This window comes from Benincasa hispida, chromosome 4, assembly GCF_027475165.1.
Source record: "Benincasa hispida cultivar pf3 chromosome 4, pf3_genome.v1.1, whole genome shotgun sequence".
NCBI lineage: Eukaryota > Viridiplantae > Streptophyta > Magnoliopsida > Cucurbitales > Cucurbitaceae > Benincasa > Benincasa hispida.
In genome coordinates, this window is record NC_143481.1 from 52,233,630 (window position 1) to 52,343,622 (window position 109,993).

The following is a 109,993-nucleotide window of genomic DNA, read 5'->3' on the forward strand; positions in this document are numbered from 1 at the left end:
CATTTCTTTTCCATCTCTTTTTCTCTCCGGTTTCTTCATCAACCGGGTCCCACAATTTGGTTCTGAGTCCAGAGAATAGTAGATCAAATCTAGTGGTGGTTTGAAAGATTTTAGGTCGAGATTCAGCAAGGAAAAGTGATTTTCGGGAGCTTCAAAAGTAATCTTTAATTTACTGTTTTTTCCTTCAATTGCATGCTTTTTTTCTTTAAATTAAAAGCAATTAGAGTATAATTAGATCCTTACTCCACTGCGTATGTCTCGTGTTCCATCAAAAACAAGGTTACTATTGGCCGAGCCTTCGAGACAACGTCATGCAATTTACCAAGACTTGCCTTGTCTACCAACAAGATAAGGTCGAAGGGCGAAATTAACGGGTCTTTTGGAGCCCCTACTGTGCCCTCTAGACCATGGGAAAGTGTGTCTCTCGACTTCATCACCCATTTGCCCAAGGTTAAAGAGTTTGAATCGATCCTTGTTATCATCGACCGGTTCTCAAAATATGCCACATTTATCCTAACGTCGAAGATGTGTACAGCTGTGAAGACTACCCAACTGTTCTTCAAGCACATTGTGAAATTATGGGGCGTCCCCGTGAGCAATGTTAGTGATCGGGACGGGAGATTCACTGGGACCTTCTGGACAGAATTGTTAAAGATATTGGGATCAGCACTGAACATTTCCTCTAGCTACCATTCCCAAACAGACGGCCAGACGGAACGCTTTACAACATGCTCGAGGAATATCTGTGTCACTTTATCGATGCTAGACAGAAGAACTGGGTCCAGTTGTTAGATATTGCTCAGTTCAGCTTTAACAGCAAACAAAGTTCCGCAACTAGAAAGACGCCCTTCGAGGTAGTGTACGGCAGACAACCACTCATGCCACATCTGGTGGACCATCCCTATGCGGGCAAAAGCCCTCAGGCACACAATTTCACCAAGGAGTGGAGCCAAACCTCTGAAATAGCTCGCACCTGTCTAGAAAGAGCGTAAAAAATGACGAAGTGAGCTGATAAGAGCGGAGGCCCCTCGAGTTTCAAGCTAAAGTACTAATCAAGCTGCGACCAGAACAGTTCCGTTTCTGAGGCCAAAGAGACCAACGTCTAGTACGAAAATAAGAAGGGCCAGTGGAAGTGATTGAGAAGGTCGGGAAAATCTTGTATAGGGTTCAGCTACCCTCATGGATGAAGATCCACCCTGTCATCCATGTGAGTATCCTGAAGCCCTATCACCCCGATCCCGATGATGAGCAACGGAATATATTGATGCGCCCACCTGTCACGATGAAGAATTCAGCTGAAAGGGAAGTTACACAAATTATGAATAGATGTACTCACCGTATCGGAAGACCGAGACGAGAACTGAAGAGTTCTTAGTGAAGTGGAAGGACCTCCTTGACGAAGAAATCAGTTAGGAGCGCGTGGAAGACTTGAAGAATGCAGTTCCAGCAATCACCGAGTTCGAGCAGGGTCAGTTGACAGGGACGTCAACCAATTAAGTGGGGGAGTGTCACGGTCATCTTGTCCAGGGCCTGTTGGCCATGGCTACATGCCCGATCCAACCCCTTTTTTATTATGCTTTCATGTCAGGTATTGTATTAGTTTAGTTAGCTTGCTTTCTTCATATTTTTGTTGTAAGTGACCGCTCGCCCTTTTGCATATGCAAGAGTATCAGTTGACTTTTTGTTCAGAATGCACTATATGGAGATAAGACTAATCATCACTTCCCCATATCTGGAGTAGTACTCTATAAAGCTGTTGTTGTTGCTCATTCAAACCCCTCTTTCATATAAACATTTTCTCAAAGCATTTTAGATTCAATTTTGTTTTTTTGCAAAAATTCATTTTCATAAAACTTCTCAAAATACTTTTTCAAAAAAAATTTTGTACCTTTTTTTTGTTTGCAAAATCTTTCTCCTTAAAAAAAACTCTCATCATATTCTCACACTGTTTTCTTCCTTTTTTTCAAGAGCGTTATCTTTCAAAAACTCTACTCAAAATATTTTCTCGAAGCTTTTATTTATTTATTTATTGGGTTTTAAACTATTTCTGAAATATTTGCTGCAAACTATTTTTTTTCACAATATATTCTCAATTCGTTTTTTCAATTTAATTTTTCTTTTGAAAAAAATCTCTCTTTCAAAACTATTTCCACTTTTAAGTTTTCTTTCAAAACCCCTATCTCATCATTATTTTTTCTTTATTATTATTATTTTTTTTTTTTTTTTGCAAAAATTCATTGCATAAAACATTCAATCTCTTTCAAAAATATTTTCCTAAATCCTTTTGCAAAAACTCTTTCCAAAACATTTTTTGTTTTCAAATATTTTCCCGAACCTTTTTCTTTTTCAAAAACTCTCTTCTTCGAAAAACTCTCTTTTTAAACATTTTCGCAAACTTTTCTTTTCAATTTTTGTTTCAGCAAAACTCCATTCCAAAAAAAAAAATTCTTAATCTTTTCCACTTCAAATCTGGTTTTGTTTTTCAAAATATTTTCTCAAACTTTGTTGTTCCTTTTTTTTTTTTTTTTTATCGAAAACTCTCTTCCAAAAACATTTTCCAATTTTTTTACTTTAAATTTTGTTTCAAAACCTCATTCAAAAATAATTTCTCAATTTTTTTTTTCTCTTTAATTTTTTTTTTTTAAAAAAATTCATAAAAGAAGTAGTCAAACATTTCAAACTTTTTTCTCTTAAAAATTTATATGTTATTTCAATTTGTTAGTTAACTTTAGTGCTCTTAAGGTAAATTCTCTATTACATTATTTATTTCAAATATTATTGAGCAGTAATTCTTCTACTTCTATATTGTTGTCTCTTTAAGAATGTAATTGCCCTTTATCTCTCTTATATTCAGTAAATTTGAGGTGGTGTAAGAAAAATTAATTGATCGAGAATCAAATTTTCTATTTCATCTTATCCCTACCTTATTGTTTTTTTATTTTTTTAGCTATAATGTGTACCTTCTGTTTTTCTAATTTTATTTTCATATGAAGATTATTATTATGTATGTGGTTGAAATTTAGGGTGGTTAATGAAGGTTAGATTTGGTCATCTTTATATTTATGCTTGTTGTCTTGTAGTAAACATTTGCACCTTGCTTTTCAGGAAAATTTTCCTTTACCTCTTTTGAAAAATTATGTATTGCTTTTTTTCTTTTTTTCTTTTTCCTCCTTTTTTCTTTTTTCTTTTTTTTTTTTTTTTATGTGAGTGATCTTCTAGTTTTACTTTTTATTTTATATCTAGCTCTTTTCTTTTTTAGTAGATTATTATATATTAAATTTCTTTTAGACATTTTAATTCGTGTCCTACTATTGTTTGGTAATTATTGTTTTTCTAATGTTATTGGGCGAGATTGTTTTAGTTTCTTTTAATTTTATTTTTTATATTTCCAGCGAGATTCCATGATCGAGCAGTGAGATTTGACAAAGTTTCATGCGAGATTTCATTTCCAGTGAGATTCTGATGGAATTTTCAAGCGAGATTTTGAGCAAGATTTCTAGTTCGAGCGAGATTCTAATGAAATTTCGAGGGAGAGATCGAGTTCGAGCGAGATCTTGATCAACTTCGAGCGAGATTTCGAGCAAGGAGTGAAAGATCAAGTTTGAGCGAGATTATTGAGCCGGTTTTCAACGAGAGATCGAGTTTTAGCAAGATTCAAGCAAGTCGATGAGCCAACAGTAAGATTGAATCAGTTCAGTGAGCGAGATCCAGCGAGATCAGTTGGTTCGATCAGTTTTCTCCTTTGCATGATGTCTTGCGATATAAGAAGATTGAAGTAGAACTCAAGCATGCATCCATTGAGTTTTTGCTAAAAAAATTCGAGTTGAAGAAGGTTTTCTTCAAGTGGGTGCAGTGTGTTCTTCTCCAAATTCCTTTCATTCAAGCTTATTTTGAGTCTCACAACTAAATCTAAAGCTCCAAGAGAATAGTAGGGAAGATCTTGAGGTGGTTCATAGGAGATTTGGAGAAAATTTGCAGCTGAATTCGTGATTCAATAGGTTCTACAAAGGTATTACTTGAAACCATCTTATTATTATATGAGCATGCTTTATTTAAAGCCAAATTAGTGAATTAGAATGCTTATTGATCCTTGTTGCTTCCGCTGCATGCTGATATACTCCTTCATTGGGAAGCCACTAAGTGCATACTAAGATATCTAACATGGTCAAAGGATGCTAGAATAACCTATCAAAGGTCAGAGGAATCTGAATTTAACCTAGTTTGGGAATGTTGACTAAGAACTTTGCTTAGGAAAATGACAAAAGAAGATCCTTATTGGGTTATATATTCCTACTAAGGGAAATATAATTAGTTGGAAAGCCACCCTACAATCAATAGTGACTTTATCAACAATAGAGGCATAATGTATTGCTTTTACAGAGGCAATCAAAGAAGGTTTATGGCTTAAAGGATTGGTGAATGATCTCATATTAAATCAAACAGTAGTTAATATCTACTGTGAAAATAAGAGCACCGTTCACCTCTCGAAAAGTCCAAAATATCATAGTAGAACCAAGCACATTGATGTTAAATATCACTTCATCAGAGACAAAATTGAAAATGGAAAGATACAAATTTTAAAAGATCATACTTTTGACAATCATGTAGACATGCTCACAAAACCTGTGTTGAAGTTAAAGCTCCATAAGTACCTCGAGCTAATAGGCTTCGATTTTCCTGAAAAGGATAATATTGATCAGATCTGAAAGACACTTGAAGAAAATATAAAGACACTTAGAAGCTAATGTTGTTCTCACCTCAGATTTAACAGAGGCAGACCTATGGCACAACAGATTGTCTCACATTAGCTCCAAAGGCCTTAATGCCCTATCCAAACAAGGAATTTTGCCCAAGGAGATCAGTAATAAAATGTCTTTATGTAAACACCGTGTGTTGGAAAAAGTTAAAAGACATTCATTCATCAAAGCATAGCATACAACAAAGGGCATGCTAGACTACATCCATACAGACTTATGGGGGATAACCTCAATTCCAAGCCTAAGTGGTCAAGGTATATACATCCTTTACATATGATTTTTCAAGAAAAAGCTGGTTGTATTTTCTAAAAACAAAGGATTAGGTTTTTGGAAAATTTAAAGAATGGAAATCAATGATAGAAAAATAGGCAACAAAGGAAATCAAATACCCTAAAACTGATAATGGTCTGGAGTTCTATGGTGAGGAGTTTAAACCTTTTCTATAAAGAAAATGGAATAACAAGACACAGTATAATGAAGCAAACCCCTCAACAGAATGAGGTAGCTGAGAGGCTAAATAGAATTATCATGGAAAGAGTAAGGTTTCTTTTGTCAGATGTCATCCTCGAAGAGAAGTTTTGGGCTGAAGCAACTACCTATTTACTGTACACTAAATAGAAGTCCTCACACCTCCCTAAATATCTTAAAATTGAAGAATAGTGGACCAAACACCCTCCCAATCTAAATGACCTTAAGATGTTTCGTTGTGTTGGGTATGCTCATCATAATCAAGGGAAACTTAAAGTTAGAGCTGCTATGTTTATGTTTGTTAGTTTTGTGGAAGGTGTGAAGGGGCTCAAACTTTGGCATCCCACTGAGAAAAGATTTATAATCATTAGGGATGTTACCTTTAGAGAAAATGAGATAGAGGAAACATCAACTTATACCTAGAAAAGTCCTAAAGAAGAAACAACAACTTATACCATTAATTTTGAGGTGGAGAATGTTACAGAACAAGATCCTAACTCTAACATAGAAGAGATAGAGGAAGCATCAAGTGTTCATGTAGAGGGTGTTGAATGTCCTCCTAATCTAAGTCAATACTCTCTAGCAAGGGACAGAAAAAGAAGAATATAGTTCCTCCAGCCAGATATGCAGACACAAACTACATAAATCTTGTGTTGAATGCCACTGTGGCTCCTAATGATCAATAACCATCCACTTTTGAAGAAACTTTGGGTGGTTTTGATGCCAGATTGTGGATTGAGGCTATGAATGAGGAAATTGACTCTTTAAAGGTTAATGACACTTGGTCTCTTACTTCTCTTACTAAAGGATGCAAACTAATTCAATCAAAGTGGATCTTCAAACTAAAAGAGGGTATCACTAAAGATTAGAAGCCTAGATATAAGGCAAGATATTTGCTAAGGGTTTTACTCAGAGATATTGACTATACTGAAATCTTCTCTCCTATTGTAAAACACACTATAATCAAACTTCTTCTATCTTTGGTAGCCCAACGTGATCTTGAATTGGATCAACTAGATGTAAAAACAACATTCCAACATGGGTATCTAGAAGAAACAATCTATATGCAACAACCTCAAGATTATGAAGTTAAGGGAAAATAAGACTTGTATTGCCTCTTGAACAAGTCAATCTATGGATTTAAACAGTCCCTAGATGCTGGTATAGAAGATTTAATGACTATGTTGCTAGCCCGGGGTTTCAAAGGAGCTTTCATGACATGTATGCATATATAAACTCTACCACCTATAAAGGAAATGGCTACTTACTTTTATATGCTGATGATATGCTCCTTGCATGGAGGCCTTTTGAGCAAAGAATTTGACATGAAAGACTTAGGTGAATAAAGGAAAATCCGAGGCATTGACAATATGAGAGACAGAGGCTCATCTACCCTAAGCATTAATCAAGCATCCTATTGATATACCTCATGGTCTCAACAAGACCTGATCTATCCTACTTAGCTAGCCTTGTGAGCAGACATATGTCCAACCATGGCAAAAGGCATTGGGTGTTGGGTTTTATGTCTTAAAACTCGTGGTTTGTAAACAATAAAACTTATTTCTGAAAATTCAATAAGTTGTTATTGAATATATGTATTGCTTATTTTCGTTTTAGAAATAAATCCAATAAATTAAAAGATTCATGACTATTACATGAGTACTTGAACTTTATGTAGAGACATAAAAGTGGATCAGGTTCAAGCAAATAGTCAAAATGATCTATAGTATATAAGTAAGGTTGGGTGACTTATTCTGGTCACTCTTAGATCCTAAGACAACAGAATTAGCCTAATAAAGACTAATCCAATGAATTAATTTAAACATCAAATCTAAAGCAATATTTGAAAGTAAAGACAACATCAAAGGGTTGAATAAGTACAAGCTTTTTTACTATGGATAATCTGAGTTTTGAAGAACATTACAAGCCATTTTATAGGCCAAATGGTCGTGGATAGACCAAGAAATTCAAAAGTCATTTAAATACAATTATTTATAAATTGTAGAAAATAACATCTAGAAACTTGAAACTTAATTGCATACTAAATTATAAGTCTAAATGATAAACTAGGAACGTAGAAAGCTTCAAATTGCCTTAAATATCTCTTCTAGAAGGCGGCAAAGTAGATATGCATGTTTGACAAGGTTTGACATCATATTTCCCCATGCAGTGCACACTTGACAGCATTTTCTTCACAAAATTTACACACTTTTTTTGACAACCGTGTCATCTTCCAAAATATAGGACTTTTCCCGTGCCATCTTCATGCCATTCTCTTCTTGACTCATTGATGTAATATTATATAAAAAAAAATTCTCAAAATAATTTTTCGGTTCTTTGAATTTGCTAGTTTTTGAAGATGTAGTGTGAATTCCTCTTGAATCTTATTTGCCTTGCTTCTTATAATTGGTCCTTTAAGTACACGCAATGGTTCAATGGTTGAATTAACATAAGAGAGATTCTTCCCTTAAGTGCTGACTCTGGGTCTTGAACAAGGGTCCCACCCTCTCATTGGCGTGAGAGGGACTCAGTTTGTTGATCGGATCATAAACCAATTGTTCATTAAAGGATTAGTGGGACTTAAAGAACAAGAGGTAATCTCGGGGGTAAAACGGACATTTGACCCAGCCATTATCACGAATAACTTGTGAAGGGTTAACTTACTAATCATGGTTATATTGAATGGACATAATATGTCTACAGTGGAGAGAGTGCAACTATGGGCTTTAGTGGAGTGACCCATTAGTTAACGAATTGGAGTTAATTCGGTGTAAGAAGTTTAGTCAATTAATCTCGGATCGTTGGAGTCCATGCTTTGTAGTCCACAAGATACCTCTGTGCTCGTAAATGGATTAGCTTCAGAACAGCGTGATAAGTTAATTTGAAATGTTCAAATTAGAATTAAGGGAATTAGTAATTATATGAGATATAAATGTGTGTTTAAGTTTTGAATTAAACGCAATTAGAGAATGAATTAATATTTAAATATGATTTAAATATTAAATTCATGAAGGTGGATTTTATGTAAAATTAATTTAACGTTTGATATTGAATTAATTGGAATTAATTAAATTGTTTAATTAATTATTTATTATTATTTTTATTGAAAAATTAATTTATGAAATTAATTTTGTAAAATTAATAAAATTTTTAGTTTTGAAAATCAAATTGATTTTAGAAATCAAATTTGAAAAAATCGAAAAAGAGAAAAATGAGAAAAGTTGGATTTCTCCACTCACCTTCAAGTAGCTCACACCAAACCCACTCGACTCTAGCTTCAATACTCCAAGCATGAACTGCATCTCATGCAGGCTTCTCCTTTGCATGATAGTCCTATAATATATAGAGAAGATTGAAGTGGAATTCAAGCATGCATCAGTTGAGCTTTTGTTAAAAAATTCGAGTTGAAGAAAGTGTTCTTCAAGTGGTGCATTAGTGTGTTCTTCTTCAAATGCCCTTCATTCAAGCTTATTTTGAGTCCTGCAACTCAATCTAAAACTCCAAGAGAATAGTAGGGAAGATCTTGAGGTGGTTCACAAGAAGATTTGGAGAAGATTTGCAGCTAAATTTGTGATTCAATAGGTTCTACATAGGTATTACTTAAAAATTGAGAGATACAAATTTTAAAGATTCATATGTAAGACCCTAACACTAAATCTAAAGTGGAAGGTGAAATAGAGAAGAAAAATCCTAAGTAAGAATATTGGGACAAAGAGTGAAAAACATTAATACTAAATTATCCAAAAAGGTGACCAAAAGACCAAACGCATATGAGAGGCTTAAATATGTTGAACACAAGAGTGCAAGGAGGATGGAAGGAAGAAGACTTGAAAAATGGCCAAGGGCTTGCATACAACAAACGCAAGGGCATGCGGACACAAGCACGGTATGCATTGGAGGCATGCGTCGAGTGAGCATGCTAAGAGCGCAGGCCATGTGTCGAGGCCAAGCGCACAGGCCATGCGTCTAGGCCAAGTGCACAGGCCATGCGTCGAGGCCAAGCGCGCAGCCCATGCGTCGAACATGTATGCCCCCTACCTATGCGTCGGACGCCCATCCTATGCGTCAAGCGCTACCAAGTCGGCCGAGCAGCCATGCGTCGATGCCTTATGCCAAGTGCACACCCATGCGGCGAGACACACCCACGCGACCGAGCACGCCTATGCGACCGAGCGCGCCTATGCGACCGAGCGTGCCTATGCGGCCAAGCGCGCAATCGCCTAGGCAGCACACCTATGGGTCGATGGTCAACACCGTGCATCCATGCTTAGTAGGCCGAGCAAGCATACCTAGCAAGCCATGCATCGAGGGTGCGCGGCCACTCTATGCGTTGGTGATGGCCGACTCATGCGATGGCTAAATGGGACTTTGATGAAGGAAGGGTGAGTTGCTATGTGTTAAGGACAAAAGGTAAGGCTAATTGGTGGAAAAACTCTAAGGAAAGATGCCAATAGTTATACGAGCATAAGTCTTAAACAATTTAAGTAGAGAAATATGTTTAAGTATTTAAGTAATTTAGGTAGAAAAAGGAGGATCACACAAAGTTCTAACAGGAGGTGGACAAAGGAGATTTCATGCAATGAAAGTCTTATCACACTAAGCAGAAGGTGGGTGAAGGAGATTTCATGCAAAAAAGGGAATTTTGGCTGGCAAGCTAAGATGAGAACAACTCAAGGCTAGGCTGGGTAGGCTAAGTGTTGACAGCTCCAGAGACAAATAGGAGTTGGGTTGTCACAAAGAGGTGAGTTTGGAATGGCTATAAATAGAGGGGTTGGACGAAAGGGATTTATTAATACCATCATAAAAAAAACTTGTGTTGAGAGCATATTTAGAGTGTTACATTTGAGTTCTTAGGCTGCCAAGTTAATTGAAGATCAAAAGAAACAAAGGTTGCGTTGATGAGGTATTGAGTCAGCCTGGATGCACAGCCAACCCACACCCTACGCGCATGTCTTGCAGCGCTGCGTCCGTCCGCGTGCCTCGCTTGACGCATCCCGCGCGCTAGCCCAGCACAGCTGCTCCCTCGTACGACGCATCACGCCCAGCGCAACAGGCCATTATGCATGCCCAACGCATCAGCCCTCTGTGCGGCATAGCACGCCTACCCTGCCTACATCCAAATGCCCATATGCCTACCACAGTCCAAATAACCTGCTAATTTTAGGATTTTGCCTAAATTGGAGTAGAGTAGGCTGGTATTTTCATTATATAATGGTATTTTGGCTATTTTGACATTATCTATTGATATTACAAGTATTAATTGGGGAATTTTAATTGATATGGAGGACTTCTCAGGAAAATATTCTCAAGGTGATTTTAGTGGAAAAACTTGCTTGCGGTGAGTGTTTACTTAGTTCTATGCGTTGATATGTGGATAAATGCATATGTAAGTGCAAAATGCATGCTTATGATGTTATGTTGTTTGCCATGATATTGTTTGTGAAATTTCTATGGAAACTGAGATTATACTCGGACTACATAAGTTAGCATGCTTAAAAAGGGTACTTGGCGAGAAAACATAGTCGGCCTTGGTGAGCGGGAAATAATAGTCGGTGACGATCGATGGAAAACATAGTCAAGTTACCTAAGCATGACTAGCGGGAAACGAATTGTCGATGTGCACATTGGCGGGAAAAGTGGGTTATAGGAAAGTTTCCATAAAAAGTTGTTATGATTGATAATATGTCCATGATATAAACTGCCAAGTATAGCATGGAACTGGAGGATGATGATTGAATGAAGTACACATGACCATGCATAAATTGTACTGGAATTGTGATTATATGATTGATTTCCCAAAAATATGTTTTGCAAAGTGATTATTATTTTAAAAGCACCACTCACTGGGCTTAGTAGCTCACACTCTTCCAAATGTTTTCTTATATCCCTCTCCTCTCCCCCCCGGTGGCAAAGCGAAGCGTTTAGGAAGGAGTCTACAAACCACCAAAACACTAGGACTTGGTAAATTCTCAGGGCATGGCTCGGATCATGTGATAAAAGAATATAGGAAATTGAACTCTATGTATGAAAGTTAGATAGATTATTGTAAACATGTTAAAATCTTTAATAGATAAGGGGAGAAATGTTAAATTAAAATGTTGTTTTGGAATACTACTGGTATATCCTCATGCTTCTTTCCAAGTCTTGGGGGCTAAGGCTAGGGAGGGGGTGTGACATCATACTTTTGACAATCTTGCAGACAGGCTCCCAAAACCTGTGTCGAAGTTAAAGCGCCAAAAGTACCTCGAGCTGATAGGCTTTGACGTACCTGAAAAGGATAATATTGATCAGATCTGAAGACACTTGAAGAAAATATAAAGCTAGATTTAAGGTGGAGAGTTGAAAAAGTAAATCCAACGGCTACGTGTTCTTTCTTTTATACATTTCATGTAAAAACTGATCTCCCTTAGACATTTATAAAAAGGAGCTCTCAGTACGTAATGTTTTTATACATAGAAAAGAAAAAACAAATAGGTTGTACTCACATTTTCTTCAAAAACACGTCTTCCCATGGAAGTAGGCCTTTTCCCTTAGTCGAACCATGTTAAAACACTAGTGTACTTCTTCTTCCTCTTCATCTTCTTCATTTTTAGCTCATTGTTACCTACATTAAAGATAGTGTTATTAAAGCCTTTTAATGTCGATTGCAACTGAAAACCAAGAATCAAATGAAGCCCTTTAAACTGACATTGAAGCTCAGAATCTATCCGTTTTAACAATTATTGTCCTTTTTTTTAAATTCCGTTGTCGAATCCATTTTTTCGGTCAAGAAGTTAAAAACGACATTATATGTCTTGTGTTGGATCAGGAAATGTCCGTCATTGTTTTTTTATTAAAAAGTATATAAACAAAAATTTGCATGGCAAGCCATCAATATTTGTCTTTTGAGTCAATGTTGTCTTGAAAGTCCAAAACTTCCAAGATGGAGATATGAGTATACAATGTTTGGACTTAGAGCAAGTGAATTAAAATTTTAGAAAACATACCATGGCCTTGTGGCCCAATTTTTGTGCGTGAACACTCAGGCAGGTGAAAATTTGAAAACGGACCCAGGGGTTTAGAATGATGAGAAAAAGCCGTGTGCGGAGACGATTTTGGGAACGGAGCTCGTTTGGTGCCCCAAACGGCTATCGGACCCGACAGAAGTGCCTCGGGGACCAATTTTTGTGTGCGAACTTTCCTGCGAGCGAAAATTTGAAAACGGACCCAAGGGCTCAGAACAATGAGAGAAAGCCGTGCGTGAAGACGGTTTTGTAAACGGAGCTCGTTTAGTGCCCCAAATGGCTATCGGGCCCCGTGGGGGTGCCCTGGGAACCAATTTTTGTGCGCGAACTTTCCGGCTGGCAAAAATTTGAAAACAGACCCAGGGGTTCAGAACAATGAGAAAAAGTCGTGCGCGAGACGATTTTTGGAACGGAGCTCGTTTGGTGACCCAAACGGCTATTGGGCTCGGCGGGGGTGCCCCGGGGCCCAATTTTTATGCGCAAACTTTCCGGCGGGCGAAAATTTGAAAACATACCTAGGGGCTTAGAACGATGAGAAAAAGCTGTGCGCGCAGACGATATTAGGAACGGAGCTTGTTTGGTGCCCCAAACGGCTATCGAGCCCAGCGGGGGTGCCCCGGGGCCCAATTTTTGGGCGCGAACTTTCCGGTGGGCGAAAATTTGAAAGACCCAGGGATTAAGAATGATGGAAAAAAGTGGTACGCGCAGACGGTTTTGGGACGAAGCTCATTTGGTACCCCAAACAGTTATTGGGCCCCGCAGGGGTGCCTAGGGGCCCAATGTTTGTGAGCGAACTTTCCAGAGAATTTGAAAACGGACCCAGGGGTTCAGAACAATGAGAAAAGGCAGTGTAAGCAGACGATTTTGGGAATGGAGCTCGTTTGGTGCCCCAAACGGCTATCAGGCTCGACAGGGGTGCCCTGGGGCCTAACTTTTGTGCACGAACTTTCGGATGGGCAAAAATTTGAAAACGGACCAAGGGTCTAGAAAGATGAGAAGTCGTGCGCGCAGAAGAGTTTGGGAACGAAGCTCGTTTGGTGCCCCAAATGGCTATCGGGCCCGACGGGGGTGCCCAAATTTTGTGCGCAAACTTTCCAGTAGGCGAAAATTTGAAAACGGGCCCAGGGGTTAAGAACGATGAGAAAAAGCCATGCGTGCAGATCGTTTTGGGAATGGAGCACATTTGGTGCCAAAACGGCTATCGGACCCGGCAGGGGTGCCTCGGGGCCCAATTTTTGTGTGCGAGTGAAAATTTGAAAAAAGATCTAGGGGTTTAGAATAATGAGAAAAAGTTGTGCGCACAGACAGTTTTAGGAACGGAGCTCGTTTGGTGCCCAAAACGGCTATCGAGCCTAGTGGGGGTGACCTGGGCCCAATTTTTGTGCGCGAACTTTCTGGCAGACGAAAATTTGAAAACGAACCCAGGGGTTCAGAACGATGAAAAAAAGTGGTGCGCTTAGACGGTTTGGGAATAGAACTCATTTGGTGCCCAAACGGCTATCGGGCCCGACGGAGGTGGCTTGAGGCATAATTTTTGTATGCGAACATTCAGGTGGGCGAAAATTTGAAAATAGACCCAGGGTTCAAAAAGATGAGAAGTCGTGCACGCAGACAATTTTGGGAGCGGAGCTCGTTTGGTACCTCAAACGGCTATCGGGCCGGTAGGGGTTCCCCGGGCTTAAATTTTATGAGCGACGGCGGACGAAAATTTGAAAACGGACCCAGGGTTAAGAACGATAAGAAAAAGTGGTACGCACAGACGATTTTAGGAATGGAGCTCATTTGGAGCACCAAATGGCTATCGGGCCCGGCGGGGGAGCCTCGGGGCCCAATTTTTGTGCGCAAACTTTCTGGCGAGTGAAAATTTGAAAACGAACTCATAGATGGTTTTGGGAGGAGTGAAAATTTGGGAGTGAAAACGAGTGAAAATTTGAAAACAGACCATGGGTTCAAAACGATGAGAAAAAGCCATGTGCGTAAACGGTTTTGGGAGGAGCTCATTTTGTGCCCCAAACGGCTATCGCTCTCGGCGGGGGTTCCCCGGGACCCAATTTTTGTGCGCTAACATTTCAAAACAGGCGAAAATTTGAAAACAGACCCAGGTGTTCAGAACGATGAGAAAAAGCTATGGGCACAGACAGTTTTGGGAATAGAGCTCGTTTGTCGTCCAAAACGCCTATCGGGCATGACGGGGGAGCCTCGGGGCCCAATTTTTGTGCGTGAACTTTCTGGCGAGCAAAAATTTGAAAACGGACCCTGGGGTTCAAAACGATGAGAAAAAGCCATGCGCGTAGATGGGTTTTGGAACGGAGCTCGTTTGTTGCCCCAAACGGCTATTGGGCCCGGCTGTGGTGCCCCAGCGCCCTATTTTTATGCCCGAACTTTCCGGCAAGCGAAAATTTGATAACGGACGCAGGGGTTCAAAACGATAAGAAAAAGTCGTGCGCGCAGACGATTTTGGGAACGGAGCTCGTTTGGTGCCCCAAACGGCTATTAGGTCTCGCGGTGGTGCCCAGGCGCCCAATTTTTGTGTGCGAACTTTTCGGTGGGTGAAAATTTGAAAATGGATGCAGGTGTTCAGAACGATGAGAAAAAGTCGTACACAGAGATGGTTTTGGGAACGAAATTCGTTTTCGTTTTGATTGAGTTACGGCAGTTTTTAACATTTCCGTATTATGGAGGGGAATTAATGGCTAACGATCTTAGCACATATAAATTTGATTCCAGATTTGCTGTGCAAATAAAAATATCATCTTTATGAATAAACGCTTTATTCAAATTATAAGAAACAGTGTATTTACATTGCAATAAACACTTTACAGAAATTAGGTTCCTTTTTAGTTCATGAACAATATATACATCATGTAAAATTAGCAATCTATTCTGAAAAGCTAGCTGGAGTCCTCTCACTGCCACTGCTGAGACAATGTGCCCAGTGCCTACTCGCATCGTCATCTCACCAACCTCTAGCTGTCGCCAAGATTTAATCCCCTGAAAAGAAGAACAAACTTGGTTAGTGGCACCTGAATCAATTATCCAGGTTGAATCATCATTCTCCACTAAACAAGTTTCAAGCACAACTAAATCATATTTACCTTTATGCGCCTTGGCCTTAGACTTGGCTGCTTTCTTCTCCTTCAGATACCGAGGACAGTTCCTCTTCCAATGTCCATCTTGGTTGCAATGGAAACATTTTCCCTTAGCAACTGGTGGACGCCTCCTCGGGGCGAAGGCAGTGGATTAACAGGTGCCTTCCCTTTTCCCTTATCACCCTTCTTCTTCTTCCCCTTTGCAGAATTAGAAGTAAAAGGTGCAGACTTCGTTCCTAAGGTCGAACCTCTATGGAACATCCTAGAGGATGCAACAACATTTGCCTCACCCTTCTGCCTCTCCTTACTTTTCAGTAAATATTGGTATGTCTGCAACTCGTTGAGGAGAGTTGTAAGGTTATATTTTCACTTTGTTAAGAATCACATTGCTAACAAAGTGTAGGAAGCTCTCCGGAAAAGAATGCAGGATTATGCTAACCTAGCTACCCTCATCGATGGTAGACCCATTCAACTCTACCTCATTGAAGTGGACCATCATGTTTAGCACATGTTGAGGTGTCTTCTTGCATTTTGGAGTTGAATATGAATTTAAGAGCCTCATGCATAAACTGTTCAGATAGTTGTCCAAAAATCCTCCGCAGGGACTTCATGATCTCACGGGCCAAGACTTCAGAAACACTTGTCAAGATATAGGCTCGGGCCTTCTCATTAGCCCTTGTCCATTGCTCGTATGCCTCCCGAATATTTCGAGTGGCATTTTGAGCTGGAATAGGAGGACAAGCCTCCATGAGAGCAAACATGAAATCCTCGATGATTAGGATCGTCGTGATCATGTGTTTCCATGTTGAAAAATTGTCGCCAGTTAGTTTTTTAGCGCTTAACAACGATAAGGTGGCTGTAGCCATTTGAAAAAGTTGCTTAAAATACGAACAAAACTTTATTAGTTTTTGCTAAACCACTTTTAAACCAATTAGTTTTGCAAAACAGTTTCAAGTACCCTAAGTTATAGATTTCTATTTTGCAATGATGCCTCAATGAGTCAGGACAAATGCCACCGGTGGGTTTATCAGTTGCCCTTTAACTGGGATGAGACATTCTCAACCATTAGGCAGAACCAACTCTTAGAACTGAACCTAACAGCCACCATTTTTTGGTCCAGAGTCCCACCCTAATGCGCTTACCGTAGAGAAAAGATAGATTAGGACAAGAGACTAAGTTACTTATCCTCTTACAGTAGATCATATATAGAAACGCGTAAAACTGTCATCCTTTAGAGGGACACTCCCAGGGTGCCTCGAGGCGATGCGCAGTAACTTTATTCGACCTAACGAGGGAGATCGAAGGATATGCTATCACACTTCCCGCTCCCACTTACTATGAACATTCTCTCCATCCACCTTGATATTGACCTACCCAAACATCATCTGTTGGGGGGTCACGCCAAAGGTGCCACGAGGCCGAGGATAGATCTCACGGAGTGGACTATTTAAGAGAAAAGTGAAAGGTTTAAGTGAAGCATCTTATGCCCCAAGTACCTCCTACTGAATGTTCTACCTAGGGATTCATTAACCTAGACAATTTGGCTACTGATTTTAGTCTAAGTCATCTTTTTAAACTCTACTCATAAACAACGTTTGTTTATGAAATATGAACAAGTTCAAGTAGTCACTTTTAAACACTTTAATGGACTGTCCTTAACTTGCATGCATGCATCAAATCTATCTAAATTCATCTTTCCAGGTAAGTTCCCAGGTAGGGGTGTTATGTTTCCGTCAATTTAAATACCCCAACCTAGATAGAACCCGCCTTAGACAAAAGGTCCTTTATAGATAGATTTGCTACACTTTAACCTTTTATTAGCCAATTTAATCCTATTAAACTGATTAAAAGATTAAAGCCTTAGGGTTGCTAATCTTATTAGAAGCGTGATCTTAGGTCTATGTGATCCATGTTTTAAACATTTTAAAACCATGAATTAAACTTATGTGAGCATGCATGTCTTCTTATTTCTTTTAGTTCTAATTTCTCTTTAACTCTTAAAAAGAAACAACTAAAAAATATTGCGCATAACGAGGCATTTATAACATTTATAAATTAACCTATGTGTCATGCTTCATGCAATGTCTGGTCATTACTATAACTTTTATATAACGCGTAATAACCAAACAAACATGCTAACATTCACCCTTATACTATAACTATTATAATATAAAGATAATGCATGTCAATGCTTTTTATGCATGCATAAATATAACTGTTATATTATATGATGCATGAGCATGCTCTTACATAATTAAAATCATGCTTCTCTAAATTACAAAAAATACAATAAAGAGATGATGCATGAGCATTGCATAATCTAAGGTGGGATTTACTATATGTGCATACCATATGACATATAAAACATACATCGCATGTAATAAACAAAGGATTAATGGACCGGGATGAGCCTTTTAAACCAAAAACAAGAATGAAAAACCCTATCTATTACATTTTTTTCATCGAGCAAATTGGTTCACAGGCGAACCAGGTCTTGAACCGCCAGGAGGTCTTTATCGTGTAGCAAACTCCAGCAGGTAGACGATCGTTCAGCACGCAGTAGACGATAGGAACATAAGATAACGATTACGTAGACGATGACGAGGCTGCGAAGCCTGATCGTCCATGCGAAGCCTGATCGTTTAGTCAGTTACTAAGTGATGAAGCTTGCTAACCTAAACGATCGTCTAGTGCGCTTTAAACGATACGTGAGCGTCTCATCGTCTAATCGATGCGTGCAACTTGGTAAACAATTTACCTTGCGATGCTAAGCGATCATTTAGTCAGTTACTAAGCGATGAAGCTTGCTAACCTAACCGATCATCTAGCGCGAGCATTAAACGATACTCAGCGATCGCGTGCCCGATCGTCAATCCGATACGACCAACTCTTGATTGCATACCCCATCGTTTAACCGATGCGTTCAACCGCGATCACATACTCCATCTTCACGATGCGATGGAATACGATGCGTAGAACTTCTTCTGCACGATGCGATCAACCCTAGATCGCCTCCTTCCTCGAAGAGCCGCAACCTTTGCCCATATCTTCGACAAATGACTCAAAACTTTAAACATTTTGAATAAAGACTCGATTACAATTATTTATACCCAAAAACACAGGGGCCTTTATAAACAACTGCAAATGTAAAAGGAATTAAACAAATCGAGGCAAATCATCCCGAAAACATCCATTAATCCGGCACATCCATAACAAATTTAACATTGAAAATAGTGTAGAAATGCGCCCACCATGAATGTATACGTTATTTCGTTGCAACAGATGAAATCGGAGTATCAGAAGCCTGGCTCTGATACCAATTGAAGGATCTCATACTGAGAGTTCCATGAGTGGGTTCAGATCGCCCAGATTTCACAGTGATCGAAACACAAAAGATATACATTCAACACTAACAGTTATGCATATAAACCTAATTATCGGCATGCTCAGAACACAATAATTAACAGGGAAAGGGTTTATACCAGTTGAAGACTCTCTTCGCACATCTAAACCCTAAGCAGCGAAAACCCTCCAACGGATCTACCAACACTCGGCATAGAAGAGATAGAGAAAGCATCAAGTGTTCATGTAGAGGGTGTTGAATGTCCTCCTAATCTAAGTCAATACTCTCTAGCAAGGGACAGAACAAGAAGAATATAGTTCCTCCAGCCAGATATGCAGACACAAACTACATGAATCTTGTGTTGAATGCCAATGTGGCTCCTAATGATCAAGAACCAACCACTTTTGAAGAAACTTTGGGTGGTTCTGATGCCAGATTGTGGATTGAGGCTATGAATGAGGAAATTGACTCTTTAAAGGTTAATGACACTTGGTCTCTTGCTTCTCTTACTAAAGGATGCAAACCAATTCAATCAAAGTGGATCTTCAAACTAAAAGAGGGTATCACTAAAGATTAGAAGCCTAGATATAAGGCAAGATATTTGCTAAGGGTTTTACTCAGAGATAGGATATTGACTATACTGAAATCTTCTCTCCTGTTGTAAAACACACTATAATCACACTTCTTCTATCTTTGGTAGCCCAACGTGATCTTGAATTGGATCAACTAGATGTAAAAACAACATTCCAACATGGATATCTAGAAGAAACAATCTATATGCAACAACCTCAAGATTATGAAGTTAAGGGAAAATAAGACTTGTATTGCCTCTTGAACAAGTCAGTCTATGGATTTAAACAGTCTCTAGATGCTGGTATAGAAGATTTAATGACTATGTTGCTAGCCCGGGGTTTCAAAGGAGCTTTCATGACATGTATGCATATATAAACTCTACCACCTATAAAGGAAATGGCTACTTACTTTTATATGCTGATGATATGCTCCTTGCATGGAGGCCTTTTGAGCAAAAAATTTGACATGAAGGACTTAGGTGAATAAAGGAAAATCCGAGGCATTGACAATATGAGAGATAGAGGCTCATCTACCCTAAGCATTAATCAAGCATCCTATTGATATACCTAATGGTCTCAACAAGACCTGATCTATCCTACTTAGCTAGCCTTGTGAGCAGACATATGTCCAACCATGGAAAAAGGCATTGGGTGTTGGGTTTTATGTCTTAAAACTCGTGGTTTGTAAACAATACAACTTATTTCTAAAAATTCAATAAGTTGTTATTGAATATATGTATTGCTTATTTTCGTTTTAGAAATAAATCCAATAAATTAAAAGATTCATGACTATTACATGAGTACGTGAACTTTATGTAGAGACATAAAAGTGGATCAGGTTCAAACAAATAGTCAAAATGATCTATAGAATATAAGTAAAGTTGGGTGACTTATTCTGGTCACTCTTAGATCCTAAGACAACAAAATTAGCCTAATAAAGACTAATCCAATAAATTAATTTAAACATCAAATCTAAAGCAATATTTGAAAAAAAAGACAACACCAAAGGGTTGAATAAGTACAAGCTTTTTTACTATGGATAATCTGAGTTTTGAAGAACATTACAAGCCATTTTATAGGCCAAATGGTCGTAGATAGACCAAGAAATTCAAAAGTCATTTAAATACAATTATTTGTAAATTGTAGAAAATAACATCTAGAAACTTGAAACTTAATTGCATACTAAATTATAAGTCTAAATGATAAACTAGGAACGTAGAAAGCTTCAAATTGTCTTAAATATCTCTTCTAGAAGGTGGCAAAGTAGATATGCATGTTTGACAAGGTTTGACATCATATTTCCCCATGCAGTGCACACTTGACAGTATTTTATTCAAAAAATTTACACACTTTTTTTGACAACTGTGTCATCTTCCAAAATATAGGACTTTTCCCGTGCCATCTTCATGCCATTCTCTTCTTGACTCATTGAAGTAATATTATATAAAAAAAAATTTCTCAAAATAATTTTTCGGTTCTTTGAATTTGCTAGTTTTTGAAGATGTAGTGTGAATTCCTCTTGAATCTTATTTACCTTGCTTCTTGTAATTGGTCCTTTAGGTACATGCAATGGTTCAATAGTTGAATTCACATAAGAGAGATTCTTCCCTTAAGTGCTGACTCTGGGTCTTGAACAAGGGATCCCACCCTCTCATTGGCGTGAGAGGGACTCAGTTTGTTGATCGAATCATAAACCAATTGTTCATTAGAGGATCAGTGGGACTTAAAGAACAAGAGGTAATCTTGGGGGTAAAACGGACATTTGACCCAGCCATTATTACGAATAACTTGTGAAGGGTTAACTTACTAATCATGGTTATATTGAATGGACAGAATATGTCTACAGTGAAGAGAGTGCAACTATGGGCTTTAGTGGAGTGACCCATTAGTTAACGAATTGGAGTTAATTCAGTGTAAGAAGTTTAGTCAATTAATCTCGGATCGTTGGAGTCCATGATTTGTAGTCCACAAGATACCTTTGTGCTCGTAAATGGATTAACTTTAGAACAGCGTGATAAGTTAATTTGAAATGTTCAAATTAGAATTAAGGGAATTAGTAATTATATGAGATATAATTGTACGTTTAAGTTTTGAATTAAACGCAATTAGAGAATTAATTAATATTTAAATATGATTTAAATATTAATTCATGAAGGTGGATTTTATGTAAAATTAATTTAATGTTTGATATTGAATTAATTGGAATTAATTAAATTTTTTAATTAATTATTTATTATTAATTTTATTAGAAAATTAATTTATGAAATTAATTTTGTAAAATTAATAAAATTTTTAGTTTTGAAAATCAAATTGATTTTAGAAATCAAATTTGAAAAAAATCAAAAAAGAGAAAAGTTGGATTTCTCCACTCACCTTCAAGTAGCTCACACCAAACCCACTCGACTTTAGCTTCAATACTCCAAGCATGAACTGCATCTCATGCAGGCTTCTCCTTTGCATGATAGTCCTATAATATATAGAGAAGATTGAAGTGGAATTCAAGCATGCATCAGTTGAGCTTTTGCTGAAAAATTCGAGTTGAAGAAAGTGTTCTTCAAGTGGTGCATTAGTGTGTTCTTCTTCAAATTCCCTTCATTCAAGCTTATTTTGAGTCCTGCAACTCAATCTAAAGCTCCAAGAGAATAGTAGGGAAGATCTTGAGGTGGTTCACAAGAAGATTTGGAGAAGATTTGCAGCTAAATTTGTGATTCAATAGGTTCTACATAGGTATTACTTGAAAATGGAGAGATACAAATTTTAAAGATTCATATGTAAGACCCTAACACTAAATCTAAAGTGGAAGGTTAAATAGAGAAGAAAAATCCTAAGTAAGGATATTGGGACAAAGAGTGGAAAACATTAATACTAAATTATCCAAAAAGGTGACCAAAAGACCAAACGCATATGGGAGGCTTAAATATGTTGAACGCAAGAGTGCAAGGAGGATGGAAGGAAGAAGACTTGAAAAATGGCCAAGGGCTTGCATACAACAAACGCAAGGGCATGTAAACACGAGCAAGGCATGCGTTGGAGGCATGCGTCGAGTGAGCATGCTAGGCGCGCGGCCATGCGTCGAGGCCAAGCGCGCAGCCCATGCGTCGAACATGTATGCCCCCTGCCTATGTGTCGAACGGGCAAGCCGGACGCGCATCCTATGCGTCAAGCGCTACCAAGTCTGCCGAGCAGCCATGTGTCGATGCCTTATGCCAAGCGCATGCCCATGCGGCGAGACACACCCACGCGACCGAGCGCGCCTATGCGACCGAGCATGCCTATGCGACCGAACGTGCCTATGCGGCCAAGCGCACAAGCGCCTAGGCAGCACACCTATGCGTCGATGGTTAACACCGTGCATCCATGCTTAGTAGGCCGAACAAGCATACCTAGCAAGCCATGCGTCGAGGGTGAGCGGCCACCCTATGTGTTGGTGATGGCCGACTCATGTGATGGCTAAATGGGACTTTGATGAAGGAAGGTTGAGTTGCTATGCTTTAAGGACAAAAGGTAAGGCTAATTGGTGGGAAAACACTAAAAAGATGCCAATAGTTATACGAGCATAAGCCTTAAACTATTTAAGTAGAGAAATATGTTTAAGTATTTAAGTAATTTAGGTGGAAAAAGGAGGATCACACAAAGTTCTAGCAGGAGGTGGACAAAGGAGATTTCATGCAATGAAAGTCTTATCACCCTAAGCAGGAGGTGGGTGAAGGAGATTTCATGCAAAAAAGGGAATTTTGGCTTGCAAGCTAAGATGAGAACAACTCAAGGCTAGGCTGGGTAGGCTAAGTGTTGGCCTCTCCAAAGTGAGACAAATAGGAGTTGAGTTGTCATAAGGAGGTGAGTTTGGAATGGCTATAAATAGAGGGGTTGGACGAGAGGGATTTATTCATACCATCATAAAAAAAAAAAACTTGTGTTGAGAGCATATTTAGAGTGTTACATTTGAATTCTTAGGCTGCCAAGTTAATTGAAGATCAAAAGAAACAAAGGTTGTGTTGATGAGGTATTGAGTCAGCCTGGATGCACAGCCAACCCACACCCTGCGCGCATGACTTGCAATGCTGCGTCCGTCCGTGTGCCTCACTCGATGCATCCCGCGCGCTAGCCCAGCACAGCTGCTCCCTCGTACGACGCATCACGCCCAACGCAACAGGCCATTGTGCAATGCGTGCCCAACGCGTCAGCCCCCTGTGCGGCATAGCACGCCCACCCTGCCTACTGCCAAATGCCCAACTGCCTACCACAGTCCAAATAACCTGCTAATTTTAGGATTTTGCCTAAATTGGAGTAGAGTAGGCTGGTATTTTCATTATATAATGGTATTTTGGCTATTTTGACATTATCTATTGATATAACAAGTATTAATTGGGGAATTTTAATTGATATGGAGGAATTCTCAGGAAAATATTCTCAAGGTGATTTTAGTGGAAAAACTTGCTTGCAGTGAGTGTTTACTTAGTTTTATGCGTTGATATGTGGATAAATGCATATGTAAGTGCAAAATGCATGCTTATGATGTTATGTTGTTTGCCATGATATTGTTTGTGAAATTTCTATGGAAACTGAGATTATACTCGGACTACATAAGTTAGCATGCTTAAAAAGGGTACTTGGCGAGAAAACATAGTCGGCCTTGGTGAGCGGGAAATAATAGTCGGTGACGATCGATGGAAAACATAGTCAAGTTACCTAAGCATGACTAGCGGGAAACGAATTGTCGATGTGCACATTGGCGGGAAAAGTGGGTTATAGGAAAGTTTCCATAAAAAGTTGTTATGATTGATAATATGTCCATGATATAAACTGCCAAGTATAGCATGGAACTGAAGGATGATGATTGAATGAATGTACACATGATCATGCATAAATTGTACTGGAATTGTGATTATGTGATTGATTTCCCAAAAATATGTTTTGCAAAGTGATTATTATTTTAAAAGCACCACTCACTGGGCTTAGTAGCTCACACTCTCCCAAATGTTTTCTTATATCCCCCTCCCCCCCGGGTGGCAAAGCGAAGCGTTCAGGAAGGAGTCTACAAACCACCAAAACACCAGGACTTGGTAAATTCTCAGGGCATGGCTCGGATCATGTGATAAAAGAATATAGGAAACTGAACTCTATGTATGAAAGTTAGATAGATTATTGTAAACATGTTAAAATCTTTAATAGATAAGGGGGGAAATGTTAAATTAAAATGTTGTTTTGGAATACTACTGGTATATCCTCATGCCCCCTTCCAAGTCTTGGGGGCTAAGGCTAAGGAGGGGGTGTGACATCATACTTTTGACAATCTTGCAGACATGCTCACAAAACCTATATCAAAGTTAAAGCGCCAAAAGTACCTCGAGCTGATAGGCTTTGACGTACCTGAAAAGGATAATATCAAATCTGAAGACACTTGAAGAAAATATAAAGCTAGATTTAAGGTGGAGAGTTGAAAAAGTAAATCCAACGGCTACGTGTTCTTTCTTTTATACATTTCATGTAAAAACTGATCTCCCTTAGACATTTATAAAAAGGAGCTCTCAGTACGTAATGTTTTTATACATAGAAAAGAAAAAACAAATAGGTTGTGCTCACATTGTAACGACCCAGATTTGTACGCATACAGGAAATTAAATGTCAAATAATAAGCAGGACGAAATTTTAAGGGGTGGAAATTTAGAATGAAAAAAAAATAGTAATAATAATAATAATATTAAATAAATAAATTGGAAATTGGAAATTTATTCATTATCCAAAAGATAATGAATAAGGAAGCGAGCGGGAGCGAGAAAGTGGGAGAGAGCGAGAGCCACACCAGTGAGAAAACTGGAGAAAACGAGATTCTGAGAAGAGAGCTGCGTGATCGAAGGAAGAATTGGAGAGCGAGAAACCCAGCGAGCGATGCTAGCGAGATTGAGGCTGGCGAGAGTAGAGAGAGCGAGATCCCTGGAGAGAGCGGGGTTGAAGGAAAATTGGAGAGAGAGAGAATTGTAGCATGGAAGTTGGAGAGAGCGAGAGTAAAGAGAGCTATTCTTAGCGAGACAGTAGGAAAGAGCGAGAGCGAGAGCGGGAGAGGGAGCGGGAGCGGGAGCGGGAGTGGGAGTGAGAGCGGGAGTGGGAGCGGGAGCGAGAGCGGGAGCGGGAGCGGGAGCGGGAGCGAGAGCGGAAGTGAGAGCGAGAGCGGAAGTGAGAGCGAGAAAGCTGGAGAGAGCGAGACGGAAGAGAAAATTTGAGAGCGAGAGTGGAGAGAGCGGGATTTCCAGCAAGAAAGCTGGACAGAGTAAATTCCTAGCGAGAAAATGGGAGAGAGCGAGATTTTAAGAGCAGAGTGAGCGAGATTTGGACAGAAGCGCGAATTATGCGTTGAATTTGGCCACAATCTTATAGATTATACATGGAAAAGCCCTAAAATTGAATACAAACAAAGAATGATGACGTAAGGGCAAACGTTAGCCAAGATTAGGTGTCTTATTGAGAGGAATCCATAAACCATAAGTAATTTTAAAGAAGCCACCTGTAGGATGATTTGTCACACTGAGAAGAGCTGAAAACTACTATAAATAGGACCCTTTGCCGAAGATTTAACCCATTCTCAAACAAATCTCAGTAACAAAGAATCGTGTGAAAAAGTAAGTGTGAGTGAGGAAGTTCTGTGTGATTAAAAGAGAAAAGCTCAGGTAAAGTGCTGCCCAAATTTCTTCTTTTGATTTAAAAAGGGAAAACTCTGCTGATAAAATCATAAAGAATAATAAGGAATAATTAGATCACAGTCAAGGTAAGTAGTTTATCTCACCCTCTCTTTAAATGTTCTATGGTAGTGTACCTTTATTATGTTGCATGGTTATGTTAATTGTTATATTGCATTACATGTTTAGAACACGTTTCTCTACAAGGGACCCCATGCATTATGTTTGTTCACGATTACGTTAAAACCAAGTTTTAATTAGGTGTAAGTTATGCTTCCAGTCTAATCTTATGGTTATGCTAATGGTTGATGTTGGATGCGACTCTGGCCCTACTGACTACATGACCCGCTAATCATCAGATGGGTTAGTTTCCGCTTAAGTCCTCATCTTCCTATCAGGGCGGAAAGATTTATGTTGGAAGCATAACGTTTATGCTAATGGTTGATGTTGGATGCGACTCTGGCCCTACTGACTGCATGACCCGCTAATCATCAGATGGGTTAGTTTCCGCTTAAGTCCTCATCTTCCTATCAGGGCGGAAAGATTTATGTTGGAAGCATAACGTTTATGCTAATGGTTGATGTTGGATGCGACTCTGGCCCTACTGACTGCATGACCCGCTAATCATCAGATGGGTTAGTTTTCGCTTAGGTCCTCATCTTCCTATCAGGGCGGAGAGATTTATGTTGGAAGCATAACGTTTATGCTAATGGTTGATGTTGGATGCGACTCTGGCCCTACTGACTGCATGACCCGCTAATCATCAGATGGGTTAGTCTTCGCTTAGGTCCTCATCTTCCTATCAGGGCGGAGAGATTTATGTTGGAAGCATAACCAACCACCACATGTTATTATACGTTTTCGGTCCCAATCATATGTTTTTATGACATGTTGCTTGTGATTGTGCATTTGGTCACTACCCTACGTGAGAACTACTTACTGGGTATATTATGTACTCATCCTATATTTTTACAGACTTTGTAGGTAAGAACACAGCGTAGGGGGCAGAGTTGGACGTCGCTCAAATGGCCAACCATCAAACTCACTATTATAGACACATGCATTTTGTACCACCACGCTAATGTTTTATGGATCCTGGTGTTTTGAAAAATAAATTTTTATATAGTTTTTCTACCTAATTAATAAAATTTAGATATGTTCTTTGAAATTTCAACCAAAACTCATCTCATGATAGAAAAGTCTAAGTATGCATGTCGTAGCGGTCAGATCATAAGGTGTAAGGATCCAGGCGTTACACACATTTGCTTCAAAAACATGTCTTCCCATGGAAGTACGCCTTTTCCCTTAGTCGAACCATGTTAAAACACTAGTGTACTTCTTCTTCCTCTTCATCTTCTTCATTTTTAGCTCATTGTTACCTACATTAAAGATAGTGTTATTAAAGCCTTTTAACGTTGAAGCTCAGAATCAAATGAAGCCCTTTAAACTGACATTGAAGCTCAGAATCTATCCGTTTTAGAAAATTTTTGTCCTTTTTTTAAAATTCCGTTGTCGAATCCATTTTTTCAGTCAAGAAGTTAAAAACGACATTATATGTCTCGTGTTGGATCAGGAAATTTCCATCATTGTTTTTTTATTAAAAAGTATATAAACAAAAATTTGCATGGCAAGCCATCAATATTTGTCTTCCACCTATGAATTTATCTACAAACAATAATCAATATTTCCAATCCATTACATACACTCATCAAATATGAAATAAACACACTAATCACCAATATTTGGCATAACAATAACAGACTTTCATAAAATACTTACACCAAGAATTTCTCTCATTCACAAATATCAATTAGTACTAATTCCATGAATACTTAAAACCAAATACCCCATAAACACAAAAATATTATACATAAATCTTCCAATAAACAAATCATGGTTAGATAAATTGTTAACAAATGAATGCAAATTTACCTATATAGGTTTCAATTTTTTAGAAGACCGATGGTGTTGGAGATCGTATTTGGCTTGCCATGTTTTCAATCCACTAAGTAGTTTGAAAACATTAGTTAAACATAAATACTTCGACTAAGAACTAAGAAAGTTCAATTACACTTACATATTTATAACTCCATGAAAATCCTCTTGAACCTTACTTCGAAGAGAGTCCAAAACATAAACACAATTTTCTTGTAGATTGATTACAATCAATATCCAATGATATCTATAATAAGCAACAATTTTGAAATATTAGTACGTGTATAGTGCAAATTAAAAATAACTTAAGAACTTGTATTTACTTACCCTGTATTATATGGAATAAGGAAAAATTGGTCTAAATTAGTGAATTCTAGTTGACTGACTAAATTTCTGGATCGAATATCTTGAGACTTCACGTGTGGCGGTATTGTTGCTTGATCAATTATAAAAAAAACTTCTTCGTAATATCACGACCACATTCATCCTAAAGATACCTAAACAAAGTAAAAGTTATTATTTAAACATGAAACAAAGTATACATGAGTGAATCTAGATGAGTAATACTTACGCAATGTATGTCAAAATACACATGTAGCCTATTTCAACCATATTGCAACATTGGATCAGATCATCGCAACCTAAATAAATAAATTTGTCTCTTCCATGTTATATGCTCGTCCAAAGTGATACGGATCATGTCTACATCATTCATGCTATGCATGGCATGTCCATTCAAGAGTTTGATGGTACCATTGGCATCAGTATATTTGCAGGACTGGCGAAAGCTCTTAATTGTTGAATGGTCCTACCATAACCAAAGTTACAAAAATTCAAAGTAGGAAAAATAATAAATAACCAAACTCATATACTGAAAAAGAGGCATACTTTTTTTCTCGTCAACCGCAACTACAAGTTCACGAGGCCATGTTACGAAGTTGCCCATTGCTTGATTTAAGGACTCTATTTTACCCTTCACATGAATTGGTATAGGCAAATCTTCTCCAATGGCAATGTCAATCAGAACTTTAACAGTTAACCATGACACATCATCATCAAATGTTGTGGCTATTGCAACAATATTATCTACTGTTCTTATAGCCAAGTGGCATGGTGTCCCCTTACCAAATTTAAAAGAACTTATGTCATGCATGGTTAAGCACGTCCAACATGATTAAAATTTAAAAGTCACAACAAATAAATTATCTCTATATCTTCTTTAGGCATCTTCTCAGTATCTTTTTCTTCAGATGCACTTAGTGCAACACTTCCAACAAATGATTTGGACTGATGAGATTTTCTATTGTGTGTTCTTTCTCTTGACAACTTACCATGTCAAACATTTTTTTCACTAGAGCCTCCTTCAATTTCTTGGCTCATTAAGGACTTTGGTTTTACTAATTTGAAATATTAGGAATGGGAAACAAAATCATCCATTCCTCTAACACGTCCCACCTGTTCCTCTGTACCCAATGCTTTGGTCAAAACATCTTCACCTTCATAGGCTTCAGCCAATTTATCCTGTAAACCATATTACAATTTTCACACAATATCTATATCATCACAAGTTTCAAACATTATATTATGTCATCTTAACTTTGCACAATATAAACGTACAATTCGATTGGCACATTCTCAAGTAGCTTCATATTCTTTATTTTTTTCTTTTTCTTGCTTTTTTCCATAAAGTCACCCAATAAGAAGGATCATTCGATAGGTTCTACATGAACATACATATTTAATTAGCATAAACATATTAGAGTAAAAGATTTAATTTAAGTAGAAAAACTTACAAATTATTGGGCAAGATTCGCATAACCCTTCCAAGAAATGTGATGATTATATACACATTTCGCACGTCTTTCTTTTTGAAGACGACTGATTTCCTGTACAACAAATCTAGTTGAAGTTACCTATCAAAACAATGATAATGTTGACATTTAATTTATTGTGAATGACTTACATCCCATTCTTCACTCAATCATTCATTGACGAACGATGTCCACTAATCTTGCTCTATATGAGAATATTGTTGGGGAGGAAATTGCAAGACCAAGGGTTCATCCTTAAATGGAAGTATGAACTTTTGAGTCAATGTTGTCTTGAAAGTCCAAAACTTCCTAGATGGAGATATGAGTATACAATGTTTGGACTTAGAGTCCACATCAAACGACATCTGCACAATGAAAAAAATAGTTAAACAATAAACTAGTAAACTACTATGCAAGTGAATTAAAATTTTAGAAAACATACCGTGGCCTCGTGGCCCAATTTTTGTGCGTGAACATTCCGGCAGGTGAAAATTTGAAAACGGACCCAGGGGTTCAAAATGATGAGAAAAAGCCGTGCGCGGAGATGATTTTGGGAAGGGAGATCGTTTGGTGCCCCAATCGGCTATCAGACCCGGCAGGAGTGCCTCGGGGACCAATTTTTGTGTGCGAACTTTCCTACGAGCAAAAATTTGAAAACGGACACAAGGACTCAGAACAATGAGAGAAATTCGTGTGTGAAGACAGTTTTGCAAACAGAGCTCGTTTAGTGCCCCAAACGGCTATCGAGCCCCGTGGGGGTGCCCCGGGAACCAATTTTTGTGCACGAACTTTCCGGCTGGCGAAAATTTGAAAACAGACCCAGGGGTTCAGAACAATGAGAAAAAGTCGTGTGCGAGACGATTTTTGGAACGGAGCTCGTTTGGTGCCCCAAACGGCTATTGGGCCCGGTGAGGGTGCCCCGGGGCCCAATTTTTATGCGCAAACTTTCCGGCGGGACAAAATTTGAAAACATACCTAGGGGTTTAGAACGATGAGAAAAAGCCGTGCGCGCAAACGATATTGGGAACGAAGCTTGTTTGGTGCCCCAAACGGTTATCGGGCCCAGCGGGGGTGCCCCGGGGCCAAATTTTTGTACGCGAACGTTCCGGTGGGCGAAAATTTGAAAACGAACCCAAGGGTTCAGAACAATGAGAAAAAGCCGTGCACGCAGATAGTTTGTGAACGGAGTTCGTTTGGTGCCCAAAACGGCTATCGGGCCCAATTTTTGGTCGCGAACTTTCCGATGGACGAAAATTTGAAAGACCCAGAGGTTCAGAATGATGGAAAAAATGGTGCGCGCAGACGATTTTGGGACGGAGCTCATTTGGTACCCCAAATGGTTATCGGGCCCGGAAGGGGTGCATAGGGGCCCAATTTTTGTGCGCGAACTTTTCAAAGAATTTGAAAACGAACCCAGGGGTTCAGAACGATCAGAAAAAACAGTGCAAGCAGACGGTTTGGAAACGGAGCTCGTTTGGTGCCCCTAACAGCTATCGAGCCCGACGGGGGTGCCCTGGGCCTAACTTTTGTGCGAGAACTTTCGGATGGGCAAAAATTTGAAAACGGACCAAGGGTTCAGAAAGATGAGAAGCCGTGCGCGCAGAAGATTTTGGGAACGGAGCTCGTTTGGTGCCCCAAATGGCTATCGGGCCCGGTGGGGGTGTTTAAATTTTGTGCGCAAACTTTCCAGCAAGCGAAAATTTGAAAACGAGCCCAGGGGTTAAGAACGATGAGAAAAAGCCGTGCGTGTAGACCGTTTTGGGAATGGAGCACGTTTGGTGCCAAAACGGCTATCGGACCCGGCGGGGGTGCCTCGGGGCCCAATTTTTGTGTGCAAGTGAAAATTTGAAAACAGACCCAGGGGTTCAGAACGATGAGAAAAAGTCGTACGCGTAGACAATTTTAGGAACGGAGCTCGTTTGGTGCCCAAAACGGCTATCGGGCCCAGCGGGGGTGACCTCGGCCCAATTTTTGTGCGCGAATTTTCTGGCAGACAAAAACTTGAAAACGGACCCAAGAGTTCAGAACGATGAGCAAAAGTGGTGCGCACAGACGGTTTTGGGAACAGAACTCATTTGGTGCCCAAACGGCTATCGGGCCCGACGGAGGTGCCTTGGAGCACAATTTTTGTACGCGAACATTCAGGCGGGAGAAAATTTGAAAATAGACCCAAGGTTCAAAAAGATGAGAAGTCGTGCACGCAGACAATTTTGGGAACGGAGCTCGTTTGGTACCTTAAACGGCTATCGGGCCGATGGGGGTTCCCCGGGGCCTAAATTTTATGCGCGACGGCGGACGAAAATTTGAAAACAAACCCAAGGGTTAAGAACGATAAGAAAAAGCGATACGCGCAAACGGTTTTAGGAATGGAGCCCATTTGGAGCCTCAAATGGCTATCGGGTTCGGCGGGGGAGCCTCGGGGCCCAATTTTTGTGCGCAAACTTTCCGGCGAGTGAAAATTTGAAAACGAACCCAGAGGTTCAAAACGACGAGAAAAAGCAGTGCGAGCAGTCGGTTTCGGGAATGGAACTCGTTTGGTGCCGCAAATGGCTATCGGGCCCGACGGGGTGCCCTGGGCCCAACTTTTGTGCGCGAACTTTCCAACGAGCGAAAATTTGAAAACAAACCCTGGGTTCAAAACGATGAGAAAAAGTCATGCGCGTAAACGGTTTTGGGAGGAGCTCATTTTGTGCCCCAAACGGCTATCGCTCTCGGGGGGGTTCCCCGGGGCTCAATTTTTGTGCGCTAACATTTCAAAACGGGCGAAAATTTGAAAACGGACCCAAGCGTTCAAAACGATGAGAAAAAGCCATGGGCATAGACAGTTTTGGGAATAGAGCTCGTTTGTCGTCCAAAACGCCTATCGGGCATGACGAGGGAGCCTCGGGGCCCAATTTTTGTGTGTGAACTTTCTGTCGAGCAAAAATTTGAAAACAGACCCTGGGGTTCAAAACGATGAGAAAAAGTCGTGCGCGTAGACAGGTTTTGGAACGGAGCTCGTTTGTTGCCCCAAACGGCTATTGGGCCCGGCTGTGGTGCCCCAGCGCCCTATTTTTATGCGCGAACTTTCCGGCAAGCGAAACTTTGATAATGGACGCAGGGGTTTAGAACGATAAGAAAAAGTCGTGCGCAGACAATTTTTGAAACGGAGATCGTTTGGTGCCCCAAATGGTTATCGGGTCTCGCGGTGGTGCCCAGGCGCCCAATTTTTGTGTGCGAACTTTCCGATGGGCGAAAATTTGAAAACGAACGCAGGTGTTCAGAACGATGAGAAAAATTCGTACACGCAGATGGTTTTGGGAACGGAATTTGTTTACGTTTTGATTGAGTTACGACAGTTTTTAACATTTCCGTATTATGGAGGGGAATTAATGGCTAACGACCTTAGCACATATAAATTTGATTCCAGATTTGCTGTGCAAATAACATTACCAATCGGAGGGTTGTATTATAGGATTCGGAACTCCGCGAACTCTAGAAATTGGTAGGGTTTCTCAGGTTCGTTTTCATTATTGTCTTTCCAACTTCGGGAGCATAATGATTCCGATCTTTGAGGTCTGAAAATGGAGGGTCACACTTACAAGAATTACTAAGTGTTAGTAAATTCTTGACCAAAGTAGCCATAACTGAGTTACTATAGGAATAAGAGTTATTCTGGTGATAGTATCTAGTCAAGATAGTCTTGGTTCAACGGAGGAATAGTCGATCACCCCTCGGTGAAGGTTATTCTAAACCGTTGAAATATCATTGCAAAATATAATAATGAAGGGTACATTATTAGTTTTTTTGCTAAACTTGTTTGGATTTAAAAGATTAATGTGTTTACTAAAAAGGATATGTTTTTCTTTTCAATATGACTAGCTCTTTAGATCAACTCTTAGCTTCCGAGAAACTAAACGGCGATAATTACTCAACATGAAAAACAAATATGAATTCAACACTAGTAATAGATGACCTCAAATTTATCTTAACTGAGGAATGTCCTCAGGCTCCTGCCTCAAAAGCTTGAAGAAGTCGAGATCACCCCAAGGTTGGAAGAAGAGAGGTTGTCTCGACCGAAGCAGTGGGAGACTTGAAGTTGTTTTTCAACGATAGATATATTATACTTAAAGATGTTTTGTATGCTCCTAAAATGAGACGAAATTTAATATCTATCACATGTATATTGGAAAAAATGTATAAAATATCTTTTGAAGTTAATGAAGCGTTCATTTTCAGAAAAAAAAAATATTCAAATTTCTTCTGCTATACTTGAAAACAACTTATATAAATTAAGACCAACTAAAGGAAAATTTGTCTTAAATACGGAGATGTTTAGAACAGCCGAAACTCAGAATAAAAGACAAAGTTTCTTCTAATGCCTATCTATGGCACTTAAGACTTGGCCACATAAATCTCAAAAGGATTGAGAGATTGGTTAAGAATGGTCTCCTAAATCAGTTAGAAGACAATTTTTTACCTCCATGTGAGTCTTGTCTTGAGGGAAAAATGAGTAAGAGATCTTTTACTGGAAAAGGTCTCAGAGCCACAATACCCTTTAGAGCTTGCACATTCGGATCTCTGTGGACCGATGAATGTCAAAGCTCGAAGTGGGTATGAATATTTCATAAGTTTAATTGATGATTATTCAAGGTATGGTCATATTTACCTAATGCATCACAAGTCTAATTTTTTTGAAAAGTTCAAAGAATATAAGGTTGAGGTTGAGAACCAGTTAGGTAAAACAATTAAAACACTACGATCAGATCGAGGTGGGGAGTACATGGACTTAAGATTCAAGGACTATATGATAGAACAAGGAATCAAATCACAACTCTCTGCACCTAATATGCCTCAGCAAAACGGTGTATCTGAAAGAAAAAACAGAACCTTGTTGGACATGGTTCGCTCAATGATGAGCTTTGCTGAGTTACTTGATTCCTTTTAGGGACATGCATTAAAGACTGCTGCCTATATTTTGAATAACGTTCCCTTTAAAAGTATATCAAAAACGCCGTATGAGCTATGGAAAGGGCGTAAAGGCAGTTTACGTCACTTTAGAATTTGGGGATGCCCGATGTCACAATCGCTCTTTCGGAAGCTTCTCTTAGCGATTGTGCGGCACTTGTTCCCGCTCACGAACAAGTCAGCCAACTCGAATACGGACTGCCGATAGCACACCGAGTGCCTCTCGCAACCTCCACCCCCATTTTAGGGAAAACGGTTTTAGGAAACGGGTTTAGAGAAAAGGTTTTCGTAAGAAGTTTTGTGAGTGTGAATAAAGAAAGAAAGATTGTAGTAGATTAGAAAACAATAAGCAACAACAACAGTTTTATAGAGTACTACTCCGAGTATGAGGAAGTGATGGTTAGTCTTATCCCCATATAGTGCATTCTGAACAAAAAGCCAACTGGCGCCCTTGCATATGCAAAAGGGCGAGTGGTCACTTACAATGAAAATGTAAAGAAAGCAAGCTAACTAAGCTAATACAATACAAGATATGAAAGTATGCTAGAAGGGGGTCGGATCGGGCATGCGGCCATGGACAACAGGCCCTAGACAAGCATGACCGTGACATTCTCCCCCCATTTGGCTGCTTGATACTGGCTTAGACTACGGTGGGTGTAGATCAGGTAATGACTAAGCATTTGGCGAGGGGCATTGGTATGACTTTATGTTCAAGTAGGAATTCCATCCCCAATACCACGTCGAAATCATCCATCTTGACAATCACGAAGTCAACGAAGCCCTTCCAGTCTCCTAACTTCACCGGAGTTCTCTTCGCTATCCCCGTAATCGGTAGGGCTGCGGAATTCACAGCTTTCATCTTCCCTGCGTCTCTTTCCCAAATCAAGTTCAGGCGGCGAGCTTCCGTTTCAGCCATGAAGTTATGGGTAGCCCCAGAGTCAACCATAGTGTTTTTGGCCGATCTTTGGTTGACCCAAGCGTCCACATACATGAGACCTTTCTCTAGTGGCTCCGTCGCCTTTCCCATATTCTTCTGGAGTGCAGATAAGAATTTCAATGCCCCCATCTGGGATTCTCAATTTCTGCAGCTGGCTCGGTTACCGTCTCTTCCAGTTCAGCCTTGTCTTCGGAGGTAGAAGCTAACGTGGCTTGAAAAGCATTGAACGCGGTTCGATTTGGACATTCGCCCGCCCTGTGTGGCCCTCTACATATGAAACAAGACAGGGGGCAATTGTAATTGTTATGTTGTTGCGGCGGCCCCCGCCAGTTGTTTCCTGACCTCGGTTGGGATGATTTACGGTCCCCCCTGTGTTCTTGTCTCCTCCCCCTGTATTCCTGTTTCCCCCATTTGAGGAAGTTGATTGCTTCCTCACATCCTGTGAGTCAGTGCTAAGGTCATATAGCCGTTCAGCTGCCGCATAGGCAGAGGGGAGATCCTGTACTCTCTGTTCATATAGTTTTGATTTCGCCCACGGTTTCAGCCCTTCCACAAAGCAAAAGACCTTATCTTTTTCAGACAAATCTCGTATGTCCAACATGAGTCCTGCAAACTGTTTTACATAGTCCCTGATGTTACATGTTTGCTTTAGCTCTCGGAGTTTTCGTCGAGCCAAGATCTCGACATTTTCAGGGAAGAACTGCGAACGAAGTTCTTGTTTCAATTTATCCCAAGTATCAATAGTGCAGCGTCCTTCCTGTATGTCTGTAAATCGTGATCTCCACCACAGTTTCGCATCTTCAGCTAGATGCATTGTTGCTAGTGTGACTTTCGACTCTTCAGTCACTGTGTTCGTCGCCTTAAAGTATTGCTCAAGGTCGAAGATAAAAATTTTCCAGGGCTTTCACTTCTCGCACCCCACAAAAGGGGTTCGGTTCTGAGATTTTTATTCTGCTCACTGCCATTGCTCCCCCAGATGGGGCTTGGTTCCCTACCGCTCGGATGATGAGATTCACCCTAGCACTCACATCCGCTATCTCGGTTCTGACGACATCAAGAGCCGACCGAATGTCTTCAGACAAATCGGTTACCATCTGAAGTATTGCTTTTTGGGAGCTGTCCAGCTCTTCGACACGCTCCTCTATGTGGGCAACAGAGCCCGAGGAGCTATCGCCTCGTTCAAAGCTGCCGGACCGTACTGTTTTGGTCTCAAGGGTCTCTACACTCATCATCAATTCTCTGACGGGTAATCCGTCTAGGCGGCCTACCACCGCATCAATTCCATCGGCTTTCTCAGCAACTTCTTATAGCCGAATCTCTAGGAAACGGACATTATCTGGGACCTCTCTCAGGTAGAGCATTTGCTCTTCCATCTCTACCAATCTATCCACATGGTACTTGTTCAGGTTCTTCGTCGCCGACATGATCACTAATCTTCCCTCTATAAGCCAACCTAGCTCTGATACCAACTGTCACAATCGCTCTTTCGGAAGCTTCTCTTAGCGATTTTGTGGCACTTGTTCCCGCTCACGAACAAGTCAGCCAACTCGAATACGGACTGCCGATGGCACACCGAGTGCCTCTCGCAACCTCCACCCCCGTTTTACGGAAAACGGTTTTAGGAAACGGGTTTAGAGAAAAGGTTTTCGTAAGAAGTTTTGTGAGTGTGAATAAAGAAAGAAAGATTGTAGTAGACTAGAAAGCAATAAGCAACAACAACAGCTTTATAGAGTACTACTCCGGGTATGAGGAAGTGATGGTTAGTCTTATCCCCATATAGTACATTCTGAACAAAAAGCCAACTGGCGCCCTTGCATATGCAAAAGGGCGGGTGGTCACTTACAATGAAAATGTAAAGAAAGCAAGCTAACTAAGCTAATACAATACAAGATATGAAAGTATGCTAGAAGGGGGTCGGATCGGGCATGCGGCCATGGACAACAGGCCCTAGACAAGCATGACCGTGACACCCGACACACGTGTTGGTGCAAAATCCTAAAAAATTGGAACGTCGTTCAAAACTATGCCTATTTGTAGGTTATCCAAAAGAAACAAAAGGTGGTTTATTTTACGATCCTCAAGAGAATAAAGTATTTGTATCGACAAATGCCACATTCTTAGAGGAATACCACATAAGAAGTCAAACACCTCACAGTAGACTAGTATTGAATGAAATTTCCAAAGACGCTACAGATAGAGCTAGTTCATCGACTAAAGTAGTAGATAAAACTAATACATCTGGTCAGTCACATCCTTCTCAAGAGTTAAGAATGCCTCAACGTAGTGGGATGGTTGTTCATCAGCCTGACCGTTACTTGGGTTTAACAGAAACATAAGTCGTCATACCTGATGACGGCATAGAGGATCCATCGACCTATAAATAGGCGATGAAAGATGTGGACCGTGATCAGTAGGTCAAAGCCATGGACCTTGAAATGGAGTCTATGTACTTCAATTCTGTTTGGGAACTGTAGATCAACCAAATGATGTAAAAACCAATTGGTTGTAAGTGGATCTACAAGAGAAAACGAGACCAAGCCGGTAAAGTACAAACCTTTAAGACTCGACTTGTGGCAAAGGGTTATACCCAGAGAGAGGGAGTGGACTATGAAGAAACTTTCTCTCCCGTTGTCATGCTTAAGTCGATTAGAATACTCTTATCTATTGCCACCTTTTATGACTATGAAATTTGGCAGATGGATGTCAAGACAGCCTTTCTAAACGGCGATCATGAGGAGAATATCTATGTGACTCAACCAGAGGGGTTTATTGCACAGGGTCAAGAACAAAAGGGTTGTAAGCTTCGAAAATCCATTTATGAGTTGAAACAAGCTTCTAGATCTTGGAATATAAGATTTGATATTGTGATCAAATCTTATGGCTTTGAAGTCGAGTGGAGCAGTGGAGCACGCGAGGCGGATCCGGGCATTAGGTCGGGTCTAGGAGCACCCTTCTCGGGTCTGGGAGTAAAACCGGGTCTATGAACATTTTTTTTCTTCAGTTTGAAGTCGTCCTGTTTCCCGAAACCGAGCAATTATAACTTAATTTCAACTCTAATGACTCTAGCAAATTTACAGACCATTTTTCACACATTAATGCTCATAAACATGTGAGCAATTACAAATTAATACTACAAAAAAAACTTAATTTAATTGCCAAAACCTAAAAACCATTTTAGTTTCCAATCTCAATTTTATCTAATAAATTGATACCCACCACATGCAATTGAGTAAAATTATAACATGCTCTGATACCACATGATGGAAAAGTCGGTATGCGTAGTGAAAATAAGAATCAATTTTAATCTAATTGCCCAAATTAAACATGCAACCCTAAATAAATTAATTAGGGTTATTTTGAAATAATACCTTTGAAGCTTCCAAAACTCCTCTATTGCCGCTCAAACACGAACCAGACAACCACTAGAGCTGACCTACTATCCTCTGGACTCAGAACCGGGTTGTGGGACCCAATGGATGAAGAACCCGAGAGAGAGAACAAAATGGAAATAGTAGAAGGGATTTTGGGTTGGGTTTGTAACGACCCGACCCCCTAGGATTTAAGTTAGGCCTCACATGCATGCATGGAACTTAAAATGACACTCTGTTATGGTAAAATAAATGCTAATTAAATAAGGTAAATTTAAAAGACTTTGCATTTAATTTCAAATATTAAAACCAACGGTAGAGTACCCATAAATCATAAATGATAATAAATAAATCTGGAAGCGATTCTAAATAGTAAGTTTTAAACACCAACACTGAAAGCTAAGAAAAACATGAAAAGAAGTTTAAATCTCATGAGCGGAAGCATAAAACTGCTCCCAGTGGCTCGTTCACGAATTTCGCTTGTCATTCGTCGACACGTCCTACTCTTACCTCAACTTGGTCAAAAAACGCAAAACAAAATCTCCTTAGAACTTCTTTAGCACACTTGAATCAACCTAAAGTTATGGCTTGATCCAAGACATTAATACTCGATTTAATTAGCCAATCGATCTTCACCAATTTTTTGCAAAATAAAATGGTATCTAGCTTGATGGTCAATACCTCAAAACTTCCAAACCTTGAATCCAAGGTTTTCCTCAAAATTCCGACAAAGATCAGGGCAATGGCGGTCGACGACGCGTTGACTTGTGGCTGCCATAGATAGGCAACGTGTGTTGCTATCAAATGGCATAAATTGTTTAGGCTAGCAGCTAGTAATGAGGGTCTTGCATGAGGAAGGTTTGCAAGAGTGGAAGAGAAGGGGAATTTCTAGTTTACAGATTTTATTCAGCAACGATTACGAACAAACCAGAGCTTCAAACAACGATCCAACCGTTAAAAATGAAACTTTATGTCTCGAACAAAATTTGAGCACGATCGAACGGTTCAAACTCTGGCAATCGATAATTTTGTGAAAGCTAACGCTGAAAAACCGAATTGCTTTCTCTCCCAATTTTTTACCTCTTTTCACTCTCATTTAATTTCGAAAAAAAAAAATCTCAATTCTTTTATTTTTTCCAAATTTTGAAAAAATAAATAAAATATTTAATCACAATATCTTCAAAATCTCTAAAGATTCTATTAAATTTAGAAATTAACTAACTTTTCAAATTATCTAATTTAGGCTTCAAAAACCAAAATTAAAAGGCATAGGATCCATCAATTTGATACAAATTAAATCCTTCCAAATATTTAAATCAATTCAAAACCACATGAAATTAATTATCTCTTTTATTTTTATTTTTTTTTTTTTGTTGGCCCTAAAATCCAAAATCAAAGAGAAGCAAAATTCAATATTTTTAAGATGATCAGTTCGAATATCTAAATTCAATTCAATTTAACTAATAAAAGTTTCAATTATTTCAATTTAATCTCAATTTTCCAAATGAAAGGGAAATTTAAACTCAATAATTTTAGATAATTAACTTAAATTCTCATGAAATTCGGGATGTTACATTCTTTCCTCCTTAGGAAACTTTCGCCCTCGAAAGTTCAAGTCCTTAAAGGCTCGTGATACTTAGTTCTTATCTCATCCTCATGTTTCCAAATTGCTTCTTTAGACCGATAAAAAGAACTTTTAATTAGCACTAACTCCATGTTTCAAAAAGTCTTCACCTCTTACCATGAATTATATAACTTATCTGAGATAGTATCATGTTACTCTTTAATCTTAAAATAAACACATAACACCACTTAGACCCTCCTAGCACGAGTCTGAAATTCTCATTAAAATGAGGCTCTTAAAGTCTCCATAAAAATACATCACCATAACCTCATAATAGTTGTAACCATTACCTAATGTTAGTTTCTAAGATAAAGACCTTCATGATTGCATATATCTATATTGAGAATGTTCACACTCCATAGAATGGGTCACCTCACTGTCCTGCAACAGAAAATATATCTCTCGTGGCATCTTAAATCTAAGATTCAGAATTCGGATTCGACATCAAATTGCCCTGACAATCCCCTGCAACCAAGATACACTATCATATTCAATTCGTAAAAGTTGATACAAAGTCGCGTGAATCATCTTTCTTTCCTAATAACAAAGTTGATGTGCTCCAAGACAAAACATTAAGGCACATATTTACATTGCTAAATGGTTCTTGTATAAGTGACTTAGGCTATTCCAACTCTGCTAGAGTCCTTCTATGAGGAGCCTTAAGGATAGGAGTTGCTCTCAACTCAAGTTCATCTCTAGTGCTAGGGGTCATTGTGGGAGATCAAATTTAGTCAACCTTAATACTCATATAGCTTGTTTCTTACTTGGAGCTAGATTACTTTCAACTTCAAAAAAAAATCGATGGCTTCATTAATTCCGATAATGAGGGATCTGTTACTGGGCCACAAGGACTTTCTAGACTTACGTAGTAAGTCAGCCTACAGAACCCAAAACATAGGCTCTGATACCAACTGTAACGACCCGACCCCCTAAGACTTAAGTTAGGTCGTTACTAAACACATACATACGTGGAACTTAAAACGACACTCTGTTATAGTAAAATAAATGCTAATTAAATAAAGTAAATTTAAAAGACTTTGCATTTAATTTCAAATATTAAAAACAACAATAAGGTACCCGTAAATCTTAAATGATAATAAATAAATCTAGAAGCGATTCTAAATAGTAAGTTTTAAACATCAACACTGAAAGCCAAGAAAAATATGAAAAGAAGTTTAAATCTCATGAGCGGAAGCATAAAACTGGTCCCAGTGACTCGTTCACGAATTCCAATTTTCATTCGTCGGTACGTCTCTACTCTTACCTCAACTTGGTAAAAAAATGCAAAACAAAATCTCCTTAGAACTTCTTTAGCACACTTGAATCAACCAAAAGTTGTAGCTTGGTCCAAGACAAATTCCAATACTCAATTTAATTAGGCAATCGATCTTCACCAATTTTCTGCAAACCAAAATGGTATCTAACTTGATGGTCAATGCTTCAAAACTTTCAAACCTTGAATCTAAGGTTTTCCTCAAAATTCCGACAAAGATCGAGACAATGGCGGCCAACGGCGGGTTGACTCATGTCTGCCATAGATAGACAACGTGTGTTGCTGTTGGACGGCATAAATTGTTTAGGCTAGCAGCTAATAGTGAGGGTCTTACATAAGGAGGGTTTGAGAGAGTAGGAGAGAAGGAGAATTTATTCAGCAGCGATTACAAACAAACCAGAGTTTCAAACAACAATTCAACCATTCAAAATGAAACTATATATGTCTTGGACAGACTGACCAAATTTTAGCACGATCCAACGGTTCAAACTCTGACAATCGATAATTTTATGGAAGTTGTCGCTGAAAAACCGAATTGCTTTCTCCCCTAATTTTTGACCTCTTTTCACTCTCATTTAATTTTGAAAAAAAAATCTCAATTCTTTTATTTTTTCCAAATTTTGAAAAAAACAAAATATTTTATCACAATATCTTCAAACTCTCCAAAGATTCTATTAAATTTAGAAATCAATTAACTTTCAAATTATCTTAATTTAGGCTTCAAATTCCAAAATTAAAGGGCATAAAATTCATCAATTTAATACAAATTAAATCCTTCTAAATATTTAAATCAATTCAAAACCACATGAAATTAATTATCTCTTTTATTTTTATTTATTTATTTTTTTTAAGTTGGCCCTAAAATCCAAAATCAAAGGGAAGCAAAATTCAATATTTTCAAGATAATCAGTTCAATTATCTAATCAATTTCAATTAAATTCAATTTAACCAATAAAAGTTTTTCAATTATTTCAATTTAATCTCAATTTTCCAAAGGAAAGAAAAATTTAAATGCAATAATTTTATATAATTAACTTAAATTTTCCTGAAATTTGGGATGTCGGGTTTTTTATTTAGCCCAATTTTAGAAAACTATATTGGTAAAAAGTCCAAAAGTCTTTAATCCAAAATCACAAGTCCATATTTATAGAAAAGAGTCATGCAAAATTGCATGAAAAAACTTCATAAAATCCCCCCTAAAATAGTCAACACCCAGCTCACTATTTTGTTAGTGGAATTATCCAACAAAAGTTTGGATTTTCCCACTAACTTTAGTCAAAGTGCAAAATAGTCATTTGGTCAAAGTCAAATTGACCAAAGAGTCAACATTTTGACTTTTTATGATTTGGTCACATTTAAATATTAAAGCTGTATCTCTAAACTGAAAAAATTGACCACTATATCACATATACTTGTCGGTTTCTCTCTCTTCACCTAATTCGAACAATTTGAATTATTCTATCATATTGTTCTAAGTTTATTCCATATGAGCTAGTAGGGAAACTTAATGGACCTGTAGATCATGGGATCCAACGATCCGAGATTAGTTGGCTAAACTCTTTAGATGGAGCTAATCAACATTCCTTAACTCATGGGTCATTCCACTATAATCTCGTAGTTGCACTCCCCTCACTATAGATATATTTGTGTCCATATGATATAACCATGATTAGTAAGTTAATCCTTCACATGTTGTTCGTAATCTCGACTGGGTCATAAAAACCATTTTACCCCCGAGACTACATATTATTCCTTAAGTTCCACTGATCTTCTAATGAACAATTGATTTAAGGTCCAACATATAAATCGAACCCCACTCGGGCTTATGAGAGGGTGGGCCCCTTATTCAAAACCTGGATTTAGTACTAAAGGGAACAACCTATCTACTATCCCTATAATGGGTAGGAATGAATTCCGTCTTACACCCTATATTCTCAAAATCCACCTGATCTTACCTCTGAAATGGGAGGCTTAATGGGCCAGTGATAATGAGCTGCCTTCACCTATGCAGATCTAAAGATAATTTCCAGTGAACAGGAGTTCATAGTTAGCTCAAGATTAAGATTAAGTAACCTAGGTCATCAATTAACGAAATAATCAATTTTATACATTAAACGGCATTTAGAACGTAAAAGTGACTATTTCATGGTTCAGTCTTATCTAAACTATTTACATAGAATGCCCCAATTTTCATATCTCCACATGAACAGTTTAGGACATCGTTTGTACTAACTACCAAATGGGCCGCATCCATAATGTCCCCAGAATAAGGCGTCCAACCTTATTTATATACTATAAACCATTTTGGCTATATATATTTGAACTTGATCCACATTCATGTCACTGTATAAAGTTCAAACTTAAACTTAATAACCTTGGAACCTTAGATTATTGGATTCATGAATATAATTTAAATTTACTAAAGATTTTCAATAACAGTTTTATTGAACAAAAATATGATATTACAAATTACGAGTTTTAGGACATAAAATCCAACACGTTTGGTGCCCCAAACGGATATCGGGCCCGGCGAAAGTGTCCTAGGACCCAATTTTTGTGTGCAAACTTTCCGACAGGCGAAAATTTGAAAACGGACCCAGGGGTTCAAAATGATGAGAAAAAGCTGTGCGTGCAAACGATTTTAGGAACGGAGCTTGTTTCGACTACCGAACGGCTATCGGGCCCAACAGGGGTGCCCCAAGACAATTTTTGTGTGCAAACTTTCTGGCGGGCGAAAATTTGAAAACGGACCAAGGGGTTCAAAATGGTGAGAAAAAGGCGTGCGCAGACGGTTTTGGGAACGAAGCTCGTTTGGTGCTCCAAACGACTATCAGGCCCGGCGGGGGTGCCTCGAGACAAATTTTGTGTGCGAACCTTCCGGCGGGCGAAAATTTGAAAACGAACCAAGGGGTTCAGAAAGATGAGAAAAAGTCGTGCGCGCAAACGATTTTGGGAACGGAGCTCATTTGGTGCCCCAAAACAACTATCGGGCCCAGCAAGGGTGCCCCGAGGCACAAGTTTTGTGTGCGAACTTTCTGGAGAACGAAAATCTAAAAACGGACCCAAGGATTTAGAACGATGAGAAAAAGTCGTGCGCGCCGACGATTTTGGGAACGGAGCTCGTTTGGTACCCCAAATGACTATCGGACCCGTCAGGGGTGCCTGGGAGCCCAATTTTTGTGCGCGAACTTTTTTGCGAGCGAAAATTTGAAAACGGACACAGGGGTTCAAAACGATGAGAAAAGCCATGCATTCAAACGGTTTTAGGAACGAAACTCGTTTGGTGCTCCAAACGGCTAACGGGTCCGACGGGTATGCCCCGAGGCACAATTTTTGTTTGTAAACTTTTCGAGGAGCAAAAATTTGAAAACGGACCCAGGGGTTCAAAACGATGAGAAAAAGCCATGTTCGCAGACGGTTTTGAAAACGAAGCTCGTTTGATGTCCCAAATGGCTATCGGGCCCGACGGGAGAGCCCTGGGGCACAATTTTTGTGCATGAACTTTCCCACGGGCGAAAATTTGAAAATGGATCCAGGGTTCAGAACGATGAGAAAAAGTCGTGCGCGTAGACGATTTTGGGAACGGAGCTCGATTGAAGCCCCAAACTGCTATCGGGACCAATGGGGGTGCTTGGAGGACAATTTTTGTGGGCGAACATTCTGACGAGCAAAAATTCTAAAACAGACCCGGGCCCGCCAAGGGTGCCCTGGGCCTAATTTTTGTGCACAAAATTTTCGGTGGGCGAAATTTTGAAAACGGACCCAGGGGTCCAGAACGATGAGAAAAAGTCGTGCGCACACAAGGTAAGGAAAGGAGCTCGTTTGGTGCCCAAAACGGCCATCGGACCCCGCGGGAGAGCCCTGGAACCAAATTTTTTTCAACGAACTTTCTGGGGCTCGAAAATTTGAAAACGGACCTAAGGGTTCAGAACGATGAGAAAAAGTCGTGCGCAAACGGTTTTGGGAACGAAGCTCGATTGAAGCCCCAAACGGCTATCGGGCCTAGCGAGGGTGCCTTGAGCCCAATTTTTGTGTGCGAACTTTTCGGCTTGCAAAAATTTGAAAACAAACCCAGGGATGCAAAACAATGAGAAAAAGTCGTGCGCACAGACGATTTTGGGAACAGAGCGCGATTATCAGGCCTGGGGGTGCCCCGGGGCCCAATTTTTGTGCGCGAACTTTCCGGCATGCGAAAATTTCAAAACGGACCCAAGGATTCAGAACGATGAGAAAAAGTCGTGCGCTTAGACGGTTTTGGGAACAAAGCTCGTTTGGTGCCCCAAACGGCTATCGGGATCAATGGGGGTGCCCCAAGACACAATTTTTGTGTGCGAACTTTCCGACGGGTGAAAATTTAAAAACGGACCCAAGGCTCCAGAACGATAAGAAAAGGCCGTGCGCGCAGACGGTTTTGGGAACGAAGCATGATTGAAGCCCCTAACGACTATCGGGTCTGGCGGAGGTGCCTCGGTGCCCAATTTTTGTGCGCGAACTTTCCGATAGGCGAAAATTTAAAAACAGACCCAGGGATTCAGAACGATAAAAAAAAGTCGTGCGCTCAGACAGTTTTGGGAACAAAGCTCGTTTGGTACCCCAAATGACTATCGGGCCCGACGAGGGTTCCTTGAGACAATTTTTGTGCGCGAAATTTTCAGCAAGCGAAAATTTGAAAACAGACTCAGGGGTTCAGAACGAAGAGAAAAAGCCGTGCGCACACACAATTTTGGGAACGAAGCTCGTTTGGTGCCCCAAATGGCTATCGGGCCCATGGGGGTGAATCGGGACCCAATTTTTGTGTAAGAACTTTCTGACGGACGAAAATTTGAAAACGAACCCAAGGGTTCAGAATGATGAGAAAAATTCGTGCCCGTAGATGATTTTTGAAATAGAGCTCGTTTGGTGCCCCAAACAGCTATCGAGCCTTTCGGGGTGCCTCAGGAGCCAATTTTTGTGCACGAACTTTCCGGCGCACGAAAATTTGAAAACGAACCTAGGGGTCCAGAACGATGAAAAAAAAATTTGAAAACGACTATCCAGCCTGACGGGGGTGCCTCGAGGCACAATTTTTGTGTGCGAACTTTTTTAGTGGACGAAAATTTGAAAACAAACCCAGCGGTTCAAAACGATGAGAAAAAGCCATCCGCACAGACAGTTTTGGGAAAGGAGCTCGTTTGGTGCGCCAAAAGTCTATCGGACCCCGCGGGGGTGCCCCGGGAATAATTTTTGTGCGCGAACTTTCTGACGGACGAAATTTTGAAAACAGACCAATGGGTTCAGAACGATAAGAAAAAGCCTTGAGCGCAGACGGTTTTGGGAACGGAACTCGTTTGGTTGCCCAAAAGACTATTGGGCCCGACGGGGGTTTCCTAGGGCCTAAATTTTTTGCGCGAACTATCCTGTGGGCGAAAATTTGAAAACGGATCCAGGGGTTAAGAACGATGAGAAAAACCAAGCGTGTAGACGGTTTTGGGAACGGAGCTCGTTTATTGCCCCAAACGACTATCGGGTCCGCAGAGGTGCCTCGAGGCACAATTTTTGTGTGCGAACTTTTCGGCAGGTGAAACTTTGAAAACGGACTCAAGGGTTCAAACGGTTTTAAAAACCGTGCGCGTAGACAATTTTGGGAACGGAGCTCGTTTGTTGCCCCAAACGGCTATCGAGCCGACGGGGGTGCCTCGAGACACAATTTTTGTGTGCGAACTTCCTGACGGGCGAAAACTTGAAAACGGACCCAGGGGTTCAGAACGATGAGAAAAAGTCGTGCGCAGATGGCTTTGGGAACGGAGCTCGTTTGGTGCCCAAATGGCTATCGGGCACAGCGGGAGTACCCCCAGGCCCAATTTTTGTGCGCGAACTTTCCGGCGGGAGAAAATTTGAAAACGGACCCAGAGATTTAGAACAATAAGAAAAATTCGTGGACATACGATTTTGGGAACGGAGGTGTTTTGGGACCCAATTTTTCTGCGCAAACTTTCCAGCTGACGGAAATTTGAAAACGGACCCAGGGGTTCAGAACGATGAGAAAATTTCGTGCGCGTAGACGATTTTGGGAACAGAGCTCGTTTGGTACCCCAAACGCCTATCGGGCTCGACGAGGGTGCCCCGAGGCCCAATTTTTGTGCGCGAACTTTCTGGCGAGTAAAAATTTGAAAACAGACCAGGGGTTCAAAAAGATGAGAAAAAGTCATGCACGTAGACGGTTTTGGAAACAAAGCTCGTTTGGTGCCCCAAACGACTACTGGGACCAACAAGGGTGCTCGGGGCCCAATTATTGTGCACAAACTTTCTAACGGGCAAAAATTTGAAAATGGACCCGGGGTTCAGAACGACGAGAAAAAGTTGTGCACGCAGACGATTTTGGGAACGGAGCTCGTTTGGTGCCTCAAACCGGACCCGGAGGTTCATAACGATGATAAAAAGCCATGCACACAGACGATATTTGAAACGAAGCTCATTTGGTGCTCCGAACGACAATCGAGTCTGGCGGGGTGCTCCAGGACCCAATTTTTGTGTGCAAACTTTCCAACGAGCGAAAATTTGAAAACAAACCTAAGGGTCAGAACGATGAGAAAAAGCCATGCATATACGATTTTGGAAACGAAGCTCGTTTGATACCCCGAACGACAATCGGGCCCGACGGAGGTGCCTCAGGGCCCAATTTTTGTTCGCGAATTTTCCGACGATTGAAAATTTGAAAACAAACCCAAGGTTCAAAACGATGAGAAAAAGTCGTGCGCGCAAACGGTTTTGGGAACGGAGCTCGTTTGGCACCCCAAACAGCTATCAGGCCCTGCAAGGTGCTCGGTGTCACGGTCATGCTTGTCCAGGGCCTGTTGCCCATGGTCGCATGCCCGATCCAACCCCCTTCTAGCATACTTTCATATCTTGTATTGTATTAGCTTAGTTAGCTTGCTTTCTTTACATTTTCATTTTAAGTGACCACTCGCCCTTTTGCATATGCAAGGGGGTCAGTTGGCTTTTTGTTCAGAATGCACTATATGGAGATAAGACTAACTATCACTTCCTCATACCCGGAGTAGTACTGTTGTTGTTGCTTATTGCTTTCTAGTCTACTACAATCTTTCTTTCTTTATTCACACTCACAAAAACTTCTTACGAAAACCTTTTCTCCAAACCCGTTTTCTAAAACCGTTTTCCCTAAAACGGGGGTGGAGGTTGCGAGAGACACTGGTGTGCCATCGGCAGTCCGTATTCGAGTTGGCTGACTTGTTCGTGAGCGGGAACAAGTGCCACACAATCGCTAAGAGAAACTTCCAAAAGAGCGATTGTGACAGTTGGTATCAGAGTCAGGTTGGCTCACAAAGGGAAGATCAGTAATCATGTCGACGACGAAGAACCTGAACAAGTCCCATGTGGACAGGTTGGTAGAGATGGAAGAGCATATGCTCTACCTGAGAGAGATCCCAGATAATGTCCGTTTCCTAGAGACTCGGCTACAAGAAGTTGCTGAGAAAGCCGATGGAATTGATGCGGTAGTAGGCCACCTAGACGGATTACCCATCAGAGAATTGATGATGAGGGTAGAGACCCTCGAGACCAAAACAGCACAGTCCGGCAGCTTTGAACGAGGCGATAGCTCATCGGGCTCTATTGGCTACATAGAGAAGCGTGTCGAAGAGCTGGACGGCTCCCAAAAAGCAATACTTCAGATGGTAACCGATTTGTCTGCAGACTTTCGATCAGCCCTTGACGTCGTCAGGGCCGAGATAGCGGATGTGAGTGCTAGGGTGAATCTCACCATCCGAGCGGTAAGGAACCAAGCCCCATCTAAGGGAGCAATGGCAGTAAGCAGAATAAAAATCCCAGAACCGAAACCCTTCTGTGGGGTGCGGGAAGCAAAAGCCCTAGAAAACTTTATCTTCGACCTTGAACAATACTTCAAGGCGACAAACACAGTGACTGAAGAGTCGAAAGTCACACTAGCAACGATGCATCTGGCTGAAGATGCAAAACTATGGTGGAGATCACGATTTACAAACATACAGGAAGGACGATGCACTATTGATACTTGGGATAGATTGAAACAAGAACTTCACTCGCAGTTCTTCCCTAAAAATGTCGAGATCTTGGCTCGACGAAAACTCCGAGAGCTGAAGCAAACAGGTAACATCAGGGACTACGTAAAACAGTTTGCAGGACTCATGTTGGACATACAAGATATGTCCGAGAAAGACAAGGTCTTTTGCTTTGTCGAAGGGCTGAAACCGTGGGCGAAATCAAAACTATATGAACAGAGAGTACAGGATCTCCCCTCTGCCTATGCGGCAACTGAACGGCTATACGACCTTAGCACTGACTCCCATGATGTGAGGAAGCAATCAACTTCCTCAAATAGGGGAAATAGGAATAGCCGTTCCAGTCCTCCCAGACCTGGGGGAGGAGACAAGAACACAGGAGGGGATCGTAAATCATCCCAACCGATATCAGGAAACAACTGGCAGGGGCCGCCGCAACAACATAACAATTACAATCGCCTCCTGTCTTGTTTCATATGTAGAGGGCCACACAGGGCAGGCGAATGTCCAAATCGAACCACATTCAATGCTTTTCAAGCCACGTTAGCCTCTACCTTCGAAGACAAGGCTGAACTGGAGGAGACGGTAATCGAGCTAGCTGCAGAAATTGAGAATCCCAGGATGGGGGCATTGAAATTCTTATCTGCGCTCCAGAAGAAAATGGGAAAGGCGACGGAGCCACTAGAGAAAGGACTCATGTATGTGGACGCTTGGGTCAACCAAAGATCGGCCAAGAACACTATGGTTGACTCCGGGGCCACCCATAACTTCATGGCTGAAACGGAAGCTCGCCGCCTGAACTTGACTTGGGAAAGAGATGCAGGGAAGATGAAAGTTGTGAATTCCACAGCCCTACCGATTACGGGGATAGCGAAGAGAACTCTGGTGAAGTTAGGAGACTGGAAGGGCTTCGTTGACTTCGTGATTGTCAAGATGGATGATTTCGTGGTATTGGGGATGGAATTCCTACTTGAACATAAAGTCATATCAATGGCCCTCGCCAAATGTCTAGTCATTACCGGATCTACGCCCACCATAGTCCAAGCCAGTATCAAGCAGCCAAATGGGGTGAGAATGATCTCAGCCCTCCAATTAAAGAGGCCTGGCCCACGACAAACCCACGTTCATGGCCATCCCGATAGAATCAGTTGAGTCCACTGAAGAGGAGATCCCCCAAGACGTTATATTTGTCTTGGAAGAGTATCGGGATGTCATGCCGAAAAGCTTGCCCAAGTCCTTACCCCCACGAAGGGGGATTGGGATTGACAATGAGATTGAGTTGTTACCAGGGGCAAAGCCGCCTGCCAAGAATGCATATCGGATGGCCCCGCCAGAATTGGCCGAACTCCGGAAACAGTTAGACGAGTTGTTAGATGCAGGATTTATCAGACCGGCGAAGGCCCCTTACAGAGCCCCAGTACTGTTCCAGAAGAAGAAGGATGGGAGCCTCCGGTTGTGCATCGACTATTAGGCCTTGAATAAGCTCACGATCCGCAACAAATATCCCCTTCCTATCATTACGGACTTATTTGATCAGCTTCACGGTGCTAAGTATTTCTCGAAGCTGAACCTACGGTCTAGATATTATCAGGTCCGAATTGCTGAAGGAGACGAACCTAAGACGACCTGTGTCACGAGATATGGAGCCTTCGAATTCCTCGTGATGCTCCAGCAACTTTCTGTACCTTAATGAACCAAGTGTTTCACGAATACCTCGACAAATTCGTCGTAGTGTATCTTGATGACATTGTGGTCTATAGTGCCTCGCTGGAGGACCATCGACATCACCTCCAACTAGTCTTCGAAAAGCTGAGGAAAAATCAGTTATATGTAAAGAGAGAGAAGTGCTCCTTTGCCCAAGAGCGCATAAATTTCCTCGACCACGTGATTGAGTTGGTCGGACTGGTATGGAAGAGGGTAAGGTGGCTGCGATTAGAGACTGGAGGGTACCATCATCCGTGACCGAACTACGATCCTTCCTCGGACTAGCCAACTACTATAGGCAGTTCGTAGAAGGATTCTCGAGAAGAACAGGGCCATTAACCGAACTGCTGAAGAAAGATAGCCAATGGAGCTGGACTCCTGAATGTCAAGCCGCCTTTGAGGGCTTGAAGAAAGTGATGATTGAGGGGCCAGTCCTCGGAATTGTCGACGTGACCAAGCCATTTGAAGTAGAGACTGATGCTTCTGACTTCGCATTGGGCGGTGTCCTCCAAGACGGACACCCCATCGCGTATGAGAGTAGGAAACTAAATGATGTCAAACGGAGGTATGCCGCCTCCGAGAAAGAGATGTTAGCCGTAGTTCACTGCTTGAGGGCCTGGAGACAGTATCTCTTGGGGGCCAAGTTCGTGGTCAAGACCGACAACAACTCCATTTGTCCCTTCTTCAACCAACCGAAGTTGTCGTCGAAACAGGCGCGGTGGCAGGAGTGTCTAGCGGAATTCAACTTCCAATTCGAACATAGACCGGGGAAAAGTAACCAAGCGGCCGATGCTCTTAGCCGAAAGAGCGAACATGCGGCCCTGTGCATGTTCGCCCGCCTACAAGCAAGTACATTGAGTGCAACAGTACAAGAAACTGTCAAAACTCACTTGACAAACGACACAACGGCGCAGGCCATCCTACAGTTGGCCAAAGAGGGGAAGACACGCCAGTTCTGGGTGGAAGACGATCTACTATACACCAAGGGCAATCGCCTCTACATCCCCAGATCCGGAGAGTTACGAAGGTCGCTGATGAAGGAGTGTCACGACACACCGTGGGCAGGACATAATGGTTGGCAGAGGACTTATGCCCTTCTGAAACAAGGCTACTATTGGCCAAGCCTTCGAGACGATGTCATGCAATTTACCAAGACTTGCCTTGTCTGCCAACAAGATAAGGTCGAAAGGGCGAAATTAACGAGTCTGCTGGAACCCCTACCTGTGCCCTCTAGACCATGGGAGAGTGTGTCTCTCGGCTTCATCACCCATTTGCCCAAGGTGGGAGAGTTCGAATCGATCCTTGTTATCATCGACCTGTTCTCAAAATATGTCACTTTCGTCCCAACGCCGAAAATGTGCACAACCGTGATGACTGCCCAGCTGTTCATCAAACACATCGTGAAATTATGGGGCGTCCCCACGAGCATTGTTAGCGATCGGGACGGAAGATTCACTGGGACATTCTGGACAGAATTGTTCAAAATATTGGGATCAACACTGAATATCTCCTCTAGCTATCATCCCCAAACTGACGGTCAGACGAAACGCTTCAACAGTATGCTCGAGGAATATCTGCGTCACTTTATCGACGCTAGGCAGAAGAACTGGGTCCAGTTGTTAGATGTGGCTCAGTTCAGCTTCAATAGCCAGCAGAGTTCCGCGACCGAAAAAACGCCCTTCGAAGTGGTGTGCGGTAGACAGCCACTCATACCACACTTGATGGACCACCCTTATGCAGGCAAAAGTCCTCAGGCACATAACTTCACTAAAGAGTGGAGCAAAACCTCTGAGGTAGCTCGCGCCTACCTAGAAAGAGCATCAAGAAGGATGAAGAAGTGGGCTAATAAGAAGCGGAGGGCCCTCGAGTTTCAAGTCGGGGACAAGGTCCTAATCAAGCTACGACCGAAACAGTTTCATTTCCGAGGCCAGAGAGACCAACGGCTAGTAAGGAAATATAAAGGACCAGGGGAGGTAATTGAGAAGGTCGGGAGAACCTCATATAAGGTTCAGTTACCCTCATGGATGAAGATTCATCCTATCATCCATGTGAGTATCCTGAAGCCCTATCATCCCGATTCCGAGGATGAACAACGAAACATGCTAAGGCGCCCACTGGTCACGATGAAGAGTTCTGCTGAGAAAGAAGTTGCACAAATCCTGGATAAACATACGCGCCATATTGGAAGACCCAGACGAGAACTGACAGAGTTCTTAGTAAAATGGAAGGATCTCCCCGACGAAGAGATCAGTTGGGAGCGGGCCGAAGATTTGAAGAATGCAGCTCCAGCCATCGCAGATTTTGAACAAGGTCAGTTGACGGGGACGTCAACCAATTAAGTGGGGGAGAATGTCACGGACATGCTTGTCCAGGGCCTGTTGCCCATGGTCGCATGCCCGATCCAACCCCCTTCTAGCATACTTTCATATCTTGTATTGTATTAGCTTAGTTAGCTTGCTTTCTTTACATTTTCATTGTAAGTGACCACTCGCCCTTTTGCATATGCAAGGGCGCCAGTTGGCTTTTTGTTCAGAATGCACTATATGGAGATAAGACTAACCATCACTTCCTCATACCCGGAGTAGTACTGTTGTTGTTGCTTATTGCTTTCTAATCTACTACAATCTTTCTTTCTTTATTCACACTCACAAAAACTTCTTACGAAAACCTTTTCTCCAAACCCGTTTTCTAAAACCGTTTTCTCTAAAACGGGGGTGGAGGTTGCGAGAGGCACTCGGTGTGCCATCGACAGTCCGTATTCGAGTTGGCTGACTTGTTCATGAGCGGGAACAAGTGCCGCACAATCGCTAAGAGAAGCTTCCGAAAGAGCGATTGTGACACTCAGGACCCAATTTTTATGCCTGAACTTTCCGGCGGATGAAAATTTAAAAACGAACCCAGAGGTTCAGAACGATGAGAAAAAGAGGTGCGCACAGACAGTTGTTTTGGGAATGGAGCTCATTTGGTCCCCAAACGGCTATCGGACCCGGCGAGGGTTCCGAGAGCTCAATTTTTATGGGCTAACTTTCCGACGAGCGACGCATAGTTTTGCTACCAACCATAGTTTTGTGAACTTCATAACCAACGCATGCGTTCCTTCATCAACGCATAGTGTCCTCCCAATTAGCCCTCATACACTCTTCCTAATGTCCTTTGAAAAGAATTCGAGTTATGATCTGAAGAGAAGTCCTTGACCCTATTTATAGGCGTCCAAAATCTTTTCAAAACCGACACCTCCTGCTTGGCCACATGTCCAGGTGTCCTTTCCCTACACTATTAACGCAACCTTCAAGCCATCGCAATCCAAGGTGTCTTCCTCTTTTTTAGCCAACACATAGCACTCAAATTTGCATTTCTTGTGCATCCACCTAACTTGCTTGGAGCCCAATATTTCTCCCCAACAAGCCACATGTCTGGATGATTTAGCATCACCATCGACGCATTCCACACTCTTATGGTCGTAGGCCAAAGTAATGTCATGCATCATGCAATTCTCATTTTATTACAAACCATATATCACTATTATATTATAAGGAATGTGTTTGTTATTCTATTTATGCTGTTATGTTACCAAAATTTCTAAAACCCGTGACTTTCCTAAATCTTTTCAATGTAGGACAAATACACTTATAATATTTTGTCCAAAAAAATAGTGTTAATGTCAATATTTCATACTACAATCGTACCTTGTTTTCAGTGATCTCTTCTTGTGTTGCACACCTTTCATCATCAACTTGTAACCCAATGGGAGAATTCAGGTCGAAGTAGGTCTACACATTGAATGGTTATATAGGAAGTTGACCTTCATCGACGATCCGTCAAATGAAGAGAAAATAAACCTTATTTTTAAAATTCAAAAACAAAAAACAAACCGATTACCCAACCAAAAATACAAGATTATAGATTCAAAAATAAAAATTGAATTGATTACAAAAACAAAAATACAAGATTATATAATTTATAACATACTATCTCACACATTCTTTGATGTTAACAAAAATACAATGACTCATAAAAGAATAAAAAACAACCTCCTGTGCTTAACATATTTGAAAGATGTTTGAGGCAACTTGCATATCTAATCACCAAAGTTATAAACAGACCTTCAATGAGAATATCTGAAATGAGAAATAGAACATCAGAAACCTAGAGTAGATATGAACAGACCATCAACGAGAATAGGACCAATTACAAGTGGAGGTGGTGGAAAAGAAATAACAGATGAAGTTCCTAGCATTATAGTCGCAAAAAATAGGGTACAAGAACAATCTAATCAGAAACAATCACCAAAGTGCAAAATAATTGCAAAGACATTTTCAACACACCCACACCTGCTTTTACAAAGTTCTACAATGGCAGCAGCTTCCTTTTGTTTTCATATTTGTATGATCTCTGGAAAAAGCAAATGAGAAGTAGTAAATACAGACAAAATAATATTCAAGTATAAAACTTGATGCCATCCAGTTCAAAGGCTGGGTGGCGTCCAATACAAACACTTCTGAGTTCAACAAAAACCTGCTTAAAAATCCCTTCAGACCAACTACTTGACTACTATCTCATGAATGTCTAACCGCCAAATGTTATATAGTCAGAGTGGTAGTTTTCAATTTCTAGCTATAGGAGTGCGGGTAGATTTGAAGGATTTCTGGATATTTAAAAAAGATACCATTCAATCCAGAGAGGAACTTTAACAAAAAGAACAGCCGTTTTCTTTTCATCGAAACTACTTCTAAAACTGATCACTCCCATTGGCCGTATTTCAAGAAATAGTATCCAAGCACGTGCTATGATAGGGTATTGATTTTAAGCTTCAAGTAGTAGATATGGGAAACTGGAATCCCTCATTAAAAAAAATAAGAGAAAGATAATCCTGCTACAAATTGAAATGCTGTGGTAAGGGGCCAATGCAGTTCAGGAAGGAAAAAAAAAAAAAAAAACAACTTATTTACTCTGTGCCATCTTTTTGCGTATCTCATGAGCCGTGTTAAAGATTCCGAGCGTAGGCTGGTTGCAAACGAAGCATTTCTTATTCTTTGCATGGTGCTGCAAATTTTTATTTTAAAGAAACATGATTTTAGATTCATTATAAAGACAAGATATGCAAGATGAAATACCAGGAAAAGAGAAAAAAAAATCAAGTGCGTGATGAAGTAGGATGAAATGATCATCTAGAGTGTGCTCTAGAGATACAAATCAAGAACATACTCAGTTTTGCAGTTAAAGAAATGGACTCTAGACATTCAAAGATATTAAATCTACATCAGTGAATCAATCGCCAAAACTTGCAGAAAAATTATCCAAATGCTTCAGCCATCTCACTACATTCCCTATTTACTTTTCCTAACCATGATACATTCTGGGAAAACCTTTAAATTACAAAATATAATTGGAACATATACTGTTCTATAAGAAAACTGAACATAATTGGAAAATCTTCCATAGAAAATATAATGATGGGTCATTGCAACAGTAACAAGCAAGAACAACATGAACAGGTGAGTTTCTTTTTTGAACTCAAGAACACAGTTGTGAAACAAATAGAACAAATCCTGTTCAGGTAAGACCTGGTTGAATAGGTTGAATTAATCTTCAGAATAGTTTTTATAAATGATTTTTCTCTTACTTTAAAAATATCATTTGTTTTTCTTAAAAAACATGTTATTTCTAAATTTCAAAGACATCATAACTTGGTTTATTACTTCAAAAAACATGCTATGGTAAGTCAATGTAAATGAACAAACACGTCAGAAAAAGCATGTAACCAGACAATCATTTCTTTTCTTCAATTTCACAATGAAAAACAATTTCTCAATTTCATTGAAAATATAATATAGATTAATGAGGAAGAATTCTGTAGCAAATTTCAATCTGCCAGAGAAGAAAGGACTTCATGATCAACATATTAAAGACGCCAAGATAATCAAGACATAAGTAAGACCAAGAGAGAGCAACTACCTTTAGTGCACAATGCTCACAGAAGTAATGCTTGCACTTGGTCACAACAGGATCCACAAAAGGCTCGCGACAAATAAAACAAGCGAAGGGCAAGGCATCTTCTTCATCTTCATCACTCTGTTCCGAAGTATCCTCATCCCCATCGTCAGATTTCATAGCTAATTTTCTCTTCCTTGCTTTCTCTACTTCCTCCCATTCCTTTTCCAACTGCCACCCAGACTTGTAATCCCCTCGGTCATGCATAAACTTGCACGCATCTCCATAACCACAATAACCCGTCTCCTTGTAATCCTTGCAAATATCAGGCTGATAATCAAATCTTGCTGAAGCTCTTATATGAGCAGAAGCCCTAAGCGGCCCATGTGCTCCACCAGCTTTTTCACTTGAAATTGTATGTTCCCTTCTGAAGCCAGCCTTGTAATCAACATAAGCATTGACCCCTTTATACAACTTCTCACCACCAGAACTCTTGCCTTTACCCTTCAAAGCCTCCTCAGCTTGCTTCAAAACTCTCTCACGGATGGCTCGTGCATCTCTTGAGAAATCAGTCTCTGTTTCTAGAGTTGCAGTTGCTCTGCTATCATGGTGAACTTGAATTTCCTTTGAAGACTCAAATTGGAAAATTGGTTTATTAGGTTCCGCTGACTCATTAGACAAGGAATTTTTAGAGGGTCCAGAAGAAAAATAAAGCTTGCTTTCAGTTTTGGGGGCTTTCTTCTGATTTAGCAGCAACGAAGTCTCAGTTTTAGAGCCTTCTTCGTCTTCATCAACCGTTCGCTTTCTGATGTTTTTGTTCTTTGTGGGTTTTCTGAAGAAGCTACAAACTGAAGAACAAAAGATTAAAGACGTAAGAGACTGACTACAATTGAAAATTAGATGTACAAAAAAAAAATAACCCGGGATGAAAATGGTGAAATCCATATATACACATTAAAGGAATTGGATGAAACAAAAATCGCTAATACCTTGTTCAGGCGGCTGATTTTCACCTGTATCTGTCATTGTATACGAGAATAAGACCGGCTAGATTAATAGATGCTACGATGAAAAACAAGAAAGAACAAGTTGAATTAACTTATCTTTCAAGCTCTCCAATGATCAAAATGGGTGTCGAAGAATTTTGCACAATTTGAAGGGTTGTGGCTCGGAGTCGCGGCCTGATAAAGGCTGATCAACGCAGATCAAGAGGTCGTACCGCTGTGGGTCTCCTCGTTCGCTGCTGGTCGTTCGAGTATCTATCAAGTCCGCTGCCGCCGGATCTACTTGTCTGCCGGGTGTCCGTCGCGAGTCAGAGTTCGCCGCCGGGATCTGTTTCGTCGTGTCGGCGGGGAGAAGCAAAGAGAAATGCGGAGTCGCTGACTTCAAAGTCGAAATTAGGGTTTTGTATTTTTTTATCCTTGTAATCCCCATTGTAAGCCGTTGGTCGACGAAAGAGTTTATGCGTACGGACTTCTGGAATATTCAATGGCTGAACATTTTTTTTACTATATAAGTAGTCAAATTAAGATTTTATTTGTTGTTATAATTTGTACTCAAATATCCTTTTAATAAATCTAATAGCTTAGCTCAAATGTTAATTTGGATCCCTTGTAGTAGAAGATTTGATCCCCATTTTATAGTTGTTGAACTAAAAAAAATGTTAATATTTTCAATGACTCCATTTACTGGTAATTAACATCGACGATGACAATTAATTCTAGATAAAACCACCTCTGATCTCCTATTTCGCAACAACCATCTGCAGTGACTAGTTTCGATGACTCCCTCTAACAACCTACGTAAGGATCATTCCAACGAGAGTTCATAGTATTTAATAGTTTCTATTATAGTAATTTGACATTAATAGAAACATTTTGAGTATAACAAATCAAACAAACTTATGTATAGAATCACTTTTGAGAAAAATGTACCAAACACAAGAATGTTTCTTTTAATAATTTTTATAAAAAGTTTTTAAAAGAAAATAATTTGTTTCATGGTTCTCATCAAAGTTTAATGCAAGAAAACGGTGTATATTGAAAAAAAAAAACATCAAATTAAACTAGAGAATAAGATATATGGTAACTTAGTTTAGTAAAGTGAGCTCTTCCTCAAAAGACACGTTTGATCGACCATTCTTCTCGAATTGCTTTTGAATGATAACCTATCATCATTTTTTTTTTTTTTTTTGTATCATGCATCAAAGTTGACAGAACATTTTATGTGTTATCGCGATAGTGGCCTGTACTTGGCAACTATCACTTTTAGATATATACTTTTTGTGTAGTATTATCAAGTTGGAGATTTTGGTTGCATGTTTTTACACTTCCAAATATGATGTTTTCTTACTTAATCAATGATGTGAATTTTTAGTCTAATCTCACATATTTTGTGCTTGTTCAACAGTATTTATGCATCCCCAAGATAGAATATAATGTAACTTAAAATCTAACACACTCTTAAAAATTGGTGAAACCTATCATTTGTTTCTATTTAGAAAATATGATGTTTACTGTGCTAGTGCTTATATATGACAAAAAAAAAAGGTTAAACCTTAAACCTAAACCTATAAAGAACTTTATATTCTGCTTAACAGCCCTAATAATTCTAAATAAAAGGCCTAAGATGACATGCATTTCGGCATGTCATCACACCCTTAAACTTAGAATCATGCTTGTCCCCAAGCATGCGTTATACTTAAGAAATTCTAACTCATCTTCCGGCTTCCCTTTGCAATAACCAGCTTCTGATAATATAATTTCCTCATACCTCTAACCATCGCCGCAATGCTCTCCTCCACTTTGGTTGCTTCTTTAAAAAGATCTTCCTAAGTTTAGATCCGGCAAGCCTTTGCTAAAATTTTTTTTATTAATTCACCGCAACTTTGTGTTTAGCTTTTGAGAATACGTTCGTCAAAATAGTTCAAAACTTTTCGATTACTTATTCAAATGCGGCGTTGAATTTGGTTACGCCCTTCGTTTTTACTTACCCTCACGTGTGTCATGCGGGCATCCAACTTCGGTTGCGTTCCATATTCAACTCAACTCTTGTCTTGCTTGATTAGGCTTACACCCGACAGAGGAGTTGTGCTAATGCGTTGATCCTGACAACTTACCTTCGTTTTGGCTTGTCCCTACGTGTGTCATGCGGACATCCAACTACGGGTAAGTGCCTTTCACAACTTAACTCTCATCAACATGGGTTTCCCCATTGCGTTGACAGTGGACTTATTATTCTAAAAAATTCCTTCTCTTCTTTTTTTTTTTTTTTTCAAATGATCGTAATGCAATGAACGCAATTCTCCGAGACCGCTGCCACCCCCAAACTTAGAGGTTGGCAGCGTTCTCACCACAAGGCTAAAAACAAAATTACAGGAATGCGGTAATAAACATTTAAGCAAAGGTTTACACAAAATAAAACTTAAGACTTTCAAAATTTGAAGAAGCTAATAAAAGTAAGGAACGCCTTGCGATGATTAATTAGAATATGCGGTGAATTATACGTACCATCATAGAAACATTGCAAAGGAGCACAATCGGGAAGATATAATTTCAAAAGGATAAGGCATAAAAGATAACAAGAAAAGAACCTTAGGCAGAATAACGCATGCGATCATGCGTTGGAATCCACGCGATCAAAGCCATGCATTGAAGGATGAAAGGAATTCTTCCGTTGTACTGCGCACCAAGGAGACTTATTGTCGCACCTAAAAAGAGCAAACGCACCACAACCAAGGAAGCAGCCATATATCTAAAATAACAATAAAAATAAACTAACTACAAAAGCAAGGTAAAGATAGAGTAGAAGACGTCCCTGGAAAAATAGGAATGTTGTCACCGCAAGGAGTCTTCCATGCAGAAGATTACTCTAAACTGCTCGGGTCAAGGAGCGGACCCTGACCATTGGAACTTCCAGCAATTCTTGAGCGCATGTTGTCCATCATGTGCTTAAAACTGCCTTTAGCTCATGCAACTGATTACCCTTCTACCTTGGGGTCAACATTGGCTTTCAGCGCATCACCTACACTTCAATATTGGTTACAGCCTAGTCGCATAAGCTGTAATACTCCCAATATAAAAAGGTTGCCTACAGAGACACAAAACTCAATAAACAATTAGCTGCCAAGTCCCTGGCAACAGCGCCAAAAACTTGATGACGGGAAATTAGATGTCAATTACTCAACAACTAAAATCCTGTGGACGCAATATGAGATGCATGTCTTTAATGTATGTGTTGATTATCATGCGTCGATAGTCATGCGTTGGAGTGACTATATGTTAATAAATGTATGCGAGGACCAAGCGTCCTGTCACAAGTTTTCTTACGCTCACGCCAAGTATAACGTGAACGCAAGTTTCTCGGGTGATCCGAGGTCGAACTCAGGGACTTGTAGATCGATGAATGCGGCAATGTGCATGCGGCGGTTGAATTTAATGATGGAGAGGTTGCTAAGCTTACACTACTCCTACTCCTAACTAACAGACAATGCAATGAGAATATGAATGAGAGGTAGAAACACGACAACTATTGACATGAAGTAAATGGATGGAAAAATAGATAAAATGTGGAGATGTCTTCATTGCAACCCTTAAGAGTGACCACATGGGCAACCTTAGTCAACGCAAGCTATGGGATCATGCAACACACATTTGAGCCTAATTCTAGGACATATGCGATGTATATGCGAAAGTGCCGAGAAGCCTATGCTAGCCTAAACCCCTATAACCTGCTCACGTGCTTTCGCCGCATGAGCATGATGGCTGCATATCACCATCATATCCTACTTCCTGGACGCATGCAATATCATATCCGTAGGGTGCATACGCTGTGTGATGGCAAACGGAGCTTATTCCTAAGTCTCAATTCTTGCTTATACAAACCTAATCTAGCTCTTCCGAGCATTGATTCTAACCTAGCTCTCTCGAGTCTTTGGTTCTTTCTTTAGACTCTCTCCCGAGTAGTTCTAAAGGTGCAGTGAACGCATACATAAGACAAGGTAACCACATAAACTTGGCTAACGTAAGATTATTCCTATCTCTAGTGAATACTTGCTTACATTACTTAATGGAACCAACCACTTACCCTCCCGGACAGTTAGTTATTGCTGATTCTACTCATGGACAAGCGTGCTACAGCTTCACATTAAGAAAATAAGATTTACTCACACACTCGCACAACGCAAACCTCTCGGTGGTTTGCTACATGCTTCATATCTCTAATCCACATGACTAAGTATGCGATACCCTAGCAATCTTACTAAATGGTGCAATGAAAGTTAAGGATGCTAAGTAAAGAAGATGGAGAGGAAGTCGAAGGAACACAGAAATGCATTGAACACATAATGTATTAATTCCTTAATCACAAAATGTAATACAATACAATAAGAAAAGAAAAGAAATTGAAATGACGGGCTGGAAGCAAGTCATTGCTTCCAGCGGATGTGCATCAAGGCTGCCGGTGGTGCCATGGATGTACGGTGGAGCTGACTCTCTCGAGATCTAGCTCCGGTCGAAGGCTCTAGTCATCACTCGAAATGGAAGAAGGAGATGAAGAACTCTCAAGCTTTCTTCTCACGCATTAGTCTGGATCGCAGGGAAAACTTGGACCTGCCCTAAGATGAACCTCAGGCGAAATCTCTGGATAAGTTGAAATTCTGCTCATCGGCTTCTTTATATAGAGCTTGAATCACCGACAACATTAATGGACTGCTCTGATTCTGACATTCGCGGCACGTTTAGTCCTTTCTGAATCTCTACTGCTAATGGCGTGGTAAGTGAAATGTCAACATCAACTTTTTTATTTTCCCGAGAAATACGTTGATGCGTTCATTCTACCAACCTTGCATTGATCCCACTAGTATGCGTTATCATGTAGTCGCCATCGTTCAGTGACCGCATTCACTTAATACCACAACTTCTACACGATGGCCGCAATCGCTTGACGAGCGCAACTCCCATATGATGGATGCATGCGGCTGATTACCGCAACACCCATGCGTTGATCGAACACGTTTGCCTTTGCGATAGAAATTTTCTCTGTATGTGGTCGTCTATGCGATAGTTCGTCTTCCACGTTTTCGTCCACTTCCTATGTTAGCTACAAAAATAGACAATTGAATGCATAATAACACATAATAATGGGTTACTCGAGATCCTCAATGCTGATCGCCGCAAGCTCATTTTCTCATGAATTCCTAACATAATTGCCGCATATTCTGCTTAACAGCCCTTATAATTCTAAATAAAAGGCCTAAGATGACATGCATTTCTGCATGTCATCACCGGACAACCCCAAATCTTGAAGTGGCGTAAATTATCTTTATGGTCTCTTCATAACTCAAAAGGTGTTTTAGAAACACTTTTCGAGGGAACGTTGTTCAGGATATAACATGCAGTCTGTACTACATAACCCCAAAACAAGTTTGGAAGATGAGCATAACTCATCATAAACTGAACCATATCCAACGATTCTATTTCTCTTTATTTATCTTTGAAGTAGCTCACACATGAAGCAACATCTTGGCCTTGTCTTCTCCTAGCATTAGCTGCAACTCATGCAACTCTTCTCTTTGCATGTTGATCTGCAATATAATGAAGAGATTGGAGTAAAAATCGGGCATGCAATCAAAAGAGTTTTGAGAGAAAATTTGGTTTGAAGAATGGTTCTTCAACAAAGTTGCTGCAGTAAGTTTTTCTCCTTCATCCCTTGATTCAAGCTTGTTTTGAGTCCCACAACTCAATCTAGAGCACCAAGAGAACAGTGGGGATGATTTTGAGGTGGTCTACAACAAGATATAGAGAAGATTGCAGCTAGAGAAGAAGCTTTGAAGAAGTTCTACAAGAGGTATGTCTTGAAACCCATTTTTCTGCAGAAGCATGCTTTATATTATGCCAAAATTAGTAAATTTGAATACTTAGATGATCCTTGTTCTTCCGCTGCTATTGATACAATCCTACAATCACATGTATAATAAACCAATGTTGATGAACTGGGTAAAATTGCCTTAAAAATACAAAATTAAAGCTAACTATTACAAAGACAAAAAGTCACGGGTTCAAACAGGCGAACAGGGTCTTGAACCGTTCGGGCAAAGTATCACGTCTCCAACCATCGTGTGCTAAACTCCCTGCGATTGCCTATATGATAAAACAAACGCTTTGCTCTATCGCTCACCAATGCTCCCAGAGCTAAATGATCGTTTAGCAATTACTACACGAAAGAGTACCTTTTACTAAGCAATGAAGCCTAAGGTACACGATCGCTTAGCGCACTCCGCACAACTCCTACCTTCCACAATCGTCTAAACGACTACGATGCCACGAAGCACCATCGCCTAAGCGATCGTTTAGCTAGCGTCCCTGTATCATATATGCGCGATCGTGTAGGTAATAACTAAGCGATGAGGCTTGCTAACTACATGATCGTCTACCGCGCACCTTTTACTAAATGATGAGCATCACATGCTCCCTCTACGATTGTCTACCTCCAGCGCCTACGCGATCAGGAAACCAATGCTACGTGATAGAGTAAACGATTTACCCCATCGCGTATCATTAGCTAAACGATCGTTTAGTAAATACTACACAATCGTTTAGAAAAATCTAAATGATCGCTTAGTTAAATCCCAACGATCGTTTACCTTCAGCTACATGATACGACCAACGCTTGGTCTTCTTCTTCGTTCAGAACCACATCTCCATGCTTCAAAACTTCATCACGAATGACTCGACTAACTCAAACTCTTTGAATTACAGACTCGATTGCAAAGTTAATTACGCCCAAAAACACGGGGGCCCTTACAAATTAACACTTTGTAATTACATAAAGCTTTAATGAAAGGCAATTAAACCCGAAACATTCATCAGCTTCATCCAAAAATGCATAAAACAATTAACCACAAATGCAGAAACCCACCGTGACTGTGAAATGAAGTTCAAAACAGACTTGTAATTTGAAATATCATAACAATTTGGCTCTAATACCAATTGAAGGAAATCGAATTCAAGATTTCCATGAGCAGCGGAAAATGGATCATTCCAAATTACAATCATGTATGAACATTATAAATTACAGTTGAAATAGAAACAAAAGGTTATGCATTCATTACAGAAATTACAGCATGAAAATACAAATGAACAAGGAAAATGCTACGAACATTTGTAGCCCCGTCTCCACACTCCTTACTCATGAATGCTCGAACGCAGCAACCTCGAACGCTCAAACAACACGACCTCTACATAGCACAAACACCGCACACTCGTCCTCAGCGATCGCCTCGGTAACGAACAACCTCCACAGAACCTCGACGGTGTCGAGTTGAGTATGATACCACCAAGAAGGTTACCTTGGTATTCTCTGTGTGAGAATCTAGAGGTGGCCTCTGTTTGGACTTGGATTGAGGCAGAAGAAGGAGGAGACAATAATCATGTACACGATTGGGTAAGTGGGAGATGGTTGAAACCTATCGTATAGGTCGACACCCAATCGTTTAGCAAAAGCTAAGCGATCATCTAGCAAAAGCTAAGCGACCGTTTAGCTCATCATTTAGTACCGTGTCTGTCGCTTACAAAACACTACACGATCGTTTAGATCGCTCAAGCTATCACTTAGTGAATCCGTATTTACTTGACAACTTCCATGAGATGTTTTTCCGAGAGGGAAAATCTCCAAAATCAATTTTGACCAAAAAACTTACTAAAAATAGGAAAACAATTTTTCTTTTATCTCTCAGTTAATTGGTTATTAGAGAAAAAGATTTAATTATCCAATAATTAATATTATTATAAATATAGTTGATAACCAACTTATCATACTATATTTATAACCTATAGTTTTAATATTTCAACTCATGAAACATATAAACTATAGTTCTTTTTCTATTCTATGACACTTAATATAAATCTCATTTACATTAATCCTCCCTAGATGTATCTCATACATCATACCGATCATATCATATATAATCGAATTACCTCTTGTCAATTTAAACATTTCAAATCAACACCAAGAACCGATCCTCAACTGAATCCATTGAGCTACCAAGGGAACCTTATGGACCTGTAGCTCGAAGCTCCAACGGTATGTGAATAACTGATTAAACTCTTTAGTCACGGGATCCACCATCCGTTAACTGCCAGGCACTCCACTAAAGATCGACAGTTAAACTCTCCTTACCACAGATATATTATGTGTCCATCTTAACCAATCAGCAATACGACAACTTTTCATAGATCGCTCATAAGTATAGCTGGGCCAATAACCGTTACATCTAACTCCTTAAGTACCACTAATCCCTCTAATGAATATAAGTCATAGTCCTACTATGATCGAGTCCTCTCTTCCAAAGAGAAGTTGTGGCCACTATGTTCAAGCTCCAGAATCAGCCCTTAAAGGAGCAATCTCTCTATTATCCCTGCTTCGGGAAAGGGGTGAATTCCATCTTGTAGATTGAGTTCCCAGCTCCCAGATCAAACAAGTCCCCAAAAAGGTAGACATGTTGAGTTGGCAATCTGGCTACTCTTACCCATACTAATCAAAGGACCGCCCTCAAAGGCAAGAGTTCCCAAAATATTGAGGATTGAGGTCGTGTCACCAATGGTCATTTAGGTGAGATGTAAGTCTCTAGTATCAACGACGTTATATACAGAGTCTAGTCATCTCGTGGTCCAAGTCTTATACAAACTCATTGTATAGGACACCCCCGCTCGCTCATCTCCACATGAATGGTCAGGATCTACCATTTGTAGTAGTTTACAACACTTGCAAACCTCTACATAGCGGGCCGTATCCGTAGTGTCACCAGGATCAGGTATCCCACCTTGATCCTTATATTACAGACCTATTTAGGTTATCACTTAAGGCATGATCTATTTGTATATCACATATACATGCTTAAGTTCACATAAGATAACCAATCAACTTTGTTTATTAGATACGATTAAATGTCAGAATTAAGTAATGATTATTTTATTCATCAAACAATGTGTATCTTTACAAAACAATGAGACTCCAGGAGAATTAGGACATCAATCCCAAAGAATTTGACCTTAATCCTGAGCTAACTATGAACTCTTGTTTGTTCAGGATTATCCTTTGATCTGCAAACGGTGAGAGTAGACCAACTGCCTCTGCTCAATAAGCTTCCCATTTTGGTGATAAGACCGAATGAATAGTTGGGGACATAGGGTGTAAGACGGAATTCACTCCTACCCAATTAGGGTTAGTAGAGAGGTTGTTCCCTTTAAGTGTTGATTCTGGGTCTTGAACAAGAGGTCTCACCCTCTCGTTGGCCCAAGAGGGATTCAATTTGTTTATTGGATCAGAAATCAATTGTTTATTAGGGGATCAGTGGGACTTAAGGAATACGAGGTAATTTTGGGAGTAAAACAGAGATTCGACCGAGTTAACTAACTAATCATGGTTATATCGAGTAGACATAATATATCTATAGTGGGGGGAGTTTAGCTATGGACTTTAGTGAAATCACCCATTAGTTAATAAATGAGGGTTAGATTGGTCTAATGAGTTTAGTCGATTAATCTCGGATCGTTGGAGTCCATGATCTGTAGGTCCGCGAGGTCTCTCTACTAGCTCGTAAATGGATTAGCTCTAGAGTAGCATGATAAGTTAATTTGAAGTGTTCAAATTAGAATTAAACGAAATTGGAGAAATAATATTTAAATATAATCTAAATATTTGAAGATGGAATCGTGTAAAATTAATTTAATATTTGTTATTAAATTAATTAGAATTATTTAAATTGTTTAAATAATTATTTATTAATTTTATTAAGAAAATTAATTTATGAAATTAATAATATTTCAATTTTATTAAAAGAATTAATTTATGAAATCAATATTTGAAAAATTGAAAAATAAGGAAAAATACACAAAAATTGGAAAATTGGATTTTTCCATTACTTCTTCAAGTAGCTCACTAACAACCCATCTTCTTAAGTCTTCATTAACTCCAAGCATGAGCTGCATTTCATGAAGTTAATCTCTTTGCATAACTGTCTGCAATATATTGAAGAGATTGGAGTGATTTTGAAGTAAGGCAACCAATCAATTTTTTTGAAAAAATCGAGTGAAGAAAGATGTTCTTCATTTGGGTTGTTGCAGTGAGTTAGTCTCCAAATTTTCTTAATTCAGGCTTATTTTGAGTTCCACTACTCAATCTAGAGCACCAAGAGGATAGTAGGGAAGATCTTGGGGTGGTCTATAATAATATTCAAAGGAGATTTGCCGCTGGAATCAAGATTTTGGAAGTTCTATAAAGGTATGTCATGAAACTCATTTATTTCTGCTGAAGCATGCTTTCTTTTCTGTCGATATTAAATTAATTAGATTGCATTCCAACAACTTCAACATTTAAGAAAGAATCAAAATGGAATTTGATTGAGCTAGGTGCTTGACACCATAGTGGGTTTTCCAACTCTTGGAAAAGCCCACTTTGCTCAATTAAAAAAATTGTTTTATAAATCAGTCAAATTGATTTTTAATTAAAAAATATATATATTTAAATAAAATGATTTATTTAAATATTGGTTTTTTATAAAATAATTTAATTAATTAATTTTAAATAAAACTAATTTTAAATAAACCTTTTAATTAATTGATTAATTTAATATCTTAATATTAAATTAACAAAACATCAATTCCACTTCTATGAATCAATTTCATGATTTAAATATTAATTGATTCTTCAATTTTGTTTAATTTTTGATAAAATTAAACGTTTCAATTGTATCGTATACAATTAATTGAAACCCTAAATTGAATCTGAACGTTTCAAACTCATAACCCTAATTTCAAATTTCATCCATTAATATTCAATTTATTAATCCAATTTATGAGCTAGTAGAAGGATCTAATGGACCTATAGATCATGAGCTCCAATGATTTGTAATTAATTGGTTATTAACTATTTATTAACTATCAAGGCACACCACTATAGCTCGATAGTTGCACTCTCCTCACTGTAGATATATTTCTATCCATTTTAACCATAATCGGTAAGTCGATCATTCCCAGGTTGTTCTTATTTATAGTTGGGTCAAAATTACCGTTTTACCCCTGTAAATGCATTTTGTTCCTTAAGCTTCCACTGACCCTCTATTGAATAACTGATTCATAATACCACTTATGAATCATGTCCCTATCTACTAAGAAAAGGTGGGGCCCCGTTGTTCAAGACTAGGAATCAGCACTTAAGAGAACAACCTATCTGCTAACCCTAAGACAGGTAGGTAGGAGTGAATTCCATCTTGCAAGGCTATGTCCTCAGCTATCTATCCGGTCTTATCCCCAAAATGGGAGGTTTATTGAGCAGTGTTGTTGGACTACTCTCACCTATGCAGATCAAAGGATAATCCCGAGTAAACAAGAGTTCATAGTTAACTTAGGATTAAAATAGAGTTACCCTAGGTCATTTTTTTAAGAGTTAAACAACAAGCAGTGGAAGTATCAAGGATCCATAAGCATTCTAATTCACTAATTTTGGCAAAATCTAAAACATGCTCTTCTTAAAAATTGGGTTTTTAGAACATACCTTTGATGAGCTCTCCAAGAAAATGTCTGTTCAGCTACTATCTTCACTTGATATCAACATGAACCACCTCAAAGCCTTTCCTACTATGCTCTTGGAGCTTTAGGCAGAGTTGTGGGACTTAAGAACGGCTTGAAGATGTGAAGAAATAAGAAAAGCTCACAACAGCAAATTGAAGAAGACAGTTTCTTCTTTATCGTAATTTTTCTCTCAAAATTCTGTATATCTTCTTCTCCAACAACTTCAATCTTCTTTAGATATTTAGATGAGCATGCAAAGAGATGGAGTACATGGCTTGCAGCTCATGCTTGAAGAATCAAAGTAGAGAGATAATGGTTTTTGAGTGAGCATAAAGATGATGGTAATGGAGAAAATTCATTTTCCATTTTGTGCAACCATGCAAATTGTTTTTCCATTTTCTTTTTAAAACAGAAAATGATTTTAAATCATTTTTATTCCAAATTGATTTTCTTAAATTAATTTAAAAAATTAATTAATTTAATATCAAATATTAAATTAATTTTTTGCACAATAATTATCTTCATATATTTAAATCATATTTAAATATTTATTCTCTTGTTCCGTTTAATTTGAACGTTTCAAATTAATTTCTCAAGTTACCCCTAAAATTTACCCATTTACGAGCTAGTAGGGGGACCTCGCGGACCTATAGATCATGGGCTCCAACGATCTGAGATTAATTGGCTAAACTCATTAGACCGATCTAACCTCTATTCGTTAATTAATGGATGATTCCACTAAAGCCCATAGCTGAACTCCCCTCACTGTAGATATATTATATCCACTCGATATAACCATGATTAGTAAGTTAACCCTTCATAGGTTACTCGTAGTAACGGCTAGGTCGAATCTCTGTTTTACCCCCGAAATTACCTTTTGTTCCTTAAGTTCCACTGATCCCATAATGAACAATCGATTTATGATCCAATCAACAAATCAAATCTCTCTCAGACCAATGAGAGGGTGAGGCCTCTTGTTCAAGACCCAGAATTAGCATTTAAAGGGAACAACCTCTCTACTAACCCTAATCGGGTAGGAGTGAATTTCCTCTTGCACTCTATGTTCCCAGCTATTCATCTGGTCTTATCCCCAAAATGGTAAGCTTATTGAGCAGAGACAATTGATCTACTCTCACCATTTGCAGATTAAAGGATAATCCCGAATAAACAGTAGTTCATAGTTAGTTCACGATTAAGGTTAAGTTACCTTGGTCATCGCTTAGAAATAGTCAGTCTTAAACAATAAACAGGTTATAAAGTAAGAGTGACAGGTTTTGTGGTTCGATCTTGCACAAAACTCATTTGCACAGAACACCCCCACTTCTCATGTCTCAACATGCACAAATTAGTATCACTTCGTATGTAGCACTTTACAACTCTTTGTAACAACTACAGAGTAGGCCGCATCCAATAGTGTTACCAGAATAAGGTACCCAACCTTATTCATATACTATAGAATCATTTTGACTATTTTACTCGAACCTGATCCACTTGTATGTCTCCACATAAAGTTCAAGTACACATATAATAGTCAAGGGACTAAGGTTTATTGGATTTTTAAAAAACAATATATTCAACAACAATTTTATCGAATTCTCAGAATAAGTTCTAATGTTTACAAACCACGAGTTTTAGGACATAAAACCTAACAATTTTTGTTTGAAATAGTCAGTTTTAACAGTAAACGGTCGTTATAAAGAAAAGTGACTATTTCGAGGTCCAGTCTTATGCAAACTCACTGCATAGGATGCCCTCACTCAATGTCTCTACATGAATGATCTGTGGACCACATCATTTGTATCAACATACAAAATGGGCCACATCCAATAGTGTTACCAAGATGAGATACCCAATTTCATCCATATACTTATAGACCATTTAGGCTATATACTATAACTTGATCCTATTTATGTTACCACATAAAGTTAAAGTATTCATACTATAGCCATGGATTTGTTTATTGGATTTTTATAATAAAATGCAATATCAACAATTTTATTGAATAAAATACTCAATAGTATTTTATTGATAAATAGAATGTTTAACACAAAATTTATGAACTGTGAGTTTTAGGACATCCCAACAGGTCTCTCAACTGTTTACTATATTTATTACTCTACATTTGCGCTTGTGCGTATTACAATGCTAGATGAATGTAAAGCTAGAGGTCCTTTTAGTATCCTTGCAAACATTCACAAAAAAAGCTAACTTAACGAATTGATTCCAACAAAGAGCTTAGTTAGAAGGATGAAAAACTCTTAGATCAAACCTAGAATCTATGATGATCATTCTTAGATTGTGTTGTGGCAAACTCCAAATAACCTTGAAGCCACAAGAGGAGCAAGCATATTAAGAGGAAATACCACTAGATAAGGGAGATTGTGCAACGAAGTGACGTGATTGCCACGAAGATGGTTTTGGAACACAATATTGACGATCAATTTACTAAGGCTCTCACGACTAAAGTGTTTCAGGGGCATCTAGAGAGTTTAGGTCTACGGGATATGCACCACATTGTCTAAGGCAAGTAAGAGATATTATTAGGTATAGAGTATGCCCTAGTTTATTATTGGTATACATTAGTGTATTACAATTGTTATATTTACTGTACTGTAGCTTGAAGACAAGTAGAAGATTGTTGAGGTTTATGCCCTAAATCTCCTGGTTTGTAATGTATAAATAAAATCATTTATTTAATAAAATAAGGAGTTATTTTATTTGACATTCAGACATATTTAACTCAATCCAATAAACTAAGATTTAAGATTATTCCATGTAACTTGAATAGTATGTGGTTGACATACAGGCAGATTGTGTTCAAGTGATAATCTAAATGGTCTATGGTAGAGATAAGGTTGGATACCTTATCCTGGTAACACTATGGATACGACCCACTTTGTAATCGTTACAAACGATTTGATCCAATTCATACATATAGAGACATGTGAGTGGGGGTATTTTATACAAAGAGTTTGTATAAGGCCAAACCACAAAATAATTAATCTCTCTTTGTTATGATTGAAAAGATTAATTTTAATAGGATGACCATATGTAACAATCTCAATCCTGGACGAGTTATGGACTCTTTCCTGTGAGGGCTTGTCCTTTGATTTTTATGAGTGAGAATGGCGCGTGTCACCGACTCAATAAGTCTACCATTTTAGGGATAGGATCGAGTGGGGAGCTAGAAACATAACTCCATAAGATGAAATTCACTCCTTCCCGCTTTTAAGGTAAGTAGATGAGTTGTTCCCTTAAGTGCTGACTCTAGGTCTTGAAACAATGGGCCCCTCCCTCTCATTGACCCGAGAAGGATTTTGTGTATGGTAGGACTATAAACAGATTGTTCATTAGAGGATTAATGTGACGTAAGGAACAAGAGGTAATTATAGGGGTAAAACGGTAATTTGACCCAGTTATAATTATGAGACTCGTGAACGATCGACTTATTGGTAATGGTTATATCCATGGACATAGAAATATTCTATATTGCGAACAATGCAAATATGGGTCTTTAGTGGAGTGATTCATAATTAATGAATGTTGATTAATTTAATTAAAGAGTTTAATTAATTAATCTCAAATCATTAGAACTTCTAATCTGTAGGTCCATTAGGTCTCCATGCTAGCTTGCTAAGGGTAAAATAAGGACTAATTAGTTTTAGGAGAATTTAAATTATTCAAATTATAAAAGAATATATATAAATTGTATGCGGTATAATTAATTAATAGAATGTAGATAGATACATTATATTATAAAGTTAATTTTGAATGAGATTCAAAGTTAAACTATATAGTATGAGAGAATAATGTATTTGAATAAGATTCAAATATTAGATAATATGAACGAGATTCATATTAAAACTATAGGCTAAATTTAATGTAAATGGGATACACATTAAACTATAGGTTATGAGAGAAAAATACATTTGAACATAACTCAAATGTAATATTAATTAAATATATGATATTAATGATATGTCGATCAATTGCTTCCACTAGAATTTGATCCCTTCAATTGGTATCAGAGTTATATTGTGCTATTAATTTTCGATTTGGATTGATTAACAGAGAAGAAGGTCAGTTGTTTATTTCATAATGTATATGGGTTTACAAAACAGAGTTTACAAATATTGGCATTTAAATTTACAGTTTTTACTTGATTTGATCAATATAAGGGCCTGGTGTTTTGAGCATTTATTTTATAAATCGAGTATGTAAATCCAGATCGTTCGTGACGAAGTATTTGTTGTGAAAAAGGCCAGAAACAAAGGTGGGAAATGGAATTCAGAGTGGAGACTCGAAAGGTTTCTGTGTGGTGCGTCGTGATCGTTTGTGCGTCATTAAAAGCTTTGACTGTCATTGTCTGTACGTCATGGAATAATGTAGTAGTTTCACCAAGCACGAAGGAGGCAATTTTCATCCAACAGTTCAAGGTAGTTTATTGTTTTTTAAATTAAATTAATGTAATTTAGTTTAATGTTTTTGTTAGGGTGCCAACATATGGTTCATTATTGCTATAATATTGTTTTAATATGCATGAGACGTATGTTTAATTATATTAACTATGTGTTGTATAATGTATGCAATATAGTTTAAAATCTCACCTTAGGTTAAACATAATCATGTATCATATTTTAATAGAAATGTCTATGTGATTGCATGTACTAAGTATGATCATGTATCATATTTGAATATAATTGTTATATTGTATGATGACATGTGTATAATTCTTATTAGTGATGATATAAATGTTATATTATTCAATGAAAATGAATAATGCATGAAACATGACATTATTTATATTAAATATAAAAATTATATTTATAATGTCATTGCATGTTATAGGTTTTAATTTCATAAAAATATAATTGTTATATGTTTAATGAAGTAGAAATTAAAACTTATAATAAAGAGTTGCATGCTAACATAAGGTTTTAATTGAATTTTAAAGTGTTTAAACTTTGGTAATTAAAATTGTGTGTTAAATTTTTTTAATGAGATTAGAAATAGATAATATTTTATTTTATTTTAAATATGTTTAGAATAAGAGAATAAAATATTAATTATAAAATATTGGCTAAAAGGGGATTCTTTCTAGGAAGGTTCTATCTAAGGCTAGGGTATTTAAGTTGATTATAAAGGGAACAATCCTACTTGGAAATTGACTTGGGAGTTTAATTAGTCAACATTTTATAAAACATGCAATGATGTGGTTAAATTTATTATAGAATGTTTAATGAATATTAATCACATATTGTTCAACTATACAACATAAGTGTTATGTCGGGAAAACTAATAAACTTAGATAAATTAATTAGCCGAATTTAACTAAGTAATAAACCCTAGGTTTTGAAATACATAGTGTGAGAAAATGATATATATGATTTATCTGTTCTCCTACGTTCTTGGGTAATTCACATAGTGAGATTCATATTTGGCCTTGTGGCATCCTAGGAGCGTTCCTTTACGGAAGGTGTTTACATGGGTTGATATCAGAGTTAACTCTTGACAAATATAGTATTATAATTTTTGTAGCTTGTTGTGGCAAAATATCATAATTCCAATATGATGGGTTACACTTACAAGAATTCATTAAGTTTATTGATGTTATTCTAATTAAAATATTGGTAACTAAATATTATAGGAATAAAAGTTATTATGGTAAAATATTAGGTTGAGAATGTCTCAATTCAGTGAATGAGTAATCCGGGCCCGATAGCCGTTTGGGGCAACAAACGAGCTCCATTCCCAAAAGAGTCTACACACACAGCTTTTTCTCATCGTTCTGAACTCTGAGGTCCGTATTCAAATTTTCGCCTGCCAGAAATTTCGTGCATAAAAATTGGGCCCCGGGGCACTCCACCGGACCTGATAGTCGTTTGGGGCACCAAACGAGCTCTGTTCCCAAAACTGTCTATGCGCACGACTTTTTCTCATTGTTCTCAACTCGTGGGCTCGTTTTCAAATTTTTGCCCGCCGCAAAGTTCGTGCACAAAAACCGGGCCCTCGGGCACTCACGTCGGGCCCGATAGCCATTTGGGGCCCCAAACGAGCTCCGTTCCAAAAATCGTCTACGCGCATAACTTTTTTCTCATCGTTCTGAACCCCTGGGTCCATTTTCCAATTTTCGCCCGCCGAAAAGTTTGTGCACAAAAGTTGGGCCCCGAGGCACCCCGTCGGGCCCAATAGCCATTTGGGGCACCAAACGAGCTCCGTTCCCAACACCGTCCATGTGCACGACTTTTTCTCATCGTTCTGAACCCCGAGGTCCCTTTTTTAAATTTTCGCCAGCCGGAAAGTTGGCGCACAAAATTTGTGCCCCGGGCACCTCCGTCGAGCCCGATAGCCGTTTGAGGCACCAAACGAGCTCCGTTCCAAAACCATCTCCGCCACGACTTTTTCTCATCGTTCTGAACCCGTAGGTTCGTTTTCAAATTTTCGCCCGCTGGAAAGTTCGCGCACAAAAATTTGACCCCAGGGCACCCCCGCCGGGCCCGATAGTCGTTTGGAGGCACCAAACGAGCTTCGTTTCCAAAACCGTCTATGCGCACAACATTTTCTCATCGTTCTGAACCCGTGGGTCCGTTTGAAAATTTTCGCTTGCCGGAAAGTTCGCGCACAAAAATTGGGCCCCAGGGAACCCCGCCGGATCCGATAGCCATTTGGGGGCACCAAATGAGCTCAGTCCCAAAAATTGTCTGCACGCACGGCTTTCTCTCATCGTTCTGAACCCCTGGGTCCGTTTTAAAACTTTCGCCCGCCGGAAAGTTCTTGCACAAATAATTGGGCCCCAGAGGACCCCCATCGAGCCCGATAGTCGTTTGGGGCACCAAAAGATATTCGTTCCAAAAACCATCTGCGTGTACGGCTGTTTCTCATCATTCTGAACCCCTGGGTTCGTTCTCAAATTTTGCCTACCGGAAAGTTTGCGCACAAAAATTGAGTCGCGGAGCACCCCCGCCAGACCTGATAGCCATTTGGGGTACCAAACGAGCTCCGTTCCCAAAGCGTCTTCACGCATGACTTTTTCTCATCAGTCTAAACCCCTGGGTCCGTTTTCAAAATTTTCACACCCTGGAAATTTCGCGTACAAAAATTGGGCTCCGGAGCACCCCGCCGGGCCCGATAGCCATTTGGGGGTACCAAACGAGCTTCGTTCCCAAAATCGTCTGCACACACGACTTTTTCTCATCGTTTTGAACACATGGGTCCATTTTTAAATTTTCGCCCGTCGAAAAGTTCGCTCACAAAAGTTGGGCCCCAAGACACACCACCGAGCCCAATAGCCGTTTGGGGCACCAAACAAGCTCCGTTCCTAAAATCGTCTGCACGCACGGCTTTTTCTCATTGTTCTGAACCCGTGGGTCCGTTTTCAAATTTTCGCCCGACGGAAAGTTCGCGCACAAAAGATGGGCCCGAGGGCACCCCTACTGAGCTCGATAGCCATTTGGAGAACCAAACGAGCTCCATTCCCAAACCGTTTACGCGGACGATTTTTTCTCATCGTTCTGAACCCCTTTGTTCGTTTTCAAATTTTTGCCCGCCGGAAAGTTCATGAACAAAAATTGGGCCCCGGAGCATCCCTGTTGAGCCCGATAGCCGTTTAGGGCACCAAACAAGCTTCGTTCCCAAAATCGTCTGCGCTACAACAATTTTTTATTGTTTTAACCCCTGGGTTTGTTTTCATATTTTCGCCTGCCAGAAAGTTCACGCACAAAAATTTGGCCCCGAGGCACCCTCGCTGGACCCGATAACCGTTTGGTGCACCAAACGAGCTCCATTCCCAAAACTGTCTAGGCACACGGCTCTTTTTCATCGTTCTGAAACCCTAGGTCCGTTTTCAAATTTTTGCCCACGATAAAGTTCGTGCACAAAAATTCGGCCTTGGGGCACTTCCACTAGGCCGGATCGCCATTTGGGGCACCAAACGAGCTCCGTTCCCAAAACCGTCTACGCGCACGGATTTTTCTCATCGTTTTGAACCCCTATGTTTGTTTTCGAATTTTTGTCCGCTGGAAAGTTTGCACATAAAAATTGGGCCCCGGGGCACCCCCGCCGGCTCGATAGCCATTTGGGGCACCAAACGAGTTCCGTTCTCAAAACCGTCTGCGCGCATGACTTTTTCTCATCGTTTTGAACCGCTGGGTCCTTTTCAAATTTTTGCCCACCGAAAAGTTTGCACATAAAAATTAAGCCCTAAGGCAGCCCCCCGGGGCCTGATAGCCGTTTGGGGCACCAAACGAGCTGCGTTTCCAAAACCATCTGCGCGCACACCTTTTTGTCATCGTTTTGAACCATTAGGTCCATTTTCAAATTTTTCTCCGCTTGAAAGTTCGCCCACAAAAATTGGGCCCCTAGGCACCCCCGCCAAGCCTGATAGTTGTTTGGGGCACCAAACGAGTTGCGTTCCCAAAACCGTCTGCACACACGACTTTTTCTTATCGTTCTGAACCCCAGAGTCCTTTTAAAATTTTCACCCGACGGAAAGTTCGCGCACAAAAGTTGGGCCCCAGGGCAACCCTGCCGGGCCCGATAGCCGTTTGGGGAACCAAAGGAGCTCTGTTCCCAAAACCATTTGTGCACACGACTTTTTCTCATCGTTCGGAATCCCTGGGTCCGTTTTCAAATTTTCAGCCGCCGAAAATTTCACACACAAAATATGGGCTTTAGGCACCCCCGCCGGGCCCGATAGCCGTTTGGGTCACCAAACGAGCTCTGTTCCCAAAACCGTCCATGCGCACGGTTTTTTCTCATCGTTATGAACCCCTTTGTCTGTTTTCAAATTTTCGCCCGCCGGAAAGTTCGTGTACAAAAATTGGGCCTCGGGGCATCACTATCGGGCCCGATAGCCGTTTAAGGCACCAAACAAGCTTCGTTCCCAAAATTGTCTATGCGTACGACAATTTTTCATTGTTCTGAACCCCTGGGTTTGTTTTCATATTTTCATCCGCCAGAAAGTTCACGCACAAAAATTTGGCCCCGAGGCACCCCCGCTAGGCCCGATAACCGTTTGGGGCACCAAACGAGCTCCATTCCCAAAACTGTCTAGGCGCACGACTCTTTCTCATCGTTCTGAAACCCAGGGCATCCCCGCCGGGCCCGATGGCCGTTTGGGGCACCAAACGAGCTCTGTTCCCAAAACCGTCTGTGCGCCTCGTTCTGAACACCTCGATCCGGTTTCATATTTTCACCCGTCGAAAAGTTTGTGCAAAAAAATTTTGCCCTCGGTACCCCACCGAGCCCGATAGCCGTTTGGGGCACCAAATGAGCTCCGTTCCACAAACCGTCTACGCGAACGACATTTTCTCATCGTTTTGAAACCCTGGGTCTGTTTTCAAATTTTCGCTCGCGGGAAAGTTCGTGCACAAAAGTTGGGCCTTAGGGCATTCCTGCCAGCCTCGATAGTCGTTTGGACCACCAAACAAGCTGCCTCCCAAAACTATCTGCGCATATAGCTTTTACTCATCGTTCGAAACCCCTGGGTCCATTTTTAAATTTTAGTCCGTCGGAATATTCACGCACAAAAATTGGGCCCCGTGGCACCCCCGCCGGGCCCGATACGTTTTTGAGGCACCAAACAAGATCCGTTCCCAAAACCGTCTGCGTGCACGCCTTTTCTCATCTTTCTGAGCTCCTGGGTTCGTTTTCAAATTTCGCCTGCCAGAAAGTTCGCGCACAAAAATTGGGCCCTGGGCACCCCCACCGAACACAATAGCTGTTTGGGACACCGAACGAGCTCCGTTCCCAAAACCGTCTACGCGCACGACTTTTTCTCATCGTTCTGAACCCCTGGATTTGTTTTCAAATTATTTCCCATCGGAAAGTTCGCCCACAAAAATTGGGCCCCAGAGCACCCCCGTCGGGCTCGATAGCCGTTTGGGGCACCAAACAAGCTCCGTTCCCAAAATCGTTTGTGCACGGCTTTTTTCCATTGTTCTGAACCCCTGGGTTCATTTTCAAACTTTCGCCAACCGGAAAGTTCACGCACAAAAATTGGGCCCCGAGGCACCCCCGCGGGGCCCGATAGACGTTGGGGCACCAAACGAGATCCGTTCCAAAACCGTCTGCGCGCACGTCTTTTTCTCATCGTTCTAAACCCCTTGGTTTGTTTTCAAATTTTTACCCCCCGGAAAGTTCGCGCACAAAAATTCGGCCCTGGACAGCACCACGGGGTCCGATAGCCGTTTGGGTCACCAAACGAGCTCTGTTCCCAAAACCGTTTACGCGCACGGCTTTTTCTCATCGTTCTGAACCCCTGGGATCATTTTCAATTTTTTCTGCCGGAAAGTTCACGCACAAAAATTGGGCCTCGGGGGACCCCCGTTGAGCCCGATAGCCGTTTGAGGCACCAAATGAGATTTGTTCCCAAAACCGTCTGCGCACAGGGCTTTTTATCATTGTACTGAACCCCTCGGTTCATTTTCAAATTTTCGCCCACCGGAAAGTTTGCGCACAAAGATTAGGCCCCGGGGCACCCCCGCCAGGCCCGATACTGTGTGAGGCACCAAACGAGCTCCGTTCTCAAAACTATCTGTGCCCATGGCTTTTTCTTATTGTTTTGAACCACTGGGTCTGTTTTCAAATTTTTGCCCGTCGGAAATTCACACACAAAAATTGGTCCCTAGGGCACCCCATTGGGCCTGATAGCCATTTGGGTCACCAAATGAGCGCTGTTCCCAAAACCGTCTCCGCGCATGACTTTTTCTCATCGTTCTGAACACCTGGATCCATTTTGAAATTTTCGCCCGCTGGAAAGTTCGCGTACAAAAGTTGGGCCCCAGGGCACACTGATGGGCCCAATAGCCGTTTGGGGCACCAAACGAGCTCCCTTCCTAAAATCGTCTCCGTTCCTAAAACAGGGCCTGATCTGTTTGGCGATTGTATAGGCGGACGCATGGCGATCGTGTAGTAATTGCGCGGAGATAAACGATACTCGCAGTAGCTAAGTGATAGGCTATGCGTGAGATCGTTGAGAGCGAGATCAGCGAGATCACTGAGAGAGAGATCGTTGACAACAAGATCGTTTGCTAAAGATTGAGGTAGACGATAGGTGTTGGGCGTTAGATGATACGAAGGATCTCGCTAAACGATAACACTATACGTTGGATGATAGTGTTAAGCGATGGGGAATTGGCACTGCACGATCGGCATCAGCGTTAGACGATGAACTGCACGACAAGCGCTAGACGATAGACGTTGAATGCTAGATGATAGACGTTGAATGCTAGACGATAGGCACTGGGCACTAGACATTAGCGCTGGGCGTTAGACGATGGAGTATATAACGCACGCTAAATTTATATTATGAGGCGAAGGCCTAACGTGGGTTATGAAGGAAGGAAAAATAAATAAATTAAAGAAACTCACTAATGGGAATTGGCCAGAAGCACTAAGTGCTAGATGAGGTGGCAGTTTATCCCTTGAACAGGGGAGGCGGAAGGAAGTATAAGAGGGAGAGGAACTTCAGATGCTCGGTTTTGGAAAATAACTTGAGCAAATTAAGTGAGATTGGTGCCGTTCGAAAGTTGGGAGAATCTAGTTTTTGAGGTTGTTTTGTGGGAGAATGATCTCACACGGAGAATAATAAAAAGTGAAGAATTTGCAGAAGGGGTAAATTCTCGGATTAATCAGGGCTCGAAGTGAAGATTGGAAGCTCCAAGCCAAATTACAAGGAATTTAGGGACGATATTTTAAGGTAAGGAAGTTACTCAGTTCTAAACATGTTTGTAGAAGAAAGTTTCTTAAAAAGAGTTATGGATTTTGAGTATGAATTTTTGAAGTTGGAATAGGGAGTCGGTGCATAAGCAGGCAGCTGCTTGGGAAGATTAAGCAGGCAGCTCACCATAGTGTGCGAGAGCGAGCAAGAGATAAGAAAATGAGTGAGAGTGAGCGAGAGATAAGAAAATGAGTGAGAGAGAGTGTGAGTATAGGAAGAGGAAGATCTCGCTGGAAAGTTACAAATCTCATTGGAAAAGTCACAAATCTCGTTGGAAAGCCACAAATCTTGCTGGAAGTGGTAAGTCTCGCTGATGAGGATGATCTCGCTCATGATGATCGTCTTACTAGTAATGCTGTTTTGTTGATGAAAGTTTCATTAGTAAGCGAGATACTTGAAGCATTTTGCTGAGAATTCTAAGGAATCTAATTGGGGATTATGTTCTTTCAGGCCAAGAAGAGCTAGGAGAGGCATATAAACCATTTAAGAGCCTAAACGAGCTGTGAGTGACTAATGCTTCTAAATGATAAAGTTTATGTTTAGCAAAGTTATTCTCATGCTAAGTTTTCATGTGATTGCAAGAAACTTATTTCTATGATTGAAAGCATGACCAACGCATGATGTTTACTAATGTATGAGTTTCCCAAGTATGTTTTCCATGTCTAACGCATGCTAATGGTTTTTACAAGATAGTTCAACATGATTTAAGCCAACTTATTTTACAAAGTATGAAGCATGCGTTAGGATTATAGCTAAGGTTGAATGAAGCTTGATGTACTATATTTTAAATACCTAAGGATATCAAAGTATATACGTTGGTATTCTTAAACACAATGAAAAAGGAAATTGAAGGTAAAAGGAAGGTATCCTAAAGAGATTTCTATTCTAAAAGCTATGTTTTGAAAGATTCTTAATGTGTATGATTTAAAGCATGATATATTTGTAGTAAGCCAGATACTGAAGGTATGGAAGATATCCAAGAAGTACCTAAGGTGCTTGAGATGCCCATCAGTATATTTAAAGAGCACGACGTAGGGGTCTCACCTAGCCATAGTTTAGTACAAAGAGATCAAAGTAGGGGTCTCATCTGGCCATGGCTTGGCATTGGGAAATAGAGCGATGGATGTTCATTCTTAACTAAGATTCAACTTTCAGATTCAATGGTTTTAAAGGTTTTATGTACATGTTGCTTGGCATGTTTTAGTTCCAGTATTATGTTTTCGAGCTTTCAGTTTAAGCATGAGATTTACGTTTTTATTAAGTCACTTATTGAGCTTCTAGCTCATGTTTTCAAATATTTTCCTTTCAGGTAGCGGTCAGTTCCCAAAAGACTTTTCTGCTGCTGCTCTGCCACTCAAAGAAACAGGTTGAAGGAAGCGTAATTGAAGATTTATATCAGTTAGTACACATGTGTCTGTCTAGTGACTAGTATTCCATATGGGGTTCACTACGTTGTAATATTCATGTATGAACAATGCTGCGAAACCCTGTTATATAAATGTGTTAAGTTCTGAGTTAATATGTTTGTATATCGATAATATGTACATATTCAGGGTTTAAGCAAAATTTAACAGGTTAGATAGGCTAAGTAAGTGCCAGCAAAAAGAGTTGGTAAGTGTTGCAGTCACCATTTCATCCAGGTTAAGAGGGTAATCTGGAGCGGGGTGTGACATGTCCGTCAGAAAGTTCGCGCAAAAAATTGGGCCCAGGGCACCCCCGTCGGGATCGATAGCCGTTTGGGGCACCGAACGACCTTCGTTACCAAAATCGTTTGCGCGCACGACTTTTTCTCATCGTTCTGAACCCTTGGGTCTGTTCTCAAATTTTCGCCCGCTGGAAAGTTCATGCATAAAAATAGGGCCCCGACGCACCCCCACCAAGCCCGATAGCCGTTTGCGGCACCAAACGAGCTCCGTTCCCAAAATCGTCGGCGCGCATGGCTATTTCTCATCCTTCTGAACCCCTGGGTCCGTTTTCAAATTTTCACTCGCCGAAAAGTTAGTGCACAAAAATTGGCCCCGGAGCACCTCCGCCGGGCCCGATAGCCGTTTGGTGCACCAAACGAGCTCCGTTCTCATAATCTTCTGCGCGCACAACTTTTTCTCATTGTTCTGAACTCCTGGGTCCGTTTTCAAATTTTCGCCCGCCTGAAAGTTCACGCACAAAAATTGGGCCTCGGGGCACCCCCACGGGGCCCGATACTTGTTTGGGCACCAAACGAGCTCCGTTTCCAAAACCGTTTGCGCGCATGGCTTTTCCTCATCGTTCTGAACTCTTGGGACTATTTTCAAATTTCGCTCGTTGGAAAGTCCGCGCATAAAAATTAACCCTCGGGGCACCCCCGCGGGGCCTGATAGACGTTTGGGGCACCAAATGAGCTCATTCTCAAAACTATCTGCGTGCATGGCTTTTTCTCATCGTTCTGAACCCTTGGGTCTGTTTTCAAATTTTCGCCCGCCGGAAAATTCGCACACAAAATCGCGCTCCGTGGCACCCTCGCGGGGCCCGATAGCGATTTAGGGACCAAACGAGCTCTATTCCCAAAACCTTTTACGTGCACAGCTTTTTCTCATCGTTCTGAACCCCTTGGTTCATTTCCAAATTTTCGCCCGCCGGAATGTTCGTGCACAAAAATTTAGCCCCGGGACCCCTGCTGAGCCCGATAGCTGTTTGGGGCACCAAACAAGCTTCGTTCCCAAAATCGTCTGCGCGCACGACTTTTTCTCGTCGATCTGAACCCCTGGGTCCGATTTCAAATTTTCGCCCACCGGAAAGTTTGTGCACAAAAATTGGGTCCTGGGTCACCCCCGTCGGGCACGATGGCGTTTGGGGCACCAAACGAGCTTCGTTCCCAAAATCGTGTGTGTGCATGGCTTTTTGTCATCATTCTGAACTCGTGGGTCCGATTTCAAATTTTCGCCACCGGAAAGTTCGCGCACAAAATTTGGGCCCTAGGGCACCCCGCTGGGCCCAATAGCCGTTTAGGGAACCAAATGAGCTCCATTCCCAAAATCGTCTGTGCGCCCAGCATTTTTTCATCGTTCTGAACCCCTAGGTTCTTTCCAAATTTTCGCCCGTCGGAAAGTTCATGCACAAAAATTGGTCCCCGGGGAACCCCCGCCGGTCCGATAGCTGTTTGGGGCACCAAACGAACTCTGTTCCAAAAATCGTCTGCGCGCACGACTTTTTCTCATCGTTTAAAACCCTAGCTTCGTTTTAAAATTGTCTCCCGCTGGAAAGTTCGCGCACAAAAATTGAGCCCCGAGGCACCCCGCAGAGCCCGACAGCCGTTTGGGACACCAAACGAGCTCCGTTCCCAAAACCGTTTGCGCGTACTACTTTTTCTCATCATTTTGAACTTATGGGTCCGTTATCAAATTTTTGCCCACAGGAAAGTTCGTGCACAAAAATTGGGCTCCGGGGCACCCTCATCGGGCCCGATAGCCATTTGGGGCACCAAACGAGCCCTGTTACCAAAACCGTCTGCGCGCACGACTTTTTCTCATCGTTCTGAACCTCTAGGTTCGTTTTCAAATTTTCATCTGTCGAAAAGTTCGCGCACAAAAATTTGGCCCTGGGCACCTCTGTGGGCCCAATAGCCATTTGGTGCACCAAACAAGCCTCGTTCCCAAAATCGTGTGTACGCACAAATTTTTCTCATCGTTCTGAACCCCTAGGTCCATTTTCAAATTTTTGCCCGTCAGAAAGTTCGCGCACAAAAATTGGGCCCTAGGGCACCCCACCAGGCCCGATAGCCGTTTGGGGCGCCAAACGAGCTCTGTTCCCAAAACTATCTGTGCGCACTACTCTTTCACAATGTTCTGAACTGCTGGGTCCATTTTAAAATTTTCGCCCACTGGAAAGTTCGGACACAAAACTTGGGCCCAGGGTACCCCCGCCGGGCCCGATTGCCGTTTGGGGCACCAAACGAGCTCCATTCCAAAAACCGTTTGCGCGCACGACTTTTTTTTCATCGTTCTTAATCCCTGGGTTCGTTTTCCAATTTTCGCCTGCCAGAATGTTCGCGCACAAAAATTGGTTTTCGGAGAACCTCTATCGGGCCTGATAGTCGTTTGGGGTACCAAACGAACTCCGTTCCCAAAAAACCGTTTGCACGCACGGCTTTTTCTCATTTTGAACCCCTGGGTTCGTTTTCAAATTTTCGCCTGCCGAAAAGTTCGCGCACAAAAATTGGACCCTGGGGCACCCCCGTAGGGCCCGATAGCCATTTTGGGCACCGAACGAGCCTTGTTCCCAAAATTGTTTGCTCACACGGCTTTTTCTCATCGTTCTGAACACTTGGGTCCGTTTTCAAATTTTCACCCCCCGAAAAGTTCGCGCTGGGCATCGAGGCACCCCCGCCGGGCCCGATAGTCGTTTGGGGAACCAAACGTGCTCCGTTCCCATAACCATCTGCGCGCACAACTTTTTCTCATCGTTTTGAACCCCTGGGTCCATTCTAAAATTTTCGCCTGCCGGAAAGATCGTGCACAAAAATGGGCCCAGGGCACCCCCGCGGGGCACGATTGCCGTTTGGGGCACCAAACGAACTATGTTCCAAAAACTCTGTTCCAAATTTTAGAATGGACCCAAGGGTACCTCCGTTGGGCCTGACAACCATTTGGGGCACCAAACGAGTTCCGTTCCCAAAACCATCTGCTCACATGGCATTTTCTCATCGTTCTTAACCTCTGGGTTCGTTTTCAAACTTTCGCCTGCCGGAAAGTCCGCGCAAAAAAATTGGGCCCAATGCAATAGCCATTTTGGGGAACCAAACGAGCTCCGTTCTCAAAACCATCTGCTTGCACTGCATTTTCTCATCGTTTTGAACCCCTGGGTCCGTTTTCAAATTTTCGCCCGCCGGAAAGTTCGCACACAAAAATTAGACCCTGGGCACCCCTGTCGGGCCTGATAGCTTTTTGGAGCACCAAACGAGCCCCGTTCCCAAAACCTTCTGCGCGCACGGGTTTTTCTCATATTTCTGAGCCCTAGGTCCATTTTCAAATTTTCGCGCACCAGAAAGTTCGTGCACAAAAATTGGGCCCCAAGGCACACCCACCGTGCCCGATAGCCGTTTGAGGTACCAAATGACCTCCGTTCCCAAAATCGTCTGCGCGCAAGGCTTTTTCACATTGTTCTGAACCACTGGGTCCGTTTCCAAATTTTCGCCCGTCGGAAAGTTCGTGCACAAAAATTGGGCCCCAGGGAACCTCCGTCGTGCCCAACAGCTGTTTGGGACACCAAACGAGCTTTATTCCCAAAACTGTCTACGCGCACGACTTTTTCTCATCGTTCTGAACCCATAGGTCCGTTTTCAAATTTTCACCCGCCGGAAAGTCCGTGCACAAAAATAGGTCCCCGGGGCACCCCCGCCGGACCTGATAGTCGTTTGTGGCACTAAACGTGCTTCGTTCCCAAAACAGTTTTCGCGCACGACTTTTCTGATCGTTTTGAACTACTTGGTCTGTTTTCAAGTTTTCACCAGCTGGAAAGTTCGAGCACAAAAATTGGGCCCCGGGGCACCCCCGCCGGGCTTGACAGCCATTTGAGGTACCAAACGAGCTCCGTTCCCAAAACTATCTGCGCGCACAGCTTTTTCTCATCGTTCTGATCCCCTGGGTCCGTTTTCAAATTTTCGTCCGTCGGAAAGTTCGCACACAAAAATTGGGCCACAGGCACCTCGCCGGGCCCGGTAGTCGTTTGGGGCACCAAACGAGCTTTGTTTCAAAAACTGTGTGCGCGTATGGATTTTTGTCACCGTTCTGAACCCATGGGTCCGATTTCAAATTTTCGCCCGCTAGAAAGTTCGCACAAAAAAATTGGGCCCCAGGGCACCCTCGTGGGAACCGATGGCCGTTTGAGGCACCAAACGTGCTCCATTCCTAAAATCGTCTACACGCTCGGCTTTTTCTCATTGTTCTGAACCCCTAGGTCCGTTTTCAAATTTTCATCCGTCGGAAAGTTCGCGCACAAAAATTTAGCCTCGAGGCACCTCCAACGGGCCCGACAGCCATTTGGGCCACCAAACGAGCTTCGTTAACAAAACCGTTTGCACATGGCTTTTTCTCATCGTTCTGAACCCTTAGGGTTGTTTTATAACTTTTGCCTGTCGGAAAGTTCACGCACAAAAATTGGGCACCGAGGCACCCCGCCGAGCCCGATTGCCGTTTGGGGATCCAAACGAGCTCCATTCCCAAAACCATCTGGGCGCACTGCTTTTTGTAATCGTACTGAACCCCTCGGTCCGTTTTCAAATTTTCACCCATCGAAAAGTTCGCACACAAAAATTGGGCCCCGAGGCACCCTCGCGGGGCCCGATAGCTGTTTGGGGACCAAACGAGCTCCGTTCCCAAAACCGTCTGTGCGCACGACTTTTTTTCATGGTTCTGAACCCCTGGGTTCGTTTTCAAATTTTTGCCAGCTAGAAAGCACAAAAATTGGGCACCGGGGCACCCATGTCTGGCCCTTAGGGAAAAAACGAGCTACGTTTCCAAAACCGTCTGCGGCACGGCTTTTTCTTATCATTCTGAACTCCTAGGTCCGATTTCAAATTTTCGCCTGTTGGAAAGTTCGCACACAAAAATTTGGCCCCGGGTCACCCTCGCGGGTCCCGATGGCCATTTGGGGCACCAAACGTGCTCCGTCCCCAAAATTGTCTATGCGTACGGCTTTTTCTCATCGTTTTGAACCCCTGGGTCCGTTTTTAAATTCTTGCACGCCGAAAAGTTCGCGCACAAAAATTTGACCCTGGGGTACCCACATCGGGCTCGACAGCCGTTTTGGGCACAAAACGAGTTCCATTCGAAAAGTCGTTTATGCACACGACTTTTTCTCATCATTCTAAACCCCTGGGTCTGTTTTCAAACTTTTGCCCGTCAGAAAGTCTGTGCACAAAAATGGGGCCCTAGGGCAATCCTACAGGGCCCGACAACCATTAGGGGCACCAAACAAGTTCCGTTCAAAAAACCATCTGCGTGCACTGCTTTTCCTCATCGTTTTGAACCCTTGAGTCCGTTCTCAAATTTTCGCCCGCCGTAAAGTTCACGCATAAAAATTGGACCCTAGGGTACCCCCGTTGGGCCCGATAGCCCTTTAGGAAACCAAACGAGATCTGTTCCCAAACACGTCTGCGCATTTGGATTTTTCACATCGTTCTGAACCGTTGGGTCTGTTTCCAAATTTTCTCCCGTTGGAAAGTCGGCGCAAAAAAATTGGGCCCCGAGGCAGCCCCGCCAGATCCGAAAGCCGTTTGGGGCACTAAACGTGCTCCGTTCCCAAAATCGTTTGTGCGCATGGCTTTTTCTTATCATTCTGAACCCCTTGGTCCATTTTCAAGTTTTCGCCCGCCGGAAAGTTCAAGAACAAAAATTAGGCCCCACAGCCGTTTGGGGCATCAAACGAGCTTCGTTCCCAAAACTGTTTGCACGCACGGCTCTTTCTCATCATTCTGAAACCCTGGGTTCGTTTTCTAATTTTTGCTTGTTGGAAAGTTCGTGTACAAAAATTGGGCCCCAGGGCACCCACGCTGGGACCAATAATCGTTTGAGTCACCGAACGAGCTCCGTTCCCAAAACTGTGTGCGTGCATGGCTTTTTGTCATTGTTCTTAACCCGTGGGTCCCTTTTCAAATTTTTGCCCTCTGGAAAGTTCACGCACAAAAATTGGGCACCCCCGCGGGACACGATGGCCCTTTGGGGCACCAAATGTGCTCCGTTCCCAAAACCGTCCACGCGCTCTGCTTTTTCTCATCGTTCTGAACCCCTGGGTCCGTTTTCACATTTTTGCTCACCGAAAAGTCGTGCATAAAAATTGGGCCCTAGGGCACCCCCGCGGGGCCCGACAGCCGTTTGTGCCACAAAACAAGCTCCATTCCCAAAACCGTTTGCGTGTACAATTTTTTCATCGTTCTGAACCCTTGGGTCCGTTTTTAAATTTTTGCTCGCCGGAAAGTTTGTGCACAAAAATTGGGGCTCGGGGAACCCTCGCCGAGCCCGATAGCTGATTGGGACACCAAACAAGCTCCGTTCCCAAAATCGTTTGCGTGCACGACTTTTTCTCATCATTCTAAACCCCTAGGTTCGTTTTTAAATTTTAGCCTGTCGGAAATTTCGCGCACAAAAATTGGGCCCCAGGGTACCCTTGCAGAGCCCGACAGCCATAAACAAGCTCCGTTCCCAAAACCGTCTACTGTATTGCTTTTTGTCATCGTTTTGAACCCCTGGGTCCATTTTCAAATTTTCGCCCATTGGATAGTTCGCGCACAAAAATTGAGCCCCAGGGCACCCTCGTCGGGCCCGATAGCCATTTGGGGCATCATACGAGCCTCTTTCCCAAAACTGTCTGCTCACAGGGCTTTTTGTCATCATTCTGAACTCCTGGGTCCAATTTCAAATTTTCGCTTGCCAGAAAGTTCGTGAACAAAAATTGGGCCCTGAGGCAGCACCGTCGAGCCCGACAGCTGTTTGGGGCACCAAATGAGCTTCGTTCCCAAAATCGTCCGCGCACACGATTTTTTCTCATCGTTCTGAACCCCTAGGTCCGTTTTCAAATTTTTACCAGCCGAAAAGATCGTGCCAAAAAATTGGGCCCCAAGGCACCCTCGTTAGGCCCAATAGTCGTTTGGGGCACCAAACGAGCTCCGTTCCCAAAATGGTCGCCACACACGGCTTTTTCTCATCGTTCTGAACGCCTGGGTCCATTTCAAAACTTTTGCCCGCTGGAAAGTTCGTGTAAAAAATTGGGTCCTGGGAACTCCGTCCGGCTCGACAGCCATTTCGGACACCAAACGAGCTTCGCTCAAGAAATCGTCTGTGCGCACAGCTTTTTCTCATCGTTCTGAACCCCTGGGTCTGTTTTCAAATTTTCGCCCGCCGGAAAGATCGCGCACAAAATTTGGTCCCTTCGGCACCCCCGCCGGACCCGATAGCCATTTGGGGCACCAAACGTAATCCGTTCCCAAAACCGTATATGCGCACGACTTTTTCTCATCGTTTTGAACCACTAGGTCTGTTTTCAAATTTTCGGCCATCGGAAAGTTCGCGCACAAAAATTAGGCCGCAGGGCACCTCCGTCGGACCCGATAGCCCTTTGGGCCACAAAATGAGCCCCGTTCCCAAAACCGTCTTCGCGCACAGGTTTTTCTCATTGTTTTGAGCTCTTAGGTCCTTTTCAAATTTTCGCCCGCTGGAAAGTTCGCGCACAAAAATTGGGCTCGAGGGCACCCCATCGGGCCCGATAGCCGTTTGGGGCACCAAACGAGCTCCGTTCCCAAAACTGTTTGCGCACATGGATTTTTTAGATCGTTCTGAACCACTGGGTCCATTTCCAAATTTTCGCCTGCCGGAAATTTTGTACACAAAAATTGGGCCCTGGGGAATCTACGTAGGGCCCAACAGCCGTTTGGGACACCAAACAAGCTCCTTTCCCAAAACCGTGTGCGCGCATGACTTTTTCTCATCGTTCTGAACCCCTAAGTCCGTTTTTAAATTTTCGCCCGTCGGAAAGTCCGTGCACAAAAATTGGGCTCGGAGCACCCCGCCGGACCCGATAGCCGTTTGGGGGCACTAAACGTGCTCCGTTTCCAAAACCGTTTGTGCGCACGGCTTTCTCTTATCGTTCTGAACCACTTCGTCCGTTTTCAAGTTTTCACCAGCTGGAAAGTTCGAGCAAAAAAATTGGGCCCCCGGGCACCCCCGTGGGGCCCGATAGCCATTTGAGGTACGAAACGACCTCCGTTCCCAAAACCGTCTACGCGCACAACTTTTTCTCATCGTTCTGAACCTCTGGGTCTGTTTTCAAATTTTCGTGGCCCGGAAAGTTCGTGCACGAAATTTGGGCCCTAGGCACCCCGTGGGAACCGATGGCCGTTTGGGTTACCAAACATGCTCCGTAACCAAAACCGTCTGCGCGCATGGCTTTTTCTCATTGTTCTGAACCCCTGGGTCCGTTTTCAAATTTTTGCCAGCCGGAAAGATCGCGCACAAAAATTGGTCACCAAGGCACCCCTGTCTAGCCCTTGGGGCACAAAAAGAGCTCTGTTCCTAAAACCGTTTGCGCGCACGACTTTTTCTTATCGTTTTGAACCGTTGGGTCTGTTTTCAAATTCTCGGCCGCCAGAAGATTCGCGCACAAAAATTGGACCCCGGGGTACCCCGCCAGGCCCGACAGCTGTTTCGGGCACCAAACGAGTTCCGTTTGCAAAACCGTCTAGGCGCACGGCTTTGAGTCATCGTTCTAAACCCCTGGGTTTGTTTTCAAACTTTCGCCCGTTGGAAAATCCGTGCACAAAAATTGGGCCCTGGGGCACTCTCGTCGGGCCCGATAGCCATTAGGGGCACCAAACGAGCTCCGTTTTCAAAACCTTCTGCGCGTACTACTTTTTCTCATCATTTTGAACCCCAGGGTTCGTTCTCAAATTTTCACTCGCCCAAAAAGTTCGCACACAAAAATTAGGCCTCAGGGCACCCCCGTCGGGCCCTAGTTCTTTGAGGCACCAACGAGATTCGTTCCCAAAATCGTGTGCATGCATGGCTTTTTCACATCGTTCTGAACCGCTGGGTCCGTTTCCAAATTTTCACCCACTGAAAAGTTCGTGCACAAAAATTGGGTCCCGGGGAACCCTCGTCGGGCCTGATATTCATTTGGGACAACAAACGAGCTTCTTTTCAAAAACCTTCTGTGCGCACGACTTTTTTTCATCGTTCTGAACCCCTAGGTCTATTTTAAAATATTCGCCAGCCGGAAAGCCCACGGACAAAAATTGATCCTCAAGGCACGCTTGCCAGACACGACAGCCATTTCGGGCACCAAACGAGCACCGTTCCCAAAACCGTTTGCACGCACGACTCTTTCTCATCGTTCTAAGCCTCTGGGTTCGTTTTCAAATTTTCGCCTGCTGGAAAATTCGTGCACAAAAATTGAGCCCCAGGGCACCCCTATCGGAATCGATAGTCGTTTGGGGCACCAAACGAGCTCCGTACCAAAAACCGTGTGCGTGCATGGCTTTTTGACATCGTTCTAAACCTGTGGGTCCGTTTTCAAATTTTTGCCGGCCGGAAAGTTGGCACACAAAAATTGGACACCCCGCGGGACCCGATGGCCATTTGGGGCACAAACGTGCTCCGTTCCAAAAACCGTCTATGCACTCTGCTTTTTCTTATCGTTCTGAACCCTGGTTCCATTTTCACAATTTCGCCCGTCGGAAAGTTCGCGCACAAAAATTGGGCCCTAAGCACCCCCGCGGGGCCCGACACTCGTTTGTGCCACCAAACGAGCTCCGTTCCCAAAACCGTCTGCGCGCACAACTTTTTCTCATCGTTGTGAACCCGTGGGTCCGTTTTCAAATTTGCGCCTGCCGGAAAGTTCGCGCACAAAAATTGGGCCCCGGGGCACCCCCGTCGGGCCCGATAGCCATTTGAGGCACCAAAAAAGGCCCATTCCCAAAACTGTCTGCGCGCACGGCTTTTTCTCATTGTTCTGAACCCCTCGATCCGTTTTCAAATTTTCGTCGCCGAAAAGTTTACGCATAAAAACTTTGCCCTAGGCACCCTCGCCGTGCTCGACAGCCGTTTGGGGCACCAAACGAGCTCCGTTCCCAAAACCGTCTGCATGCATGACTTTTTCTAATCATTCTGAATCTCGGGGTTCATTTTCAAATTTTTGCCAGTCGGAAAGATTGCGCACAAAAATTGGGCCCCAGGGCACCCCCGTCAGGTCCGATAGCCGTTTGGGGCAGCAAACGAGCTCTATTCCCAAAACTGTGTGTGTGGATGGCTTTTTGTCATCGTTCTGAACCCGTGGGTCCGTTTTCAAATTTTTGTCTGCAGGAAAGTTTGCGCACAAAAATTGGGACCCGGGGCACCCCCATCCGGCACGATAGCCATTTGCATCACCAAACAGGCTCTGTTCTCAAAACCGTCTGCACGCACGACTTTTTCTCATCGTTCTAAACCCCTGGGTCCATTTTCAAATTCTCGCCCGCCTTAAAGTTCGCGCACAAAAATTGGACCCTAGGGTACCCCACCGGGCCCGACAGCCGTTTGGGGCACCAAACGAGTTCCATTCCCAAAACCGTCTGTGCGCATAGCTTTTTCTCATCGTTATGAGCCCTTGGGTTCGTTTTACAGTTTTCGTTTGCCGGAAAGTTTGCGCATAAAAATTGGGCCCCGAGGCACTCCCACTGGGCTACATAGCCATTTGGGGCACCAAACGAGCTCTATTCCCAAAACCATCTACGCGCACGGTTTTTTCTCATCGTTTAAAACCTCTTGGTATGTTTTCAAATTTACGCCTGCTGGAAAGTTCGGGCATAAAAATTGGGCCCTAGGCACCCCCGCGAGGCCCGTAGCCATTTGGGGCACCAAACAAGCTCTATTCCCAAAAGCGTCTACGCGCATGGCTTTTTATCATCGTTCTGAACCCCTGGGTCCGTTTTCAAATTTTCGCTCGTCGAAAAGTTCGCGCACAAAAATTGGGCCCCGGGTCACCCCCGCAGAGCCAGATAGCCGTTTGGGGCACCAAACAAGCTTTGTTTCTAAAACCGTCTGCAGGTATGGCTTTTTCTCATAATTCAGAACCCCTGGGTCCGTTTTCAAATTTTCACCCGCCGGAAAGTTCACGCACAAAAATTATGCCCAGGGGTACCCCCACTGGGCCCGATAATCATTTAGGGCATAAAACGAGCTCTGTTCCCAAAACCATATGCGTGCACAGCTTTTTCACAATGTTTTGAAACCTTGGGTCCATTTTCAAATTTTCGCCCGGCGAAAAGTTCACGCACAAAAATTGGGCCCTGGGGCACCCCTGTCGGGACCAACAACAGTTTAGGACACCAAACGAGCTCTGTCCCTAAAACCGTTTGCGCGCACGACTTTTTCTCATCGTTGAATCTCTAGGTCTATTTCCAAATTTTTGCCCACTGGAAAGTTCGTGCACAAAAATTGGACACGGGCACCCTCGCCGGGCTCGATAGCCGTTTGGGGCACCAAACGAGCTCCGTTCCCAAAACCGTCTGCGCGCACGGTTTTTTCTCATCGTTCTGAACCGCCGGGTCCACATTCAAATTTTCGGCTGCCGAAAAGTTCGCGCACAAATATTGGGCCTCGGGGGCACCCCTACAGGGCCTGATAGCCGTTTGGGGCACCAAACGAACTCTATTTCTAAAACCTTCAACGTGCATGACTTTTTCTCATCGTTCTGAACGCCTTAGTCCATTTTCAAATTTTCGCCCGTCGGAAAGTTCGTGCACAAAGATTAGGCCCGGGGCCACCCCACCGGGCCCGATAGCCATTTGAGGCACCAAACGAGCTCCATTCCCAAAACTATCTACACGCACGAATTTTTCTCATCGTTCTGAACCTCAAGGTTCGTTTTCAAATTTTCGTCTCCTGGAAAATTCGCGTACAAGAATTGGGCCCCGGGGCACCCCCGCTGGTCCGGATTGCCGTTTGGGGCACCGAACGACCTCCGTTCCAAAAATTGTCCGCGCGGACAACATTTTCTCATTATTCTAAACCCCTGGGTCCGTTTTCAAATTTTCGCCTGCCGAAAAGTTTGCGGACAAAAATTGGGCCCAGGGGCACCCCCACCGGGCCCGATAGCCGTTTGGGGCACCAAACAAGCCTTCTTCCCAAAACAGTCTGCACGCACGGCTTTTTCTCATCGTTCTAAACCCCTGGGTCTGTTTTCAAATTTTCACCGGCAGAAAGTTCGTGGACAAAAATTGGGCCCGGGGCACCCCCACTGGGCCCGATAGCTATTTGGGATACCAAATGAGCTCCGTTCCCAAAATCGTCTGCGCGCACGGCTTTTTCTCATCGTTCTGAACCCCTGTGTCCATTTTCAAATATTCGTCCGTCAGATAGTTCACGCAATAAAATTGGGCCCCAGGACACCCACACTGGCCCTATAGCCATTTGGGGGAACCAAACGAGCTCCGTTCCCAAAACCGTCTGTGCGTATGGATTTTTCTCATCGTTCTAAACCCTTGGGTCCGTTTTCAAATTTTCACCTACCGGAAAGTCCGCACACAAAAATTTGGCCAAGGGGCACCCCTGCCGGGCTCGATAGCCGTTTGGGACACCAAACGAGCTCTGTTCCTCAAGCCATTTGTGCGCACGGCTTTTTCTCATCGGTCTGAACCCCTGTGTCCGTTTTCAAATTTTCACCCGCTGGAAAGTTCGCGCACAAGAATTGGGCCTTCGGGAACCTCCGGAGGACCCGATAGCCGTTTAGGGAACCGAACGAGCCCCATTCCCAAAATCGTCTGCGCGCACCGCTTTTTCTCATCGTTCTGAACCCCTGGGTCCGATTTATAATTTTCGCCCCCCGGAAACTTCGTGGACAAAAATTCGGCCCAGGGCACCCCCATAGGTGTCGATAGTCGTTTGGGGTACCAAACGAGCTCCATTCCCAAACCGTCTGCGCGCACGGCTTTTTCTTATCGTTCTGAACCCCTCGGTCCATTTTAAAATTTTCGTTCGCCGAAAAGTTCGCGCACAAAAATATGGACCCAGGTCACACCCGCGGGGCCGGATAACCTTTTGCGACACCAAACAAGCTCTGTTCCGAAACAGTTTGCGCGCACGGCTTTTTCTCATCGTTTTGAACCGCAGGGTTCGTTTTCAAATTTTCGCCCACCTGAAAGTTCCACACAAAAATTGGTCCCCTGGGCACCCCCCGGGCCCGATGGCCGTTTGGGGCACCAAACGATCCCTATTCCAAAAATCGTCTGCACGCACGACTTTTTCTCATCGTTTTGAACCCCATGGTCCGTTTTCGAATTTTCGCCCGCTGGAAAGTTCGCGTACAAAAATTGAGCCACGGGGCACCACCGCCGGGGCCGATAGCCGTTTGGGGCATCAAACGAGCTCCGTTCCCAAAATTGGGCCTCAGGGCAGCCTCACGGGCTCGATAGCTATTTGGGGCACCAAACGAGCGCCGTTCCCAAAATCGTCTGCGTGCACGACTTTTTCTAATCGTTCTGAACCATTGGGTCCATTTTCAAATTTTTGCCTGTCGGAAAGTTCGTGCAAAAAAATTGGATCCCAAGGCACCCTCGCAGGGTCCGATAGCCATTTACGGCACCAAACGAGCTCCGTTTCCAAAACCGTCTGCCCGCATGATTTTTCTCATCGTTCTGAACCCCTGGGTTCGTTTTCAAATTTTCGCCAGCTGGAAAGTCGCTCATAAAAATTTGGCCCCGGGGCACCTCCGTCAGGCCCGATAGCCGTTTGGTGCACCAAACGAGCTCCGTTCCTAAAATTGTATGCACGCACGACTTTTCCCATCGTTTCCCTATCGGTTCGTTTTCAAATTTTTTCCCGTCGGAAAGTTCGTGAAGAAAAATTGGGCCCCATGGGACCACCGCTAGGCTAGATAGCCGTTTGGGGCACCATACGTGCTTCGTTCCCAAAACCGTTTGTACGCACGACTTTTTCTCATTGTTCTGATCCCATGGGTTCGTTTTTAAATTTTTGCTCGCCGAAAAGTTCGCGCCTAAAAATTGGGTCCCTAGGCACCCCCGTCGGGCCTGATAGCTGTTTGGGGTACCAAATGAGTTCCATTCCGAAAACCGTTTGCGCGCACAAATTTCCTCATTGTTCTGAAGCCCTAGGTCCGTTTTCCAATTTTTGCCCTCTGGAAAGTTCGCGCACAAAAATTAGGCCCCGTGGCACCCTCGCCAGGCCTGATAGCCATTTGGGGCACCAAACGAGCTTCGTTCCCAAAACCGTCTGCACGCACGACTTTTCTCATTGTTCTGAAGCCTTGGGTTTGTTTTCAAATTTTCGCCAGCCAGAAAGTTCGAGCGTAAAAATTGGGCCCCAGGGCACCCCTGCCGAGCCCGATAGCTGTTTGGGGCACCAAACGAGCTCCGTTCGCAAAATCGTCTACGCGCACGACTTTTTCTCATCGTTCTGAACCTCTAGGTCCGTTTTCATATTTTTTCCTGTCGAAAAGTTTGCGCACAAAAATAAATGCCTCGGGGCTCCTCCGCCGGGCCCATAGTCATTTGGCACCAAACGAGCTCCGTTCCCAAAACCATCTGCGCGCATGGCTTTTTCTCATCGTTTTGAACCCCTTAGTCTGTTTTCAAATTTTCGTCCGCCGGAAAGTTTACACACAAAAATTGGGCGCCTGTGCACCCCCGCGAGGCCTGATAGCCGTTTGGGGCACCAAACGAGCTTCATGCGTTATTTTATGAGATGAAATAATGGAATGAAATGCATTGATGGAAATGCGTTGAGCAACATGTTTTCTCAGCGGAATCCAAGTATAAATTTCACTGAGTTTCCTGGTAAGTCCAGGGTTGAACTCAGGGACTAGGGAAAACGGTAGGCGGTGGTAATTTTCAAGAAGACTTTGTGGTAACCAAATAAATCAAATAGTTGTTTTGGATTGTTGTTTGCGGTATAAAATAAATATATGCGATGAATTTTAGAAAAGTTCGATTATGCAGTAGATACACTGAGTATGCAGAGGAACGGGTTGAGAAGGTCTTTCGCTAGTGTTTCTCAGGAATGCGTCAAACTATGTGATCATGCTACACTCATGCGACAGCAGATCATTTTCCAATGCAAATGCAGTGCTCCTAGTTCTAGGACGCACGTATTGAATGCAAAAATGTCCATAGAGGTTATTCCTAAGTCTCTACTCTTTTCCAATGCGATGATGCAAGATTCACACAAAGACAAGTTGACTAAACACAATCATATCCTATCTCTAGGATGCATGCAATGCGTTAATAGCAAACAGTGCTTATTCCTAAGCTTCTATCTCTTGATTATGCGTTCTAATCCGACTCTTCCGAGCCTAGATTCTAACCTGCCTTTTCCAAGCATAGAGCCTGTCCTTAGACTACCCTCTCGAGTATCTCTAATGGACGAATGATGCATATATAATACAAGATAATCGCATAGAATGAAGATCCCCAGTTAAGCTAGCTAAGTGCTTCTCAACCCATTCGATAGATTGAGCTACTCATGCATAATAAACAGAGAGTGAACAGATATAAAGAAGTAAATTCCAATTCTATAGATGAGTTTAAGTACAAAATGACAATGGAAGATAAGGATAGAGAGCCTGGTAGAAATCCTTGCTTCCCAAGACTTTTACACTATCAACTCTATTCTGTTCAAAAGATATTCCTGCTTCCGCAGAAGCTGGCCCTCTCTCTGATCTTGAAGCTTCCGGCACTCTCCCAAGTTCACTGGAACGATCTATCGGCACAATCTCGCTTCTCTTGCTTCCGCCTTAAAATAAAAGAAAATTTAAGAACAAGGCTATTCTAACTATGGAGAAAATTATCTAAGTATCCGAACTCGAACTCATTTGCTGAAGGTTGCCTTCGGTATTTATAGAGCTTCGGGGTGAAAGGCGGCTTCTCTCTTATGATTGCATAAATGGGATGACTTTAATTCTCTGACTGATACGCCGAATATTTGTCACCAAAAAGTTGAGTGTACTTGCTACAGTAGGTCGTTAACGGCTTGTCAACTTAATTCGGACTCGACCGTCATCAACTTTCTGTCCCATCGTGATTAATTATGCTTTTCACCCAGATGCGCCCACCAAGTTGCACCGGCTCTATGCGGCAATCCTTATTGAGCAGATGTTTGCGAGCACAAATCACCGCAAAGCCTTGCGGTAACATTGCGCTAGTCCGTTGATTTCTTGTGATCATGCTTTTCGCCTTGCGTCAACGTAGATTCTGCATAAAAATATAAAAGTCAACTGTTTTTATGCGATGGACGCATGCAACCGCAATGTTACAAACTTAATGCTTTTTGGACGCAATCTTATATATTTATCAACGCAAACCTGCATTGTTTAATAACTTAACACTGTAATAACATGCATTTCTGTCCGTTATCAGAGCTCGTTCCCAAAACTGTCTGTGCGCACGAAGTTTTTCTCATCATTTTAAACCCCTGGGTCCGTTTTCAAAATTTTCCCCGTCGGAAATTTCGTGCACAAAAATTGGCCCCCGGGGAACCCTCACTGGGCCTCATAGCTGTTTGGGGCACCAAACGAACTCCGTTCCCATACTTTGTTTCATGTTTAAAGAATAACTTTTACTTTGTTTAGGTATCTTTGGGATGAATGTGGTCATGATATTACGAAGAAGTTTTTTTTTATAATTGATCAAGCAAGAATATCGTCACATGTGAAGTCTCAAGATATTCGATCCAGATATTTAGTCAATCAACTAGAATTGGCTAATTTAGACCAATTGGTCCTTATTCCATATAACACGGGGTAAGTAAATACAAGTTCATTTTTAATTTGCATTATACACGTACTAATATTTCAAAATTGTTGCTTATTATAGTTATCATTGGATATTGATTTTAATCAATCTACAAGAAAATTGTGTTTATGTTTTGGACTCTCTTTGAAGTAAGGTTCAAGAAGATTTTCATGGAGTTATAAATATGTAAGTGTAATTGAACTTTCTTAGTTCTTAGTCGAAATATTTATGTTTAACTAATGTTTTCAAACTACTTAGTGGATTGAAAACATGGCAAGCCAAACATGATCTCCAAAACCATCGGTCTTCCCAAAAATGAAAACATATAAAGGTAAATTTGCATTCATTTTTTAACAATTTATCTAACCATGATCTGTTTATTGGAAGATTTATGTATAATATTTTTGTGTTTATGGGGTATTTGGTATTAAGTACTCATGGAATTAGTACTAATTGATATTTATGAATGAGAGAAATGATGGCTTTGTGTAAGTATTCTATGAAAGTCTGTTATTGTTATGCAAATGTTGGCGATTAGTATGTTTATTTCATATTTGATGAGTATGTGTAATGGATTGGAAATATTGATTCTTGTTTGTGGATAAATTCATAGGTGGAAGACAAATATTGATGGCTTTCCATGCAATTTTTTTTTTTATACTTTTTAATAAAAAAAACAATGACGGACATTTCCTAACCCAACACGAGACATATAATGTCGTTTTTAACTTCTTGACCGAAAAATGGATTCGACAACGGAATTAAAAAAAGGGCAATAATCGATAAAATGGACAGATTCTGAGATTCAATGTTGGTTTAAAGGGTTTCATTTGATTCTTGGTCTTCAATTGCAACCGACATTAAAGGGTTTTAATAACACTATCTTTAATGTCGTTTATCAACCATTAAAGCCTAAAATTCTTCCAGTGTCTATACATTTTATAATTGTGTAGATAAAGGTTGAAAATTTGTTAAATCACTAATCAAAATAAAAGCTTAAGTTGATGTGAGTTAGGAAAAATTTAATATTATATCAATTTTCTATCGTTTCTACCTTCCGTTGTGTGTTTGAAATTTTGTTGAATAAAAAAATGACTTTGCAAGACCTCAAAAACACATAAGGTCTCTAAACTATATTAAAGGGGATATCTTTTTAGTTCTTAGGTCTCAAAATGTTAATTTTTTGTTCTTAAGTTTTTAGCTTGATGTCATTTTAGTTTCCTATGTTTCAAAATGTTATAATTTTACCCTTGAAGTTTGAGTTTTATTACAATTGGGTCCCTAAACCGATTTACACTTTTAACCTTGATTTTTTTTCACTGAATACTCACATTGAGGGTCTTTATATTAATATCTATTAATTAATTTAAAACAATTAAAACAACTATAATTAGTTAAGTTTCACATTGTTTTATCATTATTGAAATTAATTTAAATTAAATTTTCCTTCATAATTATTTTACAGATCTTAAAATTTAGGAGTCAAATTGAAAAAAAACGCAAATCAATCTCAAGGGAAAAATTATAATATTTTAAAACCTTTGGACCAAATGAGAACTAGACCGAAAATGTAGGAACCAAAAATATATTATTTTCTATGTTAAATCACTAATGAATCCAAAAAAACTTAAACGTAGGTGTTATTTATTGTAAATTTAATATTATATATGGACAATATCGTACTTTAATTTATTTATAAGTAAAGAAGTTGGTTGGACAAAATCTTGTTTGGATGGAGATTGTTCGGTATTTCTAGTCGATAGCGAAGTTGAAACTCTCATGCATAGGCCTCTCCATCCATTCTCATTTTTCAAGAATTGTGGATTGAGGCTCGAAAGGTATGGTTCTACGAGACCTATGAATCACAAATTTAGCTGCAAATCTTCTCCAAATCTTCTTGTGAACCACCTCAAGATCTTCCCTACTATTCTATTGGAGCTTTAGATTAAATTGCAGGACTCAAAATAACCTTGAATGAAGGGAATTTGAAGAAGAACACACTGCTGCACCCACTTGAAGAACACATTCTTCAACTCGAATTTTTTAGCAAAAGTTCAACTGATGCATGCTTGAATTCCACTTCAATCTTCTCTATATATTGTAGGACTATCATGCAAAGGAGAAGCCTACATGAGATGCAGTTCATGCTTGAAGTATTGAAACTAGAGTCGAGTGGGTTTGGTATGAGCTACTTGAAGGTGAGTGGAGAAATCCAACTTTTCTCTTTTTTATGTTTTTCTCTTTTTTCAAATTTCAAAATGATTTCTAAAATCAATTTGATTTTCAAAACTAAAAACTTTATTAATTTTACAAAATTAATTTCTAATAAAATTAATAATAAATAAATAATTAAACAATTTAATTAATTCTAATTAATTTAATACCAAACATTAAATTAATTTTACATAAAATCAACCTTCATGAATTTAATATTTAAATCATATTTAAATATTAATTAATTCTCCAATTCCGTTTATTCAAAAATTAAACGCACAATTATATCTCATATAATTACTAATTCCCTTAATTCTGATTTGAACGTTTAAAATTAACTTATCACGCTACTCTAAAGCTAATCCATTCACGAGCTAGTAGAGGTACCTTGTGGACCTACAGATCATGGACTTCAACGATCCGAGATTAATTGGCTAAACTTCTTACACCGAATGCCCAATTCGTTAACTAATGGGTCACTCCACTAAAGCCTATAGTTGCACTCCCCTTACTGTAGACATATTATGTCCACTCAATATAACCATGATTAGTAAGTTAACCCTTCACAAGTTGTTCGTAATAACGGCTAGGTCAAATGTCTGTTTTACCCCCCGAGATTACTTATTGTTCCTTAAGTCCCACTGATCCTCTAATGACAATTGGTTTGTGATCCGATCAATAAACTGAGTCCCTCTCGGGCCAATAAGAGGGTGGGACCCCTTTTTCAAGACCCGGAGTTAGCACTTAAGGGAAAAATCTCTCTCATGTGAATTCAACCATTGAACCATTGCATGTACCTAAAGGACCAATTACAAGAAGCAAGGCAAATAAGATTCAAGAGGAATTCACACTACATCTTCAAAAACTAGCAAATTCAAACAACCGACAAATAATTTTGAGATCAAAGTTTTATATAATATTAGTTTAACGAGTCAAGAAGAGAATGACATGAAGATGGCATGGAAAAATTCCTATAGTTTGGAAGATGACACGGTTGTAAAAAAAGGTGTGCAAATTTTGTGAAGAAAATGCTGTCAAGTGTGCATTACATGGGGAAATGTGATGCCAAACCTTGTCAAACGTGCATATCTACTTTGTCACCTTCTAGAAGAGATATTTAAGGCAATTTGAAGCTCTTTACATTCCTATTTTTTCATTTTGATTTATAATTTAGTATGTAATTAAGTTTCAAGTTTCTAGATGTTATTTTTCTACAATTTGCAATTAATTGTATTTAAATGAATTTTGAGTTTCTTGGACTATCCACGACCATTTGGCCTATAAAATGGCTTGTAATGTTCTTCAAAACTCAGATTATCCATTGTAAAAAAGCTTGTACTTATTCAACCCTTTGGTGTTTTCTTTTCTTTGAAATATTGCTTTAGATTTGATGTTTAAATTAATTCATTGGATTAGTCTTGATCAGGCTAATTCTGGAGTGAGTTGTCTTAGGATCTAAGAGTGACCATTATAGATTCTAAGTTTGATCTAAGTTAGTTTCTTTGTGAGTGTTTACAATGATCCTAGAAGGGAGCAGGCTACTATAAAACAAACAAAAGATCTTCTCAAGCATCTTGCTTGGAAAAAACCTAGTTATTGCAATATCCCAAAGAAAGTAGGGGCACCAGATTAATAGATCACTTCGGAATGGCATATACATCACACATCCTGGATGTAATAAAGACTCTGGGGTTCCAGCAGGCCACTGCTACATCCATTTCATAAAGACCCCTCTGAGGAGTCAATTCTTTTTGGAACTCGATTTCTAATATATTGAGTTGATAGCTTGGTACCCAAACTGTATCAATGATTGTGATCCTCATTGTGTACAAGCGAGTAGGGGAACCATTCCTTCCGTTCAATAAGGGAAGCCAGGCCTCGATTCAGAAAGATGAAGGGCCAAAAAGTCAAAATAGAGGGTGAGGGGACTCTAATGGATTATTGAAACCCATATCAACTGGTCTTCCATTTTGCAAATAAGGCATATCTTCTCTAGGCAAAATTTTTGCCCTTTTTGGATCGACCTATCATAACGATAAGGGATCCAATTTGGTACCAAAAACGGGAATCCCGAATGCACACCTGAGCGGGCCCTCTCCCTCTCGGTCGAGCTGCTTTGCCCCTCTTTCCTTTTTTGTTATTGAAAATGGGGAATTCCGATCAACAAGTTGAAGGTATGGCTGTGTGGCTAAATCCGAATTTCGTTTTGCTTTTCCCGATCGTCGAGCCTAATCGACTCGACTCTTTTCTCTGCCTCCCGGTCACTCGGAATTTTGGAGAGTGAATCTTCTCTTTTAGATCCTAGCCTTGGTAGAACTTGTCTTTGATTGGGATTTCGATTGAAAAGATGGCCAAGATTTTGACCAGATACGAAATCACTGGTCGGCATATCAATGATTCTTTTCTCCCAGATGAAGCAGCAGGTTTTTGGGAAGTTTGATCAATAGGCCCGAAGAGGTTGCAAATGGATCTATTCAACGATGGAAAAGATTATAATGTCATAAAAGAATCAAGTAAAAATGTCATATATTTCAGGAGCAAGATCAGTTCCCGATAAACAAGTCAGAATTGCCTCAACAAAAATTGATGGAATTGGACCTAAAAAAGCCATTCAGGTTCGTTATCGATCAGGACTCCATTTACTAGCTTCACGGATAATTTCATTACCCTCATGAGCAAGATCACGTCCCTCATTACGAGCTTATACACATGCTTCTAGAGCAACAATCCGAAGTTGCGTATTCTTGATAAACCCGCGTTTATATTATAGATGTAGGAAGATCAGTTTGGGAAGTAAGAAGCCCTCTTAGCTACTTGTACTGCAAAGAATTCACATCGACCTCTAGCTTTGCATCCAACAAGCATCGCGGGCGCTTATCACTTTCTACTATCTCTAAAAGTGGGTAGGAGTGAATTCCATATTGCACCCTATGTCCCCAGCTATCTACCTGGTCTTACCTTTGAAATGGAGGTTTATTGAGCCGACACTGTTGAGTCAACCCTCACCTATGAAAATCCAAGGTTAATCTTGAATAAACAGGAGTTCATAGTTAGCTCAAGATTAAGGTTAAGTTACCTAGGTCATCGCTTTGAAATAGTCAATCTTAAACAGTTGGTCCAATCTTGTACAAACCCATTGCATAGGATGCCCCTACTCTTCATGTCATAACATGTACGAATTAGGATCACATCGTCTGTAGCACTTTACAACTCTTTGTAACAATTACATAGTGGGCCGCATCTGATAATGTTACCAGAATAAGTCACCTAACCATATTCATATACTATAGATCATTTTGACTATCTACTCCAACCTGATCCACTTTTATGTCTCTACATAAAGTTCAAGTACTCATGGATCTTTTAGTTTATTGGATTTATTTCTAAAACGAAAATAAGCAATACATATATTCAACAACAACTTATTGAATTTTTAGAAATAAGTTTCATTGTTTACAAACCACGAGTTTTAGGACATAAAATCCAACACCCAATGCCTTTTTCCATGGTTGGACATATATCTGCTCACAAGGTTAGCTAAGTAGGATAGATCAGGTCTTGTTGAGACCATTAGGTACATCAAAATGGCCACAACTTGGCTCTAGGGAATTTTCTCCATCTGATACTTTTGTTCTAGGTCACTGTCATTTGGATAATTTGCTGAAGATAGCTGAAAATGCTAAGGTATAGGAATAGTAATAGGTTTAGCTTCACTTAAGTTGAACTTCTTGATTATCTTCTCACAATAGGATGCTTGATTAATGCTTAGGGTAGATGAGCCTTTTTCTCTCATATTGTTAATTCCTTGGATTTTTATTCACCTAAGTCCTTCATGTCAAATTCTTTGCTCAAAAGATCTTTGGCTTGAGTTATGTCAGCCTTAAAGCTCCCTGCAAGGAGCATATCATCAACATATAAAAGTAAGTATAGGTGGTAGAGTTTATAAATGCACACATGTCATAAGAGCTCCTTTGAAACCCCAGGTTGGCAACATAGTCATTAAATCTTCCATACCAGCATCTAGGGGCTGTTTAAATCCATAGATTGACTTGTTCAAGAGGCAATACAAGTCTTATTTTCCCTTAACTTCATAACCATGAGGTTGTTGCATATAGATTGTTTCTTCTAGATATCCATGTTGGAATGTTGTTTTTACATCTAGTTGATCCAATTAAAGATCATGTTGGGCTACCAAAGATAGAAGAAGTTTGATTATAGTGTGTTTTACAACAGGAGAGAAGATTTCAGTATAGTCAATATCCTGTCTTTGAGTAAAACCCTTAGTAAATAATCTTACCTTATATCTAGGCTTCTGATCTTTAGTGATACCCTCTTTTAGTTTGAAGATCCACTTTAATTGAATTGGTTTGCCTCCCTTAGTAAGAGAAGTAAGAGACCAAGTGTCATTAACCTTTAAAGAGTCAATTTCCTCATTCATAGCCTCAATCCACAACCTGGCATCAGAACCACTCAAAGTTTCTTCAAAACTGGTTGGTTCTGGATCATTAGGAGCCACAGTGGCATTCAACACAAGATTCATGTAGTTTGTGACTGCATATCTGGCTGGAGGAACTATATTCTTCTTTTTCTGTCCCTTGCTAGTGAGTATTGACTTAGATCAGGAGGACATTCAACACTCTCTACATGAACACTCTATCTCTTCTGTGTTAGAGTTAGGATCTTATTCTGTAACATTCTTCACCTCAAAATTTGTGGTATAAGTTGATGTTTCTTCTTTAGGACTTCTCTAGGTATAAGTTGATGTTTCCTCTATCTCATTTTCTCTAAAGGTAACATCCCTACTGATTATAAATCTTTTCTCAGTGGGATGCCAAAGTTTGAGTCCCTTTACACCTTCCACAAAACTAGCAAACATAAACTTAGCAGCTCTAGCTTTAAGTTTCCCTTGATTACGATGAGCATACCTAACACAATGAAACACCTTAAGGTCATTTAGATTGGGAGGGTGTTTGGTCCACTTTTCTTCAAGTGTTAAGATATTTAGGGAGATGTGAGGACTTCTATTTAGTGTACACTAAATAGGCAGTTGCTTCAGCCCAAAACACTCTCCATGATAGTTCTATTTAGCCTTTCAGCTACCCCATTCTGTTGAGGTGTATGCTTCACTATATTTTTTCTTGTTATTCCATTTTCTTTACAGAAAAGGTTTAAATTCCTCACCATAGAACAACAAACCATTATCAGTTTTAGGGTATTTGATTTCCTTTGTTGTCTATTTTTCTATCATTGATTTTCATTCTTTAATTTTTCCAAAAACCTAATCCTTTGTTTTTAGAAAATACAACCAACATTTTCTTGAAAAATCATATGTAAAGGATGTATATAGCTTGACCACTTAGGCTTGGAGTTGAGGTTGTCCCCCATAAGTCTGAATGGATGTAGTCTAGCATGCCCTTTGTTGTATACTATACTTTGATGAAGGAATGTCTTTTAGCTTTTTCCAACTCATGGTACTTACATAAAGACATTTTATTACTGATCTCCTTGGGCAAAATTCCTTGTTTGGATAGGGCGTCAAGGCCTTTGGAGCTAATGTGAGACAATCTATTGTGCCATAGGTCTGCCTCTGTTAAATCTGAGGTGATAACAACATTAGCTTCAAAGTGTCTTTATATTTTCTTCAAGTGTCATTCAGATCTCATCAATATTATCTTTTCAGGCAAATCGAAGCCTATTAGCTCGAGGTACTTATGGAGCTTGAACTTCGACATAGGTTTTTTGAGCATGTCTGCAAGATTGTCAAAAGTATGAACTTTTAAAATTTGTATCTTTCCATTTTCATTTTTTTCTCTGATGAAGTGATATTTAACATCAATGTGCTTGGTTCTACTGTGATATTTTGAACTTTTCGAGAGGTGAACGGTGTTTTGATTTTCACAGTAGATATCGACTACTGTTTGATTTAATATGAGATCACCAATCCTTTAAGCCATAAACCTTCTTTGATTGCCTCTATAAAAGCAATACATTATGCCTCTATTGTTGATAAAGCAACTATTGATTTTAGGGTGCCTTTCCAACTAATTATATTTCCCTTAGTAGGAATATATAACCTAATAAGGATCTTCTTTTATCATTGTCCTCAACAAAGTTCTTAGTCAACATTCCCAAACTAGGTTAAATTCATATTCCTTTGACCTTTGATAGGTTATTCTAGCATCCTTTGATTATATTAGATATCTTAGTATGCACTTAGTGGCTTTCCAATGAAGAAGTATATCAGCATGGAGCGGAAGCAACAAGGATCAATAAGCATTTTAATTCACTAATTTTGGCTTTAAATAAAGCAGGCTCATACAATAATAAGATGATTTCAAGTAATACCTTTGTAGAACCTATTGAATTACGAATTCAGCTGCAAATTTTCACCAAATCTGCTTGTGAACCACCTCAAGATCTTCCCTACTCTTCTCTTGGAGCTTTAGATTGAGTTGTGGGACTCAAAATAAGCTTGAATGAAAGGAATTTGGAGAAGAACACACTGTTGCACCCACTTGAAGAAAACCTTCTTCAACTCGAATTTTTCCGTAAAAACTCAACTGATGCATGCTTGAATTCCAACCGACTGATCTCACTAGGTCTCGCTCACTGAACCGGTTCAATCTCACTGCTGGCTCATTGGCTTGGTTGAATCTTGCTGAAACTCGATCTCTCGTTGAAAATCGGCTCAATAATCTCACTCAAACTTGATCTTTCACTCCTTGCTCGAAATCTCGCTCGAAGTTGATCAAAATCTCGTATAATTACTAATTGCGTTTAGTTCTCTAATTTAATTCTCAATAATCTTTGAGATTATTGTGTTTAATTCTCAATAATCTCACTCAAACTTGATTTTTCACTCAAACTTAATTCTCTAATTGCGTTTAATTCAAAACTTAAACGCACAATTATGTCTCATATAATTACTAATTCCCTTAATTCTAATTTGAACATTTTAAATTAACTTATCACACTGTTCTAAAGCTAATCCATTTACGAGCACAGAGGTATCTTGTGGACTACAAATCATGGACTCCAACGATCCGAGATTAATTGACTAAACTTCTTACACCGAATTAACTCCAATTCGTTAACTAATGGGTCATTCCACTAAAGCCCATAGTTGCACTCTCTTTACTGTAGACATATTATGTCCATTCAATATAACCATGATTGATAAGTTAACCCTTCACAAGTTATTCGTAATAATGGCTGGGTCAAATGTCCGTTTTAGCCCCGAGATTACCTCTTGTTCTTTAAGTCCCACTGATCCTTTAATGAACAGTTGGTTTATGATCCGATCAACAAACTGAGTCTCTCTCACGCTAATGAGAGGGTGGGACCCTTTGTTCAAGACCCAGAGTCAACACTTAAGGAAAAAATCTCTCTTATGTGAATTCAACCATTGAACCATTGCATGTACCTAAAGGACCAATTACAAGAAGCAAGGCAAAATAAGATTTAAGAGGAATTCACACTACATCTTCAAAAACTAGAAAATTCAAAGAACCGAAAAATTATTTTGAGAAAAAAGTTTTATATAATATTACTTCAATGAGTCAAGAAGAGAGTGACATGAAGATGACACGGGAAAAGTCCTATATTTTGCTTCACTGTACTGTGTCTTGTTATTCCATTTTCTTTACAGAAAAGGTTTAAACTCCTCACCATAGAACTCCAGACCATTATCAGTTTTAGGGTATTTGATTTCCTTTGTTGCCTGTTTTTCTATCATTGATTTCCATTCTTTAAATTTTCTAAAAACCTAATC

At 40.9% G+C, this 109,993-nt stretch overlaps 1 protein-coding gene and 1 long non-coding RNA gene across 18 annotated transcripts; one reads left to right on the forward strand and one right to left on the reverse strand.

The window, feature by feature from the left end:
- The first annotated feature begins 2,727 nt into the window (after positions 1 to 2,727).
- Positions 2,728 to 27,358, forward strand: LOC150036802 (uncharacterized). 2 transcript variants are annotated; one of them, XR_016529172.1, is made up of 2 exons: positions 2,728 to 4,009; positions 26,883 to 27,358. It is a non-coding gene; the product is annotated as an uncharacterized LOC150036802 (long non-coding RNA). The 2 variants fall into 2 exon arrangements; XR_016529173.1 differs by lacking the exon at positions 26,883 to 27,358 and adding an exon at positions 11,425 to 11,780.
- A 392-nt stretch (positions 27,359 to 27,750) lies between these two features.
- LOC120075458 (zinc finger CCCH domain-containing protein 1) lies at positions 27,751 to 58,966 on the reverse strand. 16 transcript variants are annotated; one of them, XR_016529165.1, is made up of 15 exons: positions 58,463 to 58,966; positions 57,498 to 58,321; positions 56,492 to 56,585; positions 55,574 to 55,660; positions 55,229 to 55,381; positions 38,906 to 39,140; positions 30,096 to 38,550; positions 29,806 to 30,018; positions 29,636 to 29,728; positions 29,460 to 29,562; positions 28,731 to 29,363; positions 28,414 to 28,650; positions 28,170 to 28,339; positions 27,985 to 28,089; positions 27,751 to 27,912 (listed from the first exon to the last, which is right to left on the reverse strand). XR_016529165.1 is itself a non-coding variant. In XM_039028868.2 (5 exons), the coding sequence occupies exons 1-4, from the start codon at positions 58,497 to 58,499 to the stop codon at positions 55,918 to 55,920; spliced, it is 972 nt and encodes a 323-aa protein (XP_038884796.1). In that variant the 5' UTR covers positions 58,500 to 58,966; the 3' UTR covers positions 55,445 to 55,660; positions 55,874 to 55,917. The 16 variants fall into 16 exon arrangements, 4 of the variants coding, with proteins under 4 accessions (XP_038884796.1, XP_090168973.1, XP_090168972.1 ...); XR_016529164.1 differs by having other exon boundaries at positions 27,751 to 28,089; XR_016529163.1 differs by having other exon boundaries at positions 27,985 to 28,339.
- Between the last annotated feature and the right edge of the window lie 51,027 nt (positions 58,967 to 109,993).

Excerpts from the sequence above, each read along its gene's own strand:
- LOC120075458 (XM_090312846.1), bottom strand. The coding sequence starts at position 58,499 with ATGACAGATACAGGTGAAAATCAGCCGCCTGAACAAG. Across the intron at positions 58,322-58,462 it reads AAATCAGCCGCCTGAACAAG|TTTGTAGCTTCTTCAGAAAA; the intron begins GTATTAGCGATT and ends TTTGTTCTTCAG. Across the intron at positions 55,661-56,491 it reads ACGCAAAAAGATGGCACAGA|ATATTCTCATTGAAGGTCTG; the intron begins GTAAATAAGTTG and ends TTCTCATTTCAG.